General features: G+C 37.6%; 1 protein-coding gene across 1 annotated transcript; it reads left to right on the top strand.

The window, feature by feature from the left end:
• Window positions 1-63,123: 63,123 nt before the first annotated feature.
• On the top strand, window positions 63,124-131,655 carry RB1CC1 (RB1 inducible coiled-coil 1). The gene is made up of 24 exons (XM_033062566.2): window positions 63,124-63,205; window positions 75,923-76,041; window positions 77,855-77,982; window positions 80,275-80,401; window positions 80,655-80,825; window positions 91,156-91,358; window positions 92,406-92,841; window positions 96,783-96,953; window positions 98,727-98,911; window positions 99,851-100,037; window positions 100,119-100,200; window positions 101,015-101,076; window positions 102,064-102,167; window positions 104,485-104,611; window positions 109,670-111,585; window positions 115,835-115,994; window positions 118,133-118,241; window positions 118,362-118,602; window positions 119,613-119,664; window positions 120,709-120,756; window positions 124,650-124,708; window positions 127,043-127,179; window positions 130,278-130,348; window positions 130,687-131,655. Exons 3-24 carry the CDS (start codon window positions 77,912-77,914, stop codon window positions 130,762-130,764), a joined length of 4,797 nt encoding a protein of 1,598 aa, XP_032918457.1. The 5' UTR covers window positions 63,124-63,205; window positions 75,923-76,041; window positions 77,855-77,911; the 3' UTR covers window positions 130,765-131,655.
• The last annotated feature ends 12,524 nt before the right edge of the window (window positions 131,656-144,179 follow it).

Here is a 144,179-nt window from a genome sequence, read left to right as displayed (position 1 = left end):
GCCTCTATTACCAGGTGCTCATTGCTGATATTGGTGTAGTGTTTGAAGGCATCAAAAGATATCAGGTCTCATACACAGCAGTTAAAGTAATTATTTTCCCCTTTTATAACATCAACTTCTCAGAAAGGCAGTGAAAAGGTTTTATAAGTTTATAGCTAACTCCTACAAATGTTGAAATTATATTTTTGTGTGGGCAGGTCCAAGCCACAGCATGTATCTCAATGTCTCAGCAGGTGCACAGACCATCTTCCTTTCAGCTGAAAGCAAAGAGAAATGAGAAGTGTTAGTAATAACGTGATAACTTGTACAAGGTGAGGGTGTCGGGATTGGAAAGTTTTGACTGACAACCACAGCAGATTCTCTAGGAGCCACTAAAATCTCTAGGCCAAATCCAGCTCTTGGCCAATGAAGCATGACCCCATTACCTCTGGCAGAACTGTGTCTGCTGACAAACAGTTGTACCAGATGGTCATTAGGCATGTTCACAGCATATGAGGACATTTGTAATCATTCTCTGTGCTTACAGAATATCTCTGACTGTGTTCCCTCACGAGTACTTCAAGCAGTTCATGCTGTCCAGGTTAGAAGAAGTCATATATAATTTTCTTTGAGCAGTTTAAGTCATAATTGATTTTTTGCTATATTTCAGTATCATTATCTGGTGACCTAGATGAGCAACAAAGGAGAAAATGACTTCATGAATTGCCACTAGGAGCTGAGATTTTACCATAATGAGCCTACAAATTTTGTGCCTTCTTTATTCAATTGATCCATGTCTGAATTTCAGAATATATCCTTTCCTCCTGTAGGCTAAATCCATGCCATAGAGATCCATTTTAGTGGAGAACTGGGTCAGTTTTGAAGAACTTCCATCACCTCAAGTGAGGAAAAAGTGTCGTGTAATTCTGTTTGTAGGACAACCTCATCAATCAGTACAGAAGATAGCTCAGCAGTGAAGCAAGAGTGCAGCTTCTGCAGTGCACTAATTTTCTACCTTTGGCACTGCCTTATTAACCAACATAAAATGTAGATGTGGAGGAGTTAAAAAATATTCAATTGAGAGGCTCCTTCTGTGACTCCTGCTCTTGAGAGAGCAAAGATGTTGGATCAATAGGTCTATTTATTAAGTGGAAAGGAATAAATTTGCCAGGTGACATCAAAACCAGACTTCTCTATACCAATCTTCACAAATTCTGTCAATCTTTACAGTCTTTCATTAATTCTTTCGAAAAACATCCAGCGATGGCAGAACCACAGCCCCTCCAGACAATTTGCCCAATAAAATCTGTTCTTCAAACCCTGACCTTTTGTCATGATTGCAAACCCTTCGGTTATTTTACTGCCCCAAATGGAAGCTGAGAACAGAAAATTTTCTGTCCTTTGTGATGATGTTTTCTATGTGTGAACACTGCAAGGTCTTCTCTCTAGAGCTGACCAAACCAACTCTTACTGTCTTTTCTTTTGCCATATCTATTTGAGATCAAAGGAGCAGTTATTTCCATTCAGTCAATGGGGGCTTTTTGTGGACTTTTTTGGGGGTTTTTGGTGGTGTCTTCTATTAGGTTTTTTATTATTTGTTATCTGTCCTTTGTTTGTGATAATATCAAAACAAAGTTTCACATCAGTAAACAAGGCCTGTGGCAAAGCTTCAGGCTGTTTTGATTTAGCCAGGGCTGGTAGGGTTCTGTGAACTCAATATTTGGAGAAGAGTCCTGTGAGGTAGGACTGAAGTACTGGGAAGTTGTTACGGGAGGACATGCTCATGGTGTCTTTTGCACTGCATGACCCAGCAAAAAATCAGCCTGTGTCTGTCACATCTTACTGGTTTCAGTTCAAAATGACCCCAGTAAAATGAGCTTGTGTCCCACAGAGCAAACTAATCTCTCTGCCCTGTGTTCCCCAGGAGCAGCTGAGCTCTGGCACTGCATCACTGTGAATAAGTGTTAGACCTCAGCGTGCTGGGGGAGCAGCTGAACCATGCAGGCCTTAGAAATCAATTCTAAGCTTTTTAAAAGCTTGATTGGTACCAGGAAATTTTTTATAAACCAAGAGAAATTTTTATAAACCGAAAAGACAGCTTGTTCTAAAGCCAAGTTTATATGCATATATGCCTATAAAGTTAATAAGTACATTATGAGTGAAGTATATCAAGAGCAACTGAAGAGAAGCAAAAGGAGTAGCTGAATAATAATAAATTTAAAAATCCAACAACAAACCCTATGTTCACATTTTTGTTGTCTTTGGGGTTTGGGATTTTTGGTAATAAAAAATTCACTGAACTTCAGTGTATTCATCACATTTCTTGGTATTGTTTTTCCATTTGTGAAAGACAGTGTCTGGCCTCATCAGTCTGATGAACTTAGCAATTCTTTTAAATCCATTAATTTCAGTAGGTTCAGTAGGTTCAGTAAATGTTCTGGGCTTGTGTTAGACTCTGTGCTTGCTGTGCTACAAATTAATTCCATACATTCTCATTTACTTTTGCTATTCTAACATGGGAATTGGAAGGCCATTTGAATTGTTAGGGAAAAGGAATCCACTTGCAAGACAAAAAATTAGCAACAGAAGAGAAGTCTCTGCAATATAAAATGCAGCTGTCCAAACTTGATTAAAACTTCTGAAATACTTGAGTACTCTTCAGCCTACAAAAGCTGAAATAGAAATGTCTGCTTTTTATCTTCCCAATTAAGATTGCTAGCTTATGGAATTATTTTTCTCTGAGGCAGATCTTTAATAAAAACACAACAAAACTGTGAGATATTTGAGAGCTTCTGGGCAAGCTCCAGAAAACAGGTTCAAATTTTTAGTTTTGCATTTTTAGTGAGACATCATAACTAATCCTAACTCTTACTATTTTCAACACACAGTGAAGGCTTCCTGGGCAAGCTCTTTGACATTTAAAGAACATTGCAGGGCACAATGAGGTTTTTCTTATATACGTAGTCTATCATGGTTCATCATTCCTCCTCCTACCTGATGGAAACACAGGCAAGTTAATTTGCTTTTTCTTCTGTCAGATTTGACATTGCATACAAGTTCACACCCTTAAACTGTTTCTCATCTGCTGCTAGTTTTCTTAGCTCACTATTAAAGCTCTCAGATTATAGGACTGAATTAGCATGCGACTGTCACTTAAATTTCGTAATTCTCCTAAGAAGAGTTTTGTGACTGAAAAGTAGAAGCTGTTTGGTAAAATTACTCCAAAAATGTCATAAACTTGAATATTCATCAGCAATTTCTGAAGTGCGGTTCAACAATTGATAGCATACCAGATCTTCTTTCTCAACAAGTTGTTTAAATTTCCATAGCATGCACTTTGATTTGTCTGTTGTTATTCATAACTGATATCTTCAGTCTAGAGTGTCATGTACATCTTCTTGATTTTTATATTGGCTTTTATTCCTCACATGTCCATAATAACTAAATATATAGTAAGGTGCAAGGACCAACAAAATCAGTTCATTGTATTAATGAAACCAGTGTGGTGTGGTCTGGATTCATCTTTTTAAAAGCACTCTGTAAAAGTGGGGGTAGAAGGTAACAAAATGTCCAGCTGTAAACCTTGAAATGATGATCAAACATAGACAATGGGACATCCTTTTATACATGAATGTCAGTACTACAAAGATTACTCTAAGTTAATATGTCATAAAAAGGATTATCTATCTATCTATCTATCTATCTATCTATCTATCTATCTATCTATCTATCCATCTATCTATCTATCTATCTATCTATATCTTGCTAGAAAGAATAAATACAATTTTTAGGTCAAAAGGATACAAGTGTGTCAAATGCAAATATCGAACCAGAGCAGGGAGGGGAGTGGCTGATGGCTTTCTCTTTTGTGGGAATACTAAACTGAGAAATACGATCCCTAAACCCCAACATATTATGGAGTGAAGAACTAATTTGGCTGCAAATACTGAGCTTATCCATGTATTTTGTGTTATTAGATTTACCACCTATGTAAGTCCCATATTTCTGTACTTGCTGCATTTAATGTCTGTATCCTTGATGACTCCCCAAGTAGTCCAGTTAGCCAGCTAACATCTTCTCTCAGGGTTTGTTTGCTGTTCCAAGCAGGACATTTAAACCTCAATTTCCTGTGGGACAAATACACTACTGCCTATGAGGAAAGGCCTTCATTCAAACTATCTAGAAATTCCCCACAAGTGTCTAAACAGGGTGTTCCTCTTTTATAGGGAAGACTGCACCCATGTCCATACAGTCCTGAGAAGTGATATGTTACCTCAAGGTTCACAGTGTGGAAATGCTGCCTGCAGCACAAAAGCCAGTCTGGGAGGTCTGCAAGCTTCTCTCTTTTGTCCCAGTCCGTTCTGTACCTGTGGTTATTGCTTTATCTTTTGGTTTTTCAGTTAGTGAAGTTCCCCACAGGTTCCCATCATTGAGCTACATCATCTTTAAAGGCAAAAATCTAAATTAGGCCTTAGGGAGCTGTGGTGTCCCACTGCACACTAAGCAGAACAGTTGGTGAGCCTTTGCTTTTAACCATTGATTCATTGCATTAAACATGATATAGTAAGAAGGAGACACTAGTACTTCATATCTCAAATAATTTTGCAGGAGAACAGTTTTGTCATTGTAGACATTTATTTAAGAAATAGTATAAATAATTAATAATTTCTTTTAAATATATGCATAAAAATGAGATTTAAATGGAAAAAAACCCCATCAATGGGACTGCTTGGGGTTGAAGGTGAAGAAAAGCTTCCTGCTGCAGAAAAGCTTGTTGGAGTAAAAATCAGGGAACTGGGCAGAGTAGCAAATACCGATTATTGGACATAATGATGAAACTACATGGTGTGAGATTTTCTTTACAATATTCATCAGGCCAAATTATCAGTCTCAGAGAGTCAGGTTTTCCTTCATATTTTTTCCATCCCACTGCTCTCCCTTTAGTTAAGTGTTCAAATAAATGCTTCCAAGCTTTTTTTAGTCTGTGAACCACAATGTCTGGCACTTTGTGACTTGTTTTGTTCCCTTTCCTGAGGCAAAGACAGTCATCTGCGCTGGGACAAAGCCAGCTCTGGTCTTGGGACTGCTGCTTAGCTTTCATCTCCTTTAACCACAATGTGTTTATCACTGCAGTCAGGCCACAAAAAGCTTCCCCAGGATGAGGAGCACTGTCAGAAAGTCCATGCTATTCAAATCATCACGAAGCATGAAGAACAACTTCTAAGGCAATACCCTGGCAATACAGTGTAGGTACAGAAGACAAAGCTCTTGTAGCCTTTTATCTAGAAAACCAGCCTCAGAGATGCTTAAAAGCAATATAGAGATTTCCTTTGTGGACCACCTCCCAAAGTAAAATAAAATTTAAAAAAAAACCACCAAAAAATGTCCCCAAACAAACAAACAGAAAACATCCCCAAAAATTCCAATTCATAGGTAAAGATGACTAGAATAAAGTGGAAGAAAAGAGGTCTATGAAAATAAGTTACACATGCAGTCTGATTTCTGTGGGGTGGAAAAGACAGAAGGTAGACCTTGTAAAAGACATCTACTAAGAAATAATTTAAAGAGTGAAATAGGTGAAGAAGCAGCACTTACATCTTCAAAAAATGTAAAATAGAAAAAAATAAACAAGGAAGGAAACCACACATACACAGGGGACACATATACAGATACAGTCCCCATTTCCTCCCCAGCTTACTACTTAGATGTTGGCTAATTAATGATTTCTGTATGTGAGCTGAAATACATGGACTTACTGGCACTTTACCCAGAAAACTAAAATAATTTCTCCTAAAGTTTTAATGTTACCTTTAAACTTTGTGCCACACAAATAGCAAGCACAGTGCTCGTTTTATCATGCTTTGCTTGTGCATGAGGTGTTGATTACTTATGCTTCCAAGACACTGAATTTTTGGAATACTATTACCTATTTTGTGATAAGTGCCCTTGATGGAAAATTTTTCATTGCTTCTTGGCTATAATTGCTTCTATTTTCTATGGCTTCAGCCAGGCAGTCAAAAGTTTGATTGCTATGGTAAGTGACTCATGTAATTGTGGTCTGAGGCCACTTTGTAACTAGGCCCACAAGAGTTTTCACCTCTTTGACCAGTTCTAGGTCTAGCCCAAGCCTAGACACAGACTGTTCTTCTTGTTTGCTATATATTCACAGGAGCATTGGCATGCTCAGCTGCTGCCTATGCAGCCTTGTGTCCATGGCATTGATTTCAGGCAAACTGCGGTTTATACGGCCTACATTGTTCCAACCTGCTGTTGTTCCCACTATGTGCAAACACAGAGCAATTTGTTTGCTGATGGACTGATATATCCAAATTGCCAGCTGCAGTGCCCTAGCCTAGGAATGCTTCTGTCCCCTCTGTCCTGGGACATTACCTGTCCTGTCATTTGAGCAGCACGGAAGGTGTCCCTGCCCATAAAAGGGGGTTGGAACTAGATGATCTGTAAGGTCCCTTCCAACATAAACCACTCTGTAATTCTGTGATTAATTTGAAGTTGTGTTTTCTAGGAGAACAGATTATGGGACATAGGGAACAGGGCTGTGGCTGAGCCTCATACCTGTTGGGGTGCAGCTGTATAAGACAGGTGAACAGCATTGAAGGAGAAGCACGGAATGCTGATGTGTATTGACCAACCTCAAAAGAGTAAAAGGGCACACAGGTATTATGCATGTGAGGGAAAAGGGTCTAAAATGTTGTACTGGGAAATAATAAAGTGCTTGAAACCATTCTTGGTGTTAGTTGTGTGTCTATTGTCAGTGTTTCTTCTTGGGTCATTTGTTTGAATGTTTAAGTGAAACAATAATTTTCAATATAGAGAGGAGAGGCTTGCAATTGATTGTGAGGAGAGTCAGAGGAGTAGATTTGCATTAGGATTTCTCACAGACAGCTTGAAGAGGAGGACCTGCCTCAGTGGCCCGGTCAACCTCTTGATACAGAAACAGGAGTATGTGCAACTTGTATGTTGCCCTTTCTGCTGATTACTCTTTTTATAGGATGAGGAATGAGACAGTTCAAGCACTTCCGTCTCTAGTCTTGGTAGCACTAACACAGATGGAGTTTCCCAAAATAGTTGGTTTCTTTCTTTCTCTCTTAGTGAAAAAGAAGAGAAATGCATGACATCCTCAACTCAATCTAGATAGCACCAGGTAGCCAGCAATTCTGGAAAGAATATCTCAGTCTAGCAAGCAAAGAATTGACTTAAATCTGCCCCTAGGACCCATGATGCTGCCAGTCAGTATAAAGAGGCAAAAAAGTCAGGCTTGTTGCCAAGACTGTGAAAAATGGGTACATCATTGACTATTTTGTCGTGCAGTAAAACCCAGCATACAGCTATTTTTTCCTCATGTGGAATACTCAGGTTTTGAATACTCATTTTTTCCCCCCAAGTGCTAAAATACAGAACTTTAATTTGTAAAATGCTGACATTGGCATGCAAGTAAAACTAATTTGAGATACGCAGTACATAATTTTTGTGCCTGCATGAGGATAATGAACTTCTATCTGGAGTTATTTATTACTTTTCAGACACTGAGACCAGTAGGAATGAACAGTGAGCATCCTTAGTGCTAAATCCTGTGTCCAAATCTCTGACTTGAGGGTGCTACGCATGAAGAATGGTCTTTGGCCTCTTCTGAGCAAATCCAAGGAATTACTTTGGAAAAGTGGCTGGCCCAAGTGGACAACACATCAGGGAAAGTTCAGATTGAAAAAAAAATGTTATTGGTGGAACTATTTCACCTTCTAAAAGGAATAATTAATTTTGGTGAGATTACTGTTTTCCTGGGTGCTGTTTGTCTTACATGTGTATGTGTGTGTGGAGCCATAGCCCTGGAGTCAATATCTGTCAGCAGTGAGCCCAACTGAGAAATCTCACAGTTCTGTCTCTTTGCCAGCACAGCTTTTTCCTTGCAAATACTGATATGTCATTTATTTCACAGGAAGTGGGATTCTTGTATGCCTGGAATATGTCCACCTTGTATTTGAGCATTGTAAAGTAGGTAACATTAACTTTTTATTCCTTTTTCTATAATGAACAGCATAATAATTATATTATTCTAGATGTCATCAATAGAGCATTGTTCAGTCAACTGCAATAGCAGAAGTTTTTTGAGGTTACTTGAGAATTTTTGTGTGAACAGCTTAAAAACAGCTTGAAATTTGCATAGGGAGTAGCTAATGGGAACTGCTTGAATTCTGAAGACCCGGGCCGGTCACAGTGTGGGAAGCAGTTGGGATTGTGGAAGAGGTGGTCTGGAAAATTTCTCATGCCAAAAGCATCTGTTCTCACTTTTTTTTTTTTTTTGTTGCTGTTGTTGTTGTAAATGAAAGAAGTTGAAGGCAGAAGAGGAGCCAGAGTGTCTCAGTGTGGGAGGTGGGGATATAGACCAGGGAGCAACATGACTGAGCAGGAAGGAGTATTTGGAGTATTTATTCCAGGTCCTTCTCTCCAACAGGTTCATGGCTGCTCCTGGTCTCACCTTCTTAACCTGCTGGATGAAACTTGGATCAAAAGTCAGTGGGAAGAGTAAGCTGAGATTCTCTGTGAGCCTTGGAAATGATCCCTCCACTCTGATAGTCCCGGAAATGTGGTTATCTTCCTTTCTCATCCTCAATTTAGCATGGGTTTTTTTCTCCCTCAAGTTTTTACATAATTTCTAAAATTAGGCTTCATCCCCCTCCAAGTATCCTAAGGAGGCTACAGTAATTTCACAATTATAAGCCGCACCATTTTGACTAAAATTTTGGTCTGAACCCAAAGTGCGGCTTATAATCAGGTGCGGCTTATATATGGACAAAGAACAAAAAGTTACTGTTTTAGTTTGGAGGACAGGTGTCTGCTGAGAATGGCAGGAACTTCTCTTTGAAATGGAGAATGCAAACCCCCTCCCTCCAAATTATTATAATTTTGAAATCAAGGGGCTTTCAGGCAAAGATATGGGAATTAGGAATAACAGTTCTTTGCTAGGGAAATTAAAATAGAAATACAGTACTACAAAGAAACAAACTCCAAACCCTGACAAAGTCAGAGTACAACCTGACACCCTGTCAGGCAGGGTGTTGGTAGCAGTCCCATTAAAGGGTGGTTGCAGTCCTCTTGCAGTGACAGATGTGGTTCAGTTGAAGCAGTGGTTCTGTAGAAGGTGTAGTTTCTCTCCCAAGGTCCAGTGGTGATGTGGAGAAATCCGGTTTTCCTCTGGAGTCCGGTGGAGAAAGGGGCTACCTTAGCGTCCCAAAACCTCTGTTTTTATTTTGGTAAGAAATGTTGGGCTCTTCCCCCTGGCTGGAGCAACTTCCAAAGGGATGAAGTAATTTTATCAGTCCCACAGTGGGACTCAATGGCCATTAGCAGAAAATGACTCGCTGGAGGAAGGATGGGTTGTGAAAAGATAAAGAACAATGCCCCGCCTGGTTTCAATGGATGGCCCATTAGCAGAATATCTCCTGCAGAGATAAGGATCACTGCCCCCACCCTCAACAGATGGTGATAAAATAGAAACCTTTTATCACACTCTGTATTGTAATGTGCAGCTTATAATCAGATGTAGCTTATATATGGACAAAGAATGAAAAGTTGCTGGCACTCGGAAGTGTGGCTTATACTCTGTGCACCTTATAATCGTGAAATTACTCTATTCTCTATTCCATGCCCTTAACATTGCCTTATGAAACTTATTTTTTCTGGCTGCTAATTCTGACCAGTAAGCTATACTTACAGCCTTTGGAACTTCACCAGGAGCATAAGAGAACCCTGCAGACTTCTGAGATTTGTCTCAGCACAAGTGAAAGGATATAGTACAGTAATTTCATGATTACAAGCCACACCGATTATAAGCCGCACTCCTGGGGTGTCAGTAACGTTTCGTTTTTCCTCCATAAATAAGCTGCACCAGATTGTAAACTGCACATTCGTTCACAGCGAGGATCTGTGTGCAACTTTCACAAAGTGGCCAATTAGTAACAGAATCACGGGATCATGGGGTTTACTGGCTTGGCCCTGCTCGAGGTAGCTGCCAGGGAGTGGCCCCAGCCCCGCTCGCCACTGCCGCTGGGAGGCAGGGGAGTGGTGTGCCTGGCTGGTGCCACTGGGAGGAGGGAGAGGGGTGTCCCTGGTTGCTGCTGCCGGGAGAAAGGAGAGGGGCTTGCCCAGCCAGTGCTGCCGGGAGAAGGGAGAGGGGCGTGCCCGGTTGCTGCTGCTGGGAGGAGGGAGAGGGGCGTGCCTGGTTGGTGCTGCCACCGCATACCCCGGGGCCAGGTAGCGCTGCCGTTGCGCTGCCACTGCCCTGCCGCCACCCGGGGCCAGGCGGGCTCTGCCTCGGTTCGGGGCTGCTGCTGGCTCGGACTTCGTGGTTGGGAAATTTCTAAAATTTGTTCATATGTAAGCAGCTCCTGAATGTAAGCCGCGCTTCCAGTTTGGGAGCAAAATTTTAGGCAAAATGTGCGGCTTATCGTCGTGAAATTACTGTATATCTTCATAAATATTTAAAAAATCATTACTTTAGTTCTACCATTTTTCAGCCACATTTCCAATGAACCAGAGTTTCACAGGCATGCTCAGCTTTCAGTTCTGATGGAATTTGATGTGAAAATTCACAAAGAAGCCCTCTGCTGCTGTGTAGCTTTGAAGACATGGAAACAGCACCCTGCCCAGAAGGGCAGCTGTGTTGGCCTTGCTGGTGCCCAGCACAAGAAGTGTCAGTGCTCTGATGCTGTTGGGTGTGCTCTGCCCAATTCAGCAGTGGAGACAAGACTCTGGCTTTGCACAGGTGCTGGTACCAAGTACAGTAAATTCACGAATACAAGCCGCACTGAGTATAAGCCGCATCTCTGGGTGTTGGCAAATATTTCGGTTCTTGTCCATAGATAAGTTGCACCCGAATATAAGTCGCTCTGCCGTTCGCAGCAAGGACCCACTTGCAATTAGTAACAGAACCACGGGAGGGTGGGGTTTACTGGCTGAGCTAAGGCTGTGCAGGCTCGGCCCGCTAGGGGCCGCTGACGGGGCCAGGTGGCCCAGCCCGGTGCTGCCGCTCAGGGCCGGCCGCCGCTGCCACTGGGCTCGGTCACCCCGGGTCGGCGCTGCCCTGCGATGGCAGGCAGGGACGGAGCTTCCTCCTCTCCTACGGCAGCGGCGGCAGGCGGGGACGGAGCTTTCCCGCGCCCGTGGCGCCGGCGGCGGGCGCGGACAAAGCACCCCGCCTCCTCCCCGGGTCGCGGCAATGGCTGCGCGGGGCTCCCGTCAGCTCCCCGAGACGCGGCAATGGCGGCGCCCCCTGCCCCCCCCGTCGGTTGCCCGGGCCGCAGCAATGGCAGCGCCCCCCCACCATCGGTTCCCCGGGCCGTGGCAACGGTGGCGCGGCCCCCCCCCTCTCCTCCCCGGGCCGCGGTAATGGCGCCGCCCCCCGCCCCCCCGCCCCGTCCACCCCGAACAGCGGCAATGGTGGCGCCCCACCCCCCTCCTCCCCTGGGCTGCGGCAGAGGAGGGAAGAAGAGAGCTCTCCCGCCTCTCTCCCCGCCCCCTGTGCTGCCTGCAGGGAGCCAGGGCAACACGGTAACACTGTAACAATTGCGAAATGCCGGCTTTTACTGGCCGGTGCTTGGCTCGGCACTCTGTCTGGCACGTCTGGGGTTGTAAATGTCAGAAAATTATTCACATATTAGCCGCCCCCGACTATTAGTCGCACTTCCGGGTTTCCACCAAAATTTTTGTCAAATTGCTGCGGCTTGTATTCGTGAAATTACTGTACCTGTCCCACAGAGCTGCTCATCACCTGGCATGCTGTGAACTCGAGGAAGTGAAGGAAGATGGCAGAGGACTTGGGTTAAGGCATGGAGGGAAAACTGGGAATGTGTTCTATTTAGCTGAAGCTGGGGATCTGTTTTTAGAATAAATTAGATCTTAGAAGGGGGAAATTAAACTAAAGTAGTAAATGCCAAGAGCTTTCTTAATTCCAAGATTATTTTTCCATGGTTGGGATGCCAGGTCTCAAGGAATCTTCAAAAAGTATTGCTACTTGATGTGCCCACTGGGGTATCAAATGTATCACACAGAAGCAGATGAAAAAATTCAGCATTTTTTCTTACTTTTTTGGCAGACTCAATATGAAAAGACATCTGTCCCATTAGTACCATTATCAGCTACTACACATTTCACATGTTCACATTTGCCAGCTACAGAATGAGAATCCCAGGGAGTAATCATTTTTGTTGCCTGAGCGTGTCCACTGGATCTTAAACTTTAGTTCTTTTGGAGTGTGTGAAGGTAGGGAAAAAAAACCTGTGTTTTAATTTAGCCTAATGACAAAAAATTACTAATATCTGTGACTTCAATGAGGCACAGATGAGCAGGTAAAAGTATTTTCTCAGAGCTTCAGCAGCTGGGAAAATTCATTATTTATTTTATTTACCAACCAAACCAGGGTTTAGGCTGGTAGTGACTTTAGGGCCAACATAGACTCTTCCAGAGGACTTCTTGTTGATAAATTATTAATTATGATAACAATAACAATAATTATAACAATAACAAAAATATATGTAGTAAAAACTAAGCCATAAACAGCTGAAAAAATATTAATAAGCACTGGTCAGCAAGCCTTCACATAAAAAGATTAATAATATGCCTTTTGAAGCTTAGTACTAATAGACTGCTGCTGTTCAAAGTTGTTAAAAAAGCTTACCCTAAATCTATTCCTACCTTTTTGAAGAACACATCCTTATGCTTGCCAGTGTTTAGGAATAAACACTAGAATAGGCTTATGCAGTCCTCAGTCAAGGGGAGAAAGGATGTAACCTTTAATACTTGTGGGATTATTGACTGGTGGTTAAACCATGACATCCTCTTTTCTTATGATTTTGATTAAATAATGCTATGAAATGCAGCAAGACAGTGACTAAGAAATAAATCCACACAAATACATTGATCTTTGTTTGTAATACATTAACATGTCTTTGGAGATGGAACTATTAAAGCTGTGATTTCTCTGCTTAGAGTATTCAACAGGTAGAAATATTAAACTGTGGGCCTACAAATTTTCAGTTTCAGATATCACACTAATTCCAAATAACCATTAATTCTTCTTAGGCAGACAAAATGTTACAAACTGCTTATCCCAAATATTTGTCTGCATGCCAATTTCTGCATTCTGCAAGTCATAAATTTTAGTGCTTAGGGGGAAAAAAATGAAGCAAGTAGGAATATGTGCTGTGAACCTCTACTTTCATCAGTACCATTTCAAGCTTGAGGACAGGGGAATGGACTGCAATGCTGAAAAGCCCCAGGATGCAGTTCTTGTTTCTCTTAAACAATACCAGTTCCTATGGTTAATTAATAATAATAATAATAATAATAATAATAATAATAATAATAATAAAACCCTAATGACTCTAGGTGGTGAGCATGTTTAATTTGGACTAGAAAATCCCTGAGATTTCAGGAAATATGGGAATCCTGAAGAACTGTGCAGTTGCACAAATATTTCTGCATCAGGAAACTAGCATGCAGTGTGCCATGCTGGCTCCTGTCAGTAAAATTGTAAAGGAAAACATCAGACCCCTTTAGCTTCATTAGCAAAACTACATCTCTTCTGAAGCTAGACTTCCTGAAGACTAATTAGACATTTCTTAATCATTTTGAAGGTATTGATTTCATTTCTTAACCAAATCAAATCAAAATCCTTAATGTCTTCAAAGGAGAAATTATTTTAAAAATACCTTTTTAAAGGTGCAGTGACTGTGAGCAATTTGTCATTGTCCATCCTTATCACCTTGCATGGAGACTGATGAAGTGTTTTCCCTGTTACCTCCCAGTACACTATTAATCCAGGATGAGAACAGCCAGATGCAATGTCCCTTTGTCAAGTGATTGATAGTGACATTTGTTTAGCACATTACCAAGCCCTTTTTAGTATTCTGCAATTCAATTTTCTGTGGGTCTTTTTCTTATTTTCCTCCACTTTGAATTATCAATTAATGTTTTTGTTTATGCTCCTTGATGTTTGTCTTCCATGGAGGGGAATAAACAATGATGGAGACTTTAAGGGTTTCAGTGTGTCTTGAGGAGGGCTAGCCTTAGATACAGAGTATCAGAATGCCACTTTTTTGGGTGGATTTCAGACTATGCCCCATTTATGTCTCATTCACCTTGCACAGATGCTGCATAAGTGCAGCCTATTTTCTACACCAAATGTGATGGAAATGAAGTTTGCCTGCCTTGGAATGCACTGTGATGTAAAAGACTGTGTACAGCTGGTAAAGCAGATAAAGAGGTATGTGTAAATCTGTCTGAATGTCGCAGTTAACCATGCCATGCAACTGGAATTTGTATTTCCAGGATTGGAAAGGCCAAAAGATCTGGAATTAGCTAAGTCAGTGTGTGTAAAACCACATCGCAAAACTTGTCCTTGGTCCAAGGCAGCATGTGACCAACATTTAAAAATTTACTTTGCAGTGTGTTGTGCCTCCTCTTATTTTTAATACATCTTTTTTTCCCCCTTTTATGAATAAAATAATGAGAGAATCATGGCATTAATCATGCCCAAACACAGCACTGTTTGCTTACAAGTAACAGGTTCTACTTTTTCAGTTGGATATTTATACCAGAAATAAATAATTCCCTCATCCTGAAAAGATTGCAAAGGAAACTGTCAGGTGCTAAGCCCAACATTATTCTTTAGCAAGAAGCAAAGTAGTCCATAACTACTTACTGTTGGACTGGGACATGGTCAGGTTTGCTTTTATTCTTTTTGGAATTTTTTTTCCTGCTGAAAAGCTTGCTATTTCTCACATCCAACTATTTTAACACAAATCACTTTTTTCAATATAAAATATTATAGTCTAGAAAAATCTAGAGTTCTTTACAGGAAGTGTTTCTAGAACATCTAAATTGACCTTACCCAAAAGAAGCAACACTAAGCATGGTAATTGGCTAGAGCCAGCAATGAGTACAAGGATGAAACAGATTTTAAAGTTAGCATTTGATAAGTATAGAGCAATCTTTACAAAGGGATCATTGTGTGAGTATATGGAGTGGTTATCAAAAAAGCAGTCAAATTTAACAATAAATTACAGTAATTTCACGATTACAAGCCCCACTGTTTTGACCAAAATTTTGCTCCCACACTGGAAATGCGGCTTACACTCAGGAGCGGCTAATATGTGAATAATTTTCTGACATTTCCAACCCTGGAAGTGCAAACCCAGTCAGTGCAAACTGCCAAGTCGAGCACCTGCCAGTAAAACCCGGCATTTACGCAATTGTTACAAATTGGTTACTGTATTGCGTGGTGGGTGGAGCTGCTCCGTGCAGGCAGCGCGGGGCGGGGAGAGGTGGGGGAGCTCCCTCCTGCTGGCTCCACGGCTCGGGGGGAGGCAGGGGGCTCCTGTCCCCGCGTGCCACCACCACGGGAGCAGGGGGGCTCCATCCCTGCCTCCCACCACCACCACAGGTGTCGACGGGCTCCATACCCCCCTGCCACCATGGCGCAGTGCTAGGTCGGGGTGAGTGAGCCCCGTGGCAGCAGCGGCTGGCCCCGAGTGGCCCCGCCGAGCGGCAGTGCTGAGCTGGGCCACCTGGTCCCATAGGCAGCCCTGAGCCCTCACAGCCCGAGTTGAGCCAGTAAACCCCGCCATGCCGCGATTCTGTTACTATTTGGCAACTTTGTTGCATGCGGGTCCTCGCTGCGAATGACAAAGCGGCTTATAATTGGGTGTGGCTTGTGTATGGACAAAGAACGAAATGTTTGCCAAACACCCGGCAATGCAGCTTATAGTCAGTGCGGCTTGTAATCGTGAAATTACTGTATTTGCTAGAGGTCCAATTCTTTCTGAAAGATACCTGTTTCAACTCAGAGAATGACATTCTGATAGTCTAGATCCTCAGGTTAGGACCATCCGAAAAGAAAAACAAAACAAAACAAAGCCCCCCCCAACTCCCCAAAAAGAAACAAAACTAAAGCCAAAACAATGACAACAACAAAAACCCCAATCAATCAAACAAAAAACCCCCCAAAAAAACCCCAAAAAGAAAACAAAAAAAGAAAAGAAATTGCAGCTGTCATTAACAGAGGGAAAAAGTTCCTGCTCCCTTGAGTGCAAAGACCTCATGAGTCAGGTTGTTCAGACATCACAAGAAGAGAAACACTGATTGAACAGAGTCTAAGGTTCTGGTGGCAGGAATGGTTCAGACTTGTTTTCTCACTTACTTTATGTACAGCAGCTTCAAATACAGAGCCACTGTGTCATCTGGAACAGAGAGGTATCACTGGGGGCGTAATCAGACCCTTGTTAACGCCACTGGCTTGTACTAGGAAGTCAGTGTTTATTCTGAGATTTTGCAAATCACACTGCACCAATGTGTACTTTTAGTAAATGCCTGCAAACTAGTAGTAATGGTAATTTTGGCAAATGGAAATTTTTAATCTAAAAAAAAGTCAAGTGATTGAAAAACCTTGAAATTCTACCCACCCTCCCAATACATCTGTGAGTTTTTCCACTCATCATGTTGAGAAAAATAATTTATTCTTGGTTTCTTGAGGCTTAAGGAGATGTAAAAATTTTGGGTTTTTTTTTCCCAAATAAGAGTATTTTATAAGATAATTTACATTTTTTCCTCAGAGTAAGTATCATAAAAGTATCTGTATTGTGAAAGGACCAGGTATCCATGGTGATCAGCAATTTACCATCTTTTGTTCTCAGTTTTCACTTACAAGAAAGTGAAATAATGACTCACTATTTTGCCTAATGGCTAATTTCTTCAAAAGACAAGATAAATTGTAAAATGTTAGAACAGGGTTATAAATCACTTGCTAAATTAGCTGAACTCATGTCTGTCAAACCAAGGTCTTCAATAGAATCATGTCATCGATAACATATTTTTGTTATTTGTTATTGATAACACACATTTTATTTTATTCTTCCAAAACCACAGAAAATGTTGCAAGTAAAATAGAGCAGTTTTCAATAGCAATTAAAATGTCCTATTATCTGAATTATTAATCCAGAATTTAAAGACATTTTTCTGTAAACTAAAAATGAAAATGTGAGGAACAAATACTGCTCCCCGTGATGAAATCTAGATATAGGGCTGTGTTTTTGAGGCCTATTAGTCTTGCAGACTGACTACTTCAAATTAATCAGCCTCCTAAGTAAAAAAGGTAGATTGCTGGAAAACAAAGACAGTTAAGCCTTTAGTATCTGGCTTGCAACTCTGAATTCAATGCCTGCTTTTAGATAAATGGAACTACTGGAACTCAAAAAAAATTTTACCAGCCAGAAACATGTTTCTAGCAAAACATATTGGTAAATAAAGCCCTTTTAAATTGCTTTTCAAATCAAACGAAAGTTTTCTATCTCTAAAACAAAGATAAAGATTGATAAAAGTCCTGACAACAGCCTTTTAGTGCACAGTCTCTCTGTCTGCACTTAGATTACATTTTTTCCAGCCTTTTTGTTATAAGGTATTTCAGACTGATTTTGATTAAAAGTAATTTGCTTCCTTGTTCATTCTATCTGTACAGCAAACGAATGGTCCTCTGAGCATGTGAAAATCAAGGAAAGCAAAACTTTGCTTGAATGTTCTTTGTAGTGTCCATAGGGGTTCCACAGGCTGGAATTGTCAACAATTGTCAATACCACTGTGGAGCCACATGGGAAACCAAGCCCTCTCACCCACAAGCCACAGAGAACCACTGCCCATCATTAAACTCTGGATAGCAAATATTTTAAATGGAAACCAAGTAAATAAAAGGGAGACTGCTCTATGGCTAAAAAGAAAGGCTTTTCTTTTCAGATTATTATGCTAAAAGGAATTATTATTAAGGTTATAAACCAAAAGCACTTTGTACAAGGTGTCATCATTTCAGTTTGGTTTGCTCTTTTCCAGACGTGCAAAATGTCCTAATCCAACTGCAGCACCCAGAGTGGGGATGCTGGAGGAAACTTTTCTTCCACACCCTGACCAGCACACTGTTGCAATGTCTAGGCATTCAAATGGTTCTGGAGCTACTCTAGACTGCTCAGCCAACACTTTAAACAGTGTACTCATCTTTCGTCTCCCTTTTCATGGCCTCAGAGGGAAATAAAAAAAGGAGTGATAATAAAGTCACTAAAAAACTTTTCCCCAAAGTATGTTGATGAAGAAAATAAGTCTTTTATCTGGTTTGATACTTCAGGGAAGAGTACTGGGATGTCCATAGTGAATGAATGACATATTTTTGTACGGAGGCCTCAGAAACAAAATAATAAAACAGTGACTCATTTTTAGAATAACAGCTTGTCAGATCTAATCTTCTTATTGTTGAATAAAAGTACTGTTATGTGATTAAAAATTAAGAACACTTGCTGGTAAAGAATATTAATCTATCATACTAAATGCCAGTGCTTTAGAGTGAGGAATTGTTCTGAGTCCTGTGAAGTGACCAGTAGCAGGTGTTTGCTAGCAGGAAGATGCTGAATTTTTCCTTCAGCTTCATCAGATTAGTTGCCTGAATGTTTTTTTCTGGGGAGCATCATATTTGTAGCTAGGTGAATGCACTACCCAGGAACTCATACAGGAGTAGAAGAGCCTGGCAATCTGGATTTTCTACAAGCAGTTATCTTAACTCATGGAGACTCCAGGCAGAATCAGTAAGTCTGGCTGCCTTGGTGGGGCTGCAGCCAGACTTACACATAGAACCAGTCAATAAACCAGTGCTGCTGTTTTTCAGCTGGGATAGTTCATCAACATCTTCCTGAATGTCCTGAATTCTCAGCGACTCTCCATCACCAAAGCTGGAGTTCCTCTGAATGTTAACACTAACTTTTCTCAAGACATCTCCTGAGCTTTTCAGGACAAAATACCTGCAGTATTTTTGGCTGTGGCAAGAATACAACGTCATAATTTACTCAGATACATATTGGTCTATCATTACACGTATGTGTCTTTCTATTCTATTTATTGTGCAGCTATAAACCTTTATATTTACAATATTTTTTGTATCAAAAATTAAATTTAAAGACTTCCTGTGAAACAGAACACCTCACTGTATCTGGGGCTTTCACAGACATTCTGCACTTGCAGTGGAACAGTTCCTATAAACAGATTTTTCAATATGACTTCCAGGAACAAGTTGGACTATGCTGTTTGAGGAAAGAAATAAATTGTCTAATTAGACACCAAAGTAGTCCATGGGATGAATTTAAAGGTTCTGGTGAAAAGCATCATTGGCTGCTCTGCTGAGACCTGTTGCACTCCCCTCAGCTAACTCTAAACTTATTGTGAAGTTCTTGTCTCAGCACTCAGAGCTCAGGCACCAAACCATCATTTGGTTTAATTCCACCAGAGCCCCCATCCATCATGGTTCTCTGTAAGGATGCACAGCACAGTCACACCATCTCCTGCTCCATAGGTCAATAAAGTTACTGCCTACAGGTAGTGATTTACCATGTTGCATTCCTTCAGTAAATTCAAAAGGTTCAGTCATGTTTTCAAAGGCAAACAGATTTGTTGCCAGAGTTTGATAATGTTTTCTAAACCCTGTGTCCCTGCAAAGTATAAACTCAGCTCATCTTTAAATATTTACTTCAAGTCTTTCTCCCTTCTGGGACTGGAGTGTCACTGGGAAGAGACTTGCAGAGTTTTGAAATGGCAGTATGATATAAATGGGCATAAATTGAGCTGGTGGCTTGAAAAAAGTGTTTGTGAATGATGTAGCATATTTTTCTCAGTATTTTAAAAGCTCTGGAGTGTTTCTTATTCTGAAACAAGAAATGGAACTAAATACGTAATTTTCAATAGACTCAACTACTTTGGGGGCGTTGTTGTGGGTGTAGTGGCATTAGAAATAGCTTTTGTTCATTATATGTCAATATTAAAATCACAGAATAAGAATTACAAGGTAACTAAGGGGACAAAAGACGGAATAACTTTCTCACTATTTCTATTTTTTTTCAATTTAGCAAAAACTAAAATACAATAAATCTGCACAACCCATGCTAATATAATTTTCGTTTTCTTACAGTATTGTGTCTATCTTTGTATCTAATATATTCATCATACATAACACAATAAATACTTTGAGATTGTATATTACTGGTGATCTTTTGATCTAGGCTGCAGATACAATATGGTTGTATTATCCATTCCTTTAAATCTGAAATTTTGTATGTGTGTTAGCTTGCATGTTAGCTGGGCATATATCCCGAATTTCTTGAGAATTGATTTCTATGGTTGGGCATCAGGAGCCAAGGACTAATCCTCCCTGATGTATGTTGCACCATTGGTTGAACACTAGTCTGTGAAATCAGTGTCACAGCAAAAAAACACATGTCAAAGAATTACTTCACCATGTTAAAATGCAGGTAGGTTAGAGGGGTATATCGGGACTTTTGTCTACTTCTGGGCTTCACAATCTGCTGGAGGTCAAAAAAGGCCATGGTAAATAAGTGGCATAATCTCTCTGGAGTTAGTCAACAAGTGAAAAGCCTGTTTCAACTCACATCTCTCTTGTTGGTAGCTACCCAACTGTGTGTGTATGATCCCACCAGGGAGCAAAAGAGGTAACGTACATTTAACATCTGTGCCCTCAAACCGTTCTCTGGCTCATTTCTCTCAATTTTTGGCTAAAAATTTTCTCAACTCTTGTGGCAGGCTTAACAGCAGTAGAGCAGAGTGCTCTGAAGGATTTTTGAAGCTGGGATATCAGGAATTTCAGTCTCTTCAGTCAGCATTTTCAGCAAAGGAGATTTCTGATGTTTGCACGAAAAATATTTTGGCAATGAGAGAGGTCAATCACTGGAGCAGGTGACCAGAGAGACTGTACAACCTTCATCCATTGGGATGCTCAAACTTGGTTGGACACGGCCTTGAGCAACTTGATGCAAATTGGAAGCATGATTTGGTATCCCTGTTCTGAATGGGGAGTTCTAGTGAAATCCTCATTTTTCTTTAATAAGGTGATAAATTTCTGCATTGAAACTCTCATGGTTCTGCAGCAAGTTTAGAAGAATACAAGAAATTATTCAGAAACTTTGCACTATTTAGGTGCCTTTGTATTTATATGGTACGTTTAGAAAAACTTAACTTTTTGGTGTGTCCCAGTTTTCATAGTTCCCACAGTAGAGGAGTAAATGGTGGTAAATTTTCCTGTTATCCTTTTCAAAAAAACATAATATAAGGTCCAGTTTTTTCATAAATGCAGTGTCTGGAAAATTCTGGGGCTCCACAAGTACAGTTAATTACTGTACCTAATAACTGGGTCAGAGTTCTGTGGGATATCAGATGATTATGTCTGCCTGCTCTGAAATTCATGTAGTCTGGTTGGTTTTCTGTTTTCCTCTGGGTTGATTTAGTCATAGTGAAAATTCACTTACATGTATGGCAGAACAAAACCAAAACTAGAATTTAAAAACCAGACGACTTTGACCTTAAATACTAATTCCTACTCCCACAACACTATTCAAGCATATAACTCACTCTTCTTTTAGTAACAACTGAGAATATTCAGTATACTGGCAGTACATTGTTTTAAAAAAAATTATAGTATAAAAACTATAAACATGACTGAAAATGGAAAAAATATATAAAGCACATATATATATAGTATATACTCTATATATATACAAAGTATGCTATAAAATATAGGGTTCTCACAAGTTCTCACAGGATTTTTGGTTAGTTTTTTGAATGGTTGTTTTAGGGGTTTTGCTTCTGTTTCTATTTGTTTGCTTTTTTGGTTGTCTTTGTTTCCCCATCCTGCCCACCCTGAGCTAATTAACTGAATTCTAAGACAAATACATTGGAATCCACTGAGGACAGCTGATACTTGATAAATAAAATGCATTAATCTAGAGACTGTTAGAACTTCAGACACACTCAGAGAAAATTATAATGGCAAATAGACTTGGCCATCTCCTGCGGGTCGAGTCAAAATGTGTGAAGACCCAACAGATAGTAAAAAGTTGCTAATTACTTTTTTTAGTTTTGACTAAAGGATGTAAGTTTGAGGCAAAGTACATCCCTGGAGTCTTTACAAAGTTCTTTAGCTTCCAAAAAGGCCACTGGAGAGCGCATAAGAAGAATTTTGCATCTACACTATAATAAACATTAATGAAAACCCTGAATTAAGATCATTAACACCAAAACCAGCATAATTGTCTTTGAATAATTTTTTGGTTTTTTTTAATAGAGGGTAAGAGCTTTGACTTTTATGCAATTTCCTTACAGATTGAAATTCCATATACCATGGTAAAAACAAGCAGGACTGCAGCTCTCACCTACTGTTTGGGGAACCACTGTAGAATGGAAAAAATAATTTGTTTCAATGCTTTAACCAAGGGATAATTAGCATATATTTTTTAAAAATGGAAAATATAGGAATGTATTGAGGAATAAAACTACAGATCCTGTGACCTCTCATGCTTTTAAACAGCTGGTCTTATAATTCAGCCTCTCATGCTGCAGGTGCCCCAGCAACAATGCCGGTATGCCAATAGCATTGAATTGACAGAGGCAGAATAATGAGGCCAAGCTTTATTATGTTGATTAAAAAATGGTTTCTGAGCTCTGTTCCTGGCCCTGGGAGAGAAATTCTCTGCATCTGAACAAATTGCAAAAATATTCATTATTGATTTTGCCTCTCTCTTTTTTTCTTCTCCCACATAGGAGGAGGTACACAGTGCAGAAAAAAAATGTGAGCTTTTAACTTTCCTGTTATGTAAGCCAACTGTTCAGGCAATCAGTCATTGGCCTGAGCCTCAGAGTAGGACCATATCCAGGGAGAAGGATTATTCAGGGACAAGCAGGGATAATGGTACTTTTGAAGGCTAATCAAACACATTTGAAGGGAGGGAGTTTGGATAAGGGAGAAATGAATAAAAAATCTGGAATACACAAATGACCGTGTCTGATCTTTATGAAGCGAGGTTTTGAGAGCTTCTCCTATGGGTGTGAGCAGAACTGGTTGAAAGAGAGACTCAGTATAAAAGAAACCATTGAATTTTGTGACTGCATGGAGATAAGGAAAGAGATAAGGACATATACAGTCATGAGAAATGGAAATGAAGAAGACAGACAATCTTTTTGTCGTGGTTAAAAAAGATGTGATGTGTTTCAACACTTTGGAAAATGCTCTTCATTGTTTCTCTGCTTCACTGACTTTTAATGCACTTTGTTACAATCGGGGAAAGTGCATGCGTTACAGCTCTATCAGCCTATGCCGTCTTCAGACATTTTCACTCAGTTTTTACATTTGTTGCTGCAATAATCTGTCACCTAAGTAAAACAAGGAGGCTCTCATTCTGTCTGTACTATGTCCAGAAGTAGAGATGGATTCACACACAGAAAAACACAAGTTTAAGTAATCTTATTTTTCTCTGTTGTTTGTTTATGCAAAGCATTTGCTAGGAAAATATCAGAAGAAATATTTTGAAGATATCCTTATTGTTGCTCACAACTCTTATTAACATACATATAATTTATTTCAGTTGTGTCAATTTAAACATTTCTATAGAAGAAAAATACACTACACTACATTACATTATTAAGTCACTAATAACCTTCTGTTATTACTATTAAGTCTACTATGCCTTTTGAAATCCATCTTTCATTTAAAATGTATATTCTCCCCCAGAAAACAAATAAAACAAACATTTTCCACTGGAAAGAAGGACATAGCTTTCCAGTTGGCTCCTGTTATTACTATTAAGTCACCTACTAAGACACCTTTTGGGATCTCTGAAAACACACACAACCCTTTGAAATAAGCTTAAATAAGAGAAGTCTTGCATTCATTTGGACACCAAAGGTAAATATTACTCTTTCATTTTTTTAAGCACATGTTTATTTTGATTAGCAAACTATGTCAAAGATTTTGAGCTAATAAACAGTTTGTTACCAGAAGTTAAGATCTTGAGCAAATATTGGAAAGCTTGAATGGTGTGACAGGTAAATATCGACAGAATAAAATAAATTATTTATGAAAAGTGGCATAATGTCGGAATCAACTGAAAACTGAAAGCTGGTTAGGAGGCCTACTTGATGGAAAACAAATGCCTAGAAATTCTAATGGGAAGACTCATCTGCTCATAGGCGAATCTCACTTTCAATATCTGAATACAACATTTAATGTCTGAAGGAAAACATTTATTTTACACTTTGAAACTCAGAATCAAGTTTAAAGGTTTCAGTTTAAGCAATGCATAGTGTAGTCAGATTAGTCTTGAGGGAAATAATTTTCAGATACAAATGTGTGGGAGATATAAATGTCTACAGGACAGATGGAGAGATATTGCAGTTTGTCATTTTTAGATGAAGGAATGTGTTCAAATATTTTATTCTAATTGTATTTTTATACTTGCTACAGTAGATCACTTATAAAGGCACTATCTGTAATCTGTCAGTCTAGCACAGCTTGCTTTTACTGAGAAAAGTAGAGAAGGCATGAAGAAAGCTGTGATATCATTTAATATTTATTGAATAAAGTGCCAGAAGGAAGACTTAAAATTTTTCCATGTGTCTGTTTAACAATGCAAAATCATTTTGCTAGACATTGATTTCCAGAGGAATTAAGAAGCTTGATTAAAGCATATGAGGTTGGTTACTGAAAGTAGAATGAGATGTGAAAGTAAGAATGTAATAGGATAAAAATATACATGATTTGAAGTTTCAAATGCAATGTCTGTGCCAGGCTGTCTCTGACTACTTGATAACAAAATTTTGCCTTACAAGCAAAAAACCAGATCTACTTTTTTTACTTCAGACACCTCTTTTCTGCCCATTGGACTCTCAGCTGCATTTTTTTTTTTTTTTTTTTTTTTTTTTTTTTTTGTATTCTAAGATTGTTGTGAAGTTGTCAAATGCCTAGTGCAGCCGTGGCACACTTAAAGTGATTCATATGGATCACAAACTTTTCATATTGATCACAAACTTTGAAATGTGGTTCAAGCTTTTGAATACACTTGGTCCCATATTGATCAGATGGCATCTATTACAACAGCTGTCAGTGTGAGAACTGAATTTCAGGACTGTGTTTTGAAGAAAACATAAAGAAATATTCTTTTTAAAATTTGCAGTATTTCTTTAAAACTTCATCTAGAAGAGAATTCTCTTAGCAAGTCATAAGGCCTCCATCTTCTCTGGTTCTTAAAGGCAAGTAAACAATTTTTAAACTTCCTTCCCTAAAATATACAAGATGGATAGGATTTCTTCACCAGAGGAGTGCCTTTCAAGTGGAAAACTGTGTCATGTGTACACATTCCAGGTCATCTAATTGTTCACTACCTTGAGTAATGAGTGACCGTTATTGGGACCCCTGCTTGTGAAGGATAATTACCTCCATTTTCCTCCACTGCCTTGGTAGTGTGGTTGTTTCTTAGATACTGACTTGCTAGAAATGGTTTGTCTGGAAATTCAGTTTGACTTTGGCTATAGCTGAGAAAAAAATTTGAGCACTCATTAAGGTTACTAATGATGAAGTTTTGATTTTATAAATTTCTCAATACTGTTCTATTAGATAGAAGTGCCATTTTTCTGGCGTAAACTACTTTGTATCATCTTGTAGGTAATTTCAACCTACAGGCTCACTGCTTCCTAGATAGATGAGACTGACTACCCTGTGAGGCTTTTCTCAGGAAACAGACAAAAAATAATTTATCGAGTTACCTTTAAGTGATGATTTTTAAATGTGTTATTAAATTTTTGATTTCTCTCTGCACATGGCAAATACTAGTATAGCTTTTCATAATTCTATCTGTAGGATATAATGAGTGACTTTTTTGAAAATAATTTTTGTCTTTTTTTTCAAGTGATTAAACATTCTGTGATGTTTGAGGGATTTCCTTTATTGTTCTTAATGTGAACATTTCAACAAATAAAATGGTTATTGTTGTCTTTTATAACACTTCATACAATAGTTTTGAGCTTCAGTTAGGCTATCAACTCAAAAGTACAAAGATTTAATGAGTTGTAAAAACTCGTGTAAAAACTGATGTAAAAACTATCCATTAAATTCAGAATATAATTACAGATATGCACAATGCAGGTGTGAGGCCTGGTTAAACTGATCTTGAATCTCCAATTATTTAGATTTTAGCATTTGGACTGTCAATTAAATTATATTAATTACACTGCTTAAAACATTTTTCCCAGCTACTGTGAGTGTTAAAGTTGTAAAACCTAATATCCTGTTGGATAGCAACCATTATTTGCAGACCAGGCTAATAGAGTATCAGTAGCAGCCTTTGACACAGAACTTAAATCTGTTTCAGGACTCCAGGATGGAAAACTGCTGTATGCAGCAGCAGTTTATCAAGGACTTCCAAACATCATGCTGTTTACTTAGAAGCTGATAAATGTGGCACTTCAGCTCTCTCTTCTGCAAGATGTCCACCTTATTCTCCTCATCTTCCCCATTTGGTACACCTTCATTCAACTACAAGATAAAACTCCTGCAGGCTTGATCCCAAAATGAACTACTCTGAATTGATTGCCATGATTTCGGCATTAAGAGTGAATGTAATGATGGAAGATTTGGTTCAATAATTACAGCCTGTTGAGGTCAGTGTATTTCTGACAGAGCAAAATCTTACTGAGCATTATGTAAATGAGCCCAAATCATTATACAATTATTAAATGACAGTGTGCACCAGGAATGAAGAAAAAACATTGGTGACTTACGGTTTGACAAATGCTTATAATTAAAACTGAGGAAAGAAATGGAGCAAAGGACAATCTAGGCTGAATGCTAGAAAAAATGCTTAATGGTAAGGTCTATCAAACTGTATAAAAGTTCGCGGACTAATGGAAGCAATTTTCAGTTATTACACTGAACTGGACAAAGAACTGAAATGTGTTCTATGAAATTTTTCTGACATAGTGAGCTGAATAGTGACTTTTCAGAATATGTGAATAATTATTTTCTCTAAAAATCTCGTTAGCCAGGCTGCAGGTTTGGTCAGAACTTCCTTTCCGCTTGAAGATTTTGTATTCTGAGTTGCGGGTGTAGGGAAACATGTAACTTTCAAATATAGTTCTGGTTGTGTGACAGGTACAAATTTCCCAGTTGCCTTTAGAAAACAAAACCGAGGGTAGTTCAGGATTTTCAGGAGAAATATAGACTGAAACATTTTACGCAGAATTGAGAAATGGGAGAATGACCACAGGCTAGACAAAATTGTATTTAATTCTTTAATGTTTCCCACAGAATGGGTGAGGTTGGAAGGGACTTCTAGAGAGCATCTTGTCCAAACTCAGTTTCAAGCAGGGTCACCTACAGCTAGGTCTGTGTCCAGTCAGCTTTTGATTCTCTCCAGAGATGGCATCTCCAAAATCTCCCTGATCAACCTGTGACTCTCCTTGGTCATCTCACAGTGCAAAAGTGGTTTTTGTTGTTCAGAAGGAACTTCCTGAGTTTCAGTTTGTGTTCATTGCCTCTAGACCCATCACTAGGAAAGCAAATTACCTGGTTACGAGCCAATGTAAGTTTTTGGTTTTTGGATGTGCTTCACTATAAAGGCCAAAACCTACACACACAATTTTTCCCCTTTATTTAATTCTAATTCCAGTTGCCAGTAGAAAACTCTTTAAAGAGAGAGTTAACTGTGTAGCTGTGTTTTCAAACTGCAATCACCTGATTTGTGAGAAGTGAGAAAATGTAGATTGGGCATAGATTTCCTATCATCTCTGTGAGCTGAAAAAGATGAATTTGTAGGGCTGGAGTCTGAGTTGTTCAATCATGTGTTGTTCAGTCCTCAAGAAGCTGCAAAATACAATTTGTCCCACCTTAAAAAATAGACTGGTAATACCCAGTCTGCTACCTTCTGCTTTTATGATTAATGCTTAAATTGGAAGTATCCAACGTTCCTCTCTTAGATGGTGAGAAAATGAACAAGAGATTGGGATAAGAAATCTTCTACTACCCCAAGAAAATGCATCTTAGAGGAAGGTTTCACATGACACTGTTATTAGTATAGACCTGGAAACAGTTTGTCTTAGGTTTTTATGAGTTTTTTTGCAGAAGATTCAGAAGAACAAGTTCAGTTCCAGTATCTACATAGATATTTTTATGTTCATATGCAGGGCAAGAGACCTTACATACATAATTTATCTTTACCGTAATAATCAAGATAAAAAATAATCACCACAGAAATACCCTGAGAAATTCAGTAAGCAATGATTTCATGGTAAGCATTTTATATATAAATACTTATTTGTGAATAAATAGAAATGATTCCCTATAAGTTGATTTATTAGTCATAACAAATGAAAGGACTTGACAGTAATTCAAATACAGAATAATACAGAATAACTTTTTTCAATATCAATGACAGACAATTTTTGGCTCAAGGTGATATGAAATATTGGAACACGACTTTGGTAGCTAACATATAGCTGCTAAGATGTAATGTTGCTGAGCAGCTTGCTTGGATGCCTTTCCAATGATTTGCAAAGCCTTGATGATTTCACAGTGATTAACTGTACCATATGCTTTTTTTTCAAAGGCCAATTTTGCCAGGCCATCAGTTTATACACAGAATAAACTGGCAAGTGTGACCAAACTTCTAGAATCACGTAAAGTAAATGTTAATTGCTTGTAACTACTTTTAGTTTTCTTATTGCAGTTGGAAAGTTACAAAATAAAGAAGATAATTAATACATGAAATTCCCATTTAGGATGACTGCTGGAGTAGCAGAAAATTCTCCTGTTGTCATGGGCTATACCTATTGGTTGTTTTACATTTCAATCATTTCACTCATCTCTGGATGGAAGGATTTCTTGGCACCACCAATATTTACGGTGGTTGATTCTCTAAGAGAAGGATGAAAAATATTTTCCTTTCTTACTGCTTATGTATGACTTGTGTTTAGTACCAGAAAGAAGGTGGATTTCTATTACACAATAGAGGTTTTGGGCCCTGGAAAAGGACAAAAACAGGCAGGTATGAATAAATACATCATGAGATTAACTCAATTGGTTAGAGCAGAGAAATAACATCAGGACCATGGGTTTCATTCCTCTATGGGCCTATCACTTAGGAGTAGGACTTGATGATCCTTGCAGGTCCCTTCCATCTTGAATATTCTGTGATTTAACTAGGAAGGTGGTTAGAGATACTGTCCCATAGTTCACAGAAACAGTCTTGTAGCACCCCATAGTTCAATGAGAAAATAATAAGTGTTGCTTCTCTGGCCATAGACAGTGAAGTGAAACAGAATAGATACTGGTTTGTAGGAAAATGTGAGGCGTCTGCCATAGTAGGCTTCAAACAAGGGTCAGGAATTCAGTAATCAAAAAATTCACTTTATTGCTATTGTCCATAGCTCAATTTCAAAGTGCATACATAATCTCACATATATATATATATATATATATATATGCGTGTAACACACTTACCCTGCTGTTGTCCTGAGACCTCAATATCTCTCTACTGGGAAGGAAAGAACAGTGACGAACTGCTTATATCTGGTTATAGATGGTTTCACTTAGACAATATTATTTTTTAAATTTATGGGTGTGTGGGGAAGTTTTCCCAAGGAAAAAGCTAAATTCAAAGTCCTGACTGATTTCTGCTCTCAGAAATCTTGATGCTATGGAAAGGGTCAAGTCTGAAAAATATGCAAGGAGAGATTTAGTTTTAGAATTTACTCATGTCCTCGGATTGCAGAACCATTGTAGTGTGTCAGACCCAAGGCTGATGTAAGAGCAAACACACACAGCTGAGCTTGTGGTTAGATGACAAGGGAGGTAATTCCTTGGTGACAAGAAGGGAGAAGTCCATCACTGATACTGGTGAAGGTTTGTAGCTTGTTTTATTTCTGTGAACCTGTTAATCAAACCTTTTTAACTTTATTGTCTAATTCTAGACATGGAAATGAATTACTAATATTTGCTTATCCTATGTTCTTTGCAAATACTAAAGCATGTAGATAACTACTTAATAAAACTTCTATGGGTCTTAAGGAGAACAGGGGTATGCTCTTGTTTAGAGGAACTAAAATATCCTATATTTGTAATACAGTTTCTCTGTGGTGGGAATACTTGCATGTGAAGAGACTCTGCAGTGACTGATGGGAGAAGTCACCAGAAATTTAAGGATTTAGAGTATGTTTGTCGATAGCTTCCTGCTCTTTTAGACTGGAGACACCTAGAAGAGGTACTGAAAGCAATCCTGGTTCACATTAGTAGATCCTGGCACCAATTTTTATGATCCAGGAGAAGGTTTCTATGGTGAACAGGTAATACACATTCAGAATTAGGGGAAGAATAATTTATTTACCTTAACCATATTAGTAGCTACCATGGTGAAAAAAGCTAGCGGTATCCTAAAAAAGCACAACAGGTATTCTGTAGGATGAAGATTTTTTCTGGAGGGAAGAGATGGGAAGTTCAAAGACTAAAATAAATAACATAGCTTAGAGGGGCCAAAAATTTAAATTAGGAGAGCAAATGAACATGGAATAAGAAAGAGGAAATGAAGATGGCAATTTGATGGATAGCAAGGAAATGGAAATATTAGCTATAATTAAACACTTATCAGGGGAGACAGAAAATTAAGAATGACTGAAGTGAGGAAATAAGTGATTTACTAATCAAATAATCTAGGATAAATCAATAAATGCATCAAGGTGGTACATCCTGGAAAGAAGAAACCACCACCATGAATATAAATGACTCAATAAGAAGGAAGACTATGCAAAAATATTGAGAGTCTAAATAAACAGGAGGTAAATTATATCTCATTAAAGGACAGGTGTAGGAGTACTTGGAAATATTGCCCATATTGATCATTTGAGGCAATATACACTTATCATGATACTGGTAAACAAAATCCATTAAGGAATTAGATTGGACATAGGGATGAATATTTCTCAAATTTAAAACCAGGTTAAATAGTAAAATTAGAATAAGTTAGATGTCAGGCCACATTTAGAGGTACATATCTTAAAGATGTAATTAGTCAAAAGTTGTAAACTTCACTTTGTCTTAAGAAAATATGCTGTAAAATGTAAGAATTTGCCACACCTCAAGAACCTTTAAAGGACTGCCTTTTTTATTTTTAAAGGTACTTTTTTCTTTGAGACCAATTCTGGGGGAAAAAAAAAGGTTTAGTAGACTAAAATAGATTATGAATAAATAATATAATAGAAGAAATAAAGAATAGAATAAAATGAATAAAATATGTCAGCAATTCTTTCTTTGTTGGGTTGGTGAGTAATTCTGCACATATAGCAGAGAGGTATCTGCTGAACTTAGGAGGTAGACCCCCCACCCCCAATTCCAGATTATTTTTATGGAATCAGAGGTTCCTCAGGGTGAGATAGCAGCTGGATGGAAGTTTCTAGGGTTATTATGGATTCAGGGACAAGCTTAAATCACTCCCTCTTACTTTCTCTGCATTTTTAGTTGGAGCTGGTTGCTGAAATACAGTTAGGTAGATGGCAACATAATCATCTGTAAAGTAATTATTTTCTGCCCTTTTTAAAAAATTGAAAATAGGAGATAAACTGAATTAATAAGTACAGTAATTTCACAACTAAAGGGCACACCCTTTTGACTAAAATTTTGGTCCGAACCCGGAAGTGCGCCTTATAGTCTGGTGCACCTTATATATGGACAAAGTTCGGAAATTTGCCAACTTGGAAGTGTGAGCCGCGAGCCAGGGGGGAGCTGGCAGGGCTGTGGCCGGTAGGTGCAGGCAGAACCGCGGGGCTGTGGTGCCATGGCAGCCGGGTGGAAGTGGGTCTGCGGGGCTGTGGTGCCACAGCTGCCAGGTGGAGGCGGGGCAGCAGCCAGCAACCGCACTGGGAGAGCCGGTGGTGGATCCTCACTGCAAAAAAAAGTGCCCCTTATTTTCCAGTGCACCTTATATATGTGCAAAAGTTCGGAAATTTACCAACACCCAGAAGTGCGCCTTATAATCCAGTGCGCCTTATAGTCGTGAAATTACTGTAGTTAAAATGACCTGTTAATTGCCCCAGTGCAGCTTGCCACTCCAGCTGATTTGCACATGATTTACTCACAGACAATCTTCTGACGTTTTCTAAGGTCCTGAGAAATGCGTGGCTGAGCACCCAGCTGACCTCCCTGCTGCCCTGGGTAAACTACAGTTGGCTGAATGATTTGTGATCCTGCATCTCACTGCACTGCATTTAACTGCCTGCTCAATTAGGCTGGCCACTGGTGAAGGTGAATGGAATGCAGCTGCTGAGCCATCAGCTAGGGAAGCAAGGTACAAGCATATGTTCCTACTTCTTGTCCTACTATAAGGACATTTCCTCAGGGATGGTTCAGAGTGGATTGTTGTAATTTCTGTGTTGCTGAAGGGTATTTTGGATCACATACATATGTGCAGAATAAGAATAAGAATCAACTAGTAAAAATTTCATCTGTCTCTCTTAAAAGTATAGGGATATTAGTACTGAAGGAAGGAATGGAGTTTTTCCTGTTAGTGTATCAGGTTTGAAACAGAACGATTCAGAAGTGTGAGTCCTTTCCTGCTGTTTTCTAGACAGGGTTAAGAGCCTTTGTTAGGGAAGAGGATGTGATGACCTGCAGACTCCTGCAGACCAAAGTGTTAGGTGGCAATCACACTGAGGTCAAAGTAAGTGAAGGATCAGGATGAGATTTGTTCAAACCCCTGGATGCAGACTGTGAGAGCTCAGTAACTATGAGTGGTGCCCTTTGTTATACACTATCCTATCAGGCAATGGGCTGGAGGGAGGTAAGATAAAGAGCTGGTTGATGTGATTGTCCTGAAATCTGTGTGTGTGTGTGTGTGTAAATACATAAAATATTCCTCTCGTCAAGTATTCCTTCTCACTCAAAGTAGAAGAGTATGTAATTTAAATGGAATATATATTTTTTTCCTACTTTGCCACTGTTTTAGGATGAAAAGAATGGAAACTGTAGAGCAGCAGTCAAATAGAAAGTATGGAAATGGCACAAGAATGGAATGGTTTTAACTGCAAAGAGGAGAGATCTGGATCGGATGTTAGGAAGAAATTCTTTACTGTGAGGGTGGTGAAACACTGGTATGGGTTGCTCAGAGAATTTGTGGATGCCCCAGCACTGGAAGTGTTCAAGGCCAGTTTGGATGGGGCTTTAAGCAACCAGGTCTAGTGGCATCACTGCCCAGAGCAGGGGAGTTGGAACTGGATGATTGTTAAAGTCCCTTCCAACCCAAAATATTCATTACCATGATTTTATGAAATATTTAGATTCAGGCTGAAAAGAGGTTTCAACACAATTTGGGAGGAGGAAGGAAGGAAAGAAACGCATTGATTTTGGATAAATTTTGGTTTGGTTTAGGTATATTTGATAGAATCTACTGTCTTTTTAACTTCATAATTTGAAATTAAATTTTGAAAATATTGTTTTAATTTGGAAAACAACTTCCAGACCCTTTTACAAATACATTTTCAGAAAATTAGAATTATGTTTTAATGGAAAATGTGATGTTCCAACCCTTGGTTTTCTTCCACAAGAAGACTAAAATCAAGAATAAACTTTATTCAGAAGCAGCAAAAGTCTGTTATTTAGACACAAGTTTAAGATCCCAAGCCTCTCTTGCCCTCAAATACTGCATCCTGAACCAGAGAAAACAACTTATTTCACTGTTGTTATTATTTCAATGATAGACTTCCACAATAAGTCTTTTAAAAATTTGATTTTTTAAATTGCTCATATATCCATCACATAAGTACCACTCTAATATAGTGTACGTTTTATTTGAAATCCTAATTACTCCAGATATTTATGGAAATTCAATTTCCTGTTTTATTGGCCTATTTCTTACACACATACATAACATATTTCAGAGCACAGCAGGACTGCATAAAATAAAAGGGCTGGGTATTGGTTAACATGGAAGGCTATCATTAGCGAAAATTAAATTAATTGTATTACGCATTATGTGCTGTTGCTTTTTAATGAAAATACTAGAACAAAACAGCAGGATTTCTTAAGAAGGGAAAAATCCTGTAAACAAAGCATCAAATACCTCACCAGGAAGCATTAAATTTCTGAAAAATAGAAAGAAATGAACCATAATTTCTAGCCTAAAGGGGAGGTTAGAACCACAGTCTCTAAAATACTGTCTGTGCTTTCAATTCACATCGATGACTTTGCTTAGTCCTTTTATCTCCTTGCTGGTAAATTCAGGTAGTATTCAGAGTAACTTATTTCACACCACAGAAAGATTCTTCAAACTCTGGTCAACTGGACAGGACTGGATCATATTTAACCACAATGTCCATATTTGCCATTTACTTCATTCTGCTTGAGAAATTCTTGAAAATTTTTAAAATCAATTTTGCTTTCAAATGATAGAGAAATCTGCCAAGACTAGATTGCAAAAATCTGGCAGAAGGAGTTGTTCTCCTCCATCCAAATAAACTTTTAAAATTTTCTTTTTTGTGTCTGTGTGTTTAATTTTGTATCGATTGCAGCTATATTGAATTGATCCATGAATTTTTTGCAAGATATTTGCTGTAATATCTAGAATGTCCATTAAATAAACAGAGGTTAGTCAAACCTGTTGTTATCCACCAAAATATCCACAGACCTTGATACATATCCCAGTTGGGTTTTTCAGTGTAAGGGCATAGATTTCGTGGATTACAGTAATTTCATGACTATAAGGCGCACCCTTTTGACTAAAATTTTTCCCCGAACCCGGAAATGTGCTTTATAGTCCGGTGCGCCTTATCTGATGCACAAAGTTCAGAAATTTGCCTACCCGGAAGTGTGAGCTGCGAGCCATGGGGGGAGCCGGCAGGGCCACGGCTGCCAGGTGGAGGCAGGGCGGAGCGGCGGTGGGCATACCCCGGTCCCGTGCAGGAGGGACAGCCCCCCCACAGGCATAGCCCGGCCCCGTGCAGGCGGGGCGGCCCCTCTACAGGCATGCCCCGGCCCCATGGATGTGGCACGGAGCAGCGGCGGGCATGCCCCGGCCCCACCGGGTACAGGCGGACCTGGGAGCCAATGGCTGCCGGGTTGAGGTGGGGCCTCGGCCAGCAACCGCACGGGGGGAGCTGGGGGTGGAGCCTCACTGCAAAAAGAAAGTGCACCCTATAGTCTGGTGCCCCTTATATGACTTACAAAGTTGCTAATTTTGCCGACTCCCCGGGGGTGCACCTTATAGTCCAGTGCGCCTTATGGTCATGAAATTACTGTACATTTGTGCAGTGCCAAAATTAAAAAGTCTTTTAATTCATGACAAGACCTTGCAGCCTGTTTTAATCTGGAGCCTGAATGCTACATACACCATAAATCTCCCCTGAGCATTTACAAATTCAGTTCTATTTTAAAAAGTTACCAGACGGAAAATCACCCCATATGAACACTTTTCCAAATAGAAGAGAACCTGAAGCATGTATTAAAAATTCTCTCTTTTTTTTTTTTTCCCTGAAACCTTTTATCTAATATTGGTAGGTAATATTCACTAATATGTGAAAGTGTAATTACCTAGGAAAAATCGAAGTACTGCGTTACTGCAGTAATCTGTAACTAATCTGCAACTGTTGTTTGCTTGTTTAGCTAATTTTCTTTCTTTTACAGGGGAGAATTCATGTAAACCAAGTTTTATTTTAGTATTTCTTCTCATTTAATTTGCTGCTTCACTGCATTGCATCTTCAGCTGCAAATTGCACCGTATGAAACAAAACAATATATTTTAATGGAATAAGAAGATGACCAAGAGTTGTTCAAGGGGAAAAACAAGCAATTAGTTGTAGCAGAAACAGAGAAGGACTCTGAGGGGTGACAATGATGCAAATAGAAATAAGACGTCTGTAAAACCAACCTTTTGATTTGCATCTGTGGAGTGAACTTGGAGTAAGAGTGTTGTCCAAGACACACTGCCTAATGTGATGAAAAGTAGGACAGCTGGCCAAGGGCTTAGTTTTCATGTGGGGACTGAAATTTCAAAGAAATTAAAAAAAGAAGAAAAAAGAACCTTTTATGAAACAGCCAAATCACTGACAAAATGTAGTTAGCTTTAAATCCTACAGAATTCAATGAAATTGTTTGAAGTGGTTTTTCTGTTTGGTTTTTTTTTGTTTTGTTTTTTGTTTGTTTTTTTCTCCAAGTGCCTAAACTGGAATGAGAAAAACAAAAATTCTAGAAGTAAAATGAAAAATATTTCTTTTCTCTAATTGATGATCACCAAAAGACATGTAACATAAAATGCTTTTAAAGGCTTTTGAAGATTATATTATGTCTCTGAAGTTTGTGAGAATGCTTTTAAAACTGTTTTGAGGCTGATCTAACACAGAAAAGTGGAGATGGGATGCCGTACCACATGGTTTCTAGTGGTATCACAGATAAAAGAAGGAAAAAAACCCACAAAACCTGACAAATCTTGTATCTGTTTTTTATGAGTCTTTCTAGGGTAAAAAATTATTCAAACTAAATAATTAAATTCCTGCAATATCTATTTCCTTCTATTTGCCTTAGATTTTGTTACTCAGGATCAAGAGACCATTTTTTTTTCCAGACTGCTGTTAACAAAAACTTTGAGATATGTAGGTTAAAATCAGGCTTAAAAAGATGCATTTATGTATTTGTTATTATTTCCAATACTGTGCATCATATGGTAACAAACCTTTAAAAATGTGGCAGGCATTGCTATTCATAGCTTAGCAGGATTGGCTTAAACAAGATCCAAAGCATCAGACTTATCTAAAAATAAGTCAGAACTTCTGACTTTTTCATTGACTTCAGTAGGTGCTAAAGAAGGGATTGTTAAGAGACACTCATTACATCCTCATGTAATGCCCCTTAATTTTAAAATTAATGTGTAAGGTCTCAGGCCTATAAACATATATTTAAGTGGTGGTTATGACTTTCTCATCGGCAGGGAACACAATTGTGCCTAAATGGTCTCTGTAAATTCCCAGCCAACTTTCCTAAGGGCGGCATCTGAGTAAAGCAAATGAATAATAAATATCCCTTGTAAGACTCAGAAATAAAACTGGTCTGTGAGAAGAGAAATGCTGGGGCATTTTCAGCACTCCCATAGGAACAGTAGGATAGAGTAACACTTCAATGATATTAATTCAGCCCCTGGGACACTCCTTGTAGTAGATGGTAGGATGCTCTTGTGCACAGAAGCATGGACCCCTCGGACATCTTTGGGGTTTTTTTTCTCCATTTCATACTATTGTAACTCTGATGTGTTTTCAGCATCTCTTATTCTGAATTTCATTAAGCTTTTGTCTTCACCACCATTTGTGACAACTGATAACACACAGGATATTTGCTTGCCATGTGAAAATTCCTGTTTCTTCTGAGAATGTAGATTTGGTACTTCTGGTTTCATGCACTGGCTAGGGGTTCTCACCTTGGCATTTCAGGCTTATCTGGCTTTCTTTGGTGTTTAAAAACCCTGTGTATATGGTTTTAAAACTACTTCACATACAGGCAAAGTTTGTGTATCTATATTGCCTTTGACAAATAACTTGAAGTGCATCCCTAATTTTCTCCCTTCTAGAGGGATTTAGTTTACAAAACCTTTGCAAGAAAGAGACAAGACTCAGTCTGGAAACACTGAATGTGCTTAGGTGCATTGGATCCATGCCTAACTAAAACAATAAAAGGTTGTGGCACTATCTTGGAAAATGCTAATAGACAAGGATCATTAAAGAAGGTAACAGTCAAACAAAGGTAATTGTCACGGTACTCTTCTATTGCATTTCCATGCCTACATAATGGTAATTTTATACAAAAAATCAGTTACATTGAAGCATGATTTCATTTTGAAATTACATCGTATTTTGATTTTAATTCATGAAAATACAAACACATTTACACTGTTTCCTTTATTATCTTTTGTGTAGATAGGAAAAGCTGACTTGCCATTCCTCGTTTTTTGAGGCTGATTCTCTCCTCATGCTCATGGTGATAGCACTACACTTACAGATATAATAGTACTTTACCAGATGGATGAAAACAGATGGGCTGGTTTTATTTCTTCTTTTTTTCCTCCCTCTTAGTCTCGAAATAAGGCCAAATTTCTTACACCTAGTAAATTGCCCCTACTTTTATATGAGAAAAATAATCGGATTTTTCATAAAGTAATTATTTAACCATAATTAGCAATTCATGCCAGAAAATAAAAAAATATTCAGACGGATGGTCATAAAAAATTATGCAAAATCCATAAGTCAATACAATTCCTCCACTGAACTGTAAGAAACAATTCAAATGGTAATTCTTTTATTATTAACCTTTTATTTAAACTTCTGGTTTGTGGTGTCACCAATGCATTTCAGAAATTCAAATGAGTACTTAACACTTTTTAAAAAGTACGCTGTACAAAGCTGTGTGAAACCTAGTACTTTTGTTGCCTTTAAATTCAAGTTTGTGCTTATGAAAATCTTACTTGGTCTTCATTTTATTCTTCAGAGAGAAAATAAAATCAGTAACTCCTTAATCAAAGACATTTCATGCACGAGTGAAAAGTTAACCAGGTATATACAGTTTCAGACATTTTAGCTGTCTGGTTCACAAGAAGCACCATCTTCTAAAGAGAAATTTGTCTGATTGTGTGCTCCAGCCAGCCCAGACCACTGATATGATGTGTTTGGTACAGGGAAGATGTGGTCAGAGCTGCAGGGAAAACAGTCACTGACACAGGTTGTCTATGCCATGGTCTCTCTGGGTGAAAATACAGTTCAGCTGCTTGTTGAACAAGACAGCTGAGCCTATAAGAGCTGTCCCCTCAGATAAGAGCTGCCTAAATAAATAACTATGCATGAAAAAAAGAAGCTTTTAATAAGGAGGCTGAAGGTACATTCACAAATAGGGGTTTTTTTGGTTTTGATTTGTTTCTGTTTCAGCAGTAGCATGTTTGCAACAAGCAGCAAAATCTTGCAAAATAATATGTAGAAAGGGTTTTTAGCTAGAGAAAAATTTAGCAAGTAATTAAACACAAAGCCTTTGGGAAAATTTACAGATTCATAGAACCATAAAATGGTTTGGGTTGAAAAGGACCTTTAGATATAATCTAGTGCAACCCCCCTGCAATGAGTGAGGACATCAACTAGATCAGGTTGCTCAAAGCCTGTCCAACCTAACCTTGAAGTCTACATCTGTTTCCTCTAATGTGCTCTCTTTGGGAGCAGCACAGGGAACGAGACTTGGAAGGCATTTGTCACAGTCCTTCATTGAAGCAGCTGGACACATCTGGACAGCCTCCTCCTGTAGATTGAGGGTCTTGTCCCTTTTTGGGAATCAGAAGGGACTGAGAGGAAGCAAAGAGTGCACATTTGCTGTGGTATGTAGTGTTCCTCTCCAGGGAGGTTCCAGATCATCTGAAGCTATGACTGGAAGGTCATTTCTGCTGAGAAGTATTTTAGAAAGGCTTGAAAAGACACTGAACCTACTCAGGCCTTGCTGAACAAGGTTTTTACATTTTAATAATAATAATAAAGCCCTCTTACAATGAATCCTTCACTAACATTTTTTTTTGGAGAAACTCACAAAGCATCAAATATGTCGTAATGATGGGACTTGGGAGGATGACACTATGAATGAGGCTAAGTTATAAATGAACACTCTTACGTAACATGTGCCTACCCATCAAAAATGGAATAATGGCTTTTGCTCATCCTTCTACTTGCCAATGGTGCATTTGAATTCCATTTTAAGAGTGTGGAGTGTTTTGGCACAGGCAAGAGATGCGGTCTGTGACTGTTCTTTGAGCTTTCCAAGTGTGGGATGGGTGTGGAATGATGCATCAGCACTATCATGAATTCAGCTTTCCCTGAGCCTTGTAAACCATGCCTGCATGAAACCTCTCCAAATAGGAGATCTCTTAGAAAGTTATGGTACCATCAACATGCATAGTAATAAGATTTTATAAGTAATAGCAATTAAGAGAGAAAAGAAGTTACAGTAATTTCATGACTATAAGGCGCACCCTTTTGACTAAAATTTTTCCCCGAACCTTGAAGTGCGCCTTATAGTCCCGTGTGCCTTATCTGATGTACAAAGTTGTGAAATTTGCGAACCCAGAAGTGCGAGCTGCGAGCTGAGCCAGGAGTTGCGGCCGTGCGGGGGGAGTCGGGAACCGCGGGAGCCGCGGCTGCCAGGAGGGCGAAACCAGGAACCGGTGCAGCCACTGGCCAGGAGAAGCTGGGGGAAGTGGCGTGGCTGCTGAGAAGCGGCAAAACAGCGCAGTGGGAAAGCAGCGACAAGCGGTGAAAAAGCGCCATGGGAAAGTGCCGAGAAGTGGCAAAAAAGTGCTGCGGAAAAGGGCCGAAAAAGCGCCGCGGGAAAGCGCCGAAAAACGACGAAAAAGCGCTGCAGGAAAGCGGCAAAAAAGCACCACGAGAAAGCACCGAAAAGCAGTGAAAAAGTGCTACGGGAAAGCGGTGAAAAAGCGGTGAGAAAGCGCTGCTGAAGAGCAGTGAAAAAGCAACGAAAGAGTGCCACTGAAAAGTTTTGAAAAGTGGCGAAAAAGCACCGTGGGTAAGTACCGAAAAAGTGCTGCCGGAAAGCGCCGAGAAGCAGTGAAAAAGTGGCGAGAAAGTGCCACGGGAAAGCGCAGAGAAGCGGCGGCAGCGCTGCTGGCCGAGGGGAAGCCAGGACGCAGTGCGGCCGCGTGATGGGAGCTGGGAGCCGTGAGCTGTGCCAGCCGGCGCCGGGGGTGGGTGGGAGTGCCGGGGCCTGCTGCACGGGGAGGGCACCTGGGGCTGCGTTTAAAGGCTACACCGATCTTTGAAAAATGTTTGCAAATTGAGCACCTGCCAGTAATTCATTACTTTGTTGCGCGCCACACGGCTCCTCTCTGCAAAAAAATAGTGCACCTTATAGTCTGGTGTGCCTTATGGTCATGAAATTACTGTACGTTTTTCCAATTTTAGATAGAAAACAGCATGAATTTCAGGAAGGATTCTCTCATAAAAACACATGCTATAACCTAAAATTGTGTATAGGCATAAGGAAAGAGACAATAAATTCAGAAATTTTATTTCAAGGCCAAAGAAGAAACAGAAACCTCATGGCCATTTCATGACAGGACAGCATTCTGTTAAGCTGCAGAAGACAAGGAGTTTACTTCAAAAATGAATGGAATAATAGAAGTTCTGGTTAAGTGGTATTTTAATAGCAGTGGGAATTTTCATTGCAATGCTATTGCACTATTGCAGCCCTGTGTTTTCAGAAATATTCAGTTTTTTCTTTCAAGAAGGTCTCTAGGGATAAAACAGATCATGATTCCTCTGACATATCAAGTCAATCTATTCGTATTCCTATATTAAAATCTCTAAAGTGCATGCTATGGGGAAAGCTCCTGTAGTCAGAAGCATTGCAAGAAAAATTCTCAAGCATACACAAATGTACAGCCCTGCCTTCACCTCTTTTCTCAAATACATTTAAGAGTGTCCTGATTATGGCCACGACAGAATTAATTTTTGCAGCAGCCAGGAGAGGACATGTCTGGGACACAAAGGTTATTCTGTACCACTTCATGTTATTTTCTAGGATAGGGGAAGGGCTCCCTTCCAAGTTCTGTAGTGTGGTGGATGGGGTGGTTGGGTATTAAGGAGGTTTCTCTGATAATCATTTGCCTTTCTTGTACTCTGTCATTAGTATTGCTGCCATTACTGTTCGTTTTCTTATTCGCGTTTCCAGCAAATTTTTCTTATCCCAACCCTTGATCTTTGTGCCTCCAATTCCTCTCTCCAGCTCATTTCAGGGAGAGAGGGAGGGGGAGTGGGGTGCAAGTGAGTGGCACATGGCTTGGAGACTCTCAGTGGAAGCACCAAACTGTGGAGAACCATTCCTAAACCACAACAGCCTTCTTTGAAAATTAACCCTGTCTTGGCTGGAACCAGGACAAAGAGCTATTCCAAGCTCCCGCTTTATGCAAATGTAGTTGTGATGGTGCCAACTCTATTGAACCTGTACTAGAGCTGGACTCCAGTGTTTTTAAAATATTTTAAATTTTTTTTTTTTTAACCTTCCTGGGCATAATTTTCATTTATTCCTCCTTGTAATCATCAACTTCATTTGCATTTCATTGTTATCAGTCTGAATTTCTTGCCTTTATTTTGTATGCGCTATGTATTGGAGTTTTGTTTTCTCACAGTTTTCTCAACAAGTACTGAGTTTTAATTAAAAGGGCTTTCCTTCTCTGGAACTAAATATTTTAAAATGCCAAAATATTTTAAAATAATTCCCCTTTTTAGTCACCTTTATAAAATTTTATTTTCCTCCTCTTCAGTCTTGCATATATACACTTCCATGGTAAATCAAAACAAAAAATCATTCACTTTGATTTGTCTTATCTTTCTAAATTAAAAATTAACCATCTTTTCACTTTTTTACTGACCATATTAGAAGCCAGTTTTCAGCTTCCAGACCCAGCAGCAGCATGTCAAAATTTTGTTTTGATGTGGAATACAAGCAAAGTAATTAATTTTGGAATTTTCTGCAGGATGGGATTTCTGTTCTTCGGTGCTCTATAAACCCAGTCATTGTCTCCTCCATAATTCTCCCTGGTCATACTCTGAGAGGGTAAAATATTGTGATCAAGTTGCACAGACACATCTTAAGGGATGAAAAACACTAGTGGAGAAAATTAGCAACCTGAAAGCATTTCAACCAGGTTCCCAAGCAGAAGAATTGAATCTGTGTTTCAAACAGGTATTTCCATGTCTTGTACATTTCAGATGCCAAATTGTGTCAAAACTCCAAGCAGAGTTACCAGCATATTAAGTTATTTCTTACAATAAAAGAATAGACTGCTTCTAGTTCCTGCTTCTGTCCCACTGCCTTGTTAATATATTGTGATCAACTGGAATGGGAACTTCATGGCTGAAAATTAAAACAGTAGTGAAAACAGGCTATTTTTAACTTGCCCCTATTCCTTGCCTATCAAACAGCTCCACAAACAATCATAGATGCAAATGAAGAAATGAACTGCAGCAATATCTGACATGACTGTTCAAAGAAATTTAAGTATAAATTAATGGTTTTTGTTCATCATGATGAGCTGAGTATGAGTGCCTGTGAACCTTCTTTCTCCTTATAAAATTATCCTTTGAGAGCTGTGAACTGTGAACTAATTTTAATGAAATACCAACTCTGAAATTTAAAGATGTTAAGGTTCATACTGCACATCACTTTGTCACTAATCATCCTAGCAGAAGCAGTCAGCTAATGGGATCCCCTCCTGATTCTTCATTTCCATTTCAAACATTTAGGAACCAAATGTACACAAAACTCCCAACAAAATTACCAAAAAAATCTTAGGTTCCTGTTCCCTCACTCCATTTCCTTTCAGACTTTATGGATGTATCCATTACTGAATAACTGGAGCTGTGACTTTCCTAAATACATACATATATATATGGTGAAGTGGATATTAATATTGGTACATACTGTCTTCTTCCCTGAGCATATTTTTGTGCAAAGATTAATATTGAATAGATGTTGTGGCATCTTTACTTTTCAGAACTAACTGCATTCTCCTAACTCCTAACTGCATTCTTTTCTCTTAAAGTTTTTCTTTGATTTAGTCTCCACAGCTTTTCTGCATGTTTCATTTTTCCTGCTGTTTGATATGATTATTGAATTGTCTTGAAGACTGAATATCTCAAAATAGTAGCAATCTCCTGGCACCAAGTAAAAGATGGACAAACAATCTAAGATGGTTTCTGCTCACATTAACACACAGCTCTAAGGTCCTCTCAAGCCAGAAATGAAACATTCACTGAACATATTCACCAGAACTGAGAAAGCATGTGAATAACTCACTAAATCATGTGGCATATCTCTCTGTTATGAAGACATGTTTCCTATTAAAAAATGTAAATGCTGTTACCTAAAGAAATCCTTAAATATTTCCACTGTGAAAATTAGTTCTACTTGTAAAGGGATAAAATAAATTTTTCTTTTCAGTAGCCTTTTGTAACTCAAAAAGTCATTCAACTGACTTTTTGTTGTAAAATTTAAATGTAGGTAAATGATCAGGGTTTTAACTCTTTTAGATCAAATGCATGCAGAAGTAGGACTACAGATTTTTAATTGGTTTTGATTGACTAATTAGTTTTGAGAAAAAGAGGACTATTTCGCTCATACAAAATGTATGTGATCATCAATCTGTATTTAGTGATGACTTGTGAAAGTAATACATACTCAGTTTATATTTCAGCCACAGCTGTGCAGAGTAATGGTGTTTCTTCCACATTTGTCACTCCTGTTTGTGCTCATTTCTGCAAACTCTATGTTGCTATAGTATATTCCCCTAATTTCACAAGAATTATCTTCATTTTAAGTGTTGTTTTTTTTAAAGAATGGGTTTGAAAATCAGAGCATTTCTTTAAACCTGGAATTTCAAGGAGTTTATAAGAGTTTTCAGTTATTTATCTTTAATAACTGGAAATATTCAAATAAATATGTCTTCTTATCTCTTCTAATAAATCCCTTTAGAAATTTGGAAGAAGATGTCAAGAAAATAATTTTATCTATTAGTTAGCATAATCAAAGAAAGGTTTTTTTAAAATTAATTTTCTCCTTTTTTTTTTTTTGTCTCTACCCTGATTCACATTATGTACATGGGAAGTTAAAAATTTTTTAGACAATTATTTCTCACATATCCCTTATTTTGACATCTCTAAATCAACTTGAGCATGACTTTCCATACTAAGAAGTTATTTTTCACTGAGTTGAACTCCATTCACCTTTACTACCAGCAGGGTGAATTTCTACAGGGGAGGAAAAACATACCTTTAAATAGATTTTGTACTCAGGAATGGAAAAATGAAGATAACAAGTTGTCACAGTTACAGTACATCTATTTCATTTCTCATGATGTGGCTGCTTTTGAACCTGCAGGCTAGCTTTAGGTGCTTCCATGCAGGCATCAATTTGGAAAGAATTAGCTATGAGCTTGAGTGAATTTATTGACCTGATACCACTAGGAAGAATTTCTAGTGAGTTTGCTCTAGCACCAAAACTCTCCCTGTTCCTTGTCAAAATTTTAGGAGTTTCAATAACTCAAGCAAACGTTTCAACTTTCAAACATTCTGCGAAGTCAAAACTATGGATCTTTCGGTGGAAGTGTCTTTACATATGCACATTACATTTTTTGGTTTTCCAGTACCATGGCCTCATCTCTTGCAGAAAAGCAGCTTATTCTCGCTTACAGAGTTCCAAGGTGCTGCTGTTTGAATGGAAGATTATTCAGGTTCCCAGACACTTGTTGCTATACCAACCCAAGTGATGGCACAGCCTTGTTGCTGAGAAGCTGGTTTGATACTTACTGAGGTTTTACAAGCTAAGCCACAAACACAAGGCTTGGTTCAAATAAAGGTTTTATAAGACAATCTACAGCTCCTGAAATCTGCCTTAACACATTTGCTGAACTAAAACTCTAAGTTTTCATTTATATAGTGCAATTTCTATTCTTATGAAAAATAAGCTGTATTTATGAAATGTAGTTAACAAAATATAACTGCTCTGTAACAAAACTTCCTACTGTCACTGATGTTCATGACACTGAAATTAAAATTAATTCAGTCAAGACACTGAAATAAAAATTAGAGAATTTTCATATACATAATCTGGAGAAAAATCTGATTTCCTCTTGCAAAGTTCTCTGCTCTTTCATCACCTAGGAAATTATTTGACAAAGTCTCAGCACAATAATGGGATTGTGTTTCAGAATCTCAATTACTGATGACTTACTTAAACAAATATAATTTTTTAAAATTATCAGATAGAGGTAGAGGTAGGGGTTTGGCTCTGGTTGACTGGGGATGAACCCTGCAGAAAATAGCCTGGGATGATGGTAGACAAGAATTTAGGTGAGGTTGCAGTGCTCCCCTCTAGTGATGGTGTGAAGAGTGCATCAAGAAGTTAAGAGAAGCGATTACTCCTTTCTATTCAGTATTTGCAAGGTTAAGTCTGTCCTCTTCTGTGTGCTGCTCCTCCCCAGTACAAAAGAGAGTCAGTCACACTGGAAAAAGTCCAGTAGAAAGGTTCTAACATGGCTGGGGTGCTGTAGTTTAACATATGAGGAGACACCAAAGAAGGCGGCTTTTTTCAGGCTGGAGAAGAGAAGACTGAAAGTGCAACTAGTCTTCAGCTTCATAAATGCAGGTTATAGAAGACTCTCACTCCAGCTTCTCTATAGTGCATAGAATGACAGGCAGTACCCTCAAGAAGTAGCAGGGGAAATTCTGACAAGGACAAATGAAAAATAAAAATAGAATGGTTGAGCAATGGAATATGTTAAGCAAAGATGTGAAATCTCCATCCTTGCAGATATCTAAAAGATGAGTGGACAAGCCAAGAAATCCCTTCTGGACTAAAATATTCTGTGATTCTAAGGTTAAGTTAAGCAGTGAGGATATCTATTCTTTCCCAGGAAAGTAATAAATGGCTACATTTAATCACTCTGATAAGGTCAGAAAAGCAATAAATGCCTCCCTAGAACTGCTGAAAATTGATTAAACACTGCCTTCAGCTAACCCAACATTAGAGCTATTACAATCTGTCTACTCTTTGCCACTCATTGTCCAGTGACACATTTTGGCAGTGATGATTTATCAGATAAATGTATCAATTGCAGAGCTGAAACTTACATTTTGTTTAGTGAAACTTCCTTGAGCATCTCTGTCATCTCATCAGCACCCCATGTACTATGCTTACAATTAGTCAACCTCAGAGATGAAAGGGTTTGTGTATATTCTACCTTTTTAAAACTATGACACAGGCACTACTGTATTGCATTGCACTGACATATATAGGTCTCCATAAAAATGTAATCTTGACCTTATTGAAACGAGTGGTTAATCCCCAATAATTGTAGTAAGGAATGCACCTCCATCCCTCTTCATGGAAATGGCGTATGGAGAAGAGTCTGGAGAGAAACATCCACAATTATTTCCAACACCCAAAATAAGGAATGAATAATGCTTTTCCCAGTCATTTTTCAACAGCAGTAGCTGCAGAGCAGTTTCATAAATCAGACTCAGAATATCTCTCTGAGAATAGTCATAAAAAGTGCCACTGGAGACTGTGCTATTTACTGCAAAAGTATAGAAATGAAATGTTGCATGTCCATGCAATAGTAAGTTTTCTGTTCTGTCAAAAGATACTTTACACTTCAAAAAGGTTGAATAAAAATTTTGAGTTTAGCATTATTTTATGCATTATCTATGAAACATTTCTTTTTCTGTATCTAACTTGCTTCTACACCTACAACAGCATTATGTCAGGAATGCCTTCAATTTGAATCTTTTCCAAATGATGACACAAACCAGCTGGACTGTATTTTCATTTCTCAGGAATACTTCCTGGCCCAAAGCATGACTCTGTTCAACAATTTTATCTTTTTTAAGTCTGTGAAAATAAAACTTGAGTAAAAGGTAATTATTCCCAGGTAAAAATTCCTGACACATATTATTTGCTATCCAGACAGTGGCTGCAACTGTCTGTAGCCCTGAAGCAATGTCATTTCACCATTTTCAGGTTACCTCTGAACACAGAAAGACTATTGACACTCCTTGAGAGGACTTCTGTAAGGACTCCTCAAAGATTTGCAAAATAGTACTCGGCTGAGAAAGATACCTCTGTGTTTAATTTCACTCACTTTACAGAGAGAAAAATGTGGGGCAACACTGGTTTAGTATGTTTCATTTTGCCTTAGAGTTTCCTTGACTGAAAATAACCGGTCCTCTCTTCAGTTTTTTTATTTTGTTTTGTTTTTGTTTTTTTTTTAAGCTGCCTTTTGAAATAAGCATTTTTATCAGCATTTACCTGAGTGTGGTAATAATTAAGCAATTCACCCATGACTTTTGGATTATTTGTTGTGCTATAGTAAGAACTGAGAACTGCTTGCCAGATATGAGGAGCTTTTTGTACTATCATAACAACCCATACTGTTCTCTTACACTCAATATACTACTCCACTATCCTGAAACCAATTAAATCATGTGGTATGTTAAAACAAAGACATACTTTCATTCACATGTTGATTTACATTCACTGAAGAAATCTAAGATAATTCTGTTTGTTGTGTGGTCTAGACCATGTTTCATAAAAATCTCAATGTTCTTGAAATACATCTTGGGTGTAAATTTGTCACTTTTTAATAAGACAGGAAATAGTATTTTCTAGTTTCTCTTCTGCAGTCCAGATCTGTCTCTCCAGAGGCATTTTGGATCTCACATCAAAACACTCCAAAGTCTTCTGACACCTGGAAAAGGCTTTGTGATCCAACATCTGGAGAAGGTTTTTTTTTAGTGCCATTTATATGTTTGTAACAAAGATTGTTAACTAGTATTTTCAATTTAACTTCCCAAAACATACTGTCTCCATTTACCAAAAGGCATCAGTATTTTTAAATAAAGTTCTGGTAGGCTCTCTCATCCATCTAAAATACAGTGCCCCATTCTCATAGATTTATAACTTTTCTATTTTTATTGTAACAGCATGTTTCTTTTCTGTCTGCCCTATTACTTTTTCTTGTTTTCCTTTGAAACAGAAATACATTTCCAGTTCCTTGGCTTTGCTACATGTTAAACAATTCTGACTGTTTTTATTTTGCTCCTTCCAAAGATGTATATTAAAAAGTGTGCTTTTATTAATCTACTATTACACTGGATTTGTTATTGATAGCAGGAATAGCTCAAGGCAAGAAAAAATTCAGATGAATGCTTTTTCAGACTGCAGAGCTTTGCTGCATTTGAATTAATAGATACAGTACCTGTTTTAATCTAGTTTTCCAAGTCCTTAATGATCAGACTGTCAGAGATACAAAATTTACATTTTTTTTACCGAATAAAGAATTTAAAAGCACATCTTTTACCAGAGTATACTTTACATTTATCTGTCTGTCTTAACTCTGACTGTGAGCTGGATGCAGGTAAAATGAAATTGGAAATGACAGAATAGTTCCTTAACAGGAGTAGATGTAGACATTCAACATCTAAGATTTTGGATACTGGATTATTTTTCAGAGATTAACATCCAGTTTTAAAATGACCATGAGCCACAAGCTCACTTCACCCAGAAGCTGAGCTTTTCAGAAATAGTCATGGAGAATAAGAAAAAAATATTTGGCCTTATCAAGTTATGATAATTAGAAATAAAAAGAATATTTCTTTTTTTCTTTTTCTGCTATGAACCTCTTCTTTTGAGTCTAATATGAAATTAAAGTCAGTATGGATCCTGTCCTTCTGTCGCACAAGTTCAGCTCTTAGCTTTATCACGAAACTGTTTATCTTTGAATTAAACATGTCACAATTTTCTAAGAAAATAAATAAAATGAGGTGATTAACATTCAAAATACTAACACAAAAAATATTTAAGAAAAACTGACAACATTGATAATATTCCTTTTTACATGCAAAATATCTAACATCATAAATAACACCAGTAATTATAGTAGATAACCTTACAGAATGTGTTTTCAATTATCAGTTATCAAAATCTTGTTTGCAATTACTATCTTTTACTGTCATCTAGTGTACAAAAGTACTTTCTGCAAAAGCTTGGTGAAGAAGAATGCAAGAATGAACAGAAGAATAAAACACTAATTTTTCCCAACTTAATTTAAAAACTTTTAATCAGAAAGTAATTCCTACAGTTTACTTCTGTCCATCTAGTTACTCAACCTTGAAAAATCTCTACTGCTCAGTGTGCATGGCCAGCAAAGAAATATGAAATGGGGAGGAAGTACAGAGCTTTAAAGACCAGTAGCATTACAGAACATAGAGGAGCAGGGCTTTCAGTTCTCAGTTGTATCAGGGCTTTAAGGGCTACAAGGAAGTACAGCCAAAATATGCCTGTCAATTTAAGCAGAAGAAATAACTATCTAGTGAAGAAAACCATTAGAATATATTGCTAAATAAAATTCCCACCCCCTCCCCTCAACAACTAAAACTTTATTTGCCCAAACAAGAGCATGCAATAAATATATTTCATATGTTCCCATGAATTGTTCAGCTTTTCTACATAAAATAGTAAGAAAGTAAACATGGTAGGTTTGAGTTAAGTTCTTTTACGGCATTTGTGAGGTATTTCAGTGAGGAATGTTTTAGTTTGCGCAGTGAAGAACAGAGCCATATTCATAGTTTATATGTTTGAGCCTTACTCTTCACAAACACCCATGTCTCTAATTTTAATTGGCAATATTGCACTGAAAGTATCTGATCACCTTTTCAAGGAAATATTTATTAATTTTCAAAATGAAAGGTCATATGAAACTATTGTTTCTACCTACATGTTCTTGCCACAGCCACACGAACAAATTCAGTTTTCATTTCCAGACATTCAAATACTGCACAAATTATTCTGAGTAAAGTGAGGACTATATTCAGGATTGCAAAAGGAAACAGGATGAAAAAATAAACATGAATAACATGAGATGATGTTAATCTATTTAGTCCTGGTAAAACTGGCTTCAAGGAACCATGATACCAGATACTTAAAATGACAAACTTAATGCACAACATTAATATTTGTTATTGAGTGTAAGTTTGGTGCCAAACGTACATTACTTTTTCACTTCATAAATGCTACTCAAAGTGCAAAGGGAAGTATAGTAAAGCTAAGCAACCCAAAATTACATAAAGGCAATTTATTAACATGAAAATATTAATAGAAGGGTGATTTTTAAAAATCATACCTAAAAGAGTTGCCTTTGCAACCAAAAAAACAACTCAGAAACCACAAAATAGCAAAACCTCACCAATTATTCTTTGAATAATAATAATAATAACAATAATAATAATAATTGAAGAATTGGTAAAAGTCACACTGATTCAAAATTTTAAAAAGAATGGATTCATATTCATCTTCTCATCCTTGCAAAGTGGCAGAAATATTATTACAAATATTATATCTGGATTGGTGTCCATACAATTTAAAATGAAAAAAAAATAAACTCCTCACAAAAATTTCATTTTAAAATAATAATTTGGGAGTTAGTGGAAAAGTAATGTAAACTCAACATTCTTAATTAAGGTAGATACCAAACTAAAAAGGGTAAGGAAAATAAAGGTTTCAGCCTATTTATTATTACTTTTCCTAATTAATTCTTCTTATATTTATTGTATCTAGAAATAACCAATGTAGTAACTTACACAGTTTCTCTTAGTAACTAACAAAATTTCATTAGCTCAAGGTTCTGAAAGTATCTCAATTAATTTTCTGTAAAGAAAATAATTTCTTCTATAAATTTTAAGTGCAATTTCCTTGCACTTTTTTTTGCTATAGTTATCTTCGAATTGTGAACGTGGTAATTTTCAATTGGGACATAACTTGGAATCCAGTAAGCATTTCAAAAAACTTCAACCCTTTGTGAAATTAAGTATATGTATCTAGTAAAATATCTCTTTATTAGCACTTGAACATTTGATGTCACGATGCATTGGAATTCAAAATTTCTGCTTGCTGTTTCTTAGTGCATTAGAAATATTCAAGGATATAAATTTCAGAAATAGAAAAGACCTTCAGACAACTTTGCAATCATTTGACTGTAAAAGCAATAGAATAAAGTTAAAATAACTGTCTGAAAACTCTCCTAACTTCACAAAACTTTCTACACATGATATTCTGCATTGGAATACAGTAGATATTCCTAATGTTATCCTTTAACGAAAAATATCAAAACTAAATCCATCTTTGTTAAATGAGAGTTTGGAAAAATACTTAAGAACCAATTGGAGAGAAATACATCAATTGCACAGGACTGGCATGCAGGTTGCTAAGACCATTGTGCTTTTTAATGTATATATTTTCTTGTGTCTTCTGGGATAGCTAGCTTACTCCTAAAAAATAAAATAAAGAAACTATTTTAAAAATATGTCTTTAAAAATCCAAAAGGATTTTACTTATGAATTAAGAATTAAGAATTTTAAAAAGCTATTCCAACCATCAAGCTAAGATCGCCCAGTACTTGCTTTCAGACAGATTAAAAATGTAAAGACTGGCAGTGACCTCTAGTGTTGCGGTTTCAGTACTGCAAAACACTCTTGCTAGCAATAAACCACAGGATCCATGGAGCATCCAGGGAATTTTAGACTGTATTATTCAGTTACTAGTGCAGCACACGAGAAGCTCCTTTAAAGAAGAGAAAAGGTTTCGTCTGTTACCTAAAGCCAACAGCAGCAGAAATACTCTGCTATTTCTCCAGTTAAAAAAAAAGAAACAAAACAGAAAACCAGCAGTTTACTGTTGGGGTTGAAATTGTCTACATCTGATGAGGCAGTGGATAATTTTCTGTACTCTTCTTTGTACCTGTTTCAAGAACAACGATTCTGTATCAGTTGAGATGCCACTCTGGGTGGTTTATAAAACCAGACCAAGTAGGACAAGGGGAGTAGGAGATAGTGAATGAAATTCCAAGAGGGAGAGTAAATAAGAAGGCATTATATTTCATACTGTTGCTGGACATACATATTTTGGACCATTTGCAGAGAAGGGACAAAGCTTTCTAAGATGATCTTCATGCCATTACTGCCCCCTTCACAAGCAAATGTTATTGTTGCATATTGGTTTTATTAGCCATGAGAGTGAACAGAAAAAACCTAGATACACAAATGTTGTTATAAAATGACAAAATGATAGCACTGGGAATCTAAAACAATTGCCCATTGAGGACTGAAAGGAAATGAGCTAGCTGTCTATGGTAACACCACAGAGTTTTTGGCCTTATCATACAGCTCAGACCTTGTATTTAGACTTTTTTTTGCACTTACTTAAGAAGCAGGATCTTTTTTTTTTTCCCCTCTACTACATATTGAACAAAAAAGTCTACAGATTCAGTGAAATATGAAAAATTGTCTTTAGGAACAAATTGCCACAGTAGAATGATCAAAAGATCATATGAAATTCGCCGTGAAATCCTTATGTGGGTTACCTGAAGACTGAGGGGTACTTCCCAAACACAGCTGAACTGAAATTACAAAGTGATCTTCTGAGGTTTTCCAGGACTTCCTCTTGTCACCGAGTACTGAAGAGAGTAATGTTTCTGTGTCTAATTCCACTTTTGGATCTTGCTTACTCTCACTTGTGCCACATTTTTTTCCTTCTTAATATTTCCTTCTTTTTTTCTCTCTAACACTGTTAAACGCACTGTTGACTTGTTCCTTGCAGTAAGAGTTTTCATGTGCTCTTATGACTTTGGTTTTGTTTAAATGCCTCCATTTTACTGCTACTTTCTGTATCAATGTGGTATGTTGGTTTTTTTTCAGAGTACACCTGTGCAATACTCTAGCCAACCTTTATCTGCAATCTGACATTATTTTTATCACAGACTTTCAGAAATGTAGTCCTGTGGTTAGACAGCATAAACCCTCCTGCCACAGGTTTGACTCAGTTCGCTGTAAATTGGTAGCAGCACTGCGGTGTCATAGCTGCAAGAACACAGAGTTCAGGCTGGGTTGGCCCATTGTGGATTTCCTCTCTGGAGCCTTGCCTGAGCCACAAGATGATTTCTACAGTTGTACAAAGCAAGTTCCCCTCTGCTTTCATGGTCTGAGAGCCCATATAGAACATTAGCAGTGTGTGCTCATCCTTAGATTAGCTGCCAGCAGTAAAATCACAAAACACCCCCCTTCATGCTAGAATATACTTCACAAAAAACGTTAACAGGCACAATGACCTTAAGGCTGTGTGGGGGAAAAAAAAGGCTTTTTGAGATGGCAGTCTGGAGAATTTCTGAATTACAGATAATTGCACAAAATTCTTGAATTTCTATACGGCACTGGAGAGCATAATGCAAACCCAAATTTAGGTAGGCTCAGTTTATAAGAAGTATTTGGGACAGACCAAGGTTTCCTCTCTTCTGCATCTGAAGCAAACTCATAAATTGAGTTAGCATATAGAGAAATAATAAAAATTTTTATGACAATTTCCCCAGCACTGTCTTTAAAAGATAACCTCATAACTTAGCTGGGAAAAAAATCAACAATTTCTTCTTTAGATAAATCTAGATTAACAGTCTTTGTGACAGTTCCATGACCATCAATACTTTTTATTTTATATTCAAAATGATATATTTTGTTAAGATTAAGGGACATATATAAACTTGGCCATTAATTTTTATTAACTTTCTAGAGATTATAGTACTGAGAAAAATTAATTGAAAACACGCATGCAAATTAAAATTTAGATGAAAATTGAGTATCTTAAAAAGGCTTTAATAAGCAGATAAAAATCCCAAATTTCCCAATCTAGAGAGAGCTACTGCTAAGAGCTTTTCCAGATTCACTGCTTATATAGAAATACAGTTCAAAATGTAACAACAGCAGTAACAAAACTAATGAACTAATCAGTATTATGTAACAAAACAGAGGAAAAGAGAAACTGATAGGAGTAATGTGAACTCAAAGCTATGAAACATGGTTCATAGCAGTCAAGGCAGGGGTCAGTTGCTCTTTTTTTCCCCAGCGTCCTAGAACTAAACATTGAGCCTACAACAAATGCTGAAACTATTAATGACATGAAAATTATCCGCTGCTAATTAAGAAAGCAACTGGACAGAGATGGAATTTAAGTAAGTTGAGATAACTTGGGGGTTTACGCTGTGGTCCACTGAAGTTGGTATTAATAACAATGTGAAATTCCAGGAAACTTCAGAAGACGGCAATGTTCAAAAAGGGCAAAGACATAAAACTGCTTAATCTATAGTCTGATCAGATGTCTACAACACACTTTTTCTTTATGATGCCAATGGTGCAATTCACTTAATATAGGTAGAAGAGTTAAGAACAGTAAATGTTGCTCAGAAAGTTTTTGTGAAAACAGGCTCCAACAAGTAAATTTTAATTGACCGTAATTATGTATTTGAGTAAAGCACATACTGCTACTGAAGTTAATTTCTTCCTTGTTAAATAGGAAGCAATGCTAAGCTTTATCTACAAATCTGATTTTGTACCCAGAATGTAAAACAGAAAATCAAAACCAGTCTTCAAGGAAGCAGGAAAATTGTGCCAGAAGCAGGGATTTTGGGCATCTCTAGCTGAAACCTCAAGCCACAAGCCACCAACATCACAGAAGTCAGCCTGGAAATGTACATCACCAGGCCCTCCAGTGAGCCAGACCTGGCATTACAGTTTTGACACAATTTTTCCTGCTTTCCTATGCTCAAATAGCTAGGCAGGCATTGACCTCTATTGCCTCTAACTTGATCATTTCAATAGAAGACAGTAATTTGTAATTACCAGAGATCTTCATGTGTCAGTTTCTGTTTGGTTGTCCTTCATACACTGGTATAAAAATGTACTAGATGAGGTAATTTTAGAAATTTATTTTAGAAAGACATTAATTTAAAAGCCTTGGTATTTCTAACTGCAAAATAGCCTGCCACAATCTCCATTTATGTAAAGAATTCCCTGTCTACACAGATTTGAACAATCTATACATGCTTTTAAAATGCATAGGAAACATAAATGATGCAATCAAACCATCTGAGCTGCTGTATTGGAAAGCTCAAGGGAAGAGCAGATTCCAAAGCTGCAAAGCTCTGAAAGAGCTACCAGCACCCACGCCTGATCTCATCAATGAATATAAAAAAGTTCCTAAGAATGAGTAATGAGTGCAAGTGCACTTGGAATAGTGAGTTTTCTTTTTTTTTTTTTTTTATTTTTTAAAATGATTTAAAACCTAGTTTAAATTAGTCTACTCCTACAGTATCTTTCAAAATAATGTAGCTAGGATGTTACTTAGGAATATTTGAAAGGTATAGTCTCTTCTGGAAATGCAAAGAATCACCATTTCAGTACATAGCTTCAGTACTTAGTTCATCATTTCAGTTTACTCTGTTAATTGAGGTCAGTGACTAATTCCTTGAATTGAGACCCTGGGAGCTGTGAAAAAAAGAAGATGGTTTTGTTTCTATTCCATTCAGAAATATAAGTGAAAGAAAAAGGACTGCATACTATAAGTTACCAGAACAAAGTATAAATAGCATTCAATATGTTAAGAGATTATATTTTCAGTTAGAAATTCATTTTTATGTAAGTACAAAGTGGGTTTTATTTATTTGGTTTAAGGTTCTTTGTAGTTTATTTAAATAAATTAATAAAATATATTAAACAAAGAGTTTCAGTAACATGAATTTCTGGTTTCTAGTTCCCAACTAGAAAGGTTGGGAATGAGAGAGGAATTTAGATGCTTAAAGATTTAAAATGCTTTAGATGCTTTAGATTTTTAAAAGGCAATTAGTACTTATTAACAAAATGTAAAAATCTCCAAATGTCTAAATTAGTGACTCAGATTAAATATTACAATACTTTTCTAGACTCTAAAAATAGACTGCATGTTCAAAGCTAAATATAGAAGGAGTGGACACAGTCTAGAAGCATTTAACTCTTGAGTGTCTGATGAGGAACATTTCCAGGCCAGCTGCTGTGATGCTGGCTGGCTAGTGGCCTGTGGTTTCAGCTGGAGATGCCTAAAATCCCTGCTCCTGGCACAGCATTGCCATTTGGATCTTGATTCCCACACTGTTCCACGAGTTATAGTGAGTCACAAGTCCACTGGCATGCAGGGCTAAGGGAGAAGATGAAGCTTGTATCCCTTGGTTTACAAATTCTGTCTTTATGGTTACCAAATCAGGAGAGTGAGTGATGCAAATGATGAAAGGACCAGAGTATGTAATCTATGAACAGAAAGATCATTAGAATGCTATTTTGTAAATGGGGACGGTGTATTTTTTTCATGACTGTAAAAAGGAAAATACATCAAGTCTCTGGCAGTACAGGCCAAACAAATTCCTGGTATAACTTCTTCAACTGAAATACCTGCATGTGTAATTGAATTTTTGTTAGCAGGAATTAAACTTAAATTCTTAAAGAATGATTTTATATGTGAACAAGGAGATTTGCCTGGATTAACAAGGAGCTCCTAGAGAAAAACAGAAAAGGGAAGCCTACAAAGGGCGGAAGTGAGGCAACCTGGAAAGAATACTGGCAAATTGTCTGAGCAATCAGGGATCATGTTAGGACAACTAAAGCCCTGAAAGAATTACACCCACCTAGGGATCTCAAGGACAACAGTAAAAGCTTCTATAGGCACATAAGTAGTAAAAGGAAGACTAGGGAAAATGTGAGTCCCCTCCAGAAGGGAACAGGGGAGTTGGTTAACCAGGATATGGAGAAAATTGTGGTATTCAATGACTTTTTTTGCCTCAGTCTTCACTGGCAAGTGCTCCAGCCACATCACCTGAGTTGCGGAAGGTAAAGGCAGGGACTGGAAGTATGAAGAACTGACCACTGTAGCAGAAGAGCAGGTTTGAGACCATCTAAGGAACCTGAAGGTACACAAGTCTGTGGGATCTGTTAAGTTGCATCCACGACCCTTGAAGGAACTAGCACAGAAAGTGGCTGAGCTACTTCCCATCATATTTGAGAAGTCATGGCAGTCCAGTGATGTTCCCACTGACAGAAAAAGAGGGAGAAAATCCCTTTAAAGGGGAGAAAAATCAAATAGAGGCCATGAGTAATATCAATTTGTTCACTAGCATCTCCCCAACTCCAGTCCTTAATAAAGCTCTAAGATATAAGAAAGAAGTTATTCACACTGAAGGTTTCAAAATTATGGAATAGCCTGCCTGAGAGGCGGTGGATGCCCCATCCCTGGAAACATTCAAGGTCAGGTTGGATGGAGCTCTGAGTAATCTGGTCAGGTTGAAGGTGTCCCTTCCCATGGTAGGAGGGTTGGAAGTAGATGATCTTTAAGGTCCCTTCCAATCCAAACCATTCTATGATTTTATGAACATGACTTCTGTGCTTTAATATAAAACACCAAAGCTGATATACAGTAAAGATTGGGAATTCTATTCTCAGTAACACTAAATATTCAGTAATGCTTACACAGCTATAACTTTCTATTAATATTTCTAACAATATTTCTGTTGTTCTATGTAGTCTACACTGTAATGCTTGTTTGACCTTGTACTCATTCTCATCTGAATGCTGAGGAGAAGTGGTGGTACACAAATAGAGCCTCTTAAATGAAAATGCACAACAAGGGATTTTTACAGGATTATTCAGGTTGTCTGTTTACCCTTGAGAGCCTCTGTCCTTAACCACTTCTGAGGGTATGTCCATTCTAGATTTTTAATCTGAGATTTAAATGTCCTTTGCATATTTCTGCACAGGACCAAGGCCTGATCTCATGACCTAGATGTTAAATTGAACCTAACTATTCGCTTCCTGCAAGGAGCTCTGTCAGCAAGCAAGAAAAATCACTTATGAATTCAAAACTTGTGTAGTCAGAACTACTGAAACATTGGGAAGCCACACAATGTTAAAATCACTGGTTAGGAATGATCCATAATGAGGTCAGAGGGAGTGGCATGCTTTCAAAACAGCATCAGCTGTTCTTGAGTCACTGGCCATTCAAAAACAAATCAGTGATTGCTTATGGACCAATCAGTGCTCTCGAAAAGAAGCAAGAGATGAGATATGACTTGGTGTTTGCTATGGACTGCCAGGCTATGCTAAAGGATAATCGAAGTTCTTGAAGTCTCTCTCAAAACACGCAGGAGCACTCATTGAAGACTGGTGTTCACATTGTGTATTCCAGGTCAGAAGAGTACTTTGTCCTTTAAAATATATTGGTTTCTGAAATGGTTGTTCAGTTGGAGGAAGACTTAAATTGAAAATAAATACTTGTTTAAGATTACTTTGCAAGATGCCACAAAGCAGCAACAGAGAAGAAAGGAAATCAGCCTGACTAGCAGAGGAATAAGCATTGTTGTTTCCAGTATTTGAAAAAGAGGAAAAAGAAAAAAATAACCAAACAAAAATCCCAACTAAACAAAAATCAAGGGAAGTTGATGAGGACAGCAATGTGTTTGGTTTTAACTGGGGCAGAGTTAATTTTCCTCTTAGTATCTGGTACAGTGCTGTGTTTTTTTATGTCATGTGAGAATTATGTTGATAACACACTGATAGTTTAGTTGTTGCTAAGCAGGGCTTATCCCAAGTCAAGGACTTGCCAGTTTCCCATGCTCTGGCAGTAAGCAGGTGCACAAGAAGCCAGGAGGGAGAATGGCTGACCTGAATAGACCAAAGGAATGTTCCATATCATAGAATGTCATGCTTGGTATATAAATTGGGGGGAGTTGAGGCTAAAGGGAAGCCTGGGCATCTGGCAGTGGGTGGAGAGCGATCACTTGTCTAATTCAGGTTTTATTTCTCTCTCTTTTTTTGTAGTTATTGTTATTATTATTATTCTTTATTATTATTATTTTTCTATTACCTTATTTGAATTATTAAAATGTTTCTATCTCAACCCATGTGATTTACAACTATTTCCTGCTTCTCCTCCACATCTCACAGCAGAGGGGAGCTGTGTGAGCAAGCAGCTTTGCAGTAGTTGGTAGCTGCCTGGGGTTAAACCAAGAGACAGCAGTAAGGGAAGCAAAAGTACACAGGGCAAATTTCTGGCAGGCAGAGCTAAAGAAAATAGGAAGATGTGGGTTTTGAAGTACATTTGGAACTAAATAAATACTGACAGTATTGCTCTGTTACTGGCACGCAGATAATAATTGTACAGAAAAACTGTCACCAGACCTCACTGATACTTTAGGACTGTGCCCCTTGTCCATGACAGTGTCCCTTGCTGCCAGCCTTGGCTCCCAGTTTGCTTTCCCTTAAAGAGCAGCCTGCTCTTTTTTCTCTCTGACTACAGCTGCATAAATATGCAGTTTAAGAGACACATTCTTTGGTATGCCAAATTTAGCACCCAAAATTAAAAGCACACAGTGAAAAACCCCTTCAACCTTCTTGGTTATTTTTCAGAATGTGAAAAAATATATAGGTACATCCTAAACAGTATCTTGAAAGAATAACAACCTACATTTTGTACAGCACTTTGAAAATGTGAAGAATTCTCAGTAATCCTGATTTAATGGCTTCTTACATCCTCGAGCAAAAACTTCTTCATAAAATGTTGCTTTTTTAGGATAGAAGTGCTAGATACAATGTTAAATTTTAGGTTTTGTTCAGACAGGCTTATGAAAAAACCCTGTAATTAGTTGTTTGGCATTAAGTGGCTCTGGAACACTTTGAGAGGAAGCAACATAATGAAATGTTACAAGAACAAGCCAGAACAACCTGCTCTGCGAGCAGCACTTCGCTTACTCCCCAGAACTGAAGTTCCTGCTTCAGTCCTGCCTGAGCTGCCTCTCAAATCAATCAACAGTTGTTCCACACGTGCTGTAAAAACCAGAACCATGCTTAAGTGCCTGAAGCCTCATTTTATGCAATTGTTGAAAGCCTGACTGGCAGAGGTGCTTTGCCAGAGAACTACAAGCCCTGTCAGCACTGCTGCTGCAGTATTTGAAGAGATGTTGCTGCTCTCTTGCCAGTGTCTCAGCTTCTCAAACTTCAGGTCACTCTCTGTAGTTTCTCCCCAAGACTATTTTAATGAGACTTATAAATGCTTCAGGCTTCCAAAACCTCAAAGCTGGTTTTGGTTCTGTTTTTTTGGCTTCTGATAATAGCATGAATGCCACTTATTCTGTCAAGTTCTGTCAAGTTCAATGGATATAATTACTTTCACACTAAAGGTTAGTCCTTCATCACAATCAAAAAATTTATGAAGAAGATGACCAGTTCAGGAGATGCAAAAAGCAGAAGTTGATATCTGTAGAACTAAAATAACACAGCCTTGACATAATCAGTGTTATATTAGAGAAAGCTGCCTTGAATTGTATTATACTTCCCATTACATATGTTTGAGTACTGATGTCTTCCCAGCTCCGTTTAGTGTTGTAGTCTGAAATGCTAAAGGTGTCTTTCAGGATTTGGACACATCTCTCAACAAGCTGCACAGCTGGGGAGTACTTGTTTATGGGGGCTTTCTTTAAAAGGCCAAGAAATTCCTGTCTGGATAAGCTGTGACTATTCAACATAGCCTTTAATGTGTCAGGCAGGAAGCTCTCCAACACAGTAGAGGTGGCTACTAGAAGTTTACTGTGAAAACCATAAGCCTGGTCCAGTTTTTGAGAAATGCCTTAAGTACTGGAAGGCTGCAATTAGGTCACCCTGAAGCCTTTTCTGGCATGAGCAAAGCAAATTCTCTCTTTCCTCATAGGAAAGATCCTCCCTCCCTCTATTCAACCTGGTGGCCTTCTCTGGACTCCTTCCAGCACGTCAATGTCCTTCCTGTGCTTGGGACCATGACATGTTTCCACCCTTTTTTGCAATCCTCCTCGTACATGTAGAGTATATTCTATATCTGAATATATCCTGGCCTTAACATTATGCTTTGCCATGACCTGCTGCCTATGGTGTATCTTAGGGAAGGAGAGGTGAAGGTAGGCATCAGAGAAAGTACAATCCAGCTGTATGGTGTTCTCAAGGAATGTTGGCTAGAGGATGTCCTTGATGCCAGCACTGTGATCCTCTCCTGCATCTCTGAGTCAAACAAGCCTCTTGCTGGTATTTCCCTCAAAATCACTCTTCTGTGATTTATGTGGACATGTCCCCATCAAAGAAAAGTTCTGTGGGATAAGCCTCTGAAGAAACCTGTAATAAAACAGAAATCAAAAGTGACATGTGTGAGGTTTACTTTTATTTTCTCAGACAGGTATAAGAGGTCAGTTCCCACCCTACAGCTCCTTTACGTCAAAAGCTCTCTGAAGGCCTATCCCTGGGGGATGGGATCCAGCCTGGACGGTGAGTGCACCTGGGGCCACCCTCACTTGTTGGCACAGGGATGAATTGAACATTTGCTAAATTCTGCCTAGCAACTGGAAATGCAAACAGCCATCATCTTAAATGCTGATATAGCAGTCGATGCCTATGGCAGGAATAAGAATAAAGTGATAGACAGCCCTTCAATCCCATGCTGTGAATCCTTCTCTTTTAATTTCTTTCCAGTTTATCCTTGCTAGCAGGTCTCAACTTTTAGTTTAAAAAAAATTCCTGTGTGTTTGGGAAATAGACAATTTTGGTTGGATTGGTCATAGTGATCTCACTTTCTTTATGTGACAGGTGATACCTAGAAGTTTGGTAGGAACTGGTATCCCTGTAGATGTAAGTTACATTTCATAGCAAAAAAAGTTTCTCTAGTAAAAGCTGACATTCTTCTGTTTGTGCAGAGTGTAAGAAGGTTTTACAAGTCATCTAAAAGCATCTCTTTTTAAAATTTATTTTTATAATTTCCAAATGTCAACAAAGCACGTAAGTCATTTCAGTACAGCTCTTTGCAATAAAACTCAAAACATACTGGACAGATATATCTAAACCTCTCTGTAGATTTCTTAAACTTTTGATCCCTTGTCATCTCAGATTAAAATGAAATTAATTAAATGAAATTCAAATAAATAAACATCCTGCTCGGGTAAGGCCAAGGGCCTGACTTGCAAAAGCCAGTTGTGTCCTGGGCTGGATCAAAAGCAGTGTGTGCAGCAGGGCCAGGGAGGGGATTCTGCCCCTCTGCTCTGCTGAGACCCCACCTGTAGTGCCGCACCCAGCCCTGGGCTCCCAGCACAGGAGGGACATGGACCTGCTGGGACTGAGTCCAGAGGAAGCCGTCAAATTGATCCCACGGATGGAGCACCGCTCCAGTGAGGAAAGGCTGAAAGAATCGGGATTGCTCAGCCTGGAAAAGAGAAGGCTTCGGGGTAACCTGATTGTGGCCTTCCACTACCTTAAAGGAACTTGGAGGAAACACAGGGCAAGACTGTTTACAAGGACATGCAGGGACAGCGTGAATGTGTTTAGATTAGATACCAGGAAAAAAGTCTTTAGTGTGACGGTGGCGAAGAAATGGAACTGGATGCCCAGAGGTAAGGCGGGACGATCTTGAGCACAGCCCTGAAGTATTCAGGGCCAGGGTGGATCGCGCTGTGAGCAGCCTGGCCTAGCGGACGGTGTCCCTGCCGAGGGCAGAGGGGGCTGGAAGCACAGCACCTCACAGACGCCGCCATCCCGCACCGGGCCCGCGCGCCGCCGCCGCTTCCGCCGCGCGGTCCCTCCCGCGGGCCGCCCCCTCCCGGCAGCCCTCGCGCCGGAAGCGGCTGACGACAACAACAAACACCGGCGGCGGCCGCGGCCGCCCCAGGCACGGCTCCCCCGGTCCCCGCGCCCCCCGGCCCGCCTCGCCGAGCCGTCTCTCCCGGCCTGCCGCCTCTCCCCGCTCGGCCGCTGGCCCCGCCGAAGCGCTGCGCGCCCCCGCGGAGCCGCCGGGCCCGGCTGCGCGGCGCGGGGGGGACGCGCCGCCACCGCCGCAGGATGAGCGGCGCTGCCCGCGCTGGAGACGGGGGTGAGTGCCGAGCGCTGCCCGGGGACGTGCGGGCTGCCCCCGGCGCCCCGCTCAGCCCCTCCCAGCCTCGGGGAAGGCGGGGACTCGGGTACCGGGAGGGCGGCCTTGGCGAGGGGCGGCGGTCCCGGCGCTGGGCGCAGGGCTGTGCCCGTGGGGCGGGCGACAAAGAACGGGGAGGCGGCGGGGGTCGGGGAGGTCCGGGATCCCGCGGCTGGAGCCAGTCCCGGGGCGGGGAGTGACCCCGGCGCAGCTGCTGTGGGGAGGCGGTGGCTGCCAGCCCTCGGAGGGGAGCAGCGCCGGGCGGGCCGGGGTGCTCCCTGCCTGCCCAGGGCTCCGCTGCCAGGGCGAGGATTCGCGGTGAAGTTACTACAAGGAATGACTCAGCCTGGCAGCGCCTCCGTGCTTACCGTCGGCGGCGGTCGGGCGAGCGCCGTGCAGAAGCGTTGTGTGTTTACAAACGTTGTTCTGCCTCTCCCTCGATTGTTTACTTGGTCCTGCTCCTGAGGAAGCCTGTGTCCTGTAATGAATTTTTGCTTCGGTTTCTCCTTACGGCTCTTTAGTAGACTTTCAGGTAGTTCTGTGGATTAGTGCTGGCTTTTCTTTCTCACTGACCCCCAAAAGTACTGGCTGCTAGTGATCCAGAGGTAGAAATACTGATATCAACGCTGGGAGAATTAAATGAGCTGACCTTTGTAATGCTCATGTTTCTTAGTTATCATCTAAACATGAAATAAAAAGTCATGTCTGGTCCCGAGAAACCCAGAAATGTTAGTTTAGACCTCATATAATCATAGCTTTTTTTCTCCTGTGTCATTTGTTTTTGTCTGAAGTAATTATATGGTATGTCATGGCCATGCGCCGTTTCTTGTGGTTCATATTTTAAGCTTTCACCTTTATTTCTTTGTGGGAAAGAATGAGGAGTTGAGGTTTGGTTTTTTTTCCCTTGTATTCACATATATGCGTGTCAGAAGTAGTTTGTGCTGTTGGGTTTATGGAAGGACTTACTCTTCTGGAGGTGTGTGTTTAACTGTAGGGTAAAAGGTACCTCAGCAATGCTGGAGAAATAACAAGAATGGAAAAACATGTTTCAGACAGTTGAATTTTAGGCAACTGAGAAATACTGTGAGGAATAATACTATAAATAGAATTAGAATTATTGAATGGCCTGGGTTGGAAGGCACCTTAAAGATCGTCTAGTTCCAACCTCTCTGCCAGGGGCAGGGACACCCTCCACTAGACTGGGGTGCACAAAAACCCATCCAGTCCTGGAACACTTCCAGGGATGAGACATCCACAGCTTCTCTGGGCTACCTGTTCTAGTGTGTCACTGTTTTCACAGTAAAGAATTTCTTCCTTATATTCTATCTTAACTGGTACTCTCAATATATAAGCTATTGCTTCTTGTCTTCTCCCATACACACCCTTTTATAAAGTTCATCTCCATATATCATGGGAGTACTACAACTACATAATAATAATAATAATGAAAATATACACTATTATGATATATTTAAGTTGTGAGTTTTAAGAATATTTAGTATGTAATACCTCAGGAAATTTTTAAAAGATGAAGCATATGAAGAAATGACCTTGCTCTTATCTCGTCGTCTAATACAAACTTTTGTGCCAAGAAGCAAATATTAGCATGAAATAATTTAGATATTCTAACATCATTAAGTTTAGATTAAAGTATGCAGATGATATATTGGTACTTATTCTAAATACTGCCTGGAACTCAAAATGGCTTTATTATGTTGACAATAGTAAAGAAAATTACTTGCTGAAGAACACATGGTAAGGGACTTCAACTGTGCCAGTTGTAGAGCTGGAAATACAAATGGGATCTTTTAGAAGAGTGGATTATTGGTAAGATAGACCTAATTGCACTTTGGAAGTATGTTATTGTTGTCCACTCTGTACAAGTAGCTGTGTGTTTTGTAGATTGTAAAATAGCAATCTATCTTAGCTGCAATTGTGTTGCTCTAGGCTTGTACTCAACACAGATTTGGGTTAGTAGTTTCTGAGATCGTATTCAAGGGGCTGTCTCTCTCCCCATGTCAGGTTACTCTGTTTATAATTAGAAGTGTATGCTCTGTACTTGTGCTCTGACTGGAGAAGAGGGCAAGGGTTATTTCGAGGTCTTTTGTGGTGTCTGATGTGTCCCTGCATGTTGTCTGAACACAGCTGTTACATAGCCTTGCAGAAACTAAGGTGGAAATCATAATTTCTAAACTGAACTTCCGTTATTTTGGTTAAATAGGGGGCTGAGTGTATGTTGGTGATAAGTGAGTAGCACATGTTGATTTGTTTTTGATAGGAGTGGCTGTTACAGTGGAATCACTGGAAAGAATTATTCTGTCTGTTATCAGTGTGTCCTTAAGTCTTTATTTGCTTTTAAACTAGTAGTTACTTTCTGTGAAAGACTGGCTTAGAGTGGTGTGAGGGTCTTGAGACTTAAATTGCACAGGATGGGTTCAGTAGCATGCTGAGGTAAAGTGAAAACAAGTTAAAATGAAAAACTATGTTGTGTATACCCAGTTGTTACACGAACCACTTCAGTCATTTGGATAGTGCCCAAGAAGTCATGTATCTCCTTCTGCATTTGTAATATTGCACAAGAAAGTTGTGCTCCTGATTTTTTGGTCCACAGCTCAATGACATATGACCGGTTTCTGAAGATGAGGAGGGAACAAAACAAAATGCCTTAATACTTTCAGTGAGCCTATTAATAGTTAGCATTCTGATGCAAACTTGTTAATCAGTATTACTGAGTAGCAAACACTTGATTACGAGATGCCAACTTATATAATAATATTGTATTATACTGCAGGATGTGATTGAATGCAGTGATACCAAACAGGCAAAAAAAAAATCATTAATATGTAAATTACTAATCCAGTTGCAAGAATTACAGAGTGTCTGTAGCTGATTTGCCAGACTAATGATTTTGGTGTGCAAGCTGAAAGAGCCTCACATGAACTGGGTGTTGTGAAAGCCTATAGCACGATTAGTGGTGATAAAGAAATTGCTGGCAATTATTTTTGTGAGCTAATTAACATTCTCTGGTTGCTGAGAAAGTCACTTTATGTCTATTTATGAGTTAATTCACAGTGCAGATCCACTCTTTAGTTTTAATTTAAATTTTAGGGTTTTTTTAAAGTAGTTCAGTTGAAAGGCAAGTTGGAAGACATAGCCATATACCAGCTCTTTCTATCTTTTCTGTTTGTAAACAGGATTGGAACTGGATATACTTTGTGTTTTCTAATAGGATTCAAGCATAACTGTATTGTTAATAATACACGAATAATATTTCAATACCAGTTATTGGAAGAAGTTGTCAATAGAAATATCAAAACAAATGTATTGATCTCATATTTACTTTCATAGATTGAGATAGGACTGGTCAGGAGAAACACCAGGGATGTCAGGGCAATTCTTGCTTGTCTTCCATCTCCAGGTGTGTATGTTCCTTTTGTTGTTCAGGTTTGTGGTCCATGGTTCAGCAGGGGTATGAACTCGAGCTACCAGCTCAAGCAACATCTCAGTGTAACTTTTTATGTCCGAGATGCTGACAGCTCCTTTTGGAAACAGATTTTGCAGCTGGGCCTGCTGTCTTTACCACATCAAGGTGAAATTATTGTGGTGTGCTATATATCAAGTTCTAGTAGTTTGTGCATCTAGAAAATAAGCTGTGGTGGACTGGTTTTTATGTATTAGTACAAATAAGTATACAAAAAAGGCGTGTTTGAATGCTGTATGAATTTCCTTCTGACCTGTGTGAATTACTTGTTAATGGAAAGTAAAATGTAAAACTGCTCTGTTGACTAGTTGTCCTAGTCAAATGTCCTGCAAATGTCTTGCTGTGTAATGCTGTGGGATCAATGAGAAGAATGGTGTGTGAATATTTGAGAGCAGCTCAGCCTGAGTAATGTTCTAATGGGTTTTTAACTGACTTCAGAATATGGATTTATTTTCTCTTTATAAAATAGCTCATGTTTTCATACCTCTTGACACTTTCTTTTAAAACAGTGTCTTTGCTTCTTCAAGAGAGTAGTAAAGCTGTGGCAATACTGAAATAGTGTGTTCAGTATTTCGATTGCACGTTGCTTTTATTTGGAGGGATTAGATGGAATTAGTATCTGTATGATACATCAATCTTCATTATTTTTCTTGAAGATGTGTTTGACAGGCCAGTATGCTGTTTTCATTTTGAACAGATTGAAAATGATATGTATTTTAGAGGTAGAATGCAGTATTGAAGAACTAATTTCAGGGAGAGTTTTACTTAAACCATGGATTTAAAAAGTCATACCACCCTTAGCAAAGCAAAAATACAAATTCTATAAAAATTGCACTTTGCTGAGGTCTGATTTTTAAATGTTTGAGGTAGCTGTTTCTAAGTTCCCAAATTCTATTTTGATTTAGTTCTGTGATTGAACATGTTGTACTCTTTTGTGTTGTAGTTACACCTGCAGTACTTTTTTGTCTTCATCGTTTGAATGGTGTTTTTATTCTTGATATTGCAGGGAGTTTCAGTGTCAGTGGTTTATCTTAAACTTTGAGCTTTTTGATGCCAAGTAGCTGTGCTGGTACATCAAAAGTATGAAAATTTGACCCTTATTTATTGCAATTGGCTTAGGATAAACAGTTCATACTGACAAAATGGTGCTTTTATTTATACAGTTTTTCTTCCATCCTCCACAGTGTGTATTTTTATTAAATTCAGATGAAGTGAAGATTCTTACATAAGAATATATTGTGTAACAGGACTAGAAGCTGTGCTTATGCTATATTGTAAGTGTTCTACTAGTAAATTCAAGCTGACTTCTCTATTTAAAAATATTCTTTACAAGTACTTGTGTTGTCTACTGATTGAAAGAGACTTGATTCTCACCCAATGAATGGTTTGAGAATATGACTCAAAATTCACAGTTCTGTCTGAATGAAGAGGGGGAGGGGTAGAGTGTAAACTTTCCTTATATTAAAGCGTTGGTGATAAAATACCTATGCATTTCAAAAAGCAAATGTATTGTAACAACATTTTCACATACTCTAAACAGCACAACCAGGGCTCAATAAGGCAGCAATATAGTTGTAATAACTCAATCATTGTAAGTTGTGTTTTTCTGTGGTTTTCTTGGGGTTTCTTTGGTGGTTGTGTAGTTCTTAAGTTGGTAAAACTGCATGAAAGAATTTATTGGTGCACCTTGTTATCTGTTATAAGCTACCAAAGATTTATATTCCGCAAGGGTAAAGGGTACATGAAAATTAGAAAACACCTTCTTGAGATTAGAAATTTAATTTAATATTTTGCAGACTATCCTGCATCTTTTCTCATTTCTCAACACATTGCTGTTGTCTTTTTTCACACTGTTGCCAGTAGAGATCCCGAGGTGATTTGTAAATATGTGATATTCAAGAAGAGTTAATAAACTGATCTGAGAACAATCTAGAAATTTCTGAATATGTATTCCTAGGGAGACTGGAGGTTGTATCAGCTCTTCATCTTGCTGATGGTCATGTACTTTCAGATACCTCTGAAAATAAAAGAAGGTTGAGGAATAGGAGGAGGTTGGTAGGTGACATATGAGTTATAAGTAGACTTAGAATTTATCAAATTTCTCTTTTTTTATCTTTAGATCATGAAAGCTCGAATACTAATTTTATAATTAATATAGGATAAAAAGTATTTGAGATAAATTTGAGAGTTGCAAACCAATTGAAGAGTTTACCAGTATAGTAGAGGATTTCCTTATTGCTAGAAAACTTTAATGCTTTCTTTTAAAATCTGATTGCTTATGAATAGAAATTAAGGAAGAACTTGTGACTTTTATGTAGGCTGTCAGAGTAAATCACAAGGATCTTTACTTGCCTTACATTTCATTATTGTCAATCTTTGACTTTCTTTTCCATCTGTAGTGTTTTCATTCCTGTGAAACAAATGCCATTTAATCAGTCTTATGTTCTGTATTTTTGTCTTTTAAATATTTCTGGCTAAGATTTTTCTTTTCCACATAAAAGAAAAGTTGTAGTATTAGTATTTTGTATCTGAAGAGGGAAGAAGAGGGGAAATGACCTCCTAGACTGTATTTTGAGGAACTCTGTCCTTGGTTGCATCTGTAGTAGTTGAAAATTTTTAAGTTATCTTAGCCTGCTTTTTAAGAGGGTACTGGTTTGGATTTTTTTACTAGGATTCCAAGACGTGATCTATTAGTAACTGAGGATGGCACGGGCAGTTAGAAATGTGAATGATACCTTGAGAAAATTTACGCTTGTCTTCTTGAATGATGATTCTGGTGTTGAGTATCCTCTGTATTCATTGGCCCCTTTCCAGCCTTACTTTAAGTGTAGTTTGTGGAGTTATGTAATGAACCCGATCATGGAACCAATTTGAGCTGTCAGTATCCTGGAGAAGTGTGCTGTTTCTGACTTGTTACAGCAAAGTCATCCAGTTAATTCCACAGAAATATGGGTAGCTGCACCAGTGAAAGTTGGTGCAGGGAAAGGAGCAGAAGAAGTGTCTGATGAAAGGGATTCATAAGTCTGGTGCTCTTTCTGTTAGCAGAGTATTGTGGTCTTGGTTGATCAGAGAGTGTTAGTGGAAGAAGCTTTGGTGCCGACTTGTCTGAGTTGGGTATAAGAAACAATGGAATTTTTGTTGTCTGTTTCTTGCAGAATTGTTTGCAAACACTGGAAGATTTTACATGCTAATTATCTTAAAGGGTAGGTACTTACAGGAAGAACCTTCCCACCACTATGGAGTCAGTCAGTAACTTGAATAAAACCACCTGAAGCTCCATGTACCCAAGAGTGCCAATCTTTGCAAAGAGAATGTATTAATCTCTGTAATTCGAGGGAGGCTTGTACTCCACAAATGCTTTGAAATGGCAAAATTATACATTAAAAAAAGGAAAAATCTGACAAAGCCTTCAGTTAACTTTGTCAAAAACTAAGGCACAGACAGCTGTGGAAAGACTTGTTTCCATCAATTATAAACAAAAAAAGGAAGGAAAGAAAAGGGGTACTTCTACAGGCTGTGGGCTGTTTCCTAGCAATAAGATTGTCAGAAATCCTGGGTTTGTTTTCTGACTTGTACCTGTTAACTGAGGCACAGAAGTTTCACTTTCTATCACGTAAGAGATGTGAGGCTTTGAAAAATGGGGTAAAATTGTACTTAATATTGGAAGAGGCGAACTTTGGTTCTGTATGTTATACAGACTGTGTTTTGGCAGCTCCTTAAATCAGTGAAAACCAGTGTAAATAGATGCTAATATCAGATTTGAAGCTTTATAGTCATGTCCATATGGAATCATGACACAGTGCCTGATAATGTGCTTGTTGCCTCATGAACATGTTTGAAACTATTGCGTTCCTAGAATTCACAGCGTAAGTTTTGTCTGAACTTGTGAGAAGCTGCATTGTTTTGGGCAACACCAATTTCAAAGCCACTCTTTAATGTACAGAGTTTTCTTGCTTGGCCAGATTTGCTTTTGATCTGCTCTTTCACCCTTGATGTTGTTGAGGACCTCTGAAGGCACTGCAGCCCCTCCTTAGCTGAATGAGGAGCTTCCATGTAATTCAGAGTTGTAGGAGCAACTCTTAATATGATGGCCATATGTAACTGAAGTATTAGGTTAGTAATATATAAAATGATTCATCTTACAGGCAGGGAAGGGGGGGAAGAAGCCTCTTAGACTATGAAATACTGACTTTTGAAATTCCTCTTTAGTGAACTGGGAAGTAGGGAATTAGGAATGTGTCCTGGTTGCTCTGCAGGATTGCAGCTTGGCTGTTGGCTTGAGTGCAAAGACTTGCTTTGCTGACCAGCAGCTGAGTTTGAGAGCTGTTAAGAACACAGCGACTGTTAGAGATGCTGTAATTAAGTAACCGCCTCTGTGCCTGATGCACATCTCAACATATAAATAGAGCTCCAGATGGCACCTTACAGATGTCAGGGATTGACAGCCTTTCTTTAAGAGTACAGTGTGGCTTGAACATGAGGTTTATAGGCTCTGATATAAGGTGGTAATGGGAGATAGGATTTCCACCTTCAGTAATATATATCTTGGTGATTAAATGTGCTCTTCTTGTTAAATTTATTTTGGAGGAGTAGGATAATTAAATTATTGTCTGCAGCTGGGTCAGGAGGAGCTGTACTACTTACTTGTTCATCATACATCTTAGGGTTTTGGATTTTTTTTCTTAGTTTTTCTTTTAAGTGCCTTTTTAAAGGATATTTTCTTTCAACAGTTGGCTATCCAGAAAATGGTATGCATTTGTGTTTTAGAAACATAGCCATTTCTGTTGCATAAAACATTACTAAAGAATGTGTGCCCTCACAATGAGGTCATTCTTTCTATTCTTATGGTGGTGGTAGTAGTAATGTTCTGCAAAATTAAAGTATTTCTGGTTGAATGCATTAGGTTGCAGTATTGAAGAAAGATCCTTGAAGCCTCCTTTTAGAGAGGATCTTAAAACTGATTTTAAGAAAAGTGTTAGTTGCATTAAATTTAGCTTCAGTCTCTATTTTCATTTTCCTTTGGTTTATGTGGTATAAAATACTCTGCTTCTGGAGTCTGCAAGTTGGAGCAAGAGAGCATTTTTTGAGAAGGGCACTTAAAGGAAGTGGAGGTGGAAGGCAGGTTTAATGAAGAAAAGAAAATTAATTGTAAGGCACATTCTGCACTAGTCTTGTGCCTTTGTCTATTATAGAGTTGCTTAAGTCGAGGTGAAGCAGGAAATCCTGCTCTGAAAGGTTAAATCACAGGAACTGTAGCATCTGAGAGGCAAACCTTAAGATTTGTGGTATGGAAATGAAGCATAATTTAATAACATGCTAATGTGCTCCAACTCTAGGGGTAATAAAGGTATATTGGCCTTGAGGAGAGACAGATGTTACCCAGATAAGATATTTACTGACTGAGGAATAGCACTCAATTCTTTTTAAACATGTCACAAACTTGTCAGCCTTTGCCTCAGATGAATTGCCCTTTTGACAGGCAGAAATTCTTTGGTGGTGTCCTGTGAGGCTCCTGACCCTGGCAATTAGGGGTAACATTTATGACTCATATAGGAGACACTGTTACCTCTAGCGTAGCCTCAGCACTTCTGCAGTAAGGGAAGAAAACTTCTTTATCAGCAGCACACAGATGGTGATCACACAGAAGTAGGTGAATGTGTAATAGCAGTGTGGAAATGCAGGCACTGTGTGAATAGTCTTGCCTTGATCAGGTAATTCGGTTAGTTCTGTCTGCTTTCAGGCTTGAGCCCATTTTGACCTGGAGATATATACTGGGGGAAGAGTTTGGACCTCTTGGTTCTGTTTGACCTGGCTGATGAAGCATTGATAAGTACCACACCTAGCATACAGGTGTGAAGCAGTACTGCCCTGCTCTTCCCTGGGAACAAAAAGCAAGATACCTTGTACTGCTTGTGGATGGAATTTTGCACCACTGGGTTTAAAGGAAAGCCATTACTTTGGCATAGTTCAGTTTAAATTTTATGGTGTTAAAGAAAAAATATCATTATCTCTGCGTAAATTTAGTTTGTAATCCAGATTATAAAGGAAGTATGGGAAATGAGATGTCAGAAGCATGAGTGTGAACAATTAAGATAATACAGAAGGAACTTAATGACTGAAATGAAGTTGATTAATGTCCCATTAAACCCAAATAGCATAAATGTTGATTTCTATCTTTGTCGTGCTCTGAATGCTGTGATTCAGTGTTGGAGTTTGTGAAGTTGGAAGGAATTGTACCATGAAACAATGAAACAGTGAGCATTGGGTAATTAGAAGCAGGGATTCTGCATTTAAGGGCAGAAATGGATGGTTAACGTACCCATAGATTATTTGTAGGGTGCTGTGAAATCTGGGATGTCTGTGCTGTAATGATAGAGTGTCTCTAAACAGACATTAATTTCCTTTTAGAGATGTAACAATGAGCAGGTTCTGAACTGAGATACATCTCAGTACTTGTTAACAGCATGTATTGAAAGTATTGACCAACACTAACTTCAAAAGTAGCTGGTTGTTGAAGAGTTTATATTATATAGGAAAAAATTGCAGTAATCGCATTGCAATGTAAATAGAGTGTAGAACTGTTAAGGCTGTTGCAACCACCATGGTGTATTCATGGCTGGTTTTGGTGTTCTATCACCTCATGTGACAATATACATATTTTCAGTTAGTTATGGAAACTTCTTATGCTTTGTGCCATTCTTACATTTTTGTCAACTCATCTATGTTCTTTTATTTATGCCTACCATATTCTGTCTGATCTGGCAGCTGTTACAGAAAATTTCAAATGTTTAGCTCTTTTTAAAATGGTATTACCTATAATCCATGGCAGTTAGTCATACACACTTCCATAGTGTGAAGGATCTGGTTCATATGATAACTTGAATCTAATGCTGCAAGCCACACAGTTTAAACAAATAATCTAGGTGGATTTGTGGTTTTGTTTGATTACCTGCTACCTGTAGGTAGCAGCTCTGTCTTCAGTAGCTGTCAAATTGTGTAGTTGTTTAACTGTTACAACAGATTAATTAGTTTATCTATTAAAACAAATGAAAATAATTTTAGCAACATAACACTAAAGCTTGTAACACTAAGTAAGAGTTTAAAACTAAAAATAAACAAAGGCCTGTTGTGGTAATGCAAACAAGAATAACAAAATATGTATAGATATATTCAGTTGAAACTTGATGGTGTCACTTTCACTCCAAGATTATGTTAAGAACTTGTGTTACTGCTGGATGATGACAGTATTCTGGAGTATTGGGAACAAACTTGAAGGCTAATTTGTGATATGTAGCTGACCTTGCCTGTAATAGTCTGCAATAACCTGACCTTTGAAAGAAAAGAAGCTTGAGAAACTGTGGTAGGTTTTCATGCATACCCTCTGTAACTTTGAACACCAGCAGATGCTGTCCAGAGATGCAAGACTAGGGAGAGCTCTCAAAAGTAATCTTCTTCTGGTGTTGTGAAAACAGGCAGCTGGAGAGAGGCACTTGACACAGTTGGTTCCTGCTGAAGGGAGGAAGGGCTGCAGCATGTCTTTGGACATCAGCTAATCTGCAGAAAAGGTTGTTGTTCAGGGCAAGTATTCTCTGGAGCCTTGCTTTACATCAGTCTCCTGGCCCTGAAAGTGTTCACTGAAATTTGTAACAACCTTGAGAGTGGGTAAATTCTGTGGAATTTTGTGAATCCTACTTTCTTCTTTTTTTTTTTTTTAAAGAGTAATTGAATACAAATGTGTCCTACCTGCATTAGTGTAGTTCTTTTCCCCCAGCATTGTTTGATGAAATGTTGGGTGAAGAAAGAGCACTTGGTTTTTGTCTTAGTGGTTGCAAAAAATAAGACCAGAGATTGTGTTGTGTTCCTAGTTTGTGGCAAAAGTATTTCAGTAGTTTTATGTTAATGTGAATTACTTTGACCTAAAGCAAATATTCATGAATTCATTTTACTCAAGTACAGCTACTGACTGCTGCTAGCTAAATGGGAGGAGGACACTTCACTTGCAATTTTTTAATGGTAGCACTTAAATACACTGGTTATTTCTCTTTTACTATACCTTTGGTTCTGATAAAATGTCATGTGTGCATTTTGCATAGGAGTGATGAGGGAGTGGACAAAAGGAAGGTAATTCTTCTGATCCATGACCATAAAATAATTTTTTCCTTTATTAAGGTTTTCAAATGTAGGATGGAGTGTTTTTTATTTCTCTGCAGTAGCCTAGGTTGTATAAAATGGTTTGCATGTTCTAATGGTTTTCAGGCTTCAGCAAGCCTATTTTTAGTAATGGATTATCACCCTTTATAGTGCCTGATCATCTTCTCAGAAAGCTTGCTAGGGCATTAGCATGATAGAAATAATGTTTGTTTGCAGTTTGGGGTTTGTGCACTTGCTTTACTGCCCTGAGCCCAGCAGCTCATGACATGTTCTTTACCAAGGCTCCTTCTCCTTTGGCCTGTTAGTTAACTGAACACAGTTAAAATGAACTAGGGTAGCCTAAAAAGGTCACCTTTGCTGATGTGGCTCATTTTGGTTGTTGTAGTTTCTATTGTAGTTTAAAAAGCAGTTCTGGGAGAGGAAGCCCCTGGCCAAGATGTAGCGACAAGTCACTGGGAGTTGTAACATCTTCAGTTTATTAAAAAAAAGAATAAATAAATCTAACACATTTTGAAAGTAGGTAAATGGTTTATTCAGATGTTTTTTGATTACCTTTCAGATAAGGAAGGTGATACTGATTCCTGAAGGAATCTGTGGGAGACAGCTGCTGGATAAGACTGTTCATTCAACAGCAGTAGCATGTATGCCTTTTAATGCTGGATTTTCTTAGATAAATTGCATTGTTAAGACTCTCTATTGCTCTCAACATCATTCTATCATTATTCTGCATCAGTTCTGAAAAATAATTTCAGTTAATGAAAAAGCAAGCAGTTCTTTATAGTGAACTAAATTTCTCTCCTTGTAAACACTCAAAAGTATGATTAACAGTTATTTTAAACAAAAATGATGAGCAGAAGTATTCAGATGTGTAGCACATTTGGGCAGACTTGTGACTGGATAGCATTGTTAATTAACAAAACCCCAAACAACTACCACATAATTATTCGTCTGGCATTAACATACATTGATTTCTGTATTAGATATAATTATGATAATAAAATCCTTGCATTTTAATAGTAATTGCATTCTGAATCTTTTCTTTGCAGATCTTCACTGGCTTTGAACAACCATGCTACTCTATTGCCAAAAATCAAGTGAAGCGAATGTGTGCTGTTACTCTCCTCTTGAATTTGAAGAAGGTGGTAGCTCTGTGTAATGCCTGAAGGTAATTCTTTATTTGTCTGAAGTTAAAAAGTTAATAGATGGCAGATGCTGTCATAAATATTGTTGATCTTAGTAATTTTCTTTCTATTTTTTAGTTAGGTTTAGTGTTATGGTATGGATGGGTAAATGCTTTGTGTGTGTCTCGGACAGATTCTCTCTTAAATATTGCTTTAGGTTGGGTTGCGATGTTCATATGAGAACTAAGTTTTATACAAGCCTTTTACTGTGCTCAGATGGAAAAGAGTTTCTTTTTTGTGTTTTTTTTTTAAATGCTTTTTTCTAATTCTACCTGGATCACAGTCATGAATACCCTTTGGAAAAAGAAGGGTCTGTGCATGAGACCAGTCAATCCTGAAACATGGTCTAAAGAATTTATGAATGAAATAAGGAACTTTTAGGTAGTTCTTGGTATTCAGCAGTTTTTACCTGTTTAATAGCTTAGTTTATAGAGTATGTTCTTCTTTTTCTGCTTAAAAGTGAAACTGGTGCCACTGAGTACGGTAGAGTTCGGGTGTAAGGACAACAAAACTCTCTTTGGATCAAATTATTTAACTGGTCCTTTTTTATTTGATGTGCCTCTGTTTCTGAAGCCTTGTTAAGAAAATGCATGTTTTAACTAGGATTATAATTAATGCTTGAAAAGTGTGAGGATGGCTGCTGTCTTGTGACTCCTATGACACTCTGGAATAAAGATTCTGATAAAACCTCTCCCTCCTCATCATATTGATGGCATGTTTGTTATTTTTCTCTGTGCTTTGTCAATTTTTCTATGTGTAGGCAAAGATAAATGCAAATTCAGACTAATTTTTGAGTCATATGATTAGCTGTGTGGACCCTGTATGTGTATCCTATTAATATTTCAAGGGAAAAGGGACGACTTATATTACCTGTGTAGTAACTTAATCCAAAAGGTCATTTTTATAGTGATATAAATATATTACTTAGTGGCTAAAACTTACAGCTTAACTTTTTGTAATTCCTTCCACATAGAAATCTCAGGTCATTAGTGACTGCACTGCTGTATTTCTGCAGCAGCTTTAGTAGTGTGGTGGAAATTACTCATAAGCTTCCTAGCTCCTAAGGAGAACAAGTATGAAGTACTTCAGTGATAGAATCTCAAGTGAAATCTCAGTGTTTTATGAGGCAGGTTAAAGTTTTTCATCTGTCATGCACACAGGCATAGGATTACTCATCCAGGTGCTTGTAGGGCACAGGACTGAAAATGTGTGTTGACCTGCATGTTCTTGCTTGAATACTTCATGTTTGCTATGAGTAGCAAAGAAAGAAGCTGCAGATTTAGCTTATGCTGATAAGAATTTTGTTTTTCAATCCTTCAAGTTCTGAGGGAAAAAGTATGGATAGGGAAAGCAGTGAGCAGATAGACTTAGTAGCTGTATGTTGAGAAATTATTTGATTGTGCAGCTGTTTGTAAAATGTAGAAAAGATATCTGGAAATTACTATCTGGACCTTTAAGAGGGTATTTAATAATTGAGAAAAGCCAGGTAATCTGGAATGAGGGTTCTGCACTTGGAAGTAATATTTTCTTGTTTTTTTTTTTTTTAATTTAGTTTCTTTTATTCTTCTCAGTGTATAGTCTCGTGTGTTCTCCTTACTGTCTGTATGTGCAGAGACTTACCTTGCCCATGTTTCTGGCTAGAGGAACAACATCTCTGTCTTTGGTAGTGAATAAAGAACTGTGGAATGTGAGCACTGATGTATTCACACACTATATAACTGAAAGAGTGTTTTTGAAAGCATGAGTGTGTCTTTTTCATAACTCCTGTGAAACTAACACATGACATTTTTGTTTCAGTTTCTAAATGATTTTAGAAGTGGAAGTTATAAACTTCAGAGACCTAAAGAAATCATCATGAAGCTATATGTATTTTTGGTCAACACTGGAACTACCCTTACATTTGATACTGAACTTGCTGTACAAAAGTAAGAGAGTAAATTGATTGTGTATTGTTTGTTTTAAATTAAAAAGTGTCTATACTTGTATATGCTAAGTATTTGACAGATGAAGATCAGGTTGTTTTTCTTTGTATGTCATTGTAATTTTTCTCTAGGTTTTCTGGTATTTGAGTGGATTTTGGTGGTTTTTTTACTTCATTTTTTTGTGATTAGCATTTTCAATGCCTTGCCAAATGATTGTGCGTGTGATTCCATGAAAGAGTAGTGAAGTTACTTTCTGGGACAGTGGCAGAGGCTGACCTGCTCCTCACTGAGTGAGTGAGTGTGTTTGGTGCTTTTTGAAAACTGTCAGAATGACTTCTGATCTTTTGTGTCCTTTTTTGAATAGTATTTTTTTTTGGGTTTTCTCTATGAAAGGCTTATTTTTTACTGTCTGGCATCATAAAGGGAGTTCTGCAGGTTTTTGTATGTCTGCTCATCCTGAAGAAAATGTGTGCTCTGGAATTTTTTAGATTAGATGTTAAAGAATTGGCATGAAGATTTTTGTCTCATGGCTAGATGGGTAAAAGTTGTTTCTGTGCTATGTTGTAAGGCTCTAAACTATTTTGCATTATTTTATATGTAAGCCATGAACTTCTGAATGCCAGTGATCAGTATTAGAGGATCACAGTTAAGTCCCAACAATTTTACTGTTCGGTTTTTTTTCACTGCATGCTAAAAGCATCTTGCAAATGTATAGATGCTTTTTAGAGAGGTTTGTGTTGTATCATTTTTCACTGTTCTCATGTGCAAGATACCTTGGGGATGTCTTGGCAAAAGCCAAGCTTACCTGCTTTCTTCATATTCTGTCAGTGATGAATGTGTTGCAAGTAACTGGGCAAGAAAGATTTCTACCATAGATTTTCCCCCTAATTCATTCCTTCCTTTCTCCTGAATTCCTATTTGTAATTTTCTGAAAAAAGACTATTTAGACTGTTTTTGTGTGCTCTTCTCTAAAGCCAACTGACAGGCTGTTACTGAGCATGAAATAGTTTTTCAACCATTCTGATTCTACAGAGTTGTTTACAGATGTGCCCACACTTCTGTAAACTGTCTGATACATTTAGACATTATATTTCTAAATCATGGAGTGAGGTGCAGCATCAAAGCTACCCTACCAGGCTTTTAATAATTTATGGGCACACTTTTTACTCAGTTGGATTGTTCTTTGAGAAAGCTTTCCAGCAGCTGAGCCACACAAAATCAAACTTCAGTTGAATAGTGTAACCGCTTAGTCTGTATATCTGTATGTATAGATTTGCTCTTTCTAATAAGATTAACTTTCTTGGGTTCTTTGCCTGTCTCCTTTACATGGACAGGCCAAGTTATCTTCCTAAAGATCATGGAGATGATAGGTGAATGGTTACTGTAATACAGTTAGCAAGTACAAACTTGTGCTCATGAGAGATTTGTAATGAATTTTTGATGTCATGCTGAATCATGATTATTTTAAATAAGGGATCTTTATTATCTTTTTCAAGTAACAATAATGCTGTTGTTTCCTACCAGATATATCAAAACTGTTGATGCTTATATTGTTAACTTCATACTCTGAAAGTTTGCACAGGTGCTGCCACAGTGTGTTATGTTAGCTGAGGTCAGTAACTGTATCAGATTAGTAAATTCTTGTTTACTTTGCTGTTTAGAAGTGTCTTAATGACAAAGTCTAGAACTGTCTTTAAAATATGTAGTACTGGTGAATTAAAACCAGAAATGGTCTATTGATATACTGTTTCTGTGTTAAAGTCTGTGATATTTATATTCATTTGTTGTATGTATAGATTATTGAATTTCCTGTTATAGTTAAATGCTTTATGGTACTTCATGTACGGTAAATCAGTTAGTTTATTAGGTGGAATTGTGGTTATGTTGTGAATAATGAAGTGTTGATAGTCTTGACTTCTAGGGCTTTAGCAAGTCAGCTGTTTGACCATAAAGTATAAATTCAAGGAACACAATATGACTTTCACGGTTGTGATCCTAAGTGCTTGGTGTGACTTAATCCAGACTTTCAACATGCTAACAGGTCTTGGAAAAAATACTGCTGGTGACTTTTATCAGCAATGCAGAGGCTGTTTTCTTATAGCTGATAGCTTATTAATTGGACATCCAGAATGCAACACATTGCAGCACTTAAAAAACTTCATTGTACAGAATAAAAATATTTCTTTTAGAAGTGTTCTGCTTTAACATGGGCAAGTCACCTGTGTCTCTTAGAGAAATATGTAAAGTTAGAGACGGAAGTAATCTGATAGCATCATCTTCTTATTTCTTTTTCAGTGTGGCTGATCTGAAACATGCAATTCAAACAAAGTATAAGATTGCCATTCAACACCAAGTACTGGTTGTCAATGGTGGAGAGTGTATGGCACCAGACAGAAGAGTGTGTAGTTACAGTGCTGGAACAGTAAGTGCATGCTGCATTCTCAGCCTAAGCTTTCATTTATAGGGGAAGAAAAAGATTTATTACTAAGTATGTTTATAAAGTGTGTTGTTTGCTGGATTTCTTTGATTTGAGAAACAGGTGTTTATGTATTCTGCTTCTAAGTGTAGATTTTAATTTGTTCTCAAGACAGGTTACCCACATGAGGAAATAATTGGTGATTCAACAGTAAGTTGCCTTTACTCAGTGTTTGGCTTTGTTTCCTTTTTGTGTGTAGGACACCAACCCAATTTTTTTATTCAACAAGGAAATGATCTTGTGTGAACGTCCACCAGCTATCCCCAAAACCACATTTTCAGCAGAGAATGAGATGGAATTGAAAGTAGAAGAATCTCTTATGATGCCTGCAGTGTTTCATACAGTAGCATCACGAACACAGCTTGCTGTGGTAAGTAGATTATTACTGGATTTGCACACCAAAGGAAAATGTCAGAGGGAAAGCTTGATGTAAAATTTTCTTCAAAAGGCCGTAAGAATGGTGTGTTAGTGATGATATACTCTTCAGAACCATTGTCTCAGAGTTTCAAGGTAAGCTTTGAAATGTGCTTGCTTCTTCAGGGTATTTAAAGCTTCTGTAGTGTAAGACACCTTTCGGATGTGTACCCTTGCAGCATTTGCAAAACAAAAGCGATCAGGTTGCTTTGGACCATGCTTTAATGCACTGTCTTGTTTTCAGTGTCCTCAGTCTGTCTCAGCCTGAAGTGAGAAATGTAACTTTGGAAGCATTATTAACAAGTAGAAAATTAACACTATCACTTTTAAAAGCATCTTGCCAAGCTTCTGTTCCATGTTTTGTGTATAAACAACTGGTGAGGAATTAATAAAACTAAACTTTTTCCCAAAATTCAGGTTACTTATTATTGAGTACTGCCTTTTACTTGCATATTGCATATGTTTACTTGCAAAGTGGTCAGAAGTCCAATTTGATTATTTCTGTGTTGTTTCAATAGGGGAAACAACATGGTCAGTAAGTGTGCATGCAGTAAAAACCAGCTGCTTGCTCAGGACACTGACACAATGCCTTTAGCAACTGGACTGATTATACTTCTGTATTAAAAGCTGATCTCATTTTCTTTACAAATTTTACGTTTACATGGATTAAATATTTTTCTTATCCCTAAAGATTATTTAAGATGCTAGTGGCTGGCAACAGGAGAATTGTTATGTGGAGCACTTCACACAAAATGAATAGTGATATGTTTTTTGTCTTGATAATAAAATTTCTTTGTTTCAGTGACAGCTTTAATGCAGTTGAGAAGAACATCTAGTACTAGAAGTGGCTGAGGTTTAATACTACACAGCAAAATTTGCAGAAAAGTGTTAATTGTTGCATGTAGAACAGGGATTTTGGTTTCACCCTTGGCATCCTGGCCTGTCAGGAGGGGAAAAGTTCTCCTGAATAATGTGAAATAATGTGACCTTGACATACTGTCTGATTTAAGGCAAGGATTGAGTTCAGTAGACTCTTTTTCTCTCCCCCACCTGTTGACAGAGCTGACTTTGTAAATAGGACCTTGAGTTATTAGGTATCTGTGAGTCATAGGACTGTCGTAGAGCAGAGTGGATACCAATGTGAATTCAGCTAAGGAGTAGGAGGTTTTCAGTTTTGCTCTGTAAAGAATGTGAGGGTTCTGGTTTTACCAGCTGAAACTGAAAGTGCTTTAAAACTGTTCTTTGTGAAACATTAAGAGGAGGTTATAAAAGTAAGCAAGACTGATAGCTTCTAAGTACTTAACATGGATTTGATATGAAGAGGGGGCTGTGGTAATTGCTACAGTCTTTGTGTTTGTTTTATTGACGGTAATGGAAGTGAAAGGGGATAAACTCAGTCTCCTGTTTCTCACTGTTTTATTTGGTTTCTCTGTTCTGTGCCCTGTTTTCTGCTCTTAGATTCTTAATTTGGCTTTCAGTTTGGTAAAGTTACTATACAATCATGGAACATATTTAGTCCCTCTGGAGTAAGCTTTTTTTTTATTCCAAGGTTTTATAAAAAATACTCCTATTTAGACTTGAAAAGAATTGTTGGTGCTGCTTAATCTTCCCCCTTTGATTCTGAAGATTGTATTAATATGAAGTGCATTTGCCTTTAAATATGTTATTTAGGTCTTTATTGGCTCATTCTGGTGGCATATGATAATATTTAGCTACAGACTGGAAAGTTTATATAGAGAAAGTGATCATGAATTGATTTGCAAGGAGAATATAAGTCTTTCCATACTTAGTGTCACTTATCAGTAGAATTGCAGGACTGAGGGAAGTGGGGGGGAAGGGGAGGAATTGTCGTTAAACATGGATCCAGGTAGAATAGAGGTTATTTTAGATTACCGATTTATTTTTGGGAAGATAATTATTTGTTCCCCACTTTTGACAGTTCTTCCCTGCTTAGGAGATGGTAATAGTGATGCTATTTGTTTTCTCATGAAAAACTTGGAAATTTATTTAAATAGGTAGTAGTATTCTTAAATCTGATTCACTTTTACATCCACATTAATTTTATCCAAGATTTTGAGTGTTCTAAAGCCATAGGCTCTGTGTTAGGCTGTGAAAATTAATGGAGTACTTCTCTGGGATGTCAAGGGAATGACAAATCTGTCATATGTGATAGAAGATTGGTAAATAGTATGTTGTGATTTTTAGATGCACCAAGGTGTGAAAACTGGATAAAGAAGTATTGCAGTATTGTACTGAAGTAGTTTTTCATGATGCCCGCTTGAAGAATATTGAACAGTAATTCAGAAGAAACTGAGGGAGGACTGGTAATGTGGTTAGAGCATTAATCTTCTCCAAGGTTCACCATAAGCCTCTTGCCTGGGAGGAAGAAGAAACATGGGATATTAATCCTTCTCAAAATTGATTAAGATCTGGGGAGAGCTCTGTGGTTGTGTGATTGATGCACCCAGAGCCACACTAAGAGTACTGTATGGGAGAATTCCTGCAAAATAGACACAAAAAGTCCAAGCTTTGTCTTTTTATTAGTTCTAAAGAAATGGTAACCTGCTTTACCAGAAGAGCAGAATGGCAGTACTTTGTTGTAACCCAATACCCTACTGTTTTGGAGATGGTATGTCCCTTTAACCCTGTAACCCCTGCAAGACCAATGGACTGACCCCTGCGATGGGATTGGCCTGAAGCCAAGGCTGACCCCTCCCCTTTCCTGACCCAGAGAAAAACCCTGAGCCCACGTGTGGGCTCTCTCTTTATCCCCATCTCTCGCTCTGACCACATGGAAGCCTAAGAATAAAGCAGAATACCAACACTGGGATAAGAGCCTTTAATGTCTCCTGTTCTACATGAAACAGCATCCAAGGCCAGCTCTGCAAGGTATTTGGGGAGCGGGGCCAGTCCCTAGGGTGCAGTTTCAGTACTTGATGATGGAGAGATTGCCTGTTGTAATTATTTAGAGCATTTTAATTACTAAATTTGATTAATTAATATTTACTGCTAATATGGGTGGTATTTACATGATGATAATATAGTATGTAGGAGGAAAATAAAAGTTGCAGTCTAAATTATTGCTCATGAAAAGGTCTTACCTGTTCTTGTCAACAAGAAGCAGCAGTGATGTGTAAATATTAAAAGAAGGGGAGAATATTTGATAGCTACTTGTTTCTATTTAATCTGGTATCTGCTCTGCCCATAGACTGAAGGATATGATCTTTAGAATCAGACTTGGTACGTGGTTGCAAACATACAGTGATATATTGCCTCTAATTTTTTTCCTCTTGATAAAAGTCATTTGAGAGTCTCATTTAACAAGTATTTTTATGAATCCTGCCATTGTGACCTCTCCATCATTATTTCTATAATTGACCATTATTGACTTAAATTATGCCTTTGCTTTCTTCTTTTTTTTCCCCATAATCTGTTGTTACTACTGTATAACTAGAAATCGTATTTTAGTTTATAGTGGAGGTCCTGGCATTCTTATGACCTGTTACATATATATTTGTAGGATATAAGTATATGTAAAAGCAACCATTTTCTCCCCCCCCCAATTAATACTAATTTCTTTGAGTTACATGTAGACTTCTTTTAGATTTCAAAACTCCTAGCCAAAAGTTATTCCTGTGGGGAACTTATCTTGCATTTAGTTTTCCATGGTACTGTGTTTGTCATATTAAGATACATCCATTTTCTGTTCCTTTCTGTTTTCATGATTTTAACATTTATTACAGATTTACTTAAGTTCCTGTTCACTACCCATGATCTCATTATGTAGAATTCACAGCATTCAGATTAGGTAGCTTCAAAGAAGCTACATCTGTTCCCTTAACTCATTCCTTTGCCATTTAAACTGAAAATCTTGCCACAGGTTTTGTCATTTGCAGTATGATGTCTTTGCTTAAATGTTTTGGTTTTTTTTTTAAAAAAAGTTCAGTTAAATCACCTTTCTAAGCCTGTTTTCATTTTATGTCTCAGCGTTCTTGTTTCTCCTTGGCAAAAAACTTGTATTTGAGATGTCTCTGCCTGAAGCATTCCAGGTTACCTTTTTCACAACAAGCCTGGTCTCCCACCTTTCTTGCAGTTGAACAGTTCTTGTCTTGAGCTGCAATATAAGGACAATGAGGTGCACACGGTGTTTGCAAAAAATTTCGTGCACACCAGCTGAGAAGACAAGCTGTTCTTTACACAGTATGTTGTGCAATAGGCTGTGTTGTGTCAATCTTGTGGTCTTCTAACACCACTGCTTAAAATAATTTCTGGTAGCTTAGCCTTTAGGAAGGATTTTTTTTTTAAGTGATCCAACCAAAGTTCCCATGTCATTTGTCTGAGAAGGATAGTGAACTTTTTATGGGTGGGTATATTTCACATTTCGTGAGATGTTACTGCTGTCATGATCAAACTGTCAATTCCTGTCAGTTCTTCTTTGAGAAGTGGAAATGAGGATGAGAAACTGTGTGGTCATTTCATTTGGTTGCGTAAAACCGCAGCTGTAATCATAGTACATAGTCATAGATCGTTCTCAGTTTAGTTTCAAACACTTCAGCTATTTAAGCCAAGAAGTACAGTCATGCTTCCTGAAAGCTGTGGATTTACTATTTAGAGAAATGTTTTTTCTACTAGAAAGTTTTTTTGAGACTCTCTGGAAAGAATTACTGTAAAATATTAATGTTCTTCAAGGTGTATAGTGTTTGAAATAATTGTGTGGCCAAATGAAATTTGGCTAAATTATTTGTCTAATAGTCAGACACACTCTGGCTCCTCCTAAGAAGACCAGATTTCTCTGGTAACTGAGACTAGTGATCAGTCTCGATCTTCTAAAGTAATCGAGCAGGGTGAGGTAAAATAGGTCTTAGTTTATGCTAAGGTGTAGTGAAAGATTTACTCTAAGGTCTTTGTAAATGCTACTCTAGCATTTTTTTTACCTTTGTAACCAAAATTTTAGATCAAACTTATTAAAAATTGATCAGAAGGAAAAGAGTTGGGTGACTTGGAATGAAGCTAGTGGAAGTTAACACTTACCTTGTACCATGGTTTGACTCCGTGGCTGTGATGGTTTATGTCACTTTTCAATGTGATTTTGATGGTAAATTCTGTCACTTGGCTTTTCCAAACCAGCTTATAATATCAGAGAGCACTGGTGAAAGCAGTACTGAAGAAAGTCATTAATCTGTGACTTACAAAATAACTCTTTTTTGTGCTGTGCTGGTGAAAGAAGTACTTTCTGAGTAGGAAATAAGTCATGTCAGGAAATAAGACAAATGTCAAAAGGATGCAGTCACCAAAAATAACCAATATTAAAGGAGAATGGAATGATCAGCTGTCTACTGAAAGTAGCGAAGTTGCCATGAAATATCAGTCTTCCTCACAGTGAAGTTAAGTGCTCCAATTACAGGTTTTAAAAATTGAAATCTTGAAGTGTATCTTAATCTAGGTTCACTGATGTTATGGCTGTGGATGTATTAGATAATGGTCTTAGTTACTGATTTTGATCAACAAGGTAACAGTTCCTTGTTGTGATAGCCTTTATCTGCTGTTACAGTGTATGAGTTTGTGGAATTTTACTTTCAAGGATCAGTTTTATTGGTCTGAAGTTGATTTTTATGGTGATTGCAACCTGCAAGGAGTCCCTTTTACAGGGTTTCAGACACATGGCAATAGAGGACTTTGACTTATTTCCTTCTACCACAGGGTTTTAGAGAATGGAAAGAACCCTGCATTTCCTGAGAACTTTGGTTCTTTAAAGGTAAGTGCAAAGACCACTTAAGACAGACCTTTGTCAGATTTTGCTCATTCAGATGAGTAGAATTATGACAGTGGGATGCAGAGACAGTCTTGAAATTGATCCTAAACACCTCACCAATTAATTTCTGCTTTAGATAAAATGTACTTTGTTGCTTTTACTGATTTTTGGTTGAAACCTAGAAAACAGAATTCATTATAATCAGAAGAATCACCTACATTTAAGTTGCAGTTCTCAAAGGAAATAATTCAAGTAAACACTGTTACAACACCCAGCCAAAGGTTGAATGCATTCTGGTGGCCTTGTGGATTTCTTGAATAATTGGGTAGTGAAGATGTCTTTATTTACTCTTCAACATAACAGCGCATGGGGATGAGTCTGGGTTTTGGCACTCGTGTTTTAGTAGTGGTGCTCTTTTAGGTCCTCATTCCAGTGGTGCAGTGAGGCACTTGGTGTTCTGGATATGCTGCTGTAGCCCGGTAGGATGAATGTAGCCCTACAAGGCAACTGAAGTTAACTTTTGTGCTCTGTGAACCACTGGATGTCTGCCAGTAAGACTTGAGTGCATCTGTGAACAGTCAATGACAAAAGCAAGCCTCTTGGTAGGCAGGCTTTATTTACTGTGCCAGAGCTGGCAACCTTACTAAGAAGCATTAAAACATATGTTGGATTGCAGGCCTTTACTTCTGTGCCTGATATAATTCAGTTTTTATACTTTATTAATTTACCAGAGAGCTGCTTAATTCTTTCTTGCATAAAGCCATACAGTTATATAAAATAAATTGGTCTAGATCCTTCTAAAGTAGCCTGAGATCTCTTACAAAAATGTTGTCTATGGAGGTAGACAGCAGGTGGTAGAAAGAGCAAGCCATATCACCTGGAAGTTTATTTCAGAAGTTATGGGAAGATACGAAAGGTACATTTTTGTAGGTTTTAATTTCATAACCTAAAGAAAATAGTTGTTAGATAGGTACTCCAAAGGAAGCAAAACAATATCTCTGCTTTGTTTTCTTGCTGCGTGCTTTCACATTTTGAAAGCAGGATTGACTAAAACAAAATAAATGAAATACTTGTTTAACATAGTGTTCTTGTATGCACTAGTATCTGCTTAGCATAGTCTAAGACTGAAACTGTTCTGGCCTGTGGACAAATAGTTACTCCTTGTTGTTTGACCTTCATGAGAGCCATCTGTTTGAAACCTCCTGAATTCAGAGTAATAGTCTTTCCTATTTGAACGTAATGAGCTTATTTTATGATATGGGTTAAGAAACCAGCATCAAAAGCAGTATGGTGTTACTGTGGACTCTAACTGCATTCAGGTTCGTCCATGCTGACAGAACTCTCTTGTTTGTCTCCCACCACCTAGACAGAATTTCTTTGGCATGTGTAAAAATAACTTTGAGAGGATGATGGTATGGGATGCTGTTGTAATAACTTGCATATGTGCCTTGAAAGGTGCCTATTCATTTGTACAATCTAATTTGTAGTCTATTAGCATACGGACAACTTTGAAAACATGTTACTTGAAAGAAACTTAGCTAATGAATTTTGATATCAGAGTTAGCAGAGAAAAAAAATCTTTTGTCTCTGAGAGACATAGTATGTCTCAATGCTTATGATTGAGATGATTTATGAGCAGGATTTATTACGGCTTTCGTAAGAGGATTTTTATTTTGATGTCCGCATCTCCTGTGTATACATTAAGAAGCTGCAGTTCATCTGACAACAAATACCTGGTTGAATTTAGATGACGTTGGGGTATTTTTATATAATGATTCCTTTAGGCATGTGTCTTTTTATATGGGAAAGTTTGACACTTATTAGAATGTCCTTCTGTTACAAGGTGTCTGAAAAATTAACAAATATTAATTAGCTATTCTGGGCAATACTGTTTGCCCTTGCTTTTCTAGGAACCAGACTGCTGAGATAGGAGCTCTTGGTTTGGTTAAATTTGAGTAAATTGGGGTTAGACTCTTAGACACAAGAGTGTCAGTGCTGGTTTTCAATTGTGTAACAAAATAATATTTGTGATAATTTTTTTTTTCTACTTGTAGCTTCAGTTTGTGTTTGAAAATGTTTTGCTGGGAAAACAAGCTTGTTAAAACTAGAATCTTAATTTGGCAACACTTAGATTCTGAAAGGAGTATCAGAAGTGACATATAGGGCAGTTTAAACATATAACTTTTGACTTCTATTGTGAACACAATAAATGGATCTAGCTGAAAAAGCAAACATTGCCCACTAGATAAGAATGTCTCAGAGTGGAAAGTTTGGTCATATGATGCCTAGTGCATACTTTAATGTGTTAAACATTTGAGCTGTGCTTTGCTAAGTGAGTTTGTCCAAAGGAAAATAGAACTGGCAAAAACCTCTACTCAGGGCTTTAAAGAAACAGCTGAGTCCAGTCTCTTTCACTGATTGATACTCATTTGGAGGAACTGAATAAAAAGACTTTATGACTAGTTTTGATTTTGTAGGTGGCTTATGTTGCTTTGAACTGTTTGAAACTAATGTGTGTTTTTGTATTTGCTCTCATTTCTGGAACTGTGGCTCATAGTGGTTTGGAGTGGTGTGGCTCCTCGTTTGGAGGAAGGTAGTTCTCTTTGACGGAGAATAATTTTTGTGAGCTGAAAGTAAAATGTTCGTGTACATTTCCAGGATGCACATTAGAATGCAGCAGAGACATTTAGTTACCTTTTCTGTTTCCTATTCTTGATATACTTTTTTAGTATATCTTAAGGTAAAACAGCCTGTTCTTTTGGTTCTTAATATGATAATTGAAGAAGCAGTAATTCTGCTTTTTTTATATACTGTGTGATTTGCTTTTGAGTATCTTTATGTAAAAGTTAATTTAAGACAGTAAAAAAATGTTCAAGTCGATATTGCATTAGTCAGCTTATGTGCGTTTAAATTGTATAGCCAAACTGAGGATAGTCTAGAGAAAATGATTTTCAGGTTTCAGCATTGTCTGGATACCACTCCAGTTGTGTTATTGTTTGATTTTTGACTTAGGAAGCAAGAATTCCTGCAGCAGTTAAAATAACCATTCCTTTCAAACTGGAAATCATCATTCTCGCATGCACAGGAAAAGTTCAGAAAAAAAGAAGAGAAATACCATCTTTACTACAAAGTGATAGGAATTTGTAATAACAACTTCGGGTTTTGTTGGAGTTGCATATATAACTATTTTGAATATTCATTGTTCATCTGCTGATTAGCTATCAGTGATATGAAGGACAGTAGAATTTTGTCATGCTGCTTGAAACAAGGCTTGGTTTTGTCAATATGAATTGTGAAATGTTTGTTCAAAATGCTGTGCAGTTTTGTGGTTTATTTCAGAATGTAAGTGTTTTAGGTCCCTACATTTTTTTGAGTGTGCATATGTACTGCTAATGTGTTCAGCAGCAGATACATTCTGAAATACACGGATGTGTTAAGTTTTTAACACTGCTTTCTCACTGTATTTTGTGGAACTTGTTTTTCCATGCATGGTTTTCTCACATGTATGATAGCACAAGAGAGTTGTGTTCAGTCCTGGTTTAACAGCATGCTCAACCTGCAAATGTGAAAAGACCTTTTTCTTGGAGATTAGATAGATACTAAAACCTAAAGTACAGTGTGCAGGAAAGTATTTTCCAAGGAGTCTGTTACTGGTAATGTTTTGAGCTGAAGGATTTATTGTATGACTTTTTTATTGCTTTTTGATATTTTAGTACGCCCTTTAAGGGGAACAGCCTTTTTCTTAAATTCCTAAACTTAAAATAGTTTCTTTTCCTACTAGTTGGAACTTTGGAATTTGTTATAATGGACATTGCTGTTAGTAGACTTTTACTAAGATCTGGTCATTGCCATATGTAGATCTGTTTTAACTTTGCCAAGTGGGGCGGTAAATTCTTGTCCTCTTATGGCAGTAAAGCACCTCTGTGTCATCCACTACTTTAACAGAAAAACTTCCACGTTGGTTTGCAGATGCCAAGTTTCAGGGTATGTTTTAGAGTTTTGTGGACACTGTACTGCTGCTCCTCATGCTGCATCTGGTTTATTAATCAGTGAAAGACTTACATTTTTTTACCGTGCTGTTTCCTTATGCATCTCTTCTTGCACCTGATCCACCTGTGCTTTTTACTGACTGATTGTGCATTTTATTGTCTTGTTCTGAGCTTCTGCTTGGCTCATCAGAAGTGTTCTCCTTATTGGACCTTGATTGCCAGTTTTTTCTATCATATTATTAGTTCAAGGATTATTATTTGTGTGTGTGTGTACCCTGAATATTTTCTATTTCCAGCATTTGATTAATTTTATAAGGTGGTTTTGGAACTACAATTTTTGCCTCTGTTCTGAAGATATTTCTCAGTAAATAGTGCATACTTTTTTGTCATCTAATTAACTTCATTTATTCTTAAATTTTAAGAAATTTTTTAAATGAAGTTTTAAGGTGTACAACTTTTTAGCTGTCTAAATTTCATACTTTTGTGTTAATAGCTTCAATAAAGTTACAATAGCCTGATTTGTATTTTGTTGATTGTTTTTTCAGGAAATGTATGAGGTTGCCAAGAAGCTTTGCTCCTTTTGTGAAGGTCTTGTACATGATGAACATCTTCAGCATCAAGGCTGGGCTGCCATAATGGCCAACTTGGAAGATTGTACATACTCTTACCAAAAGCTTCTTTACAAGTTTGAAAATGTGTATTCAAGCTATTTGCAGTCCATAGATGATATCAAATTGAAACTTACACAGTAGGTTTGCTATTAAATTCATTCTCAGTCTCCAAATTTGCTCTACTTTAAACTTAGGGTTTTTTGAATGTTTTATGTCTGGTGCTTATTCTTATTAACCAAGCATGTATTTGCTTGTGTCATGGAGAACATTTTTTTTTTGTTCTATGCTAATGACTTTTTGTAACTGACATTTTTCCTTGTGTTTGTCAGCACAAAGAAACCTGTATTGAATTATGTGGAAGACAAGCTTGTTAATGAGCAGCTACTTAAGAGCTGGAGTCATTCAAAGTGTGCACTACAAAAAGCTGGATAACAAATTTACACATTCACATTTTAAAATATTTATTTATGCTTCTGAATTAATGGTTTTTAATAGCTTCAACTGGTCTTTAGGATTACAATCTGTGTTGAAAATATGAAGTCATAACACAAAGTTTAAGTGAATTTGTATGCCTTTGAAAGGGATGGGGGGCATGTATGTAGATACATATATATATCTTTTAAATATATCTGTCGCCACTGTAGTATTACGGTATTTCAGTGAGTACTTTGCTTAATAGAGTACAAATAGATATTGGATCCTTAAAAAAATAAACCATAAATATATTTTGACTTTTAATAAAAGAAGTTGAGCTTCATAGCTTTTACCAAATAGAAACTACTCAAACTCTGCAAAAGTGGTCAGACAGGACACTCAGAGTTCTGATAATAAGTGTTGATATCCATGCAGATAGGAAACACAAGTCCTAGCTGCGTGTTTAAAGAAAGAAGTGTGTCTCTCTGTTTATCAAACCGTCTTTTTTTTAATTCAATATAAACTTGGAAATGGAAATTATGTCATATTCAGCAATGGAAAGAGAGCAGAAACTGACTTCTTTATCTGTCCTTCCATGATGTTGATATTCAACCCAGAAGTTGTAAAGAGTATTTGCAAAATAATTTTGAAATCTGCTTTAGTTCTAAAATGAATAGCAGTTCATATTGTGTGTGATTTTTACCTAAGATTTTGTGTCATGGTGGCTTCTAGACATTGATGGGTTTTTTCTTTTCACTTTTTTAAAAAAGCTTGGGTTCTGCTGTTTCTATCATGGCCAAGATACCTCTGCTGGAGTGCCTAACAAGACATAGTTACAGGGAGTGTTTAGGAAGACTGGAATCTTCACCTGAACATGGAGGAACAGAAAGTGAAGGAACTGAGGATGGAAAATCCGCTGAATTGGTGCTTTATCCTGATGTATCTAAAGTGAACAGTAAATCAATGTTGGCATCGTTTTGCAAGTCAGTTGAACATTCAGCTTTGGAAGGCACAGATGCTGAAAATGTAAAAGATGATAAGGAATCTGGTCAAAATGCTACTGTTCAAGACAATGAAATGTCAGTAGAATTGAAAGATGATGATCAGCCTTCCTTCAATGTGTCTCTGTTAGACTGGATAAATGTTCAAGATAGACCTAATGATGTTGAATCCCTGGTCAGAAAATGCTTTGATTCCATGAGCAGGGTAAGTTGTTAATTTTTTAAAAATCAAATTGCAATGCGTTGAATGCTGCTGCTTTTTGTCCAGATGCAGGTGCTTTAGAAGTGATTGACTCAGCTCTTTTGTAACTTGTTTCTTGGATAACTTTCTGGATGAAATGCAAAGCATAGACTGGGGGGGGGATTAGTGTGGGGAAAATGTTTTATGAATTTGAATGTTAAGAATTTGATCTTTAAGAAGGTGCATAATTTTATGAATGCTTGTTACCTTGCTTATTTTTCAAATACCCATTTCTTTTGGAATTACAAAAGCAAGGTGACACTACTATTATTTCTTTCTTTTTCATAGAAACTACATTTTTAGTAAAAATAAAGATTTTCCTGGACCAAAATTTATGTTCTTTGAGTTTAAAATAGTTAAGGCTTTATTAAAATATAGCAAATAATTATATGGTTAATTGGGATGAATTTATATTCTGTATCTCTACATTCCTTATTAGCTGATACAGAGGTGCTCAGAAGGCCCCAGTTGGTCGGTTTGTATTTCTGCTGCTGGAAGAATACAACAGTGCTTACTTTACTTTCAAAATTAATATTTTAATCAATGAGCATTATAACCCTTTAAAATTCTTTAGCCTATAGTTTTCCTTCTCTCTTGGCTTTTACTGTAGCTGTATTTCTTGCATTGTCTAGCATTGTTTGCATAGATATAATATACTATTACAACACAACACACCTTGAACAAAGAAAACAATTTCTATTGTCTTTGACACTTTATCTCTCCTGTAAGGTAGGATTGGAAGACTGAATCAGTGATTTCTAAAACTCCTCTGTTGTGGGGAGTATCATGGTGTGGTTGGTTCTGTACAGTGATATTTTGATTCTGTTTTAAATTAATTGGAGAATTGGCTTAGTTTTAAGGGCTAAGATTTTAGTAGTGCAGAAAAGGCTAAGGAAAAGATTGGACATCACAAGTTGTTTTTTTCTTTAGCAAAAACAAGAATTGGTTTTGTCTTTGTAAAAAGAAAAGTCTTTGCAAAGACTTCCTATTGACTGAAGTCTGAGACAGTCCTCTGTCCTGTTTGTTTAGTAACACTGTAAGGTACTTTCTACTATTTTATAACAAGAGTAACAGAGCCCTCTAGATGGGTTGTGAGGCGATAAATCCAATTTCTATGTAATATTAACAGAACACAAATATGTTTTAAGAGTATTTGAAGAGATGACATTAAACAATTGCTTCCAAATAAATTCTAGAGATCCAAAAGACACAAAAATACAAATACTTTGGTTAAGTACATACTCTATTTTGATTAGCTTGTAGTCTTATCTGACATATATCACATGTTTTAGAGACGCTGTCTTGTACTTGACTTTTCTGTCCTTGTCTTGTCCAAGATTAGGCAGAAATCCTCTATTTTGACTATTGTAATCGTTTTGTAACTGCAGTCAATTTTTATCAGAAAAAATTGTGATTGAATCTGCAAAAAATGCAGTTTCTTTCTGTATTCTTGGCATAAGCAAAATTGACAGGTAGGGAGAGTGCTTCAGTCAGAGTATTCTGGCCACCACCAGAGCAATTATGATTGATCAGTCCTGATACACTTTGGTTCACAAAAAAACCCCAAAGCTTTGAAGTAATGCATTCCTGATTCTCCTTAGGAAAACATTAATTTACTCTGTTTTGATAGCAGCATAGATTAAGGATTGAATCTTTGCTTACCATTGATTTAGAAGTGGCCTGCAGCTGTAAAGGAAAAGAAAATCCTAAATAATTATTTTACAACATTATTTTTCTTTTAATATTCGAGATTACACTTTAATATAAAAAGTAATAGTATAAAATGGCACTAACCTTTTAAAAATTGTTTTGCCTGCATTCTCCCCATGCCCTTTTATTCTTGGAAATATGAACCACACAAATGATTTGTGATTGCAATTCTTATTTCAAAAACTGAATTCAGGTAAGATTTTCTTGAAAGCTTAAAGCACCAGAGTAAGAGCTTTACACATTTGGTAATGATATAGTCTTGACATAACTGGTGTGCTGCTAAGTTTCTGATAGTTCTAGCCTCTGTATGTCTCTAGAAAATGGTACTTCTAATTACATAAACCTTGGCTGCAGTAAAACACTGGGTAAGTAGGAGCTAACCAGATGTTTTTGTTAAGTGCTGTTGCAACCACTTAAATAAGAGGCTGGAAATGAAAGATGCTTTCAAATGGTGAAGAGAGCAATATTACCTACCAGTGAAAGCAGAGTTGAATCCTACAGATGAAATTAGGTTAAAAATGGGATGAAAATAGTGGATGGGGGAAATAGGGGTAAGAAAAGAATGAGAGGAATTGCCATTCTTTGTAAAAAGAGATAAAACACCATTAATTCAAGAGGGTAAAAAGAGAAAAAATCTACTATATTGTTCCTTAGTATTTTGTTTGTTAGGAAACTCTTCTAGATGCTGCAGTGGATTAATTCAGGATATCATAGGGAGTAATCCAGAATAGGATGGCAGTGAAGATGATCCTGTAAATCAATCTGGTTAAGTACTTCTGTTTCTTGAAGATGAACAAGTGACTTGAGAAAACACTAAGAATCATAAGACATCACATATGAAAAATTAACCTTTGTTTTCAGAGAATTTGGCTGTATTTTGGCCCATTAATAACAGCGCTATTTATTGTAAGGAGTTCTGGGCTAATTACTAGGTTTTGTTACTTTCCCATGAAGTTTTTGTTGGCTGGTTGGTTTTGTTTTGGTTGGTTTGTTTGTTTCTGAGGTTAATGAGAGACTTACTCTTTATAGTTCTTCCTTGATTTTTAATGTTTCTCCTCTTCAGATTCCTCTCTCTACTCTCCCCCCTCACCAAAGGTTGTTTCCAGAATGAAGTGCTGTGTGTGAAAACTTAGTCAAATAGTACATTGAGGGGAAAATGCACTTTTACTTACGTTACTATTGAGTCAAATAAATGCTTTTTTTTGAGGGTGGATGTTGATTTGTGTGCTTTCTAAGTGGCATATACCCAGCATGTTGATGAAGGAAACCAGTGCTGTGACAACCAGTGTGACCTCACAAATAGCATCCTTTTCACTGGATTCCTTGTGAGATGGCATTCCAAGAGATGGCATACCATAAGCATTATGAATAAATTTGGGCAAATTTGTTCATCCTCTGCTATCACCTAATGATTTTTACTATGATCTTAACTGATACATTTCAGGCTTGCACTAAACTCTGACCTTCATAAGAAGTAGCATTTGCCTATGTTGTTTCTGGAACACTTACTTACTTTAATTTACTGCACAGTGAAGTGTGAAGAGTTACCCTTAATATCTGTGGATATTGGTAGACTCTTAGTGTTTCAAATACTTCTTTTTTTTCTGGATTATGTTGTATGAAGAAATATTATGAAATAACATTTGAAATGTGTTTCCATTAGGAAGAAAACTCTCTAGTTAAAAGTATGACAAATATGATTCTTTTCCATGGGATCTTTTCCAGTTGCTTAGAAATTATCTGCTTTTTAAAGCAGTCAATTAAAACAAAGTCATTTAGTGGGAAAGGATTGATAGTCCTTGCAGCTTTTTCTTACTGCCTTCCCTTCTGCACTTTCCATTGTGCCACAGTCATGATTGGTTTTGATTGTAGTTTTATGGACTCTCTCACAGGTCAGACTGTCCATTAGCTAGAAGGTGCCTCTTACCCTGCACCTTGACTTGTCCCCTCCACCAGTGTCCCTTCCCTTTATAAGGATCCAGATGGCTGTGATGGTCTGGTTGGAATACTTCAGAATAATTCACACTGTGGTATAGAATCCACATACTCATTTACTCAGAATCCTGAAATAGATGATAGATGTAATCACACATTAGATAAAAAAAAGGGGGGGAAATACAGAGGTTAAAACTCCTCATTTAACTAACTTAAATCACCTTTCAGTGTGTCAGCTACTAATAAATTTCTTTTTTTAGCTTGATCCGAGAATCATCCAACCCTTTCTGGCAGAATGTCGCCAAACTATCGCCAAACTAGATAATCAGAACATGAAGGCTATTAAAGGTCTTGAGGATAGACTCTATGCATTGGACCAGATGATAGCAAGCTGCAGCAGACTGGTGAATGAACAAAAAGAACTTGCTCAGGTAATATATAGTTGTGTGTTCAACATTGGAAGATGGTAGGTTTTTTGATTTGTGTATGCTGTTAAAATTTCATTGAACCAAATGCATGTCTTTATGCAAGATAGTTTTTAACATATCACTGGGATTGGTCAATAAGGTGCTATTTCATAATAATTTAACACTTAAATATTGGCAGTTTTTACATCTTGTCGTGTTTTCATGTGGTTTAAAGCTACAGCTAGAAAATCAAAACTTTAGTTAGAGATATGGAATAAGAGTTAAGTAGATAAATTTTAATTTTGGAGGGAAATGCTGAGTCCTTGGTAATTTATCACTCAGTGATACAGGATCGAGGAATAGGTTAATGGTTCTTTATCAGCATTAATACTGTAAGGAGAAAAAGTATTATGCCTTCACTGAACAGTGTCATTTTAAGTGACAAGTAATTTAGTTAAAGATTCTTTTAAATCTAAAATATGTAGCTCCTATTTTTAAAAAACTCCAGTATAATATGAAAGTTTTATTAAATACAGCTTCTGTGAAAAGCTTCAGTTAACTAGGATTGTCCTTTAATGTCTTGTTTGCTCCTGAGAGTAAATAACAGTATGTGGCAATACATGATGTTCAGATTTTTACCATATCCTTGGAGTTGTGACTCTGAAAAAAGGCATGATTTTTTACTCCTGCTTGGATACTGATATATTATTAGTAGGAATAAATGAACAATCTTGCCTCCCTACTTTGAGGAGGGTTAGAGGCCCCTTTTGAGGAGGTCAGTGCTGGGCTGAGTTGTGGAGGACCATACTCCCTGTTGCCTGTTTGGTCTGGTATGTGAAGATGGATACAGCCAGTATTTCTGACAGCATTGTTTAAATGTGGAGCCTGTCTCCAGACAAGTTCAGTGAGTAAATTTAGGAGCAAGTTCGTGCCAAATCTCAGTCTTGTGGTGTTTGTATTGTAGGCTAGTGCTAAGCCCAAGTGAATTTAATGTGAAGGCTAAGCTAGTCTTCCCATCCCTAAGTTTAGTTGCCTTTGTGAGTACTTTTACCTATTTTTTTTCCTTCTTCACTTGGATGAAGAGCCTACCTAAAGTTGACAAATCCCACTTTGGAGTGAGAAGCCTAACAGTCAGTTGGAAAGAGACTTTGTCACCTTGTTTAAATGCTACTGTAATTTATGGATTTGTACGTTTTCAAGACTTGGCAGAGACTTAAACCTTCAAATCTTCATCCTTGCCATTAATTTCTTTTTACAAATTTTCTCTTCCTGTACTTATGATCTAAGGGTGCATTCTGCATGCAAACAAGATGTGTGGCTCTTGGGAAGAATTAGTTCAGTGTGTGAATTTTTTTAGGCAAGAAATATAAATTTATTAGCCCACAGTAGAATTGGACATACTCTAAGTTGATGTTAAATCTTTTAAATGCCGGAAGTTAAGACGCTGGTTGTTAGCAGAAGTTAGAATGATGGTTGATCCCTTCCATGCTAGTAATTATGTTTCTGCTGCATTAAATTTTGTGGTCTTTCACTGCTGATGGTTAGTGTTGTAAAGTTCTATTATGGTTGTGTTGGTGGTAACTATTTGGGAGTGAAGTAAAGAAGATATTGATATGGACTGGATGACAGAATGGAAAGAAAGCAACTTTGATACTTGCTTTCTTTGTGTATCATTCTGTTATACTTCTCTATGGTTACAGTAATTTTGTTAAAATTGTTGCATTCTTAGAGAAGATGTATCACTTTCGCACTTTTATTGTCACAAAGCTTGTGTAACAAATGTCTCGCTTCCTCTAGGGATTTTTGGCTAATCAGAAGAGAGCTGAGAACTTGAAAGATCCTTCTGTGCTGCCTGATTTGTGTTTGAGTCATGCAAATCAGCTGATGATTATGTTAACTAATCACAGAAAACTGTTAGATATTAAACAGAAATGTACCACTGCCAAACAGGAGCTTGCAAATAATCTGCAAGTCAGACTGAAGTAAGTTAAAATTTTGCAACTTTATATTACCTCCAATTACTGTGAGGCTGTTTAAGGAATGTGTGTCTTAAGGAAATCATTATTATAAAAACATCAAGAGTGCATCTTGTAGTGTCTCTGTTAGTGCATATTCCTAATTGCTCTCTGTTAGTATATATTCCTGATTGCTTAATGCTGACTTGTTTGTACTTGTTGTTTCACTTTTGCTTCAATTCTTCAGTTTAATAAAAGTAATGTTATGGTTTTTATTACTTGTGGGATATACCTCCACCTTAAGGCTTCTCTGGTGGTGAAGTTGCTGTAATGTTTCTTCTCAAGCACACCAGTGGATCACCTTATCAGTAGTTATCCTGTGGTTTATTTATATTGGTGTCTGTGCTTGAAATTTTTCTGTTGATTGTATGATTAAGGGAATTGAAGATGTGGTTGCAAGACTTGAGAATTTTTTACAGGGACTGTTGCTTGTAGTGTGTGAGTATTGTGTGAACTTACTTCCCGGTGTTGTGTTCTTTGATAGCATTCCAACCTTTAATACCTCTTGCTAAAGCTTTTTAATAAGTATTTTTAATAAAAACAAAAAGTAGTGATTTTTTTTTTCTCAGGATGTATCAGGTTTTTTTTAATTCTACTGGAGAAAGTTGCATTATTACTACTCCTAAGGTTACATATGCAAAGAACTTGTTAAAAACAATGTCTTAACTGAAAATGGTGATAGATTCTCATTTTTGATCACCAATGTGGATATTCTATTGTGAGAAATTAATAAGAAACTGCAAGGTGACTACTGAATTGTGAATAGCTTGGTACTTTCATTTAGCCTGTTGTCCCATGTGAAATGATGTCATTGTTCATTTCATCCAGATGTGTTGCTAATCTACTTTAAATTAAAAAAAAAAATTGCTAAGATGTGGTCTTCTAAAATGTAACCTACTTTTGCAGATGGTGTTGTTTTGTAATGCTTCATGCTGACCAAGATGGAGAGAAACTACAAGCACTGCTTCGTCTTGTAACAGAGCTCCTAGAAAGGGTCAAAGTTGTAGAGGCTCTCAGTACTGTTCCTCAGATGTACTGTTTAGCTGTTGTTGAGGTTGTGAGGAGAAAAATGTTCATAAAACACTACAGGGAGGTAAGTAAATAAAACTTTGAGACCAAACCTTTGTATCAGCATATAAATTAACAACTGACTACATATTTTCCCCTTTCACAGTGGGCAGGTGCTTTAATAAAAGATGGGAAGCATCTATATGAAGCTGAAAAGGCAAAAAGGGAATCTTTTGGCAAACTCTTTAGTAAGTACTTTCTCTTCCGTGAAGTAAATTGTGTTAAAGTATATATCTTGTCTTTGTAGTTTAGAAGAATTTTCATCATATTCTAATTTCAATATCTGAAAATTTTCTTTTGCTTAAATAGGAAGTGCATGCTGGTCCTATTGCAAAGAAAATACTTTCCTGTTAATCAAATCAATCAACTATCTCATATAGATTATCCAAAATAACATGAAAGTTGTGATTAATGGTTGTAAAAGATGTGGTTTCTTACAACATTTAAATGCAATTTGTGCTTAAACATGCCTTATGAGCTTTATTGTTCTTTTAAATAACACTTCTAAAACCATTACTGAATGCTGTGACTTCCTCTGTACTACTCCAGAAGAATCCAAGAACTAATACCCATATCTAAAGACCATCACCAGAAGTTTTTAAAAAATAATTAAAATCCTCTAGTAAAAGAATTTTGATTACTTTTCCTGCAAAGTCTGTAACTTACATTTTGAATGGACAACTAAAATAAGAAAATTGAGTGAAAATTTATCAAATTTTATTGGAAAGGAGATGAGGAAGATTACAGTGAAAATTTTGAAAAGAAGTTGAGGCTTTTGCCTGTGTGAATATTAAGCAAAAAGAGGCTTCAGTGAAGGGCGTTCTGCTTGAATGGTGGGTTTTACTTGATGTTCTATGGTCATTTGCAGTTTTATGTACTTGTCAATATAAATAGTAATGCTTCCAAGTGCAGTTCAGCTATTAAACTGCAGTAACTTTAGTTGATTCCTCTTGAGACATTACATTTCTTCCTTTAAGTTGTTTGTTTGGGTTTTTTCTTCAGGGAAGTCTTTTCTAAGGAATCGTTTGTTTAGAGGACTTGACTCCTGGCCTCCATCCTTTTGTGTATGTACTCATATCTTTGGGTTTATTTAATTTCTATATAGTTTCATAAATTAAAAACCTGGGCTTAATTCATTGAAGCTATATGCCTTTTGCATTGCTGTGACACAGATGAAGAATCTGGGAGCTAGTGTTCTCTGCCATTTCAAGTGACCTGTATTATTGTTGGTTTGTAACTTGCAGTGCAATGGAAGAGGAAATGTCAACTCTCCTTTTTAGCGGTCCTTTTTTAGTCTGTGGTATTGAAAAAAAAATACTCTTAATGGTCAGAAAAAACCAAGAGGAATAATTTGATCATCTAATTGTCTTGTGAATAACAGAGCAATAAAATTAATTGGATGGTAAAAGCAAGTAAAAGTTTTCCATGTAATCACTGGATGAGTGGAAAAGCATTTTTACCTCCTAATTGGCTGATAACATGAGGGCATTGTAATTAAGCATTGCCTGTTAGCTTGGATTTCATACAGCTTGGTTAATTGAAGTAAACCAACTCCCTGATTCTAATGCTGCCATTGCACTTTGCCTTTTTAACCTTTTCAGCTTCTCCTTTTCAGCTTTTTTTTTGTTTGTTTAAAGGATACTCAGAAAATAAGAATGGTACTCATTTAAATGTTTCAAATACTGAATTAATATTGGCATGTGTAGCAGCACATTAAATCTGCCATCTCTTATCCCTTAACCTCTAAACACATCCATAATACCTGTGAAGCTTGGTAGTAGGGAGGAAGCTGGACTAGATGCTCATTACAGGTCCCTTCCAACTGGAATACTCTATTCTACTGCTGCCCAAGCACTGTGGATAGTTAAGGCATTACAAGTGTAAGGGGCTTTTTTGGGGCATAGGACCAGACATGGTTTCTTAAAAATTAAAGATCTTTTGAATAAGAGGTCAGTTTACTGCTAACTTTTCTGTGTTATTAAGCTTTTTTTAATCATTCTTTAGTAATCTGATACTTTACAGCAGCGTGTGAATTAATATCTTCTTTACAGACACGAAAACCTCGCAGATTTGACAGTGAGCTTCCAGATATCTCATTGAGTGACTTGCAGTTTTTGCAGTCTTTCTGCCCTTCAGAAGTACAGCCATTACTCAGGTAAGGCACCTTTTTACACTTCATGTGTTACGGAAATAGGGGGCATTTCCCCTATTTCCCAGGGGTCCCATCCCCATGAGTTTTCCACCCCCTTAGGTAATTTTCCATAAAGAACAAATATGGGTGTTTTCTGATGTATTACCATTCCTAAGCAATGATCTTCATTGATTTAATGTAGATATGTATGTACTCAATTCTTATGGTTTGAACATGTCTGTTCTGTATTGAGATGTAAAGGATTTTGGGTGTTCCTTTGATCTGCCTCAGAGCTAAAAAGCAAAAAAAAAAGTTTTAAACTGAAATAAACTCTGTTTTGTCAGATCATAATGAGGTTTGATTCTTTTTTCTTTTGCTCTTTGTTGTGTGATATTATGCAGGAAATAAAATAAACGTCTTCAGCTCAGTGTGAGATCATAGAGATCTCCTATATTCAATTTTTGCTTTTTCTCCAATTTTATTAAACTGATTTTGCTGAAAAGTGTATTGTCTTAAGCACTTATGCTGTCTTTGGAAATCGATCATTTTGAGTAGAAGCTCTATTTCTATGTTTCATACTTCCCAACAATGAGGCAGACATGCGTATGTAGACAGGAAAGCTACTGGATTGTTGCACAAGCAATTTACGGGATTATTTCCTTATCTAGAGCTTGGAGATATCTTTGTGAAAAAGATGACTGCTAGTGTGAGCTTCCAAACTTGGAGCAGTCAAGGTGGAGAAATGCCAGCCAAGATAATGGACCAGAAATGGGCAGTAGCAAGTTCTGTGCAAGGTTCTGCCTAGGAGGAGATCTTTCAGTATGACCACATTCAGATGTTGCATGTATCATCATCCTCCTCCTAAAAGAGATCTGCAGTTTGAGATTTGCTGTAGTGTTTTTTTTTTTGTTTTTTTTTTCTTAAGCCCCGAGGCCATGGTTCCACAAAGTTTGGAATTGCATTTACAAAGGTAAATGCAAGAGGAGGATGTTTCACTGCCATCTGTTGGGCTCACCAACAGTGTCAACCTAATACCTGTTACTGGTGCTTAAGGCAGGAGCTGCATTCACTGCTGTTTTTTCACCTGTGTTTTGAACTGGCATTCTTTTTGATTCAGAATTCTTGACTATCTTTGTGGTGGTGTTGGTGGAGTTAACAAATGTAGTGAGCTCAGTAAGCTTGACAGTGGATTTGCTGTAGGTTATTTTACAGCTGATGTACCCTTTTAATTTCTCTTGTTCTGTTCCTTGGCTTGCTCCTCATCATTTGGGGAAAAAAGTGTTCCTAATGTTTGCCTGATTTTTTTAATTTGTGAGAATTGTACAACCTTCCTGGAAGTTAATACTGAGTTCAGGAAGAATTTTACCCTGCTATTGTCAGAAGTTGGTTTGAATTGTAGTGACACAGCTTTCCACTTGATGGCAATAGAGGTGGGATTATGTCATTCTTCCTGGTTTCTGGGCTCAGGGTTGCTTTTGGTGAAAAATACAGAGGATAGTGGTGAACTTGCAGCTTGAGTGGGAAAAGCTGACACTCACCGGTGATGCTGATCTTCAGAGGAAACTTGAGAGCAGTACTTTCTTTGGTGCTTTCATTTAACATGTAAAGACCAAGCAACAGGCAAAACTGAGACCCAGCACAAAGTCCTTGTCTATCAGGACTGAACCTCTCAGCTGCATAATTAAAATGATGTTTTAATTTACTTACAATGCTTCAGTCTTCTGAAATTGTGTTTAGGCAATTATTGAAATCTTAATTCTGCAAAAATATGCTTGATGCCACTTGCCATATATATTGAATAGAGAATGCAGAATACATTGGAGTATAATCTGCTTTTACTGTTTTGTTAGTCTAAATAAACTCCTGCTTTGTGTTTTCACACACACTTGAAGTTTGATCATTTAGGTTACCTGTCATGAAAATAAAGTAGTAGAGAATTAATTGCTTCTTCAAAGGAAGAGCTGGATTGAAGAGAATCCAACTGAAGACAAGATATAGTAATTTGCAAACACAAGTGCTTCAATTAGAGATCTAATCACTTCTGTTACTGTCATTGGATCTCTAACTGCTACTGGCAAATGCTTTCTTTGGGAGGAAAGACTGGAATTACTTGCTCATCACTGTTTATTGTTATGACTTCTTAAAAGCGCCCAATTAATTTTAAACAAAAATACTGGAGAGTCTTAGTAGACTTTTTCCCATATAAAAAAGATTAAATTAAGAAAGTGTGAACCTTACACAGAGGGGAGCTTAGTGTTGTTGAAATATACACATAATAATTTAATAGATTGGAGTATTAAACTAACAGTGTGGAAAAAAATAATCTTGTACTGTTTTTAAGGGTTCCCATACTTTGTGACTTTGAACCTCTTCACCAGCATGTACGTGCTCTACATAACCTGGTCAAGGCAGCACAGAGTTTGGATGAAATGTCACAAACCATTACAGACCTGCTGAATGAACAAAAGGTATTTTTGCTTTTCTTTATCGGTAAAAAAGGTAGTATTATATTTAAAACAGTAGAATATTCTCATAATAGAATATATTTTTGTTTTTCCTGATATAAAGATTAACTGCGTAAGTTTCCTTTTCAATCATGAACTTGTAAATATTCTGAGAATATTTAACAGATGTTTGTATTCCACACAGGTTGTAGAATTGCACTGTTCATACTTTTGTTTTCTGTTATTTTCAAATCTTCTGTGTGCAGAATGTGTTCATTCTGTCTTCATTGCTTTAGGTCATATTCTGGGAATTTATTACTTCTCTAGATTTCTGCATTGTTACTTCTCTGGATTTCTACATTGTTTCTTAGGTCCTTTTGCCACAAACAGTTAAGGAGATTTTAGGGCTTTAGTTGGCTGTTGTGCAGTCTTTTCCTTTGAGTATAGGAGGGACAGATGGTAGAAAGATTTCTTCCTAGTTTTACTCTGCCTGTCAAAAAGATTCTTTCCCCTAGAAACTGTATTTCTGCCAATCACTTTTGCTTCTGTGCATGCAGGCTCTAACTTCCATAATACACCCAACAGGTTCCTTGTAGCTTCTGACTGTGGCCTCTCTCAGGGAAACTCTAGGTGAATTTAGCAGTGTTTAAGATTTTTTGCGAAGTTGTCTGCTTCAAACTGGGCTTCTTTTACTGTAGAAAATCAGTAGGATTCTCCAGGGGCTGTTTTGTTGTCTTCAGTGTAAATTGTTGTATGCAGTTGGCTTCCTGGAAGCATCTTGTATAACAGATAAGTCTATGGGCATGTTTAATTTTGAATAGCAATTTTCTGCTTAAACCAAGTGACGTGAAATTCTCTATCTTTTTATTTCTCTGGGATTTGGACAGGAGATTTATTGGAAATCTTTTATTTGTGTAAAATATAAAATCTGGGCTGTTCTTCGTTCTGTAATGTAGAAAAGGTGTGTCACTAAAGTAATTTCCCAACTATTTTCTGTCTTTATGAAGATTGCTTTTCAAATGAACAGTCATTAAGAATAAAAAGATTGGGTCCTGAACACTAACAACCATTGAAATTGCTGGAAGTGAAATTCAGTGAAATTTTGCCATTTTCTGAACATGCCCTCACAACAGACTTTACTCTAAAATATGGAAGTTCACTCCCACAATGGAGCAACCTGAAATTTATCTCGTAAGAAACCAGGATAGTGATAGTTGTTCTAATAAATTATTTTTTTCACTAAGGCTTGCTATGTCAGAAGAATGTGAAATTTGTTTTAATTCAAAATATGCATAATAACAGTAGAAAGATAAACAGGAAATGTGCCTGAATTTTGTAAGTCTTTGTAACTTCCCCTTCTTTGTTCTGACATGCTTATCTGAAAAAATTTTATCAGTGTCTGGCTGTACTGAAAAAGATGTTTACCAAATCAGGAAAATACACTATTTTCTTTTGCTTTTGTTTGACTGATTTAGATTCTTCACTCATACAGAAATGTCAGGTGCGTAGACAGATTTGGATAATTTTTTCTTTCCTTAGAGTAAATTGCATTGCACAGTCAGAGCTGGACCATTCATGATGTCATCTTGAAAATGCCCATCTCTGTGTGTCGTTTCAGTGATTCATTTGAACTGTTTTTGGAACTGAAGCAAATGGATTTGTCAGTTTTTTCTTTTCAAAGGCAGTGTACTTGTTGCTACTTGATGAAAGACACAAGGTCTTTCTGTTATTTTGCTCTGCCATTAATATAGAAGTGTTTTTTTTTAAATTATACTACTTTTGCCTCTGTATAATTAATGAAGTAATTTTTAAAGTGCTGCTTTTTATATCTTCAGTATTGCTGGGAATTCACAGTAGATAATGAAGGATGAATAAACATTTAATAATTGTCCCTGAAGATGCCTACATCTTCATGCATCCACTTTTTCTGGTGGTGAACTGTCCCAGCTTGGTGCAGAGTTGGCAATAATGTGCAAGTTTTGAGTGTTACCCATATTATTATTCTCATACTCTACCAAGGAGACACATTAGACCCCTTTCCATACTAGTGGCAGCAGAAACTTGGTTCTTCAAATTTGACTGGGTTACTTTCCCTGGATTGTTGGTAGCACAGTAGTCAAATTCTGTCTGAATCAAGTGGAAGTTCATCCTACTGCATCTGCCACAGCAACTGTCTTTTAATAGTTGCTTTAGGCAGAAGGGAAAAGTTGTGACTGCAGACAAGTGAGAAAACAGCAAGTCAGAGGAGAGACATAAGAATACCTTACTGGGGGTGATGAGAGTATTTATTTTCAAGTGTCCACATAACTCTTACTGTTTCAGCTTTCAAATTCATAGAACACTAATGATAATTTTTTACTTTAGTATTACATTGGAGTAGTTAAAGGACATTTTTGTGGGTAGTTGTTTAATTTGTAAGTACTTTGAAATCTGTTTCATTTTTAAGACCTGCTTATTCTTTGTAAGTTAATAGCCTTACATCAAAGGTGTTGCTGTGCCCTCTTATTTCCATAATACAAAGTTTAAGCAGATCAGCAGATGGGTTAAAAGTGTCCAGGAAAATCTAAGGTGCTCATGGGTAAGATGATTAAGGTGTCTTCTCAATGGTTAGTAGTTAATTAACGTATGCAATCCTTTGGTATTAAAAGTTTTTCTTATAAAAGAAGCTGACTTTTCAAACCAGATCATAAATCTACCATTTCTTCTAGTTGAGTTTGGAATTGAAACACTACTTGAAGTCTTTCTGAGAATTGCACCATTCCCTGACTACTGTTTTTTGTAGTAGCATAATTAGAGCAAGGCATGTAATCCTGCAATACCTGAGAACTTGGAAATTATTTCTGCTTTTCTGTGTCTATTTTTTTGTTTTTTACTCTTGACTCCTCTTCCTTTGTCATTACAAAAATTGGTGTGTGGCATGTGCATACATTGTTGCCTGTAGATTGTAAACAGACTAGATGGCAGGCACGGGCTTTTGAGTAAACAAAGTCTTTGTATACTTTCAGCCACTCATAATGTGAGGTTTAACTCCTCTCTAAGCAGTAGCTGGGTGCTCTCATTAGACACCCATCTCACAGCAGCTACTGCTGAGGCATGTAGTATGTTACAGGCCCAGGTCATGAGGAAACAGAGCTCATTATTCTACAGAGTGACAATTTTTTTTTTTTCTTATTTATGCTATGCCCTTATTCTTTACCTTCTAGGACAATTCTACGGGGTTGCCAAAAGTAGATACTGTTATTCCTTTGCATGTGAATTTCTGTAGGACTTTCCCATATTCAGAGTCTTTGAAATGCTTTTTGTAGTGTGTGCTTGATATATGTGTGATGCTAGTTTTTGTTATTGTTAAAGATCTGGTTTATTAATGGTAGCTGTTTGTCACTAAAAGCATGTTTTGAACCCAGGCATGTATCAATATACATGATACCCTTCAACACCTCTATTTGGAAGTTTTCTTAGATAAACAAGCTGAAATTATATCTGAGGAAATGCTTAAAGCTGGGCTAATAGAATAAATTAAAAAGGAACATTTCCTTTCCATTGTTTTCTCATGTCCTGTTCACTTTTCATAAATAAAATATTCTGTGTGCAATGACCACAAGATTTTTTCACAATGATGTAAAAATCATTGTATGATTTAGATTCATAAAGATTCAAAAACTAAGGGAGCTCAGGTACAAATGTAACTCTGCTAAATAGATGAGCATTGAAACTGGAAATAGAATCACAGCTGAGAATTATTAAACACACTGTATCTCCATTAAGAGAACATTTGCTTGGTACAGAGCAAGATAGGATCCCTTTTTGAGTAGCGATCATTTGTATAAGATCAAGAAAGCAAGAAATGGCTATTTGTATGGCAGTAGATCAATGTTTGTCACTTCTGGGATTTTTGGAGTTCTGTTGCTGAACGTTTATTGCCAAGCTCCACTAACTGTTGCCAGTCAAGTAGCTGAAATCAATGCATGGCAGAAGTCTCGTCAATAAAAGCTAACATAGTGAAGAACATCAGACATGCATTTTAGGTGCATTGAGGCAGTGGTGAAGGTTTGGGAAAGAGACCTGAGCCAGATCACAGAATTGTCAGCTGGAAGACTGTTGGCTTTTTGAAGAGCACCACCATATTTCCAGCACTTTGAGACTGAACATCTTATGGGAATTTTCTACTGGAAAAATTCCCATGAGATTTTCTTCAGGAGCTATTTCTTTTCAAGGGGTCACATTTCTTCGATGAATAAAATAAAACAAGTTCTTAGTGATGAAGGATGGAAGAACAGGGTAATGGTTGAGCTATGGTTTTACAGAGAATAATACATCTGGGACCTTTCAGAGCACCAAAAACTTGTCCAGAAAACTTTGCATCTCTTCCAGTTTGTGATCCTGATGATCCTGTACATATCCCTTAATTCTGTGTCTCACAGCTATTTGCCTTATGTATTTTAACTGTGTCTATTCCACTGTAATTTTCCTAGAAAAAGTTGCTTCAATATCCATCCTATTACAAACTTTTACAGGAATGTGTCCTTGGTGGATACTGAGGCTGTACGTTGCTTTTTGGCTTACACTGGAATGTGTTCTACACTTGCTGAAACTTAAGGTTTATATTTTTGTCTAAAGAATCTACCGATGTATTATTGGCATTAGGGCTTCCATATTCTCTGTTGTATATGGTAGTTAATAGCATAAGGTACAAAAGGAGTTTTTAATAACAGTATTGGCAATAATAGAAGAAAAATATTTTAGTAACAAAATTATTAGGAAATCTGAAATAAGTAGGCTGTAAGAAGGCCTATTTCTGACTGGTAAGATACAGTTGGGTATGTTCTACATAGGACTTTCAGCTAGGTGAACATTTCGTATTTATTTGTGTTTACAAATGATGCTTTTCTGAAACTTAATGGAAGATCTCCTTGACTTGCTGCAATTTTTGCTTAAGTTTTAGTAGTACATATTTTAGATTGTTACAAATAATAAGGCTGATTTTTTTTTAAAGTTCTTGTTTTACCTGGTGGTTTTGAATTAATTTTTAATATTAGCAGTTCTGCTTATCACTTTGTGTTTATTTCTTGTTATAACTTGTAGGCCTCCAATAGCCAAGCATCGCCACAATCTGCTACCACACCAAGGATGGAAAGTACTACAGGAACTGCAATTGCTACCTCTTCAAGAACTCCTCCATCACTCAGTCTTCAGGGTCCCCTGTGTCCTCCTGTGTGTCCCCCAGCCCCATTAGAAGAATTGTCTCCAGACAGCATTGATGCTCACACGTTCGATTTTGAAACTATTGCCCATCCAAACTTGGAGCAAGCTCTTAAGCAAGGATCATTAGACTTGGATTCATTAGCAGAGAGTCCAGAATCTGACTTTATGTCAGCAGTAAATGAATTTGTTATAGAAGAAAATCCAGTGTCTCCTAATGTAATAAGTGACCCACAAAGCCCGGAAATGATGGTGGAATCTCTTTATTCTTCAGTTATCAATGCAATAGACAGTAGACGTATGCAAGACACAAGTTCCTGTGTAAAGGATGTTCCAGTAGAAAATGCTTCTCTCAGTGTTTGTGTGGAGAAGTGTAGGGTTATTGCTCAAGACTCAAAGGTACATTTAAGAGGTATAAAAGAAGATCTTTGCCATTTCAGAACACTTGTACAAAGAGAGCAGTGTGACTTTTCTAATTCTTTAAAATGTACTTCCTTAGAAATAGTAAATGCAATTGAAAAGGTAAAACTTTCACTTGAAAAAGCACTAAATGATAAACATCAAAATGAATTGCAGTCTTTGAAAAGTGAGTATGAAACTAAAATTAATAAATTATTGGAGGATGATGAAGAAAGTAAAAAGAAAATCAAAAAGTTAAAAGGGGATCTGTTAGGCCTTGAGGAAGTTCTTCAGAATAAGAACGATGAATTTGCAATAGTGAAGAATGAGAAAGAAGCTGTCGTTTGCCTTCAGAATGAAAAAGACCAGAAATTACTTGAATTGGAATGCCAAATGGAGACACAAAATTCTGAAATCAAGGAACTGAGGCAGTCACGTGAAATAGTACTTGAAGACTTGAAAAAACTTCATGTTGAAAACAAGGAGAAACTACAACTCCTGAGGGCAGAACTTGAGAGTTTAGAGCAAAGCCATTTAAAAGAACTGGAAAGCAACCTACAAGCCAGGCATTTACAGGAATTTGAGAAGGTCCTAGCTGAGCACAAGGACTGTTTGGATAAATTAAATAAAGAGAACCAGCATAGACTTGAACAAATGCAGGAATCTCATGAAGTAGTTATGCAAGAGAAACAACAACAAGTAGAAGAGCTACAACTCAAGGTTTCAGATCTGTCTGATTTGAGATGCAAACTAGAAGTTGAACTTGCCCTGAAAGAGGCAGAAACTGATGAAATGAAGCTTCTTTTGGAAGAAAGCAGACACCAGCAACAAGAGACCTTAAAATCCCAGATTGACAAGGAAACTGAAAGCTTAAGAAAGGAGATAGATAAATTAAACAATAAAATACAAACCAGTAGTGAGGAATATCAAGTGGGCTTATCAGAACTAAGGACTCTGATGACAATTGAGAAAGATCAGTGTATTTCTGAGCTAGTAAATAGATATGAAGAAGAATCAAATTTGCTTAGAACTGAATTAAATAAAGTAACTCTTCTTCATCAAAAAACTGCTGAGGCAGAAAAAAGACTTTCAGAGCAAATAACAGAACTGCAAAGTAAGTTAGAGTTGGAAACGAGTGCCCTAGAGAAAGAAAAAACAGAAAAATTATCTCTCTGTGAGCAGCAGGAAAAATATGAAGCTCTTATCCATAAGCTAAAGGAAGAGAAAGAACTGTTAGTATCTAACCACGAACAAGACAGGCAGTTGCTCATTCAGAAGCTCAGTTGTGAAAAAGAGGATGCAGTACAAAGTGCTTGTAAAGAATTGGAATTGCAGAGGGAAGCTGCTGAAAAAGGGCTTTTGGAAAAAATACAACAACTTGAGATGCAAGTGAATCAGAGGTACTGTAAGAATTAAGTTACTGTGTTTTCCTAGTATTTTACTCAATATGGTATATCCAGGACATGCTGTGCAGTAACTAAAATTGTTGTATTTGTAATAGCATTTATCTGTATTGGTTTCTATATTCACATTTAAAGTTGCTTCCTTTTTGTAGGTTGTGATGTTCCCCTGTCTGTTGTTAATCTCAAAGATTGTAAAATATGTTATACAGGATGATTTCAAGACAGCAATGAAGGTTTTATATTTCAGTCATGTTGAAGGAGTGTTTCCACAGTAGCAAGTTGCCTGAAATTCTGATTCTGATGGTCTCAGTGCCTTTCTCTTTTCCCATCCTTGCTCTGCTACCACTATGAGAACATGCAGTGGCTGACTTTTAGGTTAGCCTGATAACTTTTATTATTCGTTAGCTGTACACCAGGTTGGTAATAATGGTGGCATGAAAACTTGTATTGGAATTTATACAGGATTGACTGAGAGCTGTTCCATGGCCACATGAACTTCCATTGACTTTTGATGCCCCGTTTATGTATTTTGGGGTCTTTAGTTTGAGCTTCATAATGAACCACAAAAGTGCGACATAGTCATAAAGAACATCCTAACATCGCTGTTTTTCTTTAATTTCTCTGTTAATTTCTGCAGAGGTGTTTCCATTTTAAAAATATATTTTTCCCTCGTCAAGAATGCATAGAATTATTCTTGCTGATTTCTCATATCTTATGTACTTATGAGTTCATTAATGCCTGCCAGCAGCCTAGATTATGTTGTTATAGAATGGTAATAGTAGAAGTAGAATTTTTCAGTGTGACTAAGGCTTAGCAACAGTATTTTTTTTAAATACTAGCATTTATCATTTATGTTCTTGTAATGTGAATCAGTGCAGCAGATAGATCTTGTTTGTAAAACATTTTAATAGAGGAATTTTTTCCCAGGTATTAGGCTATACCAAGTATGTGAAATGGGCAAAGATCAATAAAATGGACAGAATGGACATAAAAGCAAGAATACTGCAAAAAATTAGTACAGACTTAAGTTAGCTTTTAAATTTTGAGTGCCAATGTACTGTAAAAAAAAAGGTAAGAGAGGAGAGGTTATGCAGAGTCCAACGGCATAGTGCAAGGGAAGTGGGAATATCTTCACTGGAATTGTCTGCTACCTCAGGATTTTCACATGTGAGCAAATCCATCATTAATTATGTGATGTGTTAGTGCCTATGTTTGCTTGTCAGTGTATAAAGAAATGCATCAAGATAATATTGCTTCTTTGAATTAAGATTGGGATATAATGAAATTTAAGAACGACACTTCTTAATTGAAGAAAATATATGAAATGCAGTGAAATGTGAAGAAAAGTTATAAATTCTGCATTCTTTTCTGTGTATTAATGTATTGTAGAATTTTGAAAAAGTTGACTCAACAGGAAAAAGATGTAGCTGTGTCATCAGACTTGTTAAAAATCCACCTACACTTAAATTTGAACTTGCAAGCACAGCTGTGTGTCTTATCCAAACTGGATAAAACAGATAATGCTTTTCAGAGAAACATTATGTGCTTCAATCCAAAGAAGTGCTGTTAGTTTGTTATAAGTTCTGTCAAATAATTTAATTTTTAGTGTGTCATTGAAATACATTTTGCCTCCTAAGCCTTTTTATACTTTTATTCTGCTGTTAGTTTTTTTCTCTAGGATTCGAGATGTTTTATCTCCAAAGGGCATATATGTTAAGTAAATCTGTCATAATATGTCAAAGTAATTATTTAGTTGTTTGATTTTAGAATTCCTAAAACCCCAAGCTGTGTCAGTAACTCAAGTTGATTCTTCAGTAAATCAAGTTGATTTTTTAATCCTCACTCCTTGTTTAGCAGTTAGCTGATAAAAAACTACTACAGTAATTTCACGATTATAAGCCGCACCATTTTGACTAAAATTTTTGTCTGAACCCGGAAGTGTGGCTTATAATCAGGTGCGGCTTATATATGGATGAAGTTCAGAAATTTGCCAACCCAGAAGTGCGAACCCGCAACAGCCCTGAGCCAAGCCGGAACCTGCCCGGCCCCAGCGGCAGGGCAGTGGCGGCATGCCCTGACGGCGGGGCAGCGGTGAACCGAGCCCGCCCAGCCCTGAACCGAACCAGTAAACCCCACGATCCCGCGATTCTGTTACTAATTGGCAACTTCATGAAAGTTGCACATGGATCCTCGCTGCGAACAAAAGTGCGGCTAATAATCTGGTGCGGCTTATATATGGACAAAGAATGAAAAGTTGCCGACACCCGGATGTGTGGCTTATAATCAGTTGCGGCTTATAATCGTGAAATTACTGTACTTCTGTTTAGCACGTGACTATTGTTGTTTCTGCAAGAACAATGTTACATTAACCATTCAGAAGGTACAGACAGAAGGAGGGATTGTTAAATTTGACCTATGTGTTGCACTGGTGTAAGGAATTTAGTTTTTGAACTTTCATGAAAATGAACAAAAATATTTAGAGGCAACAAAGAAATTTTTACTATGCATGCATTACCATTGTGTAAAAATTAATGTGGTTTGGTGTGTTTGTGGTTTGTGTGAAAACCAAGTCGTTTTGATTAGGAAAGATAACAAAACTGCAAGGCATTTGTAGTTCCATTTACCCTTTCTGCGCTATGTAGTAGTGTAAAACAGTAGAGAAAACCACAATGTCTTTAATGATTTGTTGTTAAGCATTTTGAAACTGTTTTCTGGTTAGTTAAAATACCTATAATACTGTAAAGAATGTTAAAAGAATAGGAATCCCAGCTGCTTTGAAGATTACTGCTTGGGTATCTTCCAGTCTTGGTATTGTCCAGCCACTTCTGTCAGAGCACCACAGAACATTTGTCCTCTCTCTCTTTTAGTTAGGCTTCATTTAGAAATAAATTGAAATTTAATCAAGCACGAAAATGTTTTCTCGGCACAAAAAAAGGTTTGCTTGAGTGTTTTGTGACTTTATCTGCTTGTTTTACTTCCGACTTCTAGAATGTCAGAGGCTGTTTACCACTCTGAGAATTTCAGTTGGCTTTCAGAGCTCTTTTATTTAAAGCTTCTTAAGGGCTTTTTGAGTGCTTAGCTGCTGCATAAAAGTTTGTATATTGAGTATATGCCCATTTGGTAGAACAGCAGTATTGTTAAGTACATCCTTTGATGTATTAGAGCAGTGCAAGTGTTTGCTTGCAAAGAAGACCCAATCTGAAGACATACACTTTTGGTATCTTGAAAACAATAAAGTTAGGCATTGTCACTGTTGCTATAGTTGATAAGACCTTTTCAGATTAAATATTTAAACCTACTACCTGGTACAGTGATGAGGTATAAAAACTGGTAATGTGCTAGCATCCTTTGCAGAACAGTGATATCCTGTACTTGGCTGTTATTTGCAAACAGTACTCCAGGCAATCCATCTGAGAGGCAGATGATTCCTGCTTTGGTTTAGTTCAGCTAAGAGCTTGGGGTTTAAATGTGATTCATTTTAATATCAATATGGCTTAAATATGATTCTGGTGCAGATGAATAATAGAAATTTAAAATAATGCAGTTTTTCACCACTGTTGCCCTACAAAGGGGTTTCTCTATTGTAAAGTTCTTCTCGTGGGTTTCTTGATAATTCAGGCCAAAACACAAAAGATTGCAGTTAGTTTTTGCTTCAGTGGTGAAAAATGCTTAACCTATGTAACATTGTTTCAAAAGCCATTTAATGTTGTCTTTAAGCCATTATCATTCCTGCCTTTGTGACTGTTGATGGTTTCCTTCCTTTACGACCACTACTGCTTTCTTCCAGACTCTGCAATCCAGAGTTCTGAATTTCACATCTGGATTCCTTAGCATTAGATTTACTGCTGAATTGTTTTCCTTATGTGATATTTTATAAGGCTTTGCCTTTTGACATACTAAGTATCTTTGTGAAGTTGATAGCTGTTTGTTCTTTTTACCACTTTCCATACCTTCTGTTACATTAGTAAAAGTATAAACAAAAGTCCTCCCCCACAACAAAACTTCAAAGTCAGAGCCAGTGTGCCGCACTGACAACACAGAATGCCCAAGAGTAAGAATTGGTGAGATCTCATGATTAAAAGTAGAATTGAAGTTAGTAATGGCTTAATTGCAGTATAGTATTTATTAAATATTTCAGAAATAATGTCTCAAAATGAATGTCGGACAGTTTTTGTGTGTGCCAATTTCATGCATTGTGGAGCTTGGTATATGCTGCACATTTAAAGCCTAAACATTTTCTTTTAAGTCCTCCTGCTGAATCATCTGCTGAATCAAACTTAGTCGCTGAACTTCAGGAGAAGCTTCAGGAAGAAAAAATGAAGTTCTTAGAGCAACTTGAAGAACAAGAGAAAAGAAAGAATGAAGAAATGCAGAACATCAGAACATCACTCACTGCAGAGCAGCAGGTAAAGCAAATTTTTAAAAAAATTATTTTTACTCCCATGACAACTGTGTTCTTTTGCTGCTTTGAAGTTAGAGTACTGTTTTCTTTTTTGCTCTGTAACACTTCCACATTCTAAACTTTTGTGATTATCTGAAGCCAGGATAGGATGTGTTAATGGAATCAAACATTTAAGCATTAAAAAAAAAAAAAAAGCCCAAACAAACGAAAAAAACCCTCTAAAAAAAGACCAAAAGACCAAACCAATTACCAAAAAACTGGTAATCCAGATTCAGGTTTTGTGACTTTAGCATAAGTGCTTGGAATTTAAATTTATTCATCTCTTTAACTGCGGAAAGATACCAGGTATTACAAAAATTGTGGACAACACTAAATTAATTATTTGAAATGCTAAATGATTTGAAATGCTGCTTACTATCTTTTAAAGTTTATTGCCATGAACAGGTGGTATTTTGAGGTTCAAAGTATGTTGCATTTTACATAATAAACTTTAAGCTACTAGGTACTCCTTATCTTGAGAAAAAATCACGTTACACTGGATTAATATTTTTACATCTGTATCCACACATTTTTTTTCCTTTCAAAACATCTTGAACCTCTTAGTTTCTGTAGATGAGTCTCGAGTTCTTAAATTAAATCTCTGTTAGTAACAGCTATTATCTGCAGCTTTATTGCATTTAAACACTGAGAAAGGATTTTTCTGTTTTAAGCACTTCCCTTACTGTAGCTGTCAGATAAGGACAGAGACAAGGATGGTGATCAGCCAGCTTAGTGAATGAATGCTATGAATCACTTTTGGTGCAGGGAACACAGAATTGCAGATGGCTATAAAGAAAGAAGTATTATTGCAGTTGGGCTACAGGCATTAATAGTGAAGTTAGCCTTACATGGTAAATCTAATAGAATTTTTTTCCTACATTGGTAATCATTAGATTCATTTTTCCAATATTCCTTAGTATTCCATTTTCCTCTTTATCTGATAGTATTCTTCATTTTTGCAGCAGAGTATGGAAGGGAAGGTTCTGAGGCTTTGACAGCAAATTCCAGGGAAAGCTGGAACTTTTTAAAAACACAGCAGGAACATCCCGCCTCCCCCCCACAAAACACCATAACCAAAGCAGACAAATACCCCAAACCCAGCAAAATGGTGCATCAGTCAGTGCTGACAGTTTACTTCATTGCATCTGCTGATTACTGAATATTTTGGGTATTTAGCCTTACCTTTTTTTTTTGAGTTCTGTTTTCTTTCCTCTGTGTAATTTCCTTTGAGGTGTCACTTACACTCATGGTGTGAGAGATGTTATGCAGACATATAACAAAAGCTTCTGTGCCCTGTGTGAGGTGTGAAGCCAACGAAATAGTTCACATTTTAAGACAGAGTTGATAGGTATATATCAAGACAATCTTCAAATTCACAGAAAAATTAAAGTTGATTTGAAATATCCTTTTAATAGATGATTGTTGGTAGGTATTGTCTGTCTCTTCAGCAGCACCCTAAGAGTAAAAGGGAATGAAGAAGTGAAAAGATTTCAGACTGGTACTGAAGGCTGTGCTGGCCTCTTTTTATGTTCACCTACTCAAGCTATTGACCAGGATTCCGGTGTATCTTTTGCAATAATTAATAGTTCACTGAAGAATTAATGCATGACTTGAAACGTATTTTAAATTCAGTTCATAGTGTATTGATAATGGTATTTTTCTTTTTCATTGTATATAACATATCTGGATGCAGTTCAGCTTTATCATAATAATTTGAACCCTTGAAGTAGCTTTTAAATATAGAATTTCTACTATTTTACATTAACTGAAATGAAAGTATTGTATTAAAGAAAAAACAACAAGTTATTATTAAATTATTATTATTATTAAATTATTTCTTTATTATTGTACTACTTGTATGTATCAAGCTTGAGGGAATGAGAGGGTTAAAAATAAAATTAATTGCAAAAAATTGTACAGACAAACATAAGAATAAAATGTACAGGCATTTTATCTCTTCACCAAAACAGCAAGTAAAAAAGTTTTTATTTCTTGTTTAATTGTAATGTAGAAGACTGCTAGGCATGCTGTCTTTTGTATTATTTTGCATTATATTTTTACAGTACATTCCTTATTTCAGTAATACTTCCTTTCTCTTTTCAGACCAACTTTAACACTGTTCTGGCAAGAGAGAAAATGAAAAAAGAAAACATAATTAATGATCTTAGTGACAAATTAAAAGTGCTTACACAACAACAAGAAAAAGATAAGGGTAAGCAAAGTTCTGAAGAAATATTCATCTTTTCTAATAGGACTATTCCATTCTTTGCAGATTGGTTTTGAACCTTAGTGCTGCTGTAATTATAAGAAATTCTATTTATTTGTGTCATAGATTTGATTGAAACACTTTCTGAAGATCGAGCTCGCTTACTGGAAGAGAAGAAGAAGCTTGAAGAAGAAGTTAATAAGCTGAGGAGTAGTAATTTTTCTCCATCAACCTACTTGGCAGCAGTGTCAGAAGCTTGTGGAGCCTGTGCAGCTGATGTGCCCACTGACACAGACAGACTGGGTGCTGACTTTGGGGCTGAAGGGAGAATGGACTCCACCATGGAAACCAGTATGATGGCTGTGCAGTAAGTATGGGGCATTAGAGTAGAAATACACAAAGCATGCTCTCATTCTGGAAATGTGTGCTCTTGGGTGGTCTGAACTACAGATGAGTATGTTTAACTCTCCCCCTGCCTTTGATGCTCTTCCTGATAATATTCTTTTAAAAATACATGTGCATACAGTTGTGGTGTCACAATCACTAGGAACGTGTGGGTTTGATAACTTTGAAGAATGCAGCTTCAGGGTGAAACTTGGCCCCACAATCATGACATAAAATAATATAGCTAAGTACACAAAATGTAAGTCAAACAGAAGGAAAACTGTAATGGTGAATGAACTGTGAGTCTGCATGTTACTGATACATCTTTTGAGCAGTGTCTCGCTTCTATGCCACTAGCGTTTTAAAGAATCCCAGGCTTCTCCATACCTTTCACAGAAGAAACCTGACTCGGAGCCCCATGAGAGGAGCAAGGTTTTTACCAGGGAAACAAGAACAGAATTGTTAGATGTACTTACATTGACTTTAGTCTGTCCATTACAACTGATGCTGCCCAGCCTAGAATCGCATACCCAGAGCACTAAACATCTTTGTAGAAGTGAAGCTGGCAACAGTTTGTCCTTGCCAAACTAAACTTGCACTGATAATAAAACAAGGAACTACCCTTTCTTTAGAAAAAGAGCTGTTTCTTATAGTAGTAGTTCTAGTCCTGCAGTCTCAAAACAAATGTACAAAAAATTAAAGTGAGCTTGTGAACAAATTATGGCTTGATGTATGATTAGACAGTCATTTTTACAGGTTTCTATTGACTACTTCCTATTACATTAGAGCTAAACAGCCTTTTAACTGAAATGGAGTAATGATTAGTATGGTTTATCAATGCTGATTCTTTCAGCATGTATCTTTCAATGCTGTTCCTCTGTGCTAGCAAAAATATAGTACTCTTCTTCACTGAGTGAAGATGGGTGTGGAAAAGACTATTTTTGATTATGAAAAAAGTTAGTTTTTAACCTGTCCGTTTTCTTTCTCTTTTAGTGAAAATGTTCATATGTCTGAAGAAAAGCAGAGGATAATGTTGTTAGAAAGAGTGAGTAGATTGTTTGTGAGGTTAAGTGTTATGACTAAGTGCTAAAAAATATGTGCGTGTGGAGTTGTGCTGTGGTGAGTTATATGCTGTGATGCAATATAGTGTCTGCAAGAATTATAAATATGATTTCAGGGAATGTTTTTTCATTGTACTTTTGGGTCACAGTAATTCAGTGATATCTTGGAATTCAATAACTATTAAACCATTACTTTTGGCCTATCCTTGTTGTGTTTATGTAGGCTTTAGTATGAATGACTCAGGTGTAATACCTCTTTTTAGGAGATCATTGTTTCAGAGAATTTCTATAGAAGAAAAAAGTTGCAATTTCTTTTTCTAATTAAGCCATGCAAAACAACTGGACAGGATTTAAGGTTGATTTACCAGTTTTTCATGAAAATGGGTAATTTTTCCTCATAGGCTGTATTCTTGGTAAAATGTGAGATTAACCTCTAGTAGTTACACTGGAGTATTTCAGATTCTAGTAATTTTTAACTGTCCAGTTATATCTGACTTCATTTCAGTTGTCTTTTTAAAGTCAACCTAAAAAAAAAAAAAAAAGGTATCATTAGCTTCCAGCTTTGTAGGATCACTTGGACTAAAATCTGTGACCAAATAAAGAACAGGAATGTTTTCTGTTAATGGATTGTGACACTGTAATGCAGCTTCCTGGATGTTTCTGACTATGAGCACGTGCATGCTTTTTTCTGTCATCTGATTACAAAGGATTTGTTGTGGGTAGAAGGTGTAACATAGTAATACATAACATTTCTTTTGCTGTTCTCTCATGCACATGTTTTTCTAACTGAAAGAGAAGGATGAGTATGGAGGTAAAATCTTAGCAGTGGGGTTTGTAGCACTAGGACAATTACTAGACTTCAAGGGGGGGTTTGCATATCTTTGTTGAAAAGATATTTTGATAATTGTTTTAGAACTGAAAGATGTAGTATTGTACAAGTAGGGCTCCAGTCATAACAGAACTTTTAAAAAATATTTGTACTGTATAAAGTGTAATATCCAGTTAATCAAATTAAGATTTTTTTGTAGACTTTGCAGTTGAAAGAAGAGGAAAATAAGAGATTAAATCAAAGATTGGTAAGTATTTGTGCAATCCATTTTTTAAGCCTCATGGATAAGTAAGAAAAGCTTAAAAATGTTAAGTTTGTTAAAATCTAAGATTTTTTTTTTTTTATTTTAAAAATATTTTAAGGATTAAGCAAGTGGTAAATAGGTAACCCGATAACCTTCCAGGGGTACCTGTGCTTAGTCTTCTCATGGAAAAAGATTCACAGGACTGGAGAGTGACTTCTTCCCAAAGACCACAGACCATTTCCAGGGCACCATGACTCAAAGTTCAGCAGCAGTAGCTTGAAGGCCAGTTTACAAGAATATAAATATGCCTGCACTTTAAACGAGTGTTAACAATAACTTACAGATTGTTTTGGGAAAACTGCACCTGCCAGCTTTGTAAGGTGTGAGTGAAACTGTAATGCTGCCTAGTAGCTGGAAATGCAGGCAGCCACTGTATGAAATGCTCAAATACAGTAAAGGCCTATGGAAGGAAAAGTAATTTATTGACAGAGAGCCCTTGATTCCTGTACTAAATTCTTGTCCTTTTATTTATTCCCTTTATCCTTGCTAGCAGGTTTCAGTTTTAAGTCTTAAAAAAATTCCTGTGTGTATAGGAAATGGGTACATCCTTCAGTAGGACTGGCTATGGAGATCACCTTTAAGTGACAGGTGAAGAAACCTAGAAGTTTGATAGTAACTGATTTATCTCTGTTGTGGGAAGTTCCACTTCATACCAGGTGTAAGAAAGGATTGCAAGAGATCTACAAGTATAATTTTTAAAGGATTATTTTTAATTCACAATGTCAGTGAAGTACACAGAATTTATTCAAGTGTAGATTTTAAAATAACACTTAAAATACACCCAGACAGTTTTCTAAACTTGTCTGTAGATTTCCTGAATCAAACTGTTGATCTGTTATATTAGAGTAAAATAAAATGGAAGAAACACTGTGTACAAGATAAATAGATTATTCTTGTTATGATTAATCCAAAGCCATGTAGGAGAAATTGGTGGTTCATTGATTGATCTCTAAAGTGATTCAAATTTGATTTCCAAATGGGTACAGGAACTTCATATCTTTTCAATTCCTTGTTTATAAAATGAGTTTTTACATAGATAAGTTTATTACTTGTCTCGTCATACTTCTTTCTCTCTCCCCCTCCTTTTAAATGCACTTCTAAAATTGAAAGATACATCAACACTTAAATACCAATGTTTATTTCAATTGAGGTACTTTAGATAAGGCGCTCAGAAGGCATTCTGTTTGAAAAAGTAAATCTTCATAGGTCACTGGCTTTTGCAGAAGAACTTTGGGGTTATTCCTACAATGAACAAAAAGGAACTCCTTTTAATACTTTGAATGTTATTACAGGATTTTTGTTACAGTAAATTAATTGCTGAGAAGGGCAACCATTTTTCTTTATAAAGGCTATTGCGATTGTACTCATAAAACATTCCTTACTAGGTTTTAATATACAGTAATTTCACGACTATAAGGTGCACCCTTTTGACTAAAATTTTCCCCAGAACCCAGAAGTGCGCCTTATAGTCCGGTGCGCCTTATCTGATGGACAAAAAATTTGCCTACCCGGAAGTGAGAGCTGCGAGCCACGGGGGAAGCCGGCAGGGCCATGGCTGCCAGGTGGAGGCGGGGCAGAGTGGCAGTGGGCACACCCCGGTCCCGTGGAGGCGGAGCCGCCCATCCAGAGGCACGCCCTGGCCCCGTGGAGGCGGAGCCACTCTTCCAGAGGCACGCCCTGGTCCCGTGCAGGCGGAGCCACTCTTCCAGAGGCACGCCCTGGCCCCGTGGAGGCGGAGCTACCCCTCCAGAGGCGCACCCCGACCCTGTGGAGCCGCCCCTCCACAGGCACCCCCCGGCCCTGTGGAGGCGGCACGGCTGCTCCACAGGCACCCCCTGGCCCCATGGAGGCGGCACAGTCCCTACACAGGCACCCCCCCCAGCCCCGTGGAGGCAGCACGACCCCTCCAGAGGCATTCCCCAGCCCCGTGCAGGCGGAGCCGCCCCTCCAGAGGCATGCCCTTGCCCTGTGGAGGCAGCACGGCCCCTCCAGAGGCGCCCTCTGGCTCTGTGGAGGCGGCACAACCCCTACACAGGCACCCCCCGGCCCCGTGGAGGTCGCACGGAGGGGCGGCGGCCATAGCCCGACCCCGGAGAGGCAGCACGGAGGGGTGGCGGCCATGCTCTGGCCCCGCCGGATACAGGCGGGCCTGGGGGCCTGCGGCACCGCCCCTGCCGGGTACAGGTGGACCCGGGGGCCAATGGCTGCCGGGTTGAGGCTGGGCCTCATCCAACAACCGCGTGGAGGGAGCTGGGGGCGGAGCCTCGCTGCAAAAAAAAGTGCACTCTATAGTCTGGTGCGCCTTATTTGATCTACAAAGTTGCGAATTTTGCCGACTCCCGGGGGGTGCACCTTATAGTCCGGTGCGCCTTATGGTCATGAAATTACTGTAATTATTCTCAACACTCTAATTTGTTCTGTTTTTCTTGGAGTTAGAAATTAAGGAAAAATGCAGAAGTCAAGCTATTTTGTGTTTTCATTTAACACTTATTCCAGTTTGAAAAAATAACAAAAAAAAATTTCCTCTGGGTATTTGAGGGGAACTCTCAAACAATTCGGTGAACAGTCTGAGCAAATTTGACAAATTTCATGCTAGCTGCAACTTTTTCAAGAAAGGTAACCTTAAAAAAATAACTCTAAAGTTGGATCGTGTGAAGAAAACTGCTGAAAGTGTCATCAGAATTTGAGAGCTTTCTGTGATATGCTGCATTCAATTTGGACCCGTTCTTTGAAGAAATTAAGAAAACAAGCTGTGAATAGGCATCAAACTCATATGGAGACAGAGGCTGGTACTGCCTCTGGGGAAGGCAGGGGGCAACATTGACAATAGGAAGGAAATTTACTGTAGGGAACAATATTTGAGTTACAGCTGAAAAATCACATGCTAATCTTCAAGTGTGAGCAATCTAGATTTGAATAGCATGTATAAATGGTCCAGGAAGTGGGAATGGATGGAAAATCTGCAAGACCTCCAGTCAGAGTTTCTGTGGAGCAGTTATGAATTGTCTTGTGTAAGGAGGTTACCAGAGGGTAATGGAACTGATACATTTACATCTGAACAGCTTCCCCAGCATGTGGGATCAGTATTCCTTTAGAGATAGAAGTAGCATTAATTACCCATTGTCATTTCTTGTTATCATAGTTGTTACAGAAACTTTGTGTGCACTTATATTTATTTTTAGGTCTAGTGTGTCTTATTGAAGTTGATTCATGTGCTAGTATGCAATTAATTTAAACAGAGTTAAAGGCAAATATGCATGTAAGAGATAATTCTTGCATCCAAAACCTTACAGAATTGAACCTTTGTTTGTTCGTAGTAAATCTGTCTCCAGTTTTGCTCCAGGGAGTGCTGCCCCGTTGATTACAATAAACTTTAGATTTGGTGACAGTTTAGAAAAATTGAGAGACTATGTTGAGCTCAACATCTAGAGTTTAATTGTAATAAATATTTAATCTCTGGTGTTCTACCATCAGCCTTTTCTAGTGCCAGTGCCTTCTCTGTTAGAATGGACAGTTTTGTCATAGGTCTTCTGTATGCCCAGAATAAATCTGCACTGGCACTGATATGAAAAGCCCTTCCCAGTTTTGAATAATGAGGAAGAAGTTAGTTATGCAGGAACTTTTATAACCAAAGGTAGCTATTAAAAAAAAGTACAGTAATAAAAAACAAAATCACAAACAACCAAACAAAAGTATAGTGGGTTTTCTGAGTGAATGTAAAATCTGCAAGACTAGGCACTCTTTGACATCAATGAAAATCCATCTTGATGTAGTCTTACCTACATTTCATTTCATCACAACTTGCCATACTTTATAGCTTTTCTCTTTTTTTATAGATGTCCCAAAGCATGTCATCAGTATCCTCAAGACATTCTGAAAAAATAGCAATTAGAGAGTAAGTACATGTTAATTTTCATATAAACAGATGGATATGCTTTCAATAAAATAAATGTATAGTTAATGCTACAGTTCTTCTGTTCTTTCTCTGTGGTGAAAAGATGGCTAAATTATAGTGATTTATGCATCAGCTATTGAGCAATCACAGTTGAGCATAAATCAAATTTTATAAAACCTTTTTATAAACAATAAAATGGCCTTTTTGAACTCTGTGCCTTTCTTGAATTCTGTCCTTCATGGGATTTCTAGAATTCTGAGGCTTTTTTTAGGTTACCTTTTTGTTTATCTTTAATCTTGAAGTCATGCTAAGAAAAAGGAAATCTGTTTGTCCTGTATATGCATCGTGCTGCATACCTTCCTGAAGTTTTTGAAGTTCCTGTCTTACTCTAACAGAATGAAATAAAATTAACACAAACATTTTGAATTATCATATACAAACATTTTGTATTATCAATCTGTTAGCAGCTGCATGTAGAATTGTTGCTGGAAAAGAAGTATTCTTGTAAAATGTGAAAGCTACAGACAACTTCTTAATTAATATTTGGCTTATAAATTATTTCAGTAATAGAAAAAATCTTTTGAGACAGAAAACCTGGACAGATTTTTCTGCTAATGTTTTCTGAATTAAACCAATTTCCATTTTTGCTGCAACAAGATCAGCAGGCAAAGTATAATTTTTTCCCCTCTAGCATCTGAAAATTGTTGCCAGTGTCTTGGTATTTGAGGAGGAAGATGATGTGAAAGAATTAATCAGTAGAGATGTTTTTAAGTCAATATAGTCTGTCTTCAAAGTTAAGTCCAGGCAGAAAAGCTTGGAGTATTGTTTATTTAAACTAAAAATGAACTTTAAGGATGATGAGCTAATTTTCTCTAGTTTTACTCAATTAACTGTCTGTGTATCTGTAGTCTCCTCCTCCAGAAAAGTTTTTCATTTTCTTTGCACTTCCTCCGTCGTCCCCAGAGGAGTAGTAATATTTATTCTTAGAGCTTTCTTGTGATCTAATGCTTAATTTGTAGCTATTATAGACTTCATTAATGGGTAAATAATCTACTTCCAATACTTTACACCATGGAACAAGAAGTTTGGAGACAGAAGTTCTTTGAATTCTGTTACTGAAATGAGTAATGAGAACTTGGCTTCTTATGTTACTCTTGTGTCAGGAAGAAGCAGAGTTTTAAAACATTTTTTTTTTGTACAGTTGCCACAGTGGTTTTTTGACCTTTGATCATTTGATCAAAGATGAACGCTTTATCCCTTCTTTGTCTTGTGTGCTTAAAATTTTAAGACTGAAAGCTGCGCAAATGTTTTCCTGTATTTTTCTGTGTTCGAATTTGCTTCAGTTTAAAACAACAAAAGAATGTTTGAGAATGTTTGTAAACACTACTACACAATGATGGTTACCTTAAGTACTGGTGAATAAAAATAATACAAAATTGAAAAATTAGCATTTAGTTAGGTACTTCTGATTTATCTTTTAAAGCAAAACTGACAGTTCTTTTGAGAAAAACAATCTGAGTTGATGGGTGTAGAACATTTCAAAAACACTTGTTGACTTGCTGACTTCAGAAAATAGATGTACATTAATTTCACGATTACAAGCTGCACTGACTATAAGCCGCATCTCCAGGTGTCAGCAACATTTTGTTCTTTGTTCATACACAAGCCGCACCCAATTATAAGCCGCAGCGAGGACCCACGTGCAACAAAGTTGCCAAATAGTAACAGAACCGTGGGATCAGGGGGGCGGGGTTTACTGGCTCGGCTCGGGACGTGAGGGCTCGGCCCACTCGGGGCTGCCGCTCAGCAGGGCTGCTCAGGGCCAGCTGCCGCTGGGCTCGCTCGCCTCAGCCCAGCGCTGCCCCACGGTGGCAGGGGGGCACGGAGCCTGCCAGCACCCGCGGTGGTGGCGGCAGGAGGGAGTCCCCCGCCTTCCCCCCTGCCCCACGCTGCCGGCACAAAGCCTGGCTCCACCCGCTGTGAAACAGAGTAACCAATTTGTAATAATCGCGTAAAACCTGGTTTTACTGGCTGGTGCTTGACTCCGCACCCTGGCTGGCACTTCCGGGGTTGGAAATGTTGGAAAATTATTCACATATTACCTGCCCCTGAGTGTAAGCTGCATTTCCAGGGTGGAAGCAAAATTTTAGTCAAAACGGTGCGGCTTGTAATCGTGAAATTACTGTATATGAGTTAATGTAGGAAGTGGAAATGTCTGCTGCTGTTCAACTTTCTCATGCAATACATGGGAGGGGAAATGTAGTGTAAATAATGTAGTTTTAAGCTTCTGTGCTTTTTTGAGTTAAGTTCTGTGATTTTATTTTTTTCCCCCAGTTTTCAGGTTGGCGATTTGGTTCTCATTATCTTGGATGAAAGGCATGACAACTACGTGTTGTTTACTGTTAGTCCAACCTTGTATTTCTTGCACTCAGAGTCCCTTGCTGCATTGGATCTCAAACCAGGTGAGTGTGGTAAGTGTCAGATTTTTTTTCTAATTATTATCTCCTCTTACAGCTAACACTCTTAACTTTCTAACACTAAATGATTTTTATAAGTGTGTATGTGATAAATGCAAGAAGCATGTAATAGTTGTCAGCTATCTTTGTAGCTTTTGCTACTTGTTCTGATGCAAAATATTTTTCAAAGCTGAACATTTTAAATTAAAAATTTATATAGATGTTAATCTCTTGGAAAATGGGGAAAATATCTGCATCTTCAAAGTAAGCTTTAAAAAAAAAAAAAAAGGGAGAATGTGCCAATTTGATACACACAGAGAGTATGTTAACATTCCCACCAGGCTATTTTAACTACTCACTATAAATAATAGATGAAAAAATGTAGACGACAGTATATGGGAATTTGCAAGCAATATTTTTGGTCATAGTTTTTCCACCAAATTAAAATGGTATTTATTATAAATTTTCAGAGAAGACTTTTTGTTTTTCTTTGTTTATGTTCACATTTACTTTTTTTCCTCCCTTAATTTTCAAGTTTTTTTGTTGGCTTTTTTTTTTGACAGCTATCTAAATTAGCTAAATTGAAATATTTTTAAATGAGGGAAAAGTAATGATTTTCACTAAACCATGAACTACATGAAGTGGATTTATGGAAAAGTCTTTAAACTATCATGGCTTTTTGCAAACCCACCTGTATTCTCAACTTTGTAAAAATGTCTAAGAATATGCATCAAAAGAAAATGTGAATTACAGTAAATTCACGAATACAAGCCGCACGGACTATAAGCCGCATATCCGGTGTGTTGCCAACATTGTTGCCTTTGTTAATAGATAAGCCGCTCCCGGAATATTAGCCGCAATTTAGTTCGCTGCGAACTTTCACAAAGTTGTCATTTAGTAACACAATCGCGGGATCGCCGGGGCTTACTGGCTTACTGCCGACCTCGAAAACATTGTTTCCAAGTGAAAAAAGACACACCCTTTATTTACAAGCCGAAAAAGACAGGAACAATAGTGTGGTCATTTTGCGAGCATTCCCAATGGATCTGCGTTGCCTTTAAACAGCCGCTCAGCCACGCGGGCTGAGCTCCGAGCGGAGCCACATCTCCGTGCTGGCACAGACACCCCGCTCAGCCCCACGGGTGAGCGGCCCCCCCCAGCCCTGTCCCAGCAGGGCGAGCGGCTGCTCTGCCCCTCCCCCTGTGAGCTGAGCGGCCCCCCCCAGCCCTCTCCCAGCAGGGCGAGCGACTGCTCTACCCCTCTCCCAGCAGGGCGAGCGGTTGCTCTACCCCTCTCCCAGCAGGGCGAGAGGTTGCTCTACCCCTCTCCCAGCAGGGCGAGCGGTTGCTCTACCCCTCTCCCAGCAGGGCGAGCAACTGCTCTACCCCCTCTCCCAGCAGGGCGAGCGGTTGCTCTGCCCCTCTCCCTGTGAGCTGAGCGGCCCCCCCCCAGCCCTCTCCCAGCACGGCGAGTGACTGCTCTACCCCTCTCCCAGCAGGGCGAGCGGTTGCTCTACCCCTCTCCCAGCACGGCGAGCGGCTGCTCTACCCCTCTCCCAGCAGGGCGAGCGGCTGCTCTACCCCTCTCCCAGCAGGGCGAGCGGCTGCTCTACCCCTCTCCCAGCAGGGCGAGCGGTTGCTCTACCCCTCTCCCAGCAGGGCGAGCGGTTGCTCTACCCCTCTCCCAGCAGGGCGAGCGGCTGCTCTACCCCTCTCCCAGCAGGGCGAGAGGTTGCTCTACCCCTCTCCCAGCAGGGCGAGCGGCTGCTCTGCCCCTCCCCCTGTGAGCTGAGCGGCCCCCCCCCAGCCCTCTCCCAGCACGGCGAGTGACTGCTCTACCCCTCTCCCAGCACGGCGAGCGGCTGCTCTACCCCTCTCCCAGCAGGGCGAGCAGCCGCTTCATCCTTCTCCCTGCGAGCCTAGCAGCTCCCTCAGCCCTCTCCCTGCAAGCCCAGCCAGCCCTGCAGCCGCACAAGACTGAAAACACTTTAAAAAGTACAGAGAAATATCACACACTTTTATCGAACTGCCGAGGTAACTCGCCGAGGTAACTCACCCCGATAACAACCCCCGCCCCTCAGTAACGCCGCCATCTACAGGCAGGCAATAAGCTGTTCTCTGATTGGTTCATCGTCGGAACAACGGGAAACCATGGATTTCAAAGTGTTTCGGCTCGGGACTGGACTGGTATGATACTAGGTAAGGGCAGATATCACATTTTTGTCCATAGATTAGCCGCACCCAAATATTAGCCGCACTTCCGGGTTTCCACCAAAATTTTTGTCTAATTGCTGCGGCTTGTATTCGTGAAATTACTGTAATTTTAACTTATCAGTGAAAGCCTCTGTTATGGCATGTCACAAGCTGTCAAATAATTTCCCTGAGCAAACTCACTTGTAGATTGCAGTTCGGATGAAAGATGATAGATCTTGAGTAATTGTGTATTCTCCGGAAGACCACTAAGCCCTAACTGGATTCCGAGTTTTCTGAAGGATCTGTCCCATGTGTCATCTGTGAAACATAAGTAAAATACCTGTCTTGATTCCAGGTGTAATATATTCTGAACTGTGGCATTAGTAGTGCATACATAGCTGTGTAAAACACAGTCAACTTTTCTTACTGTTTTTTTTTACATATATAATGTCTAAGCCATGTCAATTTGTATTACTGCAAGTACCTAATTCACTGACCTGTCTGTTTTCAAATAGACTTAGCTTGCTCTAGTCCTTACCAATTGCTGAACAGAGTAATCTCAAATCTGAGAAAACTGCACTTAAAACAAGTATAAAAACTTACCAGTTACCTGAGGGACACATTTGTCACTGTCTCAGTGCTTCAGGAAGCCATGTCTTGATTGTATTCCTGCATTAGAGAAGTAGAGAAAGTCAAATTCAGAACAGTAATTGTATTTGTGATAGGTTAAAAAGGGTATTAGCCTAGGTACTTCAAATTATTATTCTAAGGACCACCAAAATGTTGCATTTAAACCTGATCTTACTTAATGTTTGTTTATTTAAACTGAGAATAAAAATTCTACTTTTAATGCAAATATAATGTAATATCCTGGTACTTGTAGTTGTTTATCCAAAATATTAAATATATTTTTCTCTCTAGCATCGGGTGCATCTAGGAGACCTTGGGTGCTAGGAAAAGTGATGGAAAAGGAATATTGCCAGGCAAAAAAGGTAAGAAAATAGTAATGAGAAATCATTTGTGATTAATAGAGAAGGGAGACAGTATTTTTAAAAGTTGTGAAAAATTCTCTCTGCAGAAGAAGTTAGATGAAAATTGCCCCAAGTTCTGCTATTCATGGTTTTCTTTTGAGTCAGTGAATAGCAAGATTTGGGGAGCCAGAAGAGTTGAATGAGCAGTGGGTTGGGTTATTTGCATCCTCACTATCTAGAGCCTTGCCAGATTTGTAAGGTTCTCCTGAATACTGAGTAGTGGGAATCAGTTTGAGCTTAAAAATACAAAAACCAGTAGAATAATTCCACATTTTAATTTTTTTATTCCTTTTTTGTAGGCACAAAACAGATTCAAAGTTCCTTTGGGTACAAAATTCTACAGAGTGAAAGCAGTACCATGGAACAAGAAAGTATAACACAGCGAAGTTTTAGTTCATTCTGTCTCTATTCTTTTTTGACTTGTCCTTCAGTGCTCGTTCATCGCTCCAAATACCAGGCCATCTTTTTATACTGAGGTCATGTGACAAGATACGTCATTGATGTACTGCTTTTACTTTTTAACAGGTGACATTTTAGAAATTCATCAAAAACTCTGGCCCTAACTGCTTCGATTTTTTTACCCAGATAACTTTAAGAGTGTGGACCAAATGAGTTCATTTTCTCGAAGGGCAACCACATGAAACATGGTTTGTTTGCCATGTGTTAATTGCCTGTTAAATATACATTAGCTTGTATTTAGATGTTAAATGTTAGTTACCATTATTACCAGCATATGTCCTTTTGTGAAATCATTATCAAAGTACTTGCACTCTTTAACAGATTCTTTATATGTGTAAAATTCATCAACTATTTAAAGAGGGTGTTCATTGCATGCAGATAATCATATAATTTTTCTTCAACATGAGTTTGCCTCAGTAGATGAATAAAAATAACTACTGCAGCTTGTTTCATTACATGAAAATGCTCTTTAATGTTAAAAAACCCTTGTAATTTGATGGACTGATTTTGAAAATCAGTCACAGTTAGATCTGCAATCTTCAAAAGCACTTTCGATGGATTGATCACACAGATTCTGAAGGGAAGACACCTGTGCCGTTTATTCAAGTCAGAGCACTTGTTCTTCCCAAGAAAACAGAAGTCTTGTATTAATCTATTTAGAAAAATCATATTGATGAAATTGTATTTCATGGTTGAGTTTCAGGAAAAAACTCATTGTACATTAACCATACAAGAGTCATTTAAGTAACAAATTATTGTAATTGTAAAAGACATGTAGAATTTTAAAACAATAAAGATTTGAAACTGTATGTGTTTGAAGTATTTGTGTGCCTTTAAAAAATACTATTTCCAATATTTATTTCATGTTAATCTGTTGCATCTTCTCTGTGATTTCTCCATCAGTTTCATTTCATAGAAATACCCAAATTTTCTTTGAGAGGTAGTAATTTTCAAAAGCATTTGGGAATTACAAGAATTACCTTGTAATCTTGTAATTACCATAAAAATGAATTTAACTAGACAGAAATTTTAATTTTGTCTGTATATTAAATGGATAAAGGACATTTTTAGTAGTGATACTGCCTACATTTTTTAAATGTAGACTTATTTATTTTATTTTTAATAACAGTATAAAAGGGATGTACTATAAATATGTAGCCAGTAGGAAGTAAAATTATGAGTTCAACTATGAGTTTATGCCTAGGATTCAATCCATAGAATTATTCAGCTGTGATTTATCTTCAGGTGTGGAGTGAAAGAGGAAGGAAAAAGAAACGACCACTGAAAATCTCAGTGCTTCTGCTCATATGTTGCAAATAATATTTCTCTAGACTAATCAGTCCAGAATATCCAGAAACATGTGTATGTTTATTTAAAATTTTGTTCCATAATAATTTTAAGTTCAGATTTTTATGAAATGCATGGGCTTGTAACTGTATCATATCTTTGATTAAATAAATCTGAGACGATCTGTGGAAAACAGAATGTCATTTCATCAAGTTGTATTTTTATCTAGTTGTTTAATTTACTAGTTGATGTACTGAATTTTTAAAATTAGTTTTCAAATGTGTATTGTTCTTCAAGAATTTCGTTACCATAATTGAGTACTGCCCAGTGTCAAATGTGTAAATAGCATAGATCTGCAGGACAAGTTTAATGCATAAAAAAACAAGCCAAAGCAACAACCCATTATGCAATTTTTTTAATACAGTAATTTCACGATTATAAGCCACACCATTTTGACCAAAATTTTGGTCCGAACCCAAAGTGCGGCTTATATACGGACAAAGTACAAAAAGTTGCTGTTTTAGTTCGGAGGACAGGTATCTGCTGAGAAAGGCAGGAACTTCTCTTTGAAATGGAGAATGTAAACCCCCACCCTCCAAATTATTATTATTTTGAAATTAAGGGGCTTTCAGGCAAAGATATGGGAATTAGGAATAACAGTTCTTTTCTAGGGAAATTAAAATAGAAATACAGTACTACAAAGAAACAAACTCCAAACCCTGACAAAGTCAGAGTACAACCTGACACCCCGTCAGGCAGGGTGTTGGTAGCAGTCCCATTAAATGGTGGCTGCATCCTCCTGCGGTGACAGATGTGATTCAGTTGAAGCAGTGCTCCTGTACAAGGTGCAGTTTCCCTCTGGAGGTCCAGTGGTGATGTGGAGAAATCCAGTTTTCCTCTGGAGTCCAGTGGAGAAAGGGGCTCTCTTAGTGTCCCAAAACCTCTATTTTTATCTTGGTAAGAAATGTTGGGTTCTTCCCCTTGGCTGGAGCAGCTTCCAATGGGATGCAGTAATTTTATCAGTCACACAGTGGGACTGAATGGGCCATTAGCAGAAAATGACTCGCTGGAGGAAGGATGGGTTGTGAAAAGATAAAGAGCAATGGCTTGCCTGATTTCAATGGATGGCCCATTAGCAGAATATCTGCCGTTGAGATAAGGATCACTGCCCCCACCCTCAACAGATGGTGATAGAATAGATACCTTTTATCACACTCTGTATTGTAATGTGCGGCTTATAATCAGGTGCAGCTTATGTATGGACAAAGAACGAAAAGTTGTCGACACCTGGAAGTGTGGCTTATACTCAGTGTGGCTTATAATCGTGAAATTACTGTAATTGAATTTTTCATCTTCCGTTAAATGGGAATTCAGTTCTGTCTGCAATTTGGTGCAGTCTTGTTCTTTAAGTCAACTGAGTCACAAGTGTAAAAAGTTGCACACATAGCATAATTCATTTATTTTATTATGCCAAACGTTGAAAAGCCTCCATGTCTTTTACCCCTTGACAAAACTTTCCCAGCCTCAGATGTTACTGCTGTGAATGTTGAGTCTTCCAGGGATTAGTTGTCTCTTGGAAACCATCAGGCTTTGCTAAGAGGCAAATCCTTCCATGTCTGGGGAGGGCAGTTATTCCTTGAGTAACTGCAATGAATCTGTGTATTAACGGGTAGTCCAATTCTATAACATAAGACCGCATTCTTTTGTTATTGAATAGTCTACATCAAAGATAAGTAAAATGGTGCCTAGAATTTTCTCCATGGAGGAAAGGATATGTTGTCAGTAAAGTTCTTCCAAGTTGGATAAAACTGCTAATTTGACAATGGCCCTATATGACAGACTATGTACAAGTGGCACCCCTTTTAGGGCATTAAAAATAAGCATTTTTCTTATATTGTGAGTCATTAAGCTCTAAGGTTTGTCTTTCTGCTTTGTGTTGATGAAATACCATGAAGCTCATTTGTTGCAGGCTCTGAGATGGTGCCCTGAGTGCTGAAGTGAGGTGAGTACAGAACTTGTGCTGAGAATTGACCTCCTTGCCAAAAAACCTCAGAAATTCCTTTATCTTTGTCTATAAAAACAGCTAAATTTTCTGGTCTCGTTTAACTGTTGCCTAGATTAAAAATACATACTTTTAAGCTTATATATGGACAGTAGCAGTGATGATTTATGATACTATGAAAGTTGGCTTGATTTCTAGTTTAAGATAAAAAGACATGACTGAGGTTTATATAACTTAGTAACACATGAACAATATATGAAAGTGAACTTGGGAAGCACCTAAATAAATTGGTTAAAATAAAGTGCTGTAATGCAAACTATGAGGGAAGAAAAACTCCTTCCCTGCTGATATCTGCCACTTAAAAGGATGCCAGGATGTATCTGTTATTGTTACATGACATCATATTTTTAAAATATAAATAAACAGCAGTGGCTTTGGGTTTTAGGAATATTTGTCATGTGTTTCATTTTATAATCCTTATGTATATTCAAAATGGAAATTCTGTCAAACAAACTCCTAATGTATTCAGTAATGATTCTGAACAGTCATTGAGAAAAATGTAGTTTACATTTTTTTTGTATGTCACAGCCTTACTAGTTCTTGAAAGTATGTTTGTTATGTACCACCTATGTGCTTCATCTTGCTCCATAATAAAACTTTGTGTATAGCTATATAATTTGGATGAGGAGCATGGTCAGGAGGGATGGGGGGGAGTTGGAGGATAAATTTGATGATCTCAAATTTCCCTAATTCTTTTGTGGAGCAGCATGTTGGAAACTTAGCAAATACTAAAAATAAAAGCCTCTTGTGCTACTGCTAATACATGTTTATTCAAAAGTCTGGCTTTGGAGAGAGGAAACTTATTTTTCTGAACTGTCGAAAGGAAAATGAATGGTAGAGAACATTGATTGAAAGCAAATGCTGTCCTGCAGACTTAACACAGAAAGGATGTGATAATTTAAAAGGGATTTTTTCCAATGTTCCTGGAAAGCTATATCCATTTGAATACTGAGAAGCATATCAGATTTTGCACTGCTCTGCAGTTGGTCTCCTGTCAGGAGTTTGTGCTGTTTAGAATTCAGCTGTGTTGCGTTTGAATCTTAAGGCTGTCTGAGCAGGACCATTTTTACACTGAAGCATGCACTTTTCCCTAAGTTACCTATGTTACATAGTAGAACTGGGAAGTCTGCCCTCTGCAGAATTTTATGTGCCTTTTTTGCAGTGCTAGTTTTCTTTGTGATCTACACTGCACCCTTGTTTTGTGGAGTTTAGCTAGAAGCCAGATTGGCTGCAAGCAGCTATGGCAAAAATTGATTAGTATTTTGGAGTGCTGTTTCATTCCTATAATTTTTTCATTAATCAATTGCAATGCAGGGAATTACTGCGTAGGTGTCAAATTAATAATTTCAGAGTTGGAGCATTCTCTATTAAATGAACTTCCTTGCCTTCTCAAACCTTTTAAACTTCAGTGATCTATCTCAGTGCTGTATTTTAAGGTCACTGATGTCTTTAGCTCACTTTACACACCATTCTGCAGTCCTGAAGCAGCGATGATAAATGATAAAGAGTAAACAGTTACTTCCTTTAGCACTCACTCTATTAACACTCACTCATATTAACAACATCCACATAAAATATTGAGTAGCATGGGAAAGTCTAGTCCCCAGACTCCAAATACTGACTAAGAATTGAGTTTGATGTTGATGCTCTCAAGCAGCATCAGATTTATAAAACAGTTAAGGTTGTAAGGAACCTTCTGAGGTTCTCTTGCCCAGCTCTGCTGTGGCTGGAATCCTGGGATGTTTTTAATAAAGGTCTTAAGTTTGCAATTAATTTGGCAATTGAAGGTTCACAACATTCAATTTAGTCCTTTGCAAGCTGAGTTGAAACTGCTATTGTCATTTGAGTAGTTTTTAAATTCTCCTGGTTTTCTGTTTCAGTTTTCTGAAATTATCGTGGGCAGCATCCTTGCTTTCCTTTTCTTGACTTTAGCTTCTTGGACTGAAATTCTCTGTCTGACTTTTTAGGCAAAATTACTTAGTAGCAGATTTTCTTTCTGCTGTGGGAGGAGCTAGTTTCTTACTTCCTAGTAAAAAATTTGTAGTGTTTGCAAAAGGGTGTTAACGAAGAACTTTTTTTCGCCGTGCACAGATTAGTAAATTGGGTTTCTGCCCCAGATCTCTACATGAGATCTGCTATTCTGAACGCGTGAATGCGTGCTTGTGCACGCAGCTTTAGCAAATACTGCAACAGGCACCAACTTTGCGTTACTTACATGTGCTGGGAGAATTCAAGGTGCAGAAAAATTTTATAAAATAAGTAATGCCTCATTTTTATTTTCTAGTGAAGATTAGGTACAGAGCTATGAGCTACATATAATCAAAACATTCTTGCTCTGTTGGAATTAAAATGGTAGAAAAAGGTTATATTGACTACAGTACTGAAGATTGTAAATAACAAGTGGTACTTTTTTAGAATGGATAGCTTTTTAAGCTTCAGAAGATACTTTTTTATATAACTACAGAAAAAAAAGCTATTTCTTTTCAATTGAAATCAGCTGACTAAAACCAACTGTCTGCTTTTAAAAGGCTGTAAGTTAGAAATAGCCTTTTTTGGTATATATTACAGCCTTTTTTGGTATATACCACAATTTCTTGAATTGGACTGGAGTAATTTTTCAGTGATTGTATTTCTAAAAGTATTTGATCAACAAAACAACTAAGCAGTAAAATATTCTCTTTTAATTTTAGACCATGTAATACTAAGAATATTTCTATTCCTTGTGTTTGTAGCTCTTACTTAGAAGTGAATTTTTGGAAGCTCAAATATTTTGCACAGATATGATTAGTGCAATTAAATATTCTTCTGTTGACCTCCCAGCACTACATTGTAGAGTTTGAAAAAAAAAAAATTCCAATTTAACAGTAGAATAACAATAGAACAGTGTTGCTACTCTGGAACAGCAGATCTTTGGAACCTAGGAATAGGATAGGGTGACTGCTAATGGTTTTACACTAAAAGAGGGGCCAGATAAAAACAATGTTTTATGATGAGGATGACGGAACACTGGAATAGGTTGCCCAGAGAGGTGGTGCATGCCCTGCAGACATTCAGTGTCAGACTGGATGGGGCTTTGAGCAGCCTGATCTAGTTGAAGATGTCCACTTACATTGTGTGGGGGTTGGACTAGATATCCTTTAGAAAGATCCTGCCAATCCAGAATATTCCACAAATCTGTGTATGATTACAATAAGTGTGTATATGCTGTGGTGGCATATGCTTCAATTTTGGCAATTTCTGAGCACTGAAAAATTGAGAAATGTCAGATTATGACTGCTTGTCAAACTTGGATTTTATATGCCTGAGGATGCACTTTTCAATTAGTTAATTAGGTGCTCTTTTCCTGTGCTTGTGGTTCCACATCTGTTCTCAGTTGCTCATCAAAACCTTGCTTTGAACATATGATTACATTCTTGTCCTTTTTATGGTGGCAATTTCTGAGCAGAATGCTTGCTATGTGTCTCTTACGTAAGACCTGAGTTTCTCCACATAATTTACTTATTTTTGGTACTGGACAACCAGGGTGACCAATTTGAGATACTTGGGCTGCTCTTTCAGACCATAGTAGTTTTGTGTTTTCACATCCTGTGCTCTCACCATTTTGCTCTCTCCATTATGTAAGCAAGAAGGTAAAGCAGTGTGTTCAAAGGCATATGACACTTCATGTAAAACTTACAGCCTTACTTCTCTGCCCTGTTTGATACTTAAGATTCTCAGGCGCCTCTGGAAACTATGTGTCGGTATCTGTGTGGGTTGGTTCTTACTCTGTAAAACTGTTTTCCATATTAATGCAAGACACACAGCTGTAGTGTGGTGTATCTGTTAAATCACATACTTAGTGCTTTTCTTTGACTCAGACCTAATACACAAAAAATCAACTTTTTGCAATTGTGTACCTGAAAATGGTGATTTATTTTTTGTGGACTTTGATTTGATTTCTGTCTAGAGATCTGCATTATTCAACTTGTTATAAAACTTTCATAATGTGTTTTTTTAGAAGTAAGAGGAAAAAAATCAATCTCAGTGCTTCTCCATCTGCTGAATTATATCTCTGCTAAGCTACAATAGGGTCATCTTGAACTTTCAGTTTTTGTTTCTATTGTCACCTAAAAATCATCTTGAGAAATTTTGTTGAAGTTATCACCCAATACTGCACAGGATGAGCCTTAATTCTTACATGGTGCCTTTGGACTGTATATTTTAATCTTTCCTCTTCTGCCTTTTTAGTGTTGCTTGTCCTCTTCCCAACGCTTCAGTAAGAGGAACTTACAACTGACAGCTCAAGTCCATTCCCTGTATCCCTCTATGGTTAAATGAAGCAAATGTGTTCATCTCATTGAGTAGATGAATCACATTTTCCATTGCACGTAAGTAATTTAACCTATTCAGTGGTGACCAAAAAAATGTTGTGCAGAAGCTTTGCAGCGCTGGTGCTGGAGCTGGTTGGTTAGTGTGTAGTACAAAGTTCTTTTTTGGAAAATCTCAACACAGTGTGGTCTGGCATGAAAGGGGGCATCTGCTCTTGAGGGAAGACACCTCACTTCTGACTGCTGAGCCATTGATTAAATAGCTTTCTCCAAGGGGTCTTAGTTTTTGGGGTTTCCTTGGGTTGTTAGGGTTTTTCTCCTGAACTGCAAGAATTATCCATCAAAAGGGCAGTGCTTTCTGTGCACAGGAGTAGCTGTTTTGTAGGCATTGGCAGCACCACTCTCTTGCCTACAAAACATTCTTACAACAAATATTTTAATGGATAGGTTAGAAACTATGAGAAGGTGAGATAGTAAATAGTCTAATTTTCTTTAACTATTCAAAAATAAGTGCATTTTAAACTTTTCAACCAACTTATTTTATTATGTTGTGTTCCTTTACCTATTAGACAGTGTCTTATTTATTGGTTTTGTGTTTCTCAAGGAACTGAAATCAATACATCTATTATATCTTTTGTTTTAAACAACAGGCTATAACAGTTTATTCTGCAGGAACATTTTGGGATGTCACAGACTCTCAGCCTAGCTTGGATAATTCTGTAATTTCACTGGCAATCAAATTTTGAGACAAAAATCAACATTTTAGAAATGGCATTGTCTGTTCCATCCTTGCTTCCTACAACAGCTGTAGAGGATGAAGTCATAAACCTATTCAGATGTTCAGTGCATAATTTGATTTTTTTTCCTAACTATAGAAATTTTTGTTCAAGCATCCTCGATATTGATACAGAGAACCAAAATTATACTAGGAAGTATTATTTTTATTGTAAGGAAAATATGTCTGAAAAGTATGTCTTGTACTTCTAAGCATAAATTAATAGGAAGGGAATGTAAAGAAGGGGTTGTTCTGTCATCACCCAGTAGATGTTCTTGGAAACTTGATTTAAAAGTTGAGGTGAGAAAAATTACTAATCTACTCAGTTGGATTAATTGCCACATTTCTCATTTGCTGAACTTTACATTTTGACTAGTGATAAAAGAATATCCTTTAGAGTTTGATAACCATCTTCACTGGTAACTTTTTCCTTTCTACTTGCCACAGAATTTGCATCACCTTTCATAAATATTCCTCACCTGCCCTTTATGTTTCCAGTTTCTCCAAATTTGTTATATTTAGCTTGTTTAATTTGTTATATTTAACTTGTTTAATGATTTCTCTGGGTTGGTGCGATTTTTTTTTTTTTCTTGGGGAATTTCTGCAGAAACTGAGTTGTTTGCAATGGGCTGGATGTTGTTTTCCTTTATGGCTTTACTTTGCATGTTCAGTAAATGTGTCACAAAGGAGGGAGTGGATGTTGGATGTGTGCTCAGGAGCAGTGGACCTCCTTGGGATCAGAACTCTGATGCTGACAATGGCCTGTGATCATACAGCACAAGGTCACAGGCAGGTTCTTTAGGACACTGATTTGCTGCAGGTCTTTCCTCACATTGATCCAGGCTTCTGTGGCTGTTCTGACCCTGGATGTAGGGGTGAGGAACACAACATCAGGAAGAGGAGGGGGGTTGAAATAGCTGTACCAGAAGCTTCCTGTGATTCCTCTTAACATTAATCCCAGAAAGTTGTACCCAAATGGAAAAAACATTTTAGCACAGGTTTTAGAGCCTTGGCCAGGGGAACTAAAAGTAATTTCTGAAACTGTTCTTGAAGTTTAACCCTGAAGCAGGTCTTCTGCAGGATCACTGGCAAAGCAGTTCTGCACATGTTGTTCTGGAAGAAAGTAAACCCAGGACACTGTTGAAAGCTCACCCTCTTTCCTACAAAGTGTGATGCTGCAAGAGGTGGAGATTTATGAGACCACTCAAAAAGGCAGTTGGCTACTCTGTGAGGTCTGACATTTCCCAACCATACAATACTCAGTTCCAATGATTTGTGGTTGTGGCATTTCCATATCCTTGACACACCTCCAGAAGGTACAGTCTCCACATTTTAGCTTCCTAAAATAGCTGAGTAGTTTCAACAGGATGATGTCTGTCACTGTTGCATAACCTCTGTTGAGTTCTTTCCGAGAGAATATTTTTTAAAGTCTATGAGCACAGTTACTAGATAAATGAGAGAGCAATGGTAGCACTTCCATTTCTGCATGTTTAGTTGCTCCTTTTGAAACAAACATGTGATTATGCTTCACGTGAAAGTGGAAGGAGTTGATTTAGTAGTTATTTTCATTTGAAAACCTGTCTAGATGTGGGGGGGGGGGGGAACGAAATTCCACCTCAGGGGAGGCCTATTATTAAATTTTTGAATGCAGAAATGATTTGTGGTAAGTTACTGTTTTAAATCCCAAGAATCCAAGAGTCTTTTTATAATGCAAAATCTGTGGGTAACTTCAATGAAAAGCAAAAGAAAAAGCATGCTGTTATTCTCATGCAATTCTTCGACATAAGTAATGTTTAAAATAATTTTTAAATAGAATTAGGTGCTTTCTTATTTTAAAATATAAAATTCTCTTTTTTTGAACTGCATCCTCTTATGTATGCAGGGTAGTTAAACAGTTATTTTATGGGTTTGAGACAACTTCTGGTTTTGGTGCTCAGTAAAAGTAGAGAACAAATGTGGAAGCCCCTTCAATGGAGTTCCCTGCTTTCTTCCTTCTGTGCTTCATTTTTTGACTAAGGCAATATACCTGAACCTGGCTCTAACATATGTTTCTGTATAGGTTATGTGACATGAAAAGAGCATTACTGTGTGGATAGCTGTGTTACTCCATGATTTTTTGGATGGACTTAATGTAAAGCTGATAGTTCCCCTTGTCTGTTTCTGTCTGACTTGAGATTAGTTCTTCCATTGACCAACTTCCTCTAGGTCTGCTTTTAAAAGTTGCATGTGTTGAAGATGAACATTAAAAAATAGTAATTTCCTGCAAGGAATTAGTTTAACCTCTGTTTCATCTCTTTCCACCGAGTTGAAATTTTGACTTATGAGTGAAAATATATTCTATTACAAAAGTTATATAACAAGAATTATAAGGGGAGCATGGGTCTACACACTCTTTGTGATTTGGAAGGAGAAAACCCATAGCTTTTTGAGAAATACAAGTTTTGGAGCAAATCCGAAGGGGAGAACTACAAACAATGGATAAATAACTTGCTGGCTATAGGACTAGAAAATGCTTTCCTAAGAATAAATAACAACATATTCCTGTACTTCAAAGATATTTTCTTAAGGAAAAGTAATGCTGTTGTACTATACTCTAGTTTGACTTCTTAAGAGCTGTTACTCATAATTCCAATCACTTCTCTGTATCCCTTTTAGGTAGGTGGAAATAAGGGTCTTAGTTGAGTTGCTTCTCCAGGTCCCTGTTTCATATAAACCAGACCTTACAAGTCTGCAGTTGCTCAGCATATTTTTCCTATTCTCCATTTGAGATTTTTTCCAACTTCTTAGGCTTCATTTTTTTTCCTTGTCTCCTGATTTCTCATCTCTGTTATTTGGTTCTGTGAGAGAATATATATTGATTATTTTTACCTTGAAGAAATAGTATCACTTGCTACCCCAAAGTGCTGAACGGTGAAAGAAGAAAACAGGCAGTGACATGCCAGGCAGCTAAGGTCATCTGCTGATGGTTTGCTTCTGACCTGAAGACTTCACACTTTAAGTGACTCTCTGATGGCAAATTTAAGAAGAAAAGGGCTGCTTGGTTTCAGGAAACTATTAAAACTTCCTTTTAATAGAAGCAAGAAAAAAAATGTTGTCTTCAGGGTAAAAGTGAAAATTGATTATTCATGGCATTAGCTGCTTGGAAAAACTGCAGTACTTGTGAGAAATACCAGAGTGGAAATGATGCTATTCAAGTTTGAGGTAAACATTAGCAATGTGATACAGATTCTAGAATGATCCTGGAGATTCACAACTTAAATATTTTGTTTGAAGGAGGAAGGAAACTCTCATTCATTTTTCCAAAAGGAGAATTAGGAGGAGGTGGCTGGATACAGACTGCTGGGAGAAGTCAGGGCAGTGGTGACTGGGATCCCGGGGTGAGCCAGTGGAGCTTTGGGGACTGGGTGACATCTGCTGCAGTGTGCTTCCACACAGCTGGAGAGATGACATCCTGGGCATATCAGCCATGTACGCAGCTCTAGCACTGCTCAGTGCAGGCTGTGCTGCTTTTTGCCTGTGCTGAAGATGGGGGATGATTTCTGAAGGCTCCCAGTGCTTCAGTGAGTATTCCAATGAGTCCCCATTTCCCCAGCATCTCTGGTTTGCTAGCATGGAAGAGAGTTCCCATAATCCTCACTGTTCCCAAGGTACAAATATATGGAGTAATTAATAAAGACATCTGAGCCTGCATGGGACTGTATTTCCAGAGCAGAGACTTTCCCTCATGTGTTGCATAAAGATACATTAAAATAATATATGGGAGTCTCTGACCTCTTCAGAGGTTTGAGGAGTTCTTCCCACATGCTGCTTTGGCTAGACATCCTGAAGAAATGCTCAGGGTTCTGCTGTACACATTAGAAAGGAAGATCAAGATAAGCCAGAAAACCCCAGGCTGGTGGCTTAGGAAAGATCAATGTTATGCTGGCTGGTTTGTGGGGAAAAATAGGCCCTTGCCTTACACTTTGACCCTTGATTTCTTGTACCATTACCCTTGTTTAGGCTTTGGTGCAGGGTTACCTACTACAGAGAAACATCACAAAGACTTCAGATGAAAGGTAATCTCATATTTGTAGTGAGTCACAGTTTGAGCATGAAGTACAGGGTTTTGCAGAGAAGTTCAGGCTTAGATGCATGATTCCTTTGGGACTTCTCATCCCAAAGTAATGGGGGGAAGAAAATTTCTACAGCCTTCAAAGATCTAGGATCTGTACCCTCAAGGATTTTTTTTCCATTTTCTGATTTGTTTAAAGGAAACCCCAGAATTACTGTGTTAGGAACCTACCTATCTGCCGTTCCTCCAACAGTGAAGTGTCAAACAGTGGTTAGAAATAAAAAAAAAAAAAAGAAGGACCAATCAATCCTTTTTTTTTTTTAGGATGCCAGCAGCTGACATTGTGGCAGTAACATGATGGATGAGAGAGAAAGGTGGTGCTTTCTGATAACAGTGTTTACAAATAAGATACCTTCCTTTTTTACAAGATTGTCTTCAGAGAAGGGCAAATAGAGGATTAAATTACTTCAAGACACACAAGAAAGTGAATTTAAAGTGCCAGATCTTCTGTCCTGCAGAAGGAAAGCATCTCTCTTGCTTTGAGGCCCAGTGATGCCATATGAAATTGATATAACGTCTCCTGATGGCAGACCAGTGCTGTTTAAAGAAAGACCCACAAATCCAGGCCAAAGCGAAACATCACCTATAATCTGAATTTAGAAGACTGATCCTAACAAATCAGAATTTGGGATGCTTTTTGTCAGTTTTTAGGAGGCATAGATTTATCTTCAATTTTTTGGTCTCTTTTTGCGTATAGTAGGAATTTTTAAGTTTACACAACTGTTTCTTTGTTAGTGGGAGAAAGATAGAGATTATTCTTTGAGAAAGGAGTCACAACTGGATGGGCATCT

The sequence above is a fragment of the Catharus ustulatus genome, chromosome 1 (genome assembly GCF_009819885.2).
Source record: "Catharus ustulatus isolate bCatUst1 chromosome 1, bCatUst1.pri.v2, whole genome shotgun sequence".
In the NCBI taxonomy this organism is placed as follows: Eukaryota; Metazoa; Chordata; class Aves; order Passeriformes; family Turdidae; genus Catharus; species Catharus ustulatus.
The sequence above is the reverse complement of the archived record's forward strand: the minus strand, read 5'-3'. Positions and strand labels throughout refer to the sequence as shown.

What these genes read in the sequence shown, in the direction of transcription:
- RB1CC1 (XM_033062566.2), top strand. Translation starts at nt 77,912, where the DNA reads ATGAAGCTATATGTATTTTTGGTCAACACTGGAACTACCCTTACATTT. An exon ending in ACAACAAGAAAAAGATAAGG is followed by an intron (nt 118,242 to 118,361) that starts GTAAGCAAAGTT and finishes TTTGTGTCATAG; the next exon opens with ATTTGATTGAAACACTTTCT. An exon ending in GGATAATGTTGTTAGAAAGA is followed by an intron (nt 119,665 to 120,708) that starts GTGAGTAGATTG and finishes ATTTTTTTGTAG; the next exon opens with ACTTTGCAGTTGAAAGAAGA.